This window comes from Lygodium microphyllum, chromosome 27, assembly GCF_053477565.2.
Source record: "Lygodium microphyllum isolate KBCC chromosome 27, Lygodium_microphyllum_v1.1.10, whole genome shotgun sequence".
Classification (NCBI taxonomy): domain Eukaryota; kingdom Viridiplantae; phylum Streptophyta; class Polypodiopsida; order Schizaeales; family Lygodiaceae; genus Lygodium; species Lygodium microphyllum.
Window position 1 is genome coordinate 86,940,902 of NC_141161.1, and position 118,058 is coordinate 87,058,959.

The window sequence follows — 118,058 nt, forward strand, 5'->3', positions numbered from 1 at the left end:
ATAAAACAACATCATTGAGGATGAATCAAAGCAATAAGTATTTCTTGCAACCCACTTGCCAAATCCTTAATAAAGATTGCATACAATGATACCATTACAAAAATTCACCTCTACTGGATTAACTCCATCGATGCTACTGCTTTGGGTAGCAAACAAAGCAAGCCAACTTCCCATCAAAAGGCATCACACTAGACCCTCCCACATACATGAGTGACAAAAGCTTTGAGGTGTTCCGCGTAGCTCCAATACTCTTTCTATGAGGGAGATGCAACAGAACATACTCCACTTCATCCTCTGAAATATATGCATCCAAAGTCATTGCCTACTTTATGTTACTTGATCATGAGCCAAATCTAATATGACTCTAGGCTGCACTAATAGAATCTCAAACAATCTCTACTAAGCCCAAAAGAGAGGAATAATTATCCATCCACTTCATCCTCTGAAATATATGCATCCAAAGTCGTTGCCAACTTTATGTTACTTGATCATGAGCCAAATCTAATATGACTCAAGGCTGCACTAATAGAATCTCAAACAATCTCTACTAAGCCCAAAAGAGATGAATAATTATCCATATACTGCAAATTGTTTGTTGTTGAGTAGGCACAAGACTTTGAGAATCTAGCGAGTGTGCAATATAATCCAATGTATATTTTTATGCAGCCTTGCAAAGAACTCATGTGATTGACAATTGTTCTCTCTCAAAGCATCCATGTGAGCCAACAACTTATATTTTCCATACTATTGTTCCACCATAGAAGTCACTTGACATTTCAACCACTCCAAACAAGTATCCAATTCTAAACAAGATGACCCTACTTGTAGCAATTCTTGTGATGCTATGGAAAAACCCTGAAAATGTTATAAATGATCTCCATTTGTTGAAGCATGTTGTACCCTATACTCACAAGCTAGCTTTCACTTGTACACCACACCAACGCTTTACAAGGCAATTCCACCTGAAGATGAAATGTTTCACTTGGACTTGCCATGAATTAAATTGATGAACTAGGGCATAAGACATTCAAATACATCTGTTCAAAATAAAGAGACTGCACTGAAGGGGAATCGTACCCCAGAAAGTGTCTTTACCTTGAAACTTGTTTGTGACAGTAGCTTACCAGAAGAAGATACATGATGTGAATCCAAAAGTTAATTCACCTCTATTGGAGCAACCTATGAGATTTAAACCTTCTAATTCCATACTTTCTAGGATAAGTAAGGTCCATGCCACATTTTCATTACACTGTGCTACGCCCTTATCATAATGATAACTAAAGATGAGCTTCTCCACTTTTTGGATTTGTTTGGCTGTCACAACATCAATCAGGATCAAATAGAGAATAATGTGATCATTGCAAGCTCGTGGTTTATGTACAAGAGATGTGTCAACTTCTTTAAATGTCTGATTCCAACTGTATGCCTAGCTTTGAGTGAGTGCTGAACACCTTTGAGATCTTGAAGAGAGTCCCACACAGCCACATAATCATTAACATCTCACATAATGTAGACAAGGTCAATCTGATGCACCTGACAGGAACCACTAGGTTAGAATAAAGTTATGGTATGATAATCTTTAAGCTCACAAATTACTATATGAAAATATATATACGGTAGATAAGTTAAACTCACATAACAAAAACAAAGATGGAGCACATTTGACTTGCAAAGCATTATTCAGCCTAAACATTCATAGCCAGGAAGAAGCTAGCTGTCTGTGAGATCTGCACACCTACCTTTAACACCCAAAATTTAGGAGGTCAACTGCTTAAACTAGTCTTCCTCACTTAACAAAAACAAAGATCTAGACAATTGGCAAAGAGTGTAAAATACACAAGGTCGTGCACACATTTCAGTCTCTCAGGCACCCATGATGAGACTGTCAAGCTACCTCAGAATTATCCCTAAAAGATGAACTCATATTATAGGCTACATTTATTCAGCCTCTCATACAGCCCCAAAAAAATTCCTGATTAAATTCAACAGAAGTAAATAAAAATTTCTAAGGTTTTGATAGGATATTCAGCTCAAACAACTCTATAAAAGGGAATGATAGGCACTGCCACACTTCATCCCACCTATCTCGCATCTTCACCATCTCTCCATCACATTGCCCTTGCCATCACCATTCCATCGCCAGCTGCCTTTGCTTCTGGCCCCATCACGCTGGCCCACCTGCCTCATTGCCATCGTCTCTTTCCACTGGAGTGTCCAGTGATCTGGTGGCCATGCTGGTCATCATATTCAGCTGCCTAACCTCACCTTACAATGCTGTTGTCATCATCAGCCCTGTATTTTCATCCTGGTGGTTGCATTTCTTCTGCCTCCTTGATATAGCTGCCAGCCATCAACATAAACCTCCAGCCACTGTTTTTTGCAACCTCTGCTGCCAGCCTGGAGCTGCATAACTCCCTTAGACAGCTCCCACACAATCAAAAACTGCTGTGCTTGTCGGTCCTCCCTGCCATCATAGCTGCCTAGCTATCTACATTCCCGAGCATCAGTGATTTGCTGCATTCAAGATCCATCAGAGTATGACAAGCTCTTTTATTATTGAGTCCCTTCCTACAAGACACATGTTGTAAGGACCTATGTTACAATGGAAAAGCTCCTCCTAGCTTGTCCCTATGATTGATGTGTAGTGAAGGAACAATGTTGAGTTGGTTGTAGATGGTGTTGGGTGTTCCCCCTTGATAACAAGCCCATGATGTAAGCCTAAAACATTAATATACTACTAATACACATTTAAAAAAGAAATGGAAAGAGGGCTTAGTTTTGGCAGGTTATGTAAGCAAAGGGTGGGATATGTAAGCTACAAAAAATTAGGTCAATTTCTAAATCAATAGCCAATTCATTCAGCTCTCATACAACCCAAAAACAAAAAACTTAAATCATTGGGTGCACACCACCCCAGTCTATGTAAAGGGAGTTGGGAGGAGCCACTCTTTTTTTTTTTTGCAAATAAAGTGTGGCTAATTATATTACTTCAGAAAAAACCTGAATACAAGGAAGTGCTCAAGCTCAACAACTAGCTAGAGCTGATGCAGAGTCACAGATATATCAAATATACAAGCCTCTAAGGGCGGTCTAAGGGGGATGAGGGCAAGAAGCCATGGAGGGGGGGTGTATCGCCATCTGGGGCTGCCTGCCTTCATCACGAAAAACAGCACCTGGCCGCCCCAACTGCGCATGAAATGAAAACGGAGCTCCTGCCAAGCTTGAGACTCGCCCTGCACCTGGTCCCATCGGCCGCGGAGAGAGTGGATGATGGCGGTCCAAAGCTTTCTTGTACTGAAAGTCTCTCTCCGCCAAAAAACCTCCTCACACCGCGCTTTCTAGATATGCCATCCAATAAGACTCCCTATCATCTCCCATACCTCAAAGCGGTCTGCTGTGGGCTCCAGTACCTGGCAGATGGGTAGAGCCTCCAAACCGACCACTACGCACGACCCTGCCTCAATAATGAATACCATGTCTTGCATCCCAACCTCATACAGAAGGTGACGGCCCTGGTTGATTGCCTGCCAACACAAAGCTCCCCATGAGATATATCCAAGGCTGGGTGCTATATGACGAAGGATGCAACATACTCCTCTCCACACGAGCTACGCCGTCTCACATGACCAAAGGCAATGCTTTGGGGACTCCAGAGGTTGTTGTGTGCAATGTTTACAACCTTCCACCTTCTGTATCTGGGCTATCCCATAACCGCCAGGCCTCCATGTGCCACCAGCCATAGGAAATACGATACCCTCCTTGACCTCCAGCTATCCCATAAGCGGCACTAGAAGTTCTGTCGGAAAGCCTCCGTGATGCTATGCTCCGCCCAGTGCCTGCTACGCAGTGGCACCCAATCCATGTCCTCCTGCATCCGTACGTGTCTACCAATCTTCGCAGTGTACTCCAGGAGCCCCGATGGCTTCTTGGCAACTGCAGTGGCCGGCCATAGCCACTCTCTCAGATCCCACTCCATCTCATCAACTGGCCTGCCCTCCCAAATCCAAAGGCACCACTCCCCTAAGCTCCTCCCAGAAGACACAAGGGTCCAACCGCCATGTCTTTCCCTTTAGGCCAACCACCCGAATCCTCCTCCATGGAAGGATAACTATCCCCTCATCCAGATGCCCTCTGTCAAGGGCCAGACTCCCCCCCTCCTATACAGTGAAGAAAGTCCAATGTGGCGTGCCTCCCACTCTACCTGCCACATATGGGTGGATACCTGCTGGTGAAAACCTAGCAGCCCATACCTCCCCAAGCTCTACCGGCTCTCATCTCGAGGGGACAAGCTAGTCCTGAGGTATTGCTGCGTCTATCTCCCTTCTCCTAAACTCAACTCCTCTCTTGCAACAGGATGAGAATGCTTTAGAGAGGTGGTGGTGCTGGTATTGAGGAAGAGGAGGAGATGCACATGGTGGTGGTGGAGGAGATGGTGGCAAAGGAGGAGGTGATCGTGGTGGAGGTGTTGGTATTGGTGGTGGTGCAAGTGAAGATTCTTGTAAAGGGAACAAGTGACCTACATGGAGCAAAAATTGAAGGGTTTCCAGAAAATCTTGCACTAAAAGCTTATTTCTCAAACACACTCAAGATAGAAGTGCTTACTTTAGGGCATAGACGGCCTTCTGCAAGTGGTATACTCGATCCTTTGATCCTCACATATAGAAGCACGATGACTACTCAATTTAAATTTCCTCTTGAAGGTCACCATTCTAAAAGGCTAACTTCACATCCTTATGTTAAAGTGGCCATGGGTAGATAGTGCAAAGCCCATCTTGATGCCAATATATGAGCTATCAAGACAAAGGTCTCTATATAGTTCAAGATAGTATTTTGGGCAAAATCCCTTGGTAGCAAGCTTTCGTCCAAGCTCCCATCAACTCAATACTTGGCCTTATAGACCTAATTCACCATATTCATCTTCCTCCATAGAGGATAAGGAACCAAATATCAAGCATGATTCTAGCATCTTTTGGATGGAATCAAGCTCAATACCAAGTGTGATTCTAGCATTTGTGTAGTGGAATCAAGCTCATTCTACATAGTGTGATGACAACTATCATGTGTCAAGCCCCTCAACTAAAATAGACTTTCAAGTAACATGCTATTATTGTCCTTGCAAATATTGGAACCTTGTTGATTTCCCAAGGGCATCTTGAATGTTCTCTAGAAGGAACAAAGCCCTACTCCTTAAGGGTTACAATAAATATTTATTTTTGCTAAAACTATGTCCAAAAAAGGCAAAGTGCATTGCAAAAAGGATAATGATCGATCACAAATGGAAAATGATAGAGAGTGTAGAACATAAAGTGAAAATTCTAACTCTAATGTATATAATATGTAAAAGTTAATAAGAAGATCATTCTTTTGACTGCGACTTTTGAATTTCCATTCTTCCATCTTATTCTCTACTTGCTTGATGCCTCCATTGCTTGACGCCATTGCTTGATGCCTCCATTGCTTGAGAGAGAGAGAGAGAGAGAGAGAGAGAGAGAGAGAGAGAGAGAGAGTGTGTGTGTGTGTGTGTGTGTGTGTGTGTGTGTGTGTGTGTGTGTTGAGTGAGGGACTAGTGAGGATGAGGCTCATTTTAAAAAGTGTTGTTTTTGTTCTAACTAAGGATTATGCAACAAATCTTCTATCAAATATCCATTTTTTCGGTTTCCTTGATGGTTCGATGTATTGTGGGTCTTCTAACATTACATTGAGAAATGGTACAATTTCCATCAGAGTGCAGATCTCACTTAATATTTACAAAAATAAATTGTCATTTCATTTATAAGTGATGGATTATAAAATGTTATAAGCATACCTTACAAATGAATACATTAAGCTCCTCAAATTTTACATGGCTAATTGGTGACACATTTAATTAGTCTCGCATTTTAGATTCAACTTCCAAAGCGTAGCTTTAACAACAAGTCTTCTACAAGAGTTAACATTTACTCCCCTTGCTAGCTAAGTCCTAGTCCCATGGCATGCGTCATATATGTTGTAAGATGGACTTTAGAAGGTCTAGATTTTGGATGTGCATGGAGTTCAATGGATGAAAAGGTAATGATTTAGGTAACTGCTAATTGACAAGGAATGTAGGTTGCTAAAGTGGATAGCTACTATGCACCATCTTCATGCTCTCTTGCATAAACAATGTGCTCTCTTTGGGGGTGTGTCTAGTTTATCATGCACTGGTTGGGGATGGTGGATGTGCAAGTGCAACTAGGAGATGGGACCAAGATGTCAATGCTCCTTACACTAAAGGACCTCGTTGGTGAAAGCATAGGTGGTGTGGTGCAATCTAAGGTGACGTTTGCTAAGCAAACCTGGGATGTCCTACCCTTATGGTGCTCTGAATTCTAAGTTGAAGCTTTTGCTCTCTTTTTGTTGGTGTCTTTTTCATTTCCGTTCCTTTTTCTTCATCATTTTTTGAGTATAAATAATATAAGTTTTACATAATAGTGGTGATACCAAGGTTTGTGGCAAAAGTAGTTAGTACTCAAAAAGTAATATTGGAGAGACTCTCATAGGGGAATCAAAAACTTTGGGAAGAATGGGTGTGTATATCCCAGCCCATTGGATGTGGGGGCGCTCGCCAATCTATAACCCCTCCCAATCTCTAACCTAGGGGTTCCAAATCACCGATTGACGGTCTATCTCCTCCTGCCAGCTTGGGGGCTCTGAATTAGGGCCTTACGCAGGCCCTCCCACACATGAAGCAGATTGCATAGGAAGGGGGATCTTTTTTTTTGGGGGGGGGATCTGGGCTGTCGTGAAGATCCATCTTAGGGACGGCCTCCAATCACCGCCAAACCTCGATCTACACTCTTGGAAACCCTTCTGCAATAGGACCAAGCCGTTGCTCTAGGAGGACCTGATTAACCACCAGGGCTTGGCTTGCTAGGAAAAGGCGAGCGGTACTCCAGTAGGTCAACTTCCTCCGAATAGAATCAAGGACTGGAAGAAACTGTTGGGCAGAAGTGATGTCGAGTCCCACCTGGAACCCTAGGTAACGGACAGTCTACCCTCTACACACCCATCTAAATCCCAAGTGAACGCCCCACTCCGTGCTAGAGTCCAGGTCTGTAAGGAAACCAACCAACTTTCGCCAGTTGATTTTCACACCCGCTACAGTACAGAACACCTTGAGAGCCAGTCTCACTCTCTCCAGCATCAACTCATCATCCTCTACGTAAAGTGATGTATCATCTGCATACTCTGAGTCTAACAGCTCCGTCTCCTCTCTCACTGGAAGTCGGAGGCCACATAACCCGCTCACACGTGATCTAAGGAAGTGAGACATCGCCTCTGCAAAGAGTAAGAATAGGTACGGGGCTAGGGGGTAGCCCTTTCAGACCGATCTCTCCAGTCGAAACTCCTCCCCTCGTCTGCCACCTATGAGAACCCTGCTGGTGGCCAATTTGTAAAGTGTTGAGATCCCACAGAGGAAATCCCAACCTCACCATAGTACCCTCTTAAGAAATCCCAGTCCACCCTGTCATAGGCTTTCTCAAAATCCAGGAGTAGTACGGCCAATCCCTGACCATTGTATTGGGCCCACTCTGTTGCCTCAAAGAAGGTGAAGACATTGACTAGGATGGTCCTCTCCTGGACAAAGCCTGTCTGTGTGTCATGAATGATGTCTGGAAGCACAAAGCAGAGTCGCCTATCAATCATCTTTGCTAGTGCCTTATAGGCCACTGACAACAAGGTGATCGGTCTCCACTGGGATAGCTCCAACCAGTCTCCCCCTTTGGGGAGGAGATTGATAAGACCTAACGAAAGACTCCTTGGCATCCGTCCAGAAGAGAAAATCTCCTAGAAGGCCAGCAGTAAGGGGTCCTTCACCACCTCCCAATAGGTATTGAAGAAGGCCTTCGAGAGGCCATCCTCTCCCGGGCATTTCTTCCCGTCCTATGTATGGAAAGCCTCCTCTAGTTCCTTCTCTGTGAAGGGGGCTAGGAGGGAGCATCTCATCTCCTCTATGACGAGGGACGGGACATGATCCCAGACCTGCTGTCTACATCACTATTCTCTAGCTGAAGTTGTCTCCTGCTGGAAAAAGCATCTGTAGTAGTCGGTGGCAATCTCCATCACCTCGTCTAGAACGAGTCCTCCCATACTGATCCTGAAGACTGCGTATCTGCTCTCCTAAGGTGCGAGGCTCGTGCACCTGGAAAAATTCCCTGCACATCGTGTCTCCTTTCCAGGCCCAAAAGGCTACTAAGGTACGGAATGAGAACTCTGAGCGCATGTCCTCTAGGCCGGCAATGGCCGCTCGTGCGAGCACCTCTTGTGCGTGGAGAATGGGATCCCCTAGTGCCTCCTGTAGTAATCTTTGCATGGTTGCTAGGTTCCGCCGGAGTGCTCTCTCCTCCTCCTAGCTCTGTTGCCTGGCCTGTAAGGCTGCCTCCTGGCAGATACTGCTCAACTCGGCTAGGACCTCTGCAACTTCCTCTGCGATCCGGTCCCTCCTGCCCCACTCCCTGGTCCAAATCTACTCAATCTGTCTCTTCACTCCTCCCTCCTATAGATCGAGTCAAGGATCCGACAAGATTGTGTGTCTAGGGCAGATGCTGGGGGATCAAGTGTCAAGAGAACCGGGCAGTGATCGGACAAGGTGGTGCCCGCCAACTGCCCTACATGGCCTCCGCAAGAGCATCCCCACTCTCCCACATAGAATCTGTACAACCACTCCAGCAGGACTCCACCTCGCCGCCTATATCCCCAGGAGAAGTCCAACGACCTCTCCCTCCTATGAAAAGCTGGGGGTCTCCAAGCATCGCGTGCTCCTACGGCAAGTAGGAAGACCTCCCATGCCTCCTACTCCTCCCCAGCCATGCCCTAGTAGTTTCTGTCTCTGCCCTGCTAGTCAAGGCGAGGAGCCACTCTTTATCTCGCATCTATACCAACATTCCACACTTCAACCTTCCAACATCTTGTATCACCCTCATCTTCTCCGTACCCACCACACTGCTGTTCCAACCCTCAAATGCAGCTGTGGCAGCCTACTTCGACAGCTCCAGCCTTTCCAGCCCTTCTAGCAACTGCCATGTCATCAGCTCTACCGCCACCACCTGTCTGCTGCCGTTTCTGCCTCTGCCCTGCTGGTCCTCTAAGGCGAGGAGCCACTCTTTATCTCACATCTATACCAACATTCCACACTTCAACCTTCCAGCATCTTGTATCACCCTCATCTTCTCCGTACCTACCACACTGCTGTTCCAACCCTCAAATGCAGCTGTGGCAGCCTACTTCGACAGCTCCAGCCCTTCTAGCAACTGCCATGTCATCAGCTCTGCCGCCGCCACCTGTCTGCTGCCAAAACACAGCTGCCCCCCCCCCCCAAAGTCCTTCATACTTGAGTTACCATGAACAGTTCGGTTTTCAAGAGCCTTGAACCTCCATTTATCAAGGACCAAGGCAGAGACTAGCTGAGAGAGGTGGCAAACAGAGAACACCTGTCATACTCGAGACAGATCCCAAAATGTAGCAACAGTAGTCCACCATGAATGATGGTCACGTAGGCAACTGTAAAGAGAGCAGGCTGCAATCCTCCAATCAGCAAGATGTCAACATAGACTCTAGGCAAGTAATATGCAGGTATGTCACCTGAAAATGCTTCTTGGCTAATGGAGTTGATGCAAAAAAGCAAGATGGCAAAAAAACGTAGCTGCTACTTCTCCTAGCAATGAAGATGGTGAAGGTGAAAACTGTCGAGGTCAGACAACAGCAACAGAAGCCCAACGACAATACCCCATAATGGGCCGGCATTTTTTTCAATATCTCACATATGGGTTGTTTTGTTTCAAAATAATGTAAGTCATTTTGGGTTACAACCTATAGAACTGATAACAAGTTGAAATTGTGCAATGCGGATCATGGATCTTAGATTCTTATATTAAAAGTTAAGATTATTTGATGACTCTAGCCTCTAGTATGCTTAGTATGTGTATATATATGATCTATTGCTACTCACATTGTGACCATGAGACTCATGAACTTGACTTTCAGTTTTGAGTCATGATTCCTAGATAACAAACATTATGATGTTACACTTTTGATTCAAGTTTTATCTGATATGTCACATGTGGGCTGTTTTGTTTCAAAATAAGGTAAGCTATTTTGGGTCGCAACCTACAAAATTGATGACAATGTGAAATTGTCCAATACAGATTATGGATCTTGGATTCTTATATTAAAAGTTAAGATTGTTCAACGACTCTAGCCTCTAGTATGCTAAGTATGTGTATATATATGATCTATCGCTACTCACATTGTCACCATGAGACTCATGAACTTGACTTTTGTGTTTTGAGTCATGATTCTCGGATAACAAATATTATGATGCTACACTTTTGATTCAGGTTTTATCCGATATATCACATGTGGGCTATCTTGTTTCAAAATAATGTAAGTTTCTTTGGATTGTAGCCTACAAAATTGATAACGATATGAAATTGTGCAATGCAGATCATGAATCTTGGATTCTTGTATTACAAGTTAAGACTGTTCGATGACTCTAGCCTCTAGTATTCTTAGTATGTGTATATATATGTTTATTTATATGCATAAGCACATATACTATAGTTTATTGGTATTTTTCGAAATGCCATTTCTTAGAATATTTCAAATGGCCGCATAAGAATGTTGTGCTCAGCTTGGAAAACAATCATAAAATTGAAAACTCTGAAACTTTGTTTCTTCCAGTTTCTAAAACTCCTATTTCCAAAACGCATGGAAACTATGCCTATTTGGAGGTGAGCTTCCAAGAATGAGGTTAATGTGATGATCTTTCAGTCTCTCTGGTGGTAGCTTGTTAGATAGAGTGTCGATAAAATATCTCCTTTAAGAAATTCGCGCCTTATTTATATCTAAGATAGACTTGTCCCATGGGAAAATATATGAATAGAGTTTCCTTCAATTCCCATGTCAAAAGATACATTTCTACCCATAAAAGGAAATCTAAATTTATTTTGATTCCAATCAATGGGTGGATCTACTCTTCTATACCAAGATATTCATAATACAACGTCACGATGGCTATGATCTCCCATTCAAGACTCTCATGATTTACATAGTCTCTAATCTCATTATGTAGTTTCCCAAAGATAGGAGTACACGGTCTTCAGGACATAAGGAGACTGATGACCAGCAAAGTGAAGAGAAAGTTGATGACCAGTTCAAGAATCAGATGAGGACAGCAACAAATCTCTTTGCTGAATTGGCAGAGGATCTTCAATTTACCCGATTTTTTAATGCTCCAAAGAAGGACAGCAAAGGCAAGAAGAAGAAGACCTCTTCTACACCTTCGGGACAACAAGATGCACCGAAGATAATGTCAAACCCTTCATTTGAAAGTCCCAAATATAGTAATGAAATAAAACAGTTGGTACCTACGGGTTAAGAAATGCAAATACAAGGCCATCACTGACGTGCCAATCCAATGGATTTTGGACAGCCAGGCATGCATGCTATGATGGGGCAACCATGATATTTTGGTGGAAGCACGATTTTTCATGCTACGGTTGGACAAGGACCGCATATGCTAATGTATGGCACAAATCCCTATGGTATGCAGCAACCAATGCATGGAGTGCAAGGCCCAATGTATTCAGGTATGGCTGAAAATATGCAAAACCCTATGTATGCCAGCATTGGCTTGATGCCTAGGGCACAAAATAGCGTGTTTGGTATTGCATCTGCACCCCCGAATGCTTATGGGGCTCAAGGAATGAATGTTGGTTATGCAAATGCTCCGTTTGGCGTTGGTTTTAATGTAAATTCAGCAAAAGCACCCTTTTTGCAGCAGCCAGTGTATGACAACTTAACACCCAAAGGGGCAGCAAAAGACTATAATGAGGGTGGAAAAGGAGTGAAGTTTGAGTCCTTCAGTGGTGTACAAGATAGACTGAGAGCTTTGACTTTCATTTAGCAGTCTGATGCAGCCTATTCAGGGGGAATCTTCACAAAGTCCTCAAAGATTCGAAAGACAGCCACTTTCTTGAAAGGGAATGCATTACAATGGTAGTTCACTCTTTTGATGCAAGGTAGAGCACCGTCAACGTGGGTACAATTCAAGTAAATGTTTGCATCGAATTGGTTGACAAGTACCTTTGAGGTGGACATCATGACAGCTTGGAATAAGCTGGATGCTAAGGAATGTAAGAATTTGGAGCAATATAATAAGAAGTTTTAGGATGCATTGCTGCCTATTATTTCTTATCACCCCATACCCCTTCATGAGCAAGTGGAAAAACATGTTTATCATGAGCCAAAAGCACATTCTCCATTTTTACATGTCAATGTATTTAATACATTCTTGATCTTAAAGTGCATCCTATAGTATTGAGGAGAGACAGCATTGAGGTGCATCTTATATCAACATTGAGTATATGCATCCTATAGTATTGAGAAGAGACAACATTGAGGTGCATCTTATAGCAATGTTGAGGAAAGATAGTTAAGCTATAAATTACTTTTTATTACCTCATGTTTATTTTAACATGGAATTTAATGCATGCATTTTATGTATAAATTAATATATCAATATGTTCAACTTTTTTTACTCTTATTTTTTTGGAAACCAAGAACATGACCAATCTAGTGAGAGGATGGAGAGTAACGAGCAAGAGAGCAAGAAGAAGGAGAGAACAGGCCTGCAAAGAGCCTGAAAAAGAGAGTCCAAAAAAGCTGAGGGCAGAAGAAAGAGAAAAGAAAAGGAGGCAAAAAGAATAAAATAGGAATCCAGGAAAGTTGAAGAGGAGAGGAGGAGAAAAGCAGAGCAAGAATCCGAGGAGTTCAGGAGAAAGGAAGAAGAAGGCATAGCCTTGGCCCTCAAGGGAAGAAAAGTTGGCTGCCATGAGTCCTCAAGAATAAGAATGCCCAAGTACAAGCTTCCAAGCACCCAAAAGCATGCCACCCTTAGTTGTAGAGCCCAAAGGAATCAAGGATTTTGCATTAAATCCACCATGTCTAGCATGTCTCAGCTTATAGAGACTGTTGCTACAGCCAATGCTTTGCTGCGTGGGAAGGATTTGGGCTTCCTAGAGAGTGGAGAGAAGCCGAATAATGTTTAAGGCTGAGAAAAGGGGCAATTCTGAAAATCAGCCTGAAAAAGGCCAAAACAACAAAGAAAGGGCTCGAAAACATTGGCACTATGTAGGGAATTGATGGCTGCAAATAAATGTTTTATTTGTGAACAAGAGGGCCACATTGCAAGGGATTGTCCCAATAGGCAGCAAGCTGGAAAATCAGAAAATCAGGGAGATTCTAAAGGAAAGAAGCCCAAAACATCAGTGCGATTGGTGCCTCATGTTGTTAGTGATCAACCCAATGATGATACTACTAAGTTGTGTAGAGCATGGGAAAAAACTAGGGATCAGCATGCATTGATTTTCTTTGATAATGGTGCACAAGCCAACTTCATCTCTGTTGATATGGCCCCCTCGTCTAGGCATCAAAGAGGATGAGATGGGACCCGTAGGGAAAGTTGAAATAGCATGTACAGGCCATGCAGAGCCTGTCACATTACTCATTGGAAACCTTAGATTGCACATACAAGGATATGTGAATAATGAAGAGTTCTTCATTGCTCCACTTGAGGGTTGTGACGTATTGCTTGGTATGCCATGGTGTCATCGTATATATGCAGTGATTAATTATTGTGCAAAAAAGTTCACTAATCAGCATAAGATAAAGGTACTCGCACTTGATGTAAAGTTGAAAGGTGAATTTGTCCCTGTTGTATCTCCAACTGCCATTTCTAAAGTAATGAAAAATTATCTTTCAGTGTACTTGGTTTTTACTAAGGATAAAGAAAAAACCAAGGATAAAGATGATAGTGAGAATGTTGGGAACATGTCTAAGTTAGAGAAGGATCACATGTCATTTCTGAAAATGTATGCTAATTGCTTCTCTCAATCACTTCCAAGGCAACTACCGCCTGAAAGGCCAAAAGATCATGACATAAATCTTATCCCTGGAAGTAGCCCACCTAATAAGCCACCCTACAGAGTCAATGCAGCCCAATAGGAAGAGATTATGGGTCAGGTAAACGAGCAGTTAGAAAAAGGGTTAATTCAGCCTAGCTCATCTCCTTTTTGTTCTCCAGTGCTTTTGGTGCAAAAAAGCATGGTTCATGGCGTATGTGCATTGATTATCGTGCTCTGAACAAGATTACAATAAAGAATCGCTTTCTGATTCCTCGAATCAATGATGTTATGGATAGATTGCAAGGGGCAGCCATATTTAGCCGTATAGATTTGAAAAGTGGGTATCATCAGATACGCATTAGACCGGAAGATATATCTAAGACATCTTTTGGATTATATGAGTTTCTTGTTATGCCTTTTGGACTTACAAATGCTTGTGCCACTTTTAATCGAATGATGAATCGTATCTTCAAGCCACATAGAGGATTTGTGGGGACTTTCTTTAATGACATGATTGTCTATTCAAAGAACAAGACAGAGAATAGAAGACACTTAGATATTGTGTTCAATGAACTGCGTGACCATAGGCTGGTTACCAATGACAAGAAAAGTGAATTCTTCTTGTATGAAATCCACTTTTTGGAGCATATTGTATCAGCTGATGGTATTCACATGGACCCTACATAGGTTGAAGCAACACAATAATAACCACCTTTGAGGAATGTGCATGAGATCCATAGCTTCTTGGGTTTATGTTCTTATTACAAGAATTATATACATGGGTTTGTTGAAATTGCATTTCCATTGCATGCTTTGCAGAAGAAGAATATGTCATTTAGATGGACAACAATGGAAATTTCAGCATTTGAAAAGTTGAAGGAAAAGATGACTTCAGATCCTGTGCTTGTGATGTCTGATCTAAGGAAGTCATTCATAGTTCAATGTGATGCATGTGGTAACGGCATTGGGGTTGTTCTTATGCAAGACAGCCAAGTTGTAGCTTACGAGAGCCGAATTCTCCACGGTGTACAAAAGAATTTGCAAGTCTATGAGAAAGAGTTCTTGGCTGTAATTCATGCACTATCTACGTGGAAACATTATTTGTTGACCATCAAACTTTGAGGTACTTTCTGACGCAGACAAAGTTGTCAGAGAAGCATATGAGATGGGCAAACTTTCTCTCTATGTTTCATTTTTAGATTGTACATATTGATGGTAAAAAGAATGTTGTGGTTGATGCACAGTCACGTAAGCCATAAATTTCAGCCATCTGCATGGTTTATCACACTGAGTTGGATGCCATAAAAGAGCAATATCTTGCTAATTCGAACTTTGCTAATGTTTATGATCAGCTTTGTAATGGCCAAAGACATGAACACTGCTAAGAGATGGATTTTTGATGATGCATGGACGACTATGTGTCACAAAGCAGTTAAGGCCTAGAGTTATCTCTGAAAGTCAAGTCCCTCCATATGCAGTACGCAGAGGTATTGATGCCACGGTCAAGGCAGTTGAGCATTTCTTTTGTTGGCCAGCTTTGAGACATGATGTACTATAGTTTGTTAAGACATGCATCGTATGCCAGAAGGTAAAGCATGATAGGCAAAAGATGTCATGTTTATTGCAGCCCTTGCCTATTCTAGATAGGCCTTGGCACAGCATTGCAATGGACTTTATTTTTTAGCTTCCTAAGACACCTACAGGAAATTATGGAATGTGGACTATCATTTGCAGGTTTAGCAAACAAGCCCATTTCATTCCGGTGAGGAAGAAAATAAAGGCTGATCATACGATACGATTGTTTTTGCAGCACATCTTTAATCATGGTATGCCAGAGTCGATCATTAGTGATCGAGACCCCCATCATCCTTCCATCCGCAGACAGATGGTCAGTCTGAGGAAGCAAATTCCACAATGTTAGATCTTTTGAGGTGCTATGTTTCAGACCACAAGACACACTGGGAGCAACATTTGCCCTTGGTTGCGTTTGCTTACAGTAACACAATGCGTAGTTCTACAAGCAAAGCTTCACTTGAAGTGGTTGAGGGTGGCAAGAAGGTACCACCTATTCTGCAAACTAAGAATAAGATCTTCGAGGATGATCGTTATGTGGAAAACTTGGATGTAGCCTATGCAGAGATAAAATATGTACTTCAAAGATCGCAAGAAAAGCAAAAGAGGGCAATTGATTGCCGCACACGTGCTTTGCAATTTGCAGAGGGTGATTATGTATTGCTGCGTTTTGAAAAGGCAAGGCTGCAAAAGATAAAAGAAAGGTGAAGATTGTATCCGAAGTTGAGTATAACATACTATGGGCCCTTCCAGGTGTTGAAGAAGATCAGCGATCTGGCATATCGGCTGAAATTACCTCCACATTGGCGGATACACAATGCCTTTCTTCAATTCTTGTCAGTTTGTTCAGGCCTTTTCATGGTGATGTGCCAGAGGATATGCTTCCTGAAATTCAACCTGAGGTTGAGGAGCTAGATGAGATTTTGGTACCTGAGTAGATTTTGGCACATAAGGAAAGAAATGTCAAAGGTAAAGTTTCCAAGAGATAGATGGTGAAATTTCAAAATTATTCACCGATGGATGCCAAATGGATGGAAGAGAATGACTTGGTAAACCATCCTCAGTTCTTGCAGCTTTACCTAGTTGCCTTTCAGTCAGAGCCAACTTTAGTTTAGCCTCCGTCAGGTTCAGCAAAGCAAGGGTCTGGAGTATTGCCTGATGCTCAAAGGGGAGGTAGCATTTCCCCTCCTCCAGTTATGGACAGCTCTCATATGTAGTGAATCTCGGATATATTCCGCATGCATCCAAGGTACTGGGCTGACAGTATGTTTGCCATGAGATCACTACTTAGTGTACTAGTCACTATGAGATGTATGCAGATAGGTATGAGTTTCACTCGGGCATTGGAACTATACTTTTGCATCAGCTTATGATCAATTTAGCATGAATTTTGCTTCAATTTTGAGACAAAAATTCTGATTAGTTTCAGCTCAATCAACTTGAGAACCATTTATGGTCACTTTTTGGATCAGTTGTACATCAGTTTTTGCATTGATCGCTGGTCAGTTTTTGTAATAAGTTTGTGATCAGTTTGGGATCACATTTGCAACAATTTGTGCTCAATTCTCAGATCAGTAGGCGATCAGTTTATTATCATATTATGCTCAGTTTTCAATGGTTTAAATCTAGTTCCATGGACAACAGCATATGTTATGATACCATTGATATTTTAGCCATGGTTTACACTTGGTTTTCGCTATACTATGGTTTGGTTTTGCTAGATGAGTTGAGCTCATGAGAAATGGACATGTCACATGATAATCTGGCAATGTTTTTGAGATTCTTTGTGAGTCTTATGTTATGTTTTGTTGGCTGGTAATTTCAGCATATGTTGGGCATAGGAATAGTTAAATAGCAGTGCGCAATGTTGTGTTGACTATGATGCCCTATGGAAATTCTAGTGTAGTATTTTGCTTTTGATGCATTTGGTAGTGCAATCGAGGAAGATTGTAAGGATTTCAAGGGGGAGAGCTGTCATGAGTACATGTATTTTTGAAACCTCACTTAACATGTGGATTAATTTTTAATCACATGATTAGGTAAATGTTGCACATGTGAGGTGCAACTGGGATTAAAGTAAATTTACAAGCCCGGGACCCGAAGAAATCACGAGATGTCAAAGGCAAAAGTTGCTATAAGTTATACCGGACAAGTACTTGGTGGTATCTAGTGTCAGTTGTTGGCCTAGGTCATCCATTTGGCCATAAATGTTAGTTGGTGAAACTAGAGAAGTGGCGTTTAATGGTACCTAATGCCATTCTGATAGTCAGAGATGACGCAAAGACACTCGGGAATGAAAGTTGCCTAGCCAATTTAATTATTGGCCAATCAGTTTTTTTTAGGGCACCAAAATAATTATTAGATTAATTTTCAATATTTAAAGATTGAAAATTAATATTTAATTATGAAAAATGTTGGAAAAAACATTTGGAAAGGCTGTCACTTGTCAAAAATGCCCATGCAAGACTGAAAAACGTTTTTAGAGGCTGGAGAGAGGCATTTTTATAAGTTCGCCCTGCAAGAGAGAGGAAGGAGAGGCTGTTGGTCTGATTTTCAGCCATTGGAGGGCCTTCTGAGAAATTGCCAAGGGCAGAAGAAGGCCAATCAACAGCAGGAGACAGCATCTACAGGCTGTTGAGAGAGCGCAACAGCAGTAAATGACTAATTTTCTTCAGTTCTTTGCATCTACAAGCTGTTGTAGCAAGACAACAATTGCAATTGACTGATTTTCAATCATTCTTCCTAACAAAACTCTGAATTTTCTCTCTTTACAGCTTTCCCTCTCATCTCCCAGCCATTTCATAGCCTTGCTCCGAATATCTCAGCATTTGGGCCCTTGGAGGCTGAAAATTTTCAGATTTCTCTGCTGTAAACCCTAATCCGTAGTAGAAATTAGGGTTTAGCAATAGCCTTGGGAAGCGTGTCAAAAATTGGAAGCTCCAAGACTTGGATTCAAGATGGCTGAAGCTGTTTTAAGCCTATTCAAGTGGAGGGACCAACAAATAATTGAATTTGGAGCATTAGATCAATTTCAAATTTTTTTTATTTTTCTCTAATGGTTCTCGACACCACCCAAAGTCCGACATTCCTCCTATGCATTGCATGTTTTCATCATACTAGGGCACTTGGACAAGTGAACAATTTCCCCACGAGGGACATTGTTCAAGTGGCACCTGCTGTATGAGCATTCTTCAACACGTAGCATTGCATCTCCACCTCACTCTTCTCTTGTTCCTCTTTTTGGGCCTGAGAGAGGGTGTTGAGAAACCCTTCACCCGCAATTTGCGTTTTTGCATTTGTGTGTTTTGCATTTAGGGTTTGCGTTTGGGGTTTGCAGCGCCAAAAGGGAACACCATCCTAGACTGACTATGCCTATTTGTAGGCCACTCTCTCATTCATTCCTCACGGCTGATTCATTCACTCCGTCACCTCTTCTCTCCAGCCTCTCCACTACCCTCACACCCCTTCAAGAGGACATTGCGGTTTGTGGTTCGTGGTTGTCTTCATCATCTTCCTTGTGCTACGACACCCTTGTTTCCTTGTATCACATTTACTCCATGATTCAGAACTTCATCATTCCCTTCATCAGAGTTTCTTCTCTCTTCTCTTCTCTTCTCCATGTTTTCCGAGTTCACTCCGTGTTCCTCCCCGCAAACCCTACTATCTCGCTAATACGTCATCTTTTGACAGATAGCACACAAGATCAAGGGGCTGCTTCACTTGATTCACCTTGACCTTAAATTATTCACTCCCTGCATAAATGGTTCACTATATATTTGTCCTCATAGTCGATGTTCTCAAGATGTATACAAATATACTTCCTCAATGAAAGCTTCTCTATATGGGTGCGTCTGGTCCAAAATCAAATGGGTATCTGCATAGGGACAATGAAGAGAGATAACAATGGTGAGTTTGTCTCCCACAAGTTCACCAAGTTTTTCCACTACATGGCATTCAATGCCAACTCCCCTTTACACGATGGGGTGATGAAGCCTAGAAATTGGACCACTAGTGATATCCATAGTGCACACCATTTGTTTGCAATTGAGCTACCCAAGCACCTTTGTTCAAAAGTTGCTAATACTAGCACTTTGGTGAACATTCTAAACCGATGGCCAACAACAACGGTCCCCCACAAGACCCCTTTTGAGTAATTTCATGGCACTTAGCCTTCTATATCCCACCTTCAAGTCTTTGGGTATTATGTGTACAAGCACACATTCATGACAAGATGGGTAAGCTTGTGCCCCAAGCAAAGCTAAGGCCTATCATTTGTATGATCCCCATGCAAACAAGATCTTGGTAGGAGAGAGGATATTTAATCAGCCGGACATCATGCAGCCTCCTACACCTATGCCTACATCTCCAACCATTATGTCACCTAGACAAGGTCTACTTCCAACTCCTAACACAGCTGCAGTGTCTTCAACTCCACGATCACCTCACAAAACCCATTATCTTATTGGTGCCAGCAAACAATGCAAGATTCCCAATCCTTCTACTATCCTTGGGGGTTCAAGATGCTCTACTAGTCACCCCTACTCCTTTATTTGATTTGTCTTCGTGGCATATTACATAGCACCATTTCAAGCCAAATTGTTGGCACAAGGCCCTTTAACCACCCCAATAGGTAGCTTGCTATAGAAAAGAAACTTGAGAGCATTGACTAGAATGGGACTTCAATCTTGGTGAATCATCCAAATCACAAGAATATCATATGCACGAAGTGGATCTTCATACAAAACCTTACATAAATATAAGGGCCACCTTCTTGTGCAAGGACATAGTATTGATTACGAAGAAACCTTTGCTAGTACAATACAGTGGACATCTCCCTTCTTCTTGCATTAACCTCAACCCATAGATGACCGATTTATCAAATGGATATCCAAAGTGTCTTTCTAAATGGTTAATTAGATGAGGAAGTCTATGTGGCTCAACCACTTGGGTTTATTGATCCAAGCTAAGAGAAAAAGAACTTCACTCACAAAAAGCTCTTTATGGACTAAAGGAAGCCCCCATCCTTGTTTGACTAGATGGATGACCTTCTTAGATCAAACATCTTCCGTTAGACTCCATATGATCCTAATCTTGATGACAAGTCTACTTCAAAGGGGATCGGCTATGTGCTTCTATATGTAGGTTATCTTTTGATCACAAGTTCAAGTACTTCTACTATTGCACATCTAAAGGCATAACTTTGCTCCACTTTTAAGATAATCAACCTTGGTCTCCTTCCTTATTTTCTAAGCATGTAGGTTGTTCAATATTTGGAGGGTATTTTTGTCTCTCAGTAAAAGTATGCCCTTTAATTACTGGATCAATATTGTTTACACAAAGACGACGAACAGCCACACCATTGAATTCCATTATGAAGCTAAGGACACCAATAAACAACCTTTCGACAAGCACACCTATAGTTCAATAGAGGCTAAATTACTTTGGCTCATATACACTTGCCTTGATCTGGCTTATTCTATCTCCACAATAAGTAATACTTTAATGCACCAAAACTCTCTTACTAGATCTCATGCTTGTGTTTGTTAATGTATATCAAATGTACTTATGCTTATGGCTTGCATTTAGGTGAAGAAATAACCCTACAGGTAACTCTGACTAGTCTGGAGACTTAGATACCTAGTGCTCCCATGGTGGCTACATCCTCTTACTAGGCTCAACTCCAATCCTCTAGTTGAGACAAAAACAAGGTACTATTGCTACATGTTCACCTCAAGATCGATACCAAGCCTTATATGATGGTACCACCAAAGCCATCTACTTAAAGAGCTTATTAGTAGAGATACACTTTCCAATGTATATTCCCATATTTATCTTTTGTAATACCTAGAGTGCCAAAGCACTTGCTAGCAACCCGATCATCATCCCGAAGACAAAGCCTTCATCTACTTGTGTTTTGTTGTGTTTTGTTGCTATTGAGGTTCCAGCCAGCTGCCACCTTCATCTACACCTACATTTTCTACTACATCAGGCTGCCCTTCGTCTACACCCGCCATTAACTTTTTCTTGCTGATACTAAGGCTCCAGCCAGCTCCTGCCTTCATCTACACCTATGTTTAATGCTACACCACACTATCCAAACGTTTGAGACCATCCAGAATGCTGATATCATCATTGCTGCATCATACCTATGTTTTCTATTGTTGGAGCTGTGTTTTGCTGCTGTTATCATCAAACGTTGGTAGATTACTGCTACTGCATTCCACGATGCATTCCAGGGTTCTAAAGTACACACCGTGTTTGTTAGACTTTGTGTTTCTCTATCTTTGCTCAAACATTTCTTTTACAAACCCTTCTTTTTGGGATCATTTCTACCATGCTAGTTGTCTTTTATGGAACTCTTTGGAAAATGTGTCCTCTATGAAGAGTTGTCTCAACTAAGGCTGAATGTACGATATTGGAGGAGAATTTCATCTTATAAGAGGTTTATTTGTTTGTTGGATTGGTCAAGAATTTGGCAAGCAATTGTTCGGATCTGTTAGAGAGGCTCGAGGATTAGCTTCCATACAATCTTCCCATGTCTCTCATAAATGTCATTTCAAAGGTTCATACCCATTAAAGGCCTAATTTATGGCCAGCTTCTTCATGGATTACTTGTTTGTTTGAAGACCTACTTCTTGTAGGTCGTCTCAACTTCTGTAGAAAATGCTAGCATATTATATTGTGTAGTCACAACCATGTTGAATGCTAAAAGATAATAACTAGTTCACATGCAATAACAAAATGCAATGACAACTCAGCTCACTAATCAACTCCAAAAAAAAAAGAATGGCCTCACTTCACAATTCTAATAATTATGATGCAAGGAAGTTAGCACACCATAAAAAAGCATGACGAAGATACACGCTACACATGAATGTGATGGCATTTAAAGAGATCTACTTTTTGAGCTTGGGATCTGTGAGAGTGGAAGTGTGCCTTTCAGTACAAGATTTAAAGAATATAGCACCTCATCTCAACTTCTACAAGGTTTGACAAATCCAAATGCTCTTGCTTTTAAGTTTTGACACTTCATCTCAACTTCCACAAGGTTCAACAAATTCAAATGTTATTGCTTTTGAGTCTTGACACAGCATCTCAACTACCACAAGTTTTGAGGGTCAAAGCAACCATCCTTTTTCCGACAAAAAGAAGGATAGAAGCAAAAGGAGATCTTCTATATTGCCCACGCATGCTATTCATCAACTTTTCAATTTGTCTTCTCCTTCCTCGTTTTCCAACTGTACTAGACTAAAATCGTGAACTCAGACAAAACACAAATGAAGAATAAGGAGCTGATTGATTTATGAAAACTGAGGTGTGATACAACGATGCTCAAAGAGAAGAGGCCAAGAGAGAGACAAAGTAAACACGGATATGGCAGGTTGCTAAGATGAGAAACGCAGCTGATTTGATGATGTCAGAAGCTAGTTGGGGCTGGCAATGGCAGGACCAATGTAAGCAGGGCAGAGATCCTGGACTGGTGGACAGCAGGGCGGCAGCTGAGAGATGAGAGAGAAGATGATGATGATGACAACGATGAAGATTGCAGCAGCAAGGAGAGGTAGGATGGCACTGATGTGAAAGAATAAGCTATGAAAGTGGCAATGACAATGATTCTCTTTTATAGAACTTTCTGAACCAATTCTCCCATCAAAGGTCTCAAATATCATATCTGATGGGATGATGCTGGAAAAGAGAAGGATTGCAAGCATCCATTTCAGAGTCTCAAGCTACATCCTTGATGACTCAAAAGAATTAAGATACAAGAGAGCCTGCTAGTGGAACAATTTTAACTACTAGAAGCCTGTCTTATAAACTCAATTGAAACTTAAGTATCCAAACCTATAAAGCACGAGAGAGGCTCTTATCAAATACCCTTTAAGTCTAAACTTTCCAGTTCCAACAAAGCTCCAACACTGTTCTTATATAAACTTATTGAAAACTTACCTTTTGGCTTTTTGCTTTCATCAGCTTCCAGCTCTTCTTCACTGTTATCATCACTGTCACCATCATCTTCATCGACCACATGTACTTCAATAAGTGAACCTGGAGGATACAAAAGAACATCAATGTCAACCAGGAAGATCCCAAAATAAAGCCCACTCAGCACAAAGTTTTAAAAATTTAGACATAAAACTCTAGCCGGGCTTCTATCATCAAGCTTTTGTGCATAAACAGGTCTTACACAGAATAGTCAAGCACTCAACTCAATGTACAAGTGGACAAACTCATCAACATGAGCTATTGCAGGTAATCCTGCAGTCCTTGGTTTGTGAATATGCATCATCAAGTGTTCCATCTTTCATGCCTAGCCCAATGATTTTAATGAGCTGCATGCTTCACATCTGACACTCATTAGGCTTTTGCTATTCACAAAAGCCAACATGTACTCAAGAGGGCGTTACATAGTAAACCTTTTGGGCTACAATCTGAACATGTAGATAACAAAAGCTGTTGAGTTAATGTTCTGTCAGTCTGTCATCTCCTACTTGTGAGCCCTGTTGGAGTCACGGAGACATTAGAGCTCTTGATTGTATTTTCCATTCAGTTTTGTGTACATTTCTTCCCCTACTTAGTGTCAAGAATTTTCCCACCGTGTCTGCACCCATTGCATATGTCCCACCACAGGTTATGCAGCCCCCAACATCTGCGATCTGCCCATAGAGTGCCACATCAGCAATTTTGCCACCAGAGGGGGCTAGTCAGCTAGTTTTGAAGCAAGCCAACTGCATATTTTTAGGGGCAGATTTCAGACCCACCAAATTTGGGGGCTTTTGGCTATTTCTAGCCCCCCCATTAGTCGGGATAGATCGTCTACTGTCTTTTGCAGGTTGCACACTCCGTCTCCATCTCCGGTGGTGCCATCATCATCTTCTGTAAAGAAATACTCTAACATAGAAACATAAACAGAAACTGTACGACAAAGCATAGACTGATAAAAGAACACACTTAGGGTTAGGGTAACTCAAAGACAATGAACACAGTGAATGAATGAAGTGATATGACTACTGAATATACAATGCTCATGCAACAAACACACTATGCAGTGAATGAACAGAAACCGTACAACAAAGCACAGACTGATAAAAGAGCACAGTTAGGGTTAGGGTAACTTAGAGACAATGAACACAGTGAATGAATGAAGTGATATGACTACTGAATATACGATGTTTATGCAGCAAACACACTATGTAGTGAATGAATACTGAACCTCGAACTCCTATATCTCAAGGATCAAGGCAGGGGTAATGAGCCAGAAAGTGTGCCATACTCTGAACAGATCCCGAATCGCAGCAAGGCAGCCTCCAGATGTCAAACACCAGCAAACGCAGTAGTCAGAAGCTTGATCTATTGCATACGACAGTGAGGAGAGACAGAGACTAAAAACGCATGTTGTAGGAGAGAGAAAGACTAAAAACGCAGGCAGGACAGCTTGCAGGAGAGAGAAAACTGCAACATCCTACAGAAGCTGGGCGATAGCTAGAGGAGAGACAAAACTGCCAAACACAGGCTACTAATGACGTTACAAGTAGTACAGCAGCAGGTTTGTGCAGGAACAACAGTCGCCTGGCTGAGATAAACTCCAAATTGCGAGAAGAGGGCTGGAAATCACGCACCAACTGATGTAGACAGCAATGGACAGTTTTGGCTGAGATGTCACCTGAAATCTACAAAAACGAAATTAAGAGCTGAATGGAGGGCAGCATACGTATTTATAGAAAGTTTGAGCCCTCCCAAGTGGGTTTGTACTTATGGGACATAGAAACTCTCTAGGATCGCATTTCTTTTAAATAAACTAGGTTTTTTCATTAATTAAGCATGTTTTGAGGTTGTTTAAGTAAAGCTAATGCATTTTTAGCTCAACATCCCCTCTCAAGCCCAACAACGGTGCCATGAGAATAGAGGCCAACCAAGCCCTTGCTTTGTTTATCTTTTACCCCAAGGCGTCCCACCCCAAAGTAGCCAAAGCATCGGGCAAAGGCAGCACGTTGACTGCCCAATGGCCTACTAAGACTATAGAAGCAATGATTATCTTACCAAGGGAGCCCAAGTGATCACCCCAGAGAGGACAGGGCATCAGACAAAGGGTGCACATCGACTGCCCAATGCATTGCCTACCAAGCACTACAAAGGTGGATGGAATCAGCTATAGACTTTTTTTTAAAAGGGCTTTTTAGGTTTGATAGATTAAGCATTAAGTGAGGGTTTCAAATTAGTTTTTGTCCTATTGAGTATTCATATCCCAAACGAGAGAGTAATAAGGGATGGTCACACCTAAGACCTTCACAAGACAAGTATACTATCCCTACCATTACTGGGTGTCGGTGATGAAAAAAATGGCGAAGGTGGGTGTATAGTAAATATGTCAAGCAAGCAAGCAAGCTGGGAAAGACTACCTTGGAGACTGCCATGTGCAATGCCACGAATATGGTGGATCCTAGAGTCGACCACTCCAAACGACCGAAAAGGGATAAATGCGCAAAGATGCATGTTTACATAAACAGAATGCCAATGCATGGGGTAATGCAAAGGGAGATGCAATATATCATGCTCATGCAATATGCTATGCAACGGTGCCACTTGGACAGCGCCCTCGCAAGGGAATTGTTCACTTGTCCAAGTGCCCTTTTACAATCATATCATCCTGACAGTGTGGATGAAGTTACAAATGTCCATAATATAATACAAAAGAATAAATAAATGTAATGTCTAAAAAAACTGTAAGCATCATCACTGTCACTATCAAGTGTAGAAGTCGCCCCATCTCAAACTAGAAGGGAAAGTAAGAGAGAAGCACCCTCTCCCCGTCAAGCTGAAGAAGTAGGGAAGGGTGTGCCCAAGCCGATCCTGGATAGAAGGTACTGAAGAACCGGCTGGTTTACCACTTTGGTCAAGATATCTGCAAAATTATCTGATAATGGCACAAACTCTAGGCGAATATGCCTAGCTCAACCTGCTTTCTGAAAAAGTGGATGCAGACTCCCACATGCTGTGTCTGTGGTGTGATGATCAGATTTCCCGCAAGGACAATGGCACTCTAGTTCCGCTATGGCAACAGAATCTAAGCCTGTGATGAGTAAGTCATCAACATATGGTAGGATATAGCTAACCCCCTCTCCAGTAGATCGAATATATAAGTTCGGGTCATAAGGGGTAGAATGGTATCTGTGAGTCTGCAAGAACTCATCCATCTTATGGAACCAAGACCGTGGCGCTTGCTTCAGTCCATAAAGAGCTTTATGCAATCTGAATACCATATCCTTAGGGTTTCCTAAAAGAAAGCCTGGTGGCTGCTCCACATAGACTTCCTTCTTCAACAAACCGTTCAAGAATGCACTCTTGACATCCATCCGATGTATCGGCCAACCGTGGTGAGCAGCTAGCACAAGTAGCAACCGAAAGGAAGTCAACCACGCAGTAGGAGCAAAGATCTCTTCATAATCAATGCTATGCTTCTGTTGAAACCCTTGCACGACAAGGCGAACCTTGTACTTGTCTAAAGTCCCATCAGCTTTTAGCTTGGTCCTAAAAATCCACTTTGTCCCAATAACTTTCTTATGGCTTAGACGATCCACCATTGTCTAAGACTCATTTCGGTCAATACTCTCTAGCTCCTTCTCCATGGCCTCTTGTCATTGAGGATGCTGAAGAGCCTCCTGCCATGTATCCGGCTCAAAATGCAGTACATATATAATCAACTATAAACATCGACGTGAATGATGTCTGAGGAGCAAGCCAAGTAGATCTTCCAAGTCCCTCCGGAGTGGAATTCTATGATAGGATCCCTGAATCCCACATGGTCTGCTGGTACCAACGAGGTAATGGGTCTCGTAGAGGGGGCCTAGGAGCGGAAGAATCTACAGAAATGTCAAGAGTGGAAAGTAGACCAGGCTCAATAGGCACAATCTCTGATGATATGGAAGAAGGAATCGGATCGGAATCCAGTGCAAAGGACTGCACAATATCCCTCTCGTCAAAGACGACATCCTACCTAACGATCACCTTGCTTGTCCGAGGATCAAACAAACGATAGGCTTTCACTTCAAAGGAATATCCCACAAAAATAAAAAGATCAGCTCGGAGAATAAGCTTTCCTATCTTGTCATCAGGCGTGCATGTGTGCATAAGACACCCGAAGACTCTGAAGTGGAAATAACAAGCCAAGAGCCAAAAAATGCCTCATACAAGGTCTTCTACGGAAGAGCTGTAGTCGGGCACCAATTGAGGATGTACACTGAAGTGTTAACAGCCTCAACCCAAAGGCGCTCAATGAGCTCTGCTACGAACAGCATAGAGCGTGCCATTTCCATGACTATCCGGTTTCTACGCTCTACGACTCCATTCTGAGAAGGAGAGTTGATAAAGGTGAGTTGGCGTGGGATGCCATGCTTCTGTAGAAACTCGAAAAACTCGTGGGAGATGAACTCACCACTGCTATGACTCCTCATACAACCGACACAAGGACCAAGCTAGTTATGAACCAGCAGCACCTAAGCAAAAAAATATATGAAGCATCTGACTTACGCTTGAGAAAGTACACCCACATGTATCTAGAATGATCATCCACTATCAAAAAGAAATACAGCGTGCCGTTCAAGGCGGTAGTGGATGTCGATTCACAAAGATCAACATGAATCAATCTAAGAGGCGCCTCAGCACGATGTGAGGTTTGCTAAGGGAATGGGGTACGGTGTTGCTTCCTGAGCTGACATGCTTTACAGACATCTCAAGCTAGCTTTAGATGTGGAAAGCCCTCAACCAGCTCACGACGTGACAACTCATAAAGAGAGTCATAACCAAGATGCCCTAAGCGAAAATGCCAAAGGCGCTCATTGTTCGTAGGCTCCCAAGATGTGGCTAAGGCCTGGAAGCTATGGAACATGGAGGCCTCAGCTGTTGGCTCGGTCAAAAAATGTGTCATGTGGTATAGGCCATTAGGTTGTGCCTCACCGCGAGCAATCACTAAACCAGTCTAAGAGTCAAGGACCTCGGCTGCAGTTGCTGTAAAGAACGCTGCTCGCCCCAACCGGCAAAGCTGCTGAACAGATAACAAGTTCACCCCAAGCTGAGAGACATGATATACATTGTCCAGCAAAGCCAGATCTGACCCTTGTCAGTGGCAAAACTAAAACGAACTTGAGCCTGAATCTTGACCGAGGAGTTGTTTCCTACGCAGACCCGCCCAGCTGCAAGGGCTTGAAAACGGAAAATATCTGCTATAGGAGTCATATGATGTGTAGCTCCACTGTCCACAATTCAAACAGGAGCTGAAGTGCTCGACTGTGACGAGTCAGCCTCTGCGGTGACCTCGTCAGGAGGCAACTCTTAAATGTGGACGAGACTCACATCTGATGTCTCTATGGAGACAATGTGAGCCTCTGCAGACCAGTCAGACAAGCCCTCTGAAGTTGAAATGTTGTCAACTGAGATAGCTGAGCGGTGACAATATGAGTCTGACCTTTAAACTGTCCCTTGCCATCACCCTGCCTCCCTTGCTAGGGATTGCCCGACTGAGGGGCAAAGGTCTGTGACTTAGATTTTGGTGTTGTACCTCTTGCCTTTGATCGACACTCGTGGTCAAAATGGCCAGCCTTTTGACAATATTGACAATACCTATTCTTTTTAGATACATTCTACCACCCAAGTTTGAGAGTTTGAAATATTCCTTGTGATTCCCCGGATTGATTTTGCTTTTGATTTTGATTTTGAGTGGAAGTTTAGTTTTGTTTTCCCTTCCCTTGTTGTCCTTTCTGAGAATGAGCAACAAGAGCTTCCTCTGAAGAGAAATTTATACAGAACTGATCGAACAACCGTACGTAACGCAACAGCTAACACTCAAATTCATAGAATATAGGCATGGTAGGCTTTGAAACTAAACCTTCCACAAAATTGAAGTATTTCTTGGGAAGTTTATTTAGGAACAATGTGTCCTAATCGTCAAAGAACTTGGGAGTCCCCGTAGTGGAGAATCCAACGAGAAGACGCCGATACTCAACCAATTTGACTTTCAAGTCATCCTGGTCAATGATTTTGAAAAGCTGGAGCTCATGGTTAAGATTGATATGACGGGTCCTATCCCGAGCCGCATAGCAATCAGTCAAGTGTGCCCATCGCTCTGACGTTAAGTCAAAATGCTAAAGCTGAGAATGAAACTCAAGCAATAAGCCCTGCATCAGCTCGACAATAGAGGAGGCATTCCTAGCCTTCCATAAGCGGATAATCTTGTATGGGACAAGTGCGAGATCGGGTTGAGATTCCAACCCTTGCACAAGATCCCATAGGTTTTGGGAGTCAAGGACATGTCTCACCAAGTTCAACCAAGTAGTAAAGTTTGACCCATTAAAACGAGTCTTGTCATTAAATGCATGCTTGGCAAAAGATGAGCTAGAACCATGAGATATCCGATAGGTGGGGTAAAATGGATGTGAGGCATAAGATGGTGGAGGTGAATGTGTCTAATCAGTAGAAGAAGGTGGTAGAGGTGGGTAAGACAGAAGTAGGCTGTGAGTGTCCAATTAGTGCCGATTGAGGCAAAGGCACTGAAACATGAATGTTTCCATAAGGTGCCGGTGTAGGTGGAGGCACTCGGACACAGAAGCCCTATCCAAAGTGAGGCTGGGGCACAGCAATATGACCAAAAGGTCCACTAGATAAACCCATGGAGGCAAACTATGGAGTCAACTGATCCACACTCGAGAGAGACTAAGGGGGATACCCAGACTACAATGATCCCGAAAATGTGTGTAAAGTGGGTGGAACACCACCTAGCTGAGGTAAGGATGAGGTCCTAAAGAATGTGCCTACATTTCCATATTTCCCCGGTGTGATGTGAGGTACAACATGAGGTGTCTGAATGGTAATATAAATGGTGTGAATGGAAGTGGAAAAGCAGCAGAAGAATGTGGTGGGATGGGTGGGTTTTGAAAATGTGGTGTGGGAGGTGCAAATGCATTTTGTTCATTTTTATCATTTAATGATTAAAAATGAAAATGTGAAGATAATGATGCAGCACGCAATGAACAAAAGGAACACCAAATTCATTTTGATTTTGTGAAGTAGATTGAAAGAAAGGAAGGATAGAAGAAGAGGTACCTGGCTTTTTTTTTTAATCCCCACGACATGTGTTAACATACAAATTTGGTCCTCAAGAGGACCTTCTCCGTAGTCAACAGACTAGACTCTTTCTTCCACATGATCTCTACCAGAATATTCCAAAGCAGAAGATGTAAAAGAAGAAGGAACAAAAGACAAATCTAAAGTACCTTGTACCGGAGTGGATGAAAGAGGATGAAAGAAAGAAATATACTCCGGGTCTTGTTCTTCAAGAGAGGGGCCCATCCGTGATGGAGGTCTCAACAGCCCTGCAACATCATCAGATTTACGCGCAACATCTGAAGAGAGAAATTCATGTATACCTTCATTTAGAAGCTTTTCTTGAAGGGCAATCCTTCAATTAAGCTCCTCAATCTTCTTTCGTCTATAAGCTATGAACAGTTTGTATTCTTCAAAGGTCAACTTGCCTAGCTTTTCTTCCATGTAATCAGAAGTGTCTTCCACCATATCGGAACTTTGTGGAGCAAGCTGATCGGCCCAGTCTCGCTCGGTTCTCGGCATAGTTAGTTCTAGAGACTAAATCAGTGTTGTTGTGTTCAAAGTCATTTGAACCTACTGTTGTTCTTGCTTCTTATGTAGAGCTTTCAGATCAAAGGCCTAGGTTTCTCAGAGAGTACCAGGCTCTGATACCATGTAAAGAAATACTCTAACACAAAAATATAAATAAAAATTGTATAACAAAGCACAACCTGATAAAAGAACACAGTAAGGGTTAGGATAACTCAGAGACAATGAACACAGTGAATGAATGAAGTGATATGACTACTGAATATACGATGCTCATGCAGCAAACACACTATGCACTAAATGAATATTGAACCTCAAACTCTTGTCTCTCAAGGATCAAGGCAAGGATAATGAGCTTGAGAGTGTATCGTACTCCAAACGGATCCCAAATCACAGCAAGGCAACCTCCGAATGTCGAATACCAGCAAACACAGCAGTGAGAAGCTGGATCTGATGCAAACAGCAATGAGAAGAGAGAGAGACTAAAAACACAAGCAGGACAGCCTGCAAGAGGCAGAAAGACTAAAAACGCAGGCAGGACAGCCCGTAGGAGAGAGAAAACTGTCAAACGCAGGCTGGACAGCTTGGAAAAGCTGGGCAACAACTGGAGAAGAGAGAAAACTGCCAAACACGGGTTGTAGAGGACGGGGCAGGCAGTACGGCAGCAAGTCTGTACAACACCACTTGCCTAGCTGGGATCAACTCCAAATTGCGAGAAGAGGGCTGGAAATCAAGCGCCAACTGATGTAGATAGCAATGGACAGCTTTGGCTGAGATGTCCTCCGCGAACGGAGTGTGGGCAGCAAGCTGAAACACCTGAAATCTACAAAAACGAGATTAAGAGCTGAATGGAGGGCAGCATACGTATTTATAGAAAGTTTGGGCCCTCCCAAGTGGGTTTGTGCTAATGGGACACAGAAACTCTCTAGGATCGCGTTTCTTTTAAATAAACTAGGTTTCTTCATTAAATAAGCATGTTTTGAGGCTGTTTAAGTAAAGCTAATGCATTTTTAGCTCAACATCTTCAACCTCATCCAATGCCTTCACAAGTTTACTAACACTTTGGGTTGTGTGCAGGGATTCATCAGTCCATCATTGTATTCGGCATTATTTCCAAATTCAGTGCAGATTTATCTTCCATTCCTACCATCTTTCTCTTCTCCTTTTCTCTCTGTGTTCATGTTCCTCTTCTATTGCACTCTCTCACATGGTATCATTGCCTAAGTGAGGACGGGAAGGTTCCCAACAAAGAAGACCACCCTACTGCTGAAAACACAAAATTTCAGCCTACTGTTTGCTGGAGAAGACACTGATTTTCTACATTCTACAGGTGCCTTCAACAAAGCCGGAAATACATAACTGATCTTTTGCAAGTGTAGTTGATTCTTCTCTCTGCTAGTGTGTTTGCAAGTCTAGAGACATGGATTATCACTGATTCCAAGGCTTTGATGACCTGGATCAGGAGTCTATTCATACTCCTTCTAATAGGCATCGAGAGCATTGTGAAGATCGGAGATCTAAATCCCACTCTCCACAAGATTCATCACTTGACACGTCACAAAGATCGAAGCAGCCATCTCCCTCTCCCCTCCTCCTTTTCTTCATGTCTCCCATAGGGCCCATCCTTCTGGTCCTATGATGCCTATGATCGTTCTTCTTTCTCTATCCAAAGTGTTCGTTTGGATGGATCTAATTACTACCTATGGTCTTGCAAAGTGGAGTGTATTCTTGATTTAATTGATCTTTGGGCTTTTGTGACTACCCCTATCCCTTGGCCCATAGAGGCTCCCATTATTGGTTCATTTATGGATTGTGTCGCCCTTAGGAATAGGCTCAACTCTCAATCCTGGCCCTCTCTTTAGAGCCTACAGGATTTTGTCCTTGTTCGTGTTTGCAAGTTAAAGATAGTTGCAAAAGTATTGACAAAGCTTTTTTCTCTCTGTCATCAAAAGACTTTTGCCTATCATATCACCTTGAAGAAGAAACTTCACATGCTCTTGATTAATGACTCTCCTTCTCTGAAGGCATGAGCGTGCAACAGAAGAGAATTATAAACACAGAGGGAAAAGGAGAAAAGAAGAGAAACTAGGAAAAGAATGATAATTTCCTATTATATCGAGAGTGCATGAAACTCTTCATTGGGAGGAGTTAGCCTGGCTTGTCTTGGAGCATGACAAGCATGTCAAAAAGATAGGAGCCAATGGATCTGGCTTACTAAAGCATTCACTGCCACAAGTATCAAAGGGCAAAACAAGAAGGGGAACAAGAAGGCGAACAGCAACAAAAAACACGATGACAAGAAGGATGAGAAGAAGTCTAATCCAAGTGCCCACACTATGGGAAGGGCACTCATCCTAAGGAGAATTGTTTATAGAAGTACCCCCATGTGAAGCCAAAAGATGGTTTGAAGGACTAAAAGGCTAACTCTAATACTATCGAGTCTGTCTTTGTGCATCTATTTGAGGTTGAGAATACAACCCTAGCTTCATTTACTAAGGAGAAGCAATTGCTTGTTGACAATGAGGTCACTTCCAATATGACCTATCAACAAGATTGGCTTCAAGTTCTTCATTCCAAAGGGGGTTCAGCCACCATTAATGACAATTTATCCGTTCCAATTCGTGGAGTGGGGACTACTTGCCTTTGGCCTAATCGTCAAGCTTCAATAACCAAAGCTCTTTACGTATCAAAGTTGAGCTTTAACCTTCTTTCTGTCCATGGTTTGACATAACTAGATGCTCATGTGGTCTTTACCCAGGATGATGTGACTGTTGAGGATTCTCCCACGGGTTCTATTCTTTGGAGAGATACTCACGACAGCGGGCTTTATAAGCTCGCTTCCCTTGTTGTGCAGACTTCCTGCAAGCTTGGACTACTTTAGCATGCCCTTTATGGGCACCTAAATTTCAACTCCATACACAAGGCTTCTTGAAAGAAGTTAGTGGAGGGACTTCTAGATTTTCCTTCCATTCGCACCTTATGCCCTAGCTACTTACAAGGCAAGCGGCATAGGTAGCCTCATTCACACGGTGCTTCTCAGAGGGCTACTACACTACTTGAGTTGGCACAAAATGACTTATGCAAACCCATGGGCACGACCTCCCTTAGAAAGACTAAGTATTTGATGCTGACTATTGATGATTTTAGCCTATATATGTAGCCATACTTCTTGGAGTACAAGAGTGAGGCATACTCCAACTTCTGTGATTGGAAGGTGTTTGCAGAACGCAAACAACTTTTAAGGTCCAAGCTGTTCGAACCAACCTCAACAGCAAGTTTTATTCTGACATTTTTTCAAAGTTTTACAGAAATCACAACATTCGGATGGAATATTCTCATCGTAACATGCAATCTAAGAATGGTGTACTAAGCGCACCAATCGAACCATGCTTGAGATGGATCCATCGATTTTGGAGCATAGGAGTCTACCTCACTCTCTTTGGGGTGAGGTCATTGCTATGGTGGTGCGCATTCGCAATAGATCTCCAACTTTAACATTACAGGGTATGACTCCTTATGAGGCTTTGGGAAGGAGCCTTCTATCTCCCACTATCGCATCTTGGGGTGCGATGCTTATGTCCATGTAGCCAAGAAATGAGGTAGCAAACTTCACTCAAAATCGAAGAAGCTTATCTTCATGGGCCACAGCACGACCACGAAGGGCCATAAGCTTTATGACCTAAAGACACAAAAGATTGATGTGAGCACAGATGTGATATTCGATGAAGCTATAGCCTCTGATGATCTAATTAATGGTGCTTCTTTTGCAGGTGGTTCTTTTTCATCGATTGAAACCCCCCCCTCTCAAGCCCCCGAACCATCAGCCACTCCCCTTTCTTCTAGGTTACTTATTGGAAATCCTCCTTCGTCTTCAACTCCTCTCCCTTCTGCTTCTCTTCCACTCGTGATGGCCCCTTCTATTCCTTCTTTGAGTACTTCTACTCCTTCCCCATCTCCTTAGGTGTCTTTCAAGGGACTTGAGCTGTCAGAGTACCCCTCTTCTTCTAATGAGGAGGATATACCTTTACCTAGTGAGAGGGAGGCCCTACCCCTAATAGCTCCATTATAGGTACCCAAGGCCTCATAGTCTCCATCGCAATAGGATGAGCCTATCACCATTCCTCTATGGTATCAATGGCTCATGAAGGATGCAAGCATGACTCACTTTCCTATGACCCCTTTAGGTTCACATAGATCAGCCAAGATAAATGCCTAGTGAGATAGTTCACTCTATAAGAACTATGCTCGTACACCACCGATTCTTTAAGATCATGAGACTACTATAGTTGATAAGGCTTTTGTGCAAGATATATAGCGCCATGCTATACAAAAGAAGCTTGATGAGATGGAGTTTGCTCCACATCTATAGAAGTGGGAGGTGATTAGTGTGAAGTGGGTCTTTAAGACTAAGTACCTAGCTAATGACTACTTAGACAAGCATTAAGCTAGGCTTGTTACCAAAGGTTTTGCTCAAAGGGCATGTTTGGATTATTCGGAGACTTTCGTACCTACAACCCATACATCTACTATGTTTATCTTCCAGCACAAGTACATCTCTTAGGTTCTTTCGAAGTTTGGTGTGGCCAAGTATCGACCTATTTCTTGCCACATGGACCTCGAGTCTAAGTTGGTTACTACTAGCAATCTCTTTCTTGATGCGGTACTACAAGTGTTGTGTTGGATCCTTGATCTAGCTTATCCATACTAGGTCAAATATTTCTTTTGTGGTGGCATTACTCTCTCTTTTATGAAGACTCCTACTCAAGCTCACTAGCGAGCTACTTTGCTGTGTCGCACTACTTAGGGGACTTGATCCTACGAGATCATATATGGAGAGGGAGCCACTCTTGTTGGATGGAGTGACTCTAATTGGGCAAGTGATGTGGAGTCTAGAGGATCCACTACAGGTTTTGCTTTCTAGCTACGATCGAAAACTATCTCATGGAGCAACAAGAAACACCCTACCATGGCCTTATCTTCTATGGAGGCTAAGTACCATGCTCTTTGTTCTATAGCTCAAGAGGAAGTTTGGGTCTGCCACTTGTTGGCAAAGATTGGCTTTCCACAAACAAGGCCCACACAACTACACATGGATAACTAGAGTGCCTTAGCTTTGGCAAAGAACCATGTGTTTCATACTCGCACAAAGCATAAAGGTTTAATATCACTTTGTTTGGGAGCGGATCATGGATTTTGAGTTAGCAGTGGCCTATTGTCCAATAGAGCACAATGCAGCGAATATCTTCACGAAGCCTCTTCCACAAGCTTCTATGCTTCATCATATGAGATTGTTGGGTCTTCACACACTCCCATGATCTAAGAGAGGGTGTTAACCTGCCACTTTGTTCTAACAATCTATCATCTCCTAGTTGTGAGCTCCATCAAAGTTTAACGAAGACCTTGGAGCTCTAATTGTATTTTCCATTCAATTTTGAGTACATTTCTTCACTTAGTTATTGCCAAGCATGTTCTCACAATGTCTACAACTGTTGCATATGTCCTGTCAAAGATAATGCAGCCTCACACATCAGCGATCTGCCCACAGAGTACACATCAGCATTTTGGGCACCAAGCATGGCTGATCGGCCAGTTTTGGAATAGACCTACTGCATCCTTTTAGGGGCAGATTTTAAGTCAACCAAATTTGGGGGTTTTTGCTAATTATAGCCCTTCCCCCACTAGTTGAGGTAGATCAATGTGAAGAAAAATGCTAGGGTTTGTACTAAGGAAACAGACTATACGACCATGATAGAAACACAAAGAGACAAACATAAACACAAAAAACAAAACTCAAACGCAAAACTCAAAACTCAAACTCAAAAACTCAAACACAAACAGAAAAAGGGAGAGAAAAACACAACTTTGAAGTGAATGAATATTGTAAATAAATGTAAAAGTGTACAAATGCTCAAGGGGCAAAGCAATGTGTCAGAGAGTGTCGTCCACCGAAGATGGATCCCAAGTCTGTGACCACCAATTGAAGTAAGGAATCTGCAAAACGATGATGCTAGAAGGGCTTGGAACACCAAATGCGAGTAGGAGAAGCTGTGGAGATGGAAGGCGGTTTCCCAGATGAGTGTAAACGCAAATTGTGGACATGGCCTCGATAAGGAGTACGATCGACATCTACCTCAGGTTCTCTCTGAGGCACCTTGATGGTGGCTTAATCACCCACTGCTTGGGTATCCATGGTTCTACTTGGTGATTCTATGTTGTATGGTTTATGATTCATTCTCATTGTACCATTGTATTGTATCAGATCACCCATGATCTAAGAGAAGATGTTAGCAGATATATCAGCTCATGTGTGAGTCTGTGCATGCAGAGATTAGGCACATTATTTAGGATATTTTAGGCATTTTTTATGGTCTTCATTTTGGTCATATTTAGCATTTATTGCTGGCCAACCTGATTGTATTGAGGACATATTTTTGTCTTATATACTCAAGCTCCTCCTCACTCAACCACTCATCTGCCACATCATACATGTGGAGACTCCGTGGAGAGAGGAGCGAGTGCCGGTGCCCACATAGCTAGTGGCTCACTGTTGTATGTGACTATCTTGTGTTTAAAATATGGACTCCATTTCCCAAGTATACATCTGAGTTCTCATCTATATTGTGTTCTTCAGTGTTCTTTCTTTCCTTTTCACTTTTGTCTTGTGTTTCAGCAGTTTATTACAGCATATGTTTACACTTCTATTGCTGCTTCACTTCTGACACGTTAAGCCAAGTTCTCTGAGAGAAACTTAGACCTTGATCTGAAAGCTCTACACAAGAAGCAAGAACAACAGAAGGGCAGATGACTTCGAACACTACTTCCACACCAATTCTCAAATCTGAGCTAAATCCATCGAGAAACAAGTCAAAGTGGGCCTCACAGCTTGCTTCACAAGCTCCTAACGTGGCCGGACAGACATTGGACTACCATGGAGTTCCACAATCTTATGAGATCACTACAGCTGAGTACGATCTCATTTTGATGCATAAAGCCCAACAACAAACAGAAGGTAAGTCTGAATTTCACCCTTTAGATTCGGTTCACTGATCTGCTAACCATGCAAGAAGGGCGGAATCTCCACTTAGGACTAGCCATCCGCAAGTGGAAACTGGCATAGAGTACACTCCATTGCCTTTATACTTATTCTCTTTGGTGCTAAGTATGTCTACCATTTCAGATTCTGTTAATGATGATTCCTCTTCTCCTATTGGTATGCATGATTTTCATGATAAAGGATGTACATAAAACAATTTCCGGTTTATAAGTAACGAGGAAGGCAAATATTTCTTAATGAACTCAAGACTAGGTGAGCAATTGAAACAAGAAATTGTTAGTACTCCTTCCTCTTCTTTTCATTCAAACAATTTTGTTTTCAAAGGCCAAAATGAAGTAGGTGCATCTTCATCATCATTATTTCAGTTTAATACATTTAATGGACAAAAGGAACCCACATTATTTCCCACATCCACATCTATCATAAATCCATTTAATCTCCCTCCCATTCCACCCTCTTATTTTGCTGCCACATCCTTTCAACCTCCATTAAGTGCACTCCATCTTGCCTCTCATATAGGATCATATGTATTTTCATTTACCGCACCGGGGGGTTCTTCAAACTTAGACATAGCCATTAGGACCTCATCTCTTCCTCAGTCGAGTAGCGTTCCACCTTTTCCTCATGCATTTTCAGTATCGTTGTAGTCTAGGTATTCCCCCAAATCTCTCCCAAGTGTGGATTAGTTGGTGGCACAATTTGCCTCCATGGCATTACCTAGTGGATCCTTTGGTCATTATATTGTGTCCCAACCGACATTTGGATAGGTCTTACATGTGTCCCAATGTCTCCATCTCCATCGGCACCTTATAGAAACATTCATATTCCAATGCCTCTGTATCAAATCGACACTCACAATGTCATGAGGACATATATTTTTAAAACCTCACTTAACATGTTGATTAATTTTTAATCACATGATTAAGTAAATGGTGCACATGTGAGGTGCAATTGGGGTTAACATAAATTAACGAGCCCGGGACCCGAAGAAATCACGGAATGTTAACGGTAAAAGTTGCTATAAGTTATGCCGCACAAGTACTTGGTGGTATCTGGTGCCAATTCTTGGCCTAGGTCATTCATTTGGCCATAAGTGTCAGTTGGTGACACTAGAGATGTGGCATTTAATGTAACCTAACGCCAATCTAATGGTCAAAGATGGCGCAAAGACACTCGGGAATGAAAGTTGCCTAGCCAATATAATTATTGGCCAATCATAATATTTTTCAAGGCACCGAAATAATTATAATTAATTTTCAATATTTAAAGACTGAAAATAAATATTTAAGTTTCGTTATTTATGAAATACTTATTCTTATAGCCTCACTTATAGTTCTGGTTTATGTTTACAGGGGTACATTGATTATGATTGCACAAGAGATCCTAACACCGGTGTTCCCATGATGGCAGCCACCTCTTTACCTCGGGCACGGCTCCCATTTCTTAGTCTAGCCGTAAGCAAGAGACGGTGACGGTTTCCACGGCTGAAGTAGAGTATAGGGCTCTCTTCAATGGCACCACCGAGGCCATCTACCTGAGGAGCTTATTGGCGGCGCTTCACTTTCCTTGTGACTCTCCCACTATTGTCTACTGCGACAACCAAAGTGTCATTGCCCTTGCGGGCAATCCAACCATCACACCACGGACGTGGCATGTGAGAGTCCACTTCCACTTTTCTAGAGAGCAATTCGAGCTAGGCACTATCCACCTAGAGTTTGTGCCTTTATCAGACAATTTTGTAGACATTTTGACCAAAGCGGTCAACCGACCGGTTCTTCAATATCTTTTACCCAAGATCGGCTTGGGTACACCCTCCCCTACTTCTTCAGATTGACAAGGAGAGGGTGCTTCCCTCTTACTTTTCCTTCCAATTTGAGAGGAGACGGCTACTTCTCTTGATAGTGACAGTGATAATGCTTATAGTTTTTAGACATTCATTCATTCATTTATTCTTTTGTATTGTACTTACGGACATTTGTAACTTCATTAGCACTGTCACGATGACATGATTGTAAAAGGGCACTTGGACAAGTGAACAATTCCCCTGCAAGGGCACTATCCAAGTGGCACCATTGCATTGCATTGCATTTTGCATGAGCATGACATCTTGCATCTCCCTTTGCATTACCCCATACATTGGCCTTCTATTCATGTAAACGTACATCTATGCACATTTATCCCTTTTCCATCTTTTAGAGTGGTCAACTTTGGATCCACCATATTCGTGGCATTGCATATAGCAATCTCCAAAGCAGTTCTCCCTAGCTTGCTTGATTGCTTTGCTTGTCTTGCTAGCTTCATATCTTTGCTATATTTGTGTCACCCACATCTTAGCCATTTTCCTTTTGGGCCGACACCGAGTAATGGTAGGGATAGTATGCTTGTTTTGTGAAGATCTTGGGTCTAGCCATCCCTTATCACTCTCCTGTTTGGGATACCGATACTCAATAGAACAAAAACTGATTTGAAAACCTCCCTTAATGTTAAATCTATCAAAACTACAAAGCCCTCTATAAAAATATATATATACATAGCTAATTCCATCTGCCTTTGCAAGACTTGGTAGGCCACTGGGCAGCCGGCGTGCACCCTTTATCCAATGCCCTAGCCTCTCTGGGGTGATCATTTGGGTTCCCTTGGTAAGATAACCATCGCCTCTGTAGTCTTAGTAGACCACTAGGCAACCGATACGCACCCTTTATCCAATGCTTCCTATTCCTCCTGTTCCACGACCGATGCCGGCTCCTTCTGCTCCAAAACCATCCACTCCGTCGGTGCCTACCTCTCTTGATGACATAATCAAAGGCATAACGGATTTGACACTGGAGTCAGTTAAAGCGGAGTTGGTGGGAAAATTGAAAGAGCAGTTTGCTTCGACTGCGCCTACTATTTCTTCTAGTGCTCCTACTGCACCTAGGAGTGCTCCTAGTGCACCTAGGAGAGATCGAAGATGTATTTGGTGTGATAATACGGACCATCAGCATTGCAGGGATTGTGAATCTTTTCAGGATGCAAGGAGAAAGAATTTGGTATTTTGGGAACAAGATGGTAAGATTTGGTTGACTGAAACAGGAACTCCGCTTGCTACCAACTTTGGGAAAGGCGGAATGAAGAAGTTAGTGGATGACATGGCTGCGCGTACTTCTTATGTGGCAGGTAGAGGAGATGCTTCTGCATATGGAGTCCAGATTGAGAAGGGATCAGAGAATCAGTCAACATTATGGACTTATGCTATGGAGACGGCAAACAAGGGAAAAATTCAGCAAACTGTTTTGACTAGTGCAGGCTTTAGCATCAGATCTGAGACAGGTTGGGATTCACTTGTTGACAGGTACTCTATTTATGCCTACTTGGCTAAGTCTCAGGGAGCAGATGTACTTGTTGAGGAGAAGCGTAAGAGGGATAAAGAAAATCCAAGTGCAGCTAAAAAAGACTAGAGGGGGTGAGTTTGTTACTCCACAGGACCATCTTTGAGACCAGGGCCAGAACGATAGATGAAAGATGCTCAAAAGAAAGAAAAGAGGTAAGAGCCTAGAGAGAGAAAGCAGCCAGGATTTAGATTGATGTCCGATATTGAGACATCAACGGACATGAAGAAAATCTTTAATGATAAGATACTTGGTAGTGAGGTGACTTTCACTATTTCTAAGGTTTTGGGCATCTCAAAAAGAGAGTTTCAAGATCAGTTTCAAGAGGTTCTGAAGAGGAAAAGCCTAGGGTAAAAGGTTTTTTTTTTTTTTTTTTAAGGGCTTGGATGGCCTACTTCTCGTGGCAACATTGTTGGGCCTAAGAGGGAGTGTTGAGCTAAAAATGCATTAGCTTCACTTAAACAGCCACAAAACATGCTTAATTAAGGAAGAAACCTTGTTTATTTAAAAAGAAATACATTCTTAGAGAGTGTTTGTATTACATAAGCACAAATCCACTTGAGAGGGCCTAAACTTTTTATAAATATATATGTTACCCTCCATTCAGCCTTAATCTCGTTTTTGCAAATTTCAAGTATTTCAGCTTGCTGCCCACACCCCGAACGCAAAGGAAATCGCGGTCCAAGCTAGCCATTGCTGTCTAGAATAGTCTGGCACCTCTTTCTAGCCTAGCACACACTATTCGGAGTTGATTTCAACATGTTGACTACTGCTGCTACTAGGTTTTCTTGCATTTTTAGTCTTTCTCTCTCCTATAGCCTGCGGTTGATGTTTTCTCTCGCTTGAAACCTGCATTTTTAGTCTTTCTCTCTTCTTACTTGCGTTTTTAGTCTCTCTCTCCTGCATTGCCATCTACATCAAATATAGCCTTCCTTGGCTATGTTTGTTGACGTTTGACATCTCGAGGTTGTCTTGCTACGATTTGAGATCCGTTTGAAGAACGATACACTTCCCAACTCATTACTCCTGCCCTGATCCTTGAGATACAAGAGCTCAAGGTACAGTATTCATACACTACATAGTGTGTTTGTTGCATGAGCATTATATATTCAATAGTCATATCACTTCATCCATTCTCTGTGTTCATTGTCTCTAAGTTACCCTAGCCCTAACTGTGTTCTTCTATCAATTTGTGCTTTGTCGTACGATGTTATTTGTGTTTTTGTGTTAGGGTATTTCTTCACACTATTTTCTCCTCAATCGCTCTTTTTCCTTCTCTCTCAATGTCTTGCTCTTCTTCCATTGTGCACTCTCACACAATATCATCCCCAAAGAGAAGACCCAAAGATTCTATGAAAGAGGATATTGAGCTAAAAATGCATTACATGATGATCAGCCACATAAAATGGTCCCAAAACGAGCTTAATTAATCATGGTGGGCACTCTGGGGTTAATTCCCAAGTACTCCACCCACTGACCCTACCCACCTTTCACATCCTACAATAATACCACTCCTATTGGTACGACCAAGACTACATTCACAAATGAGACTTGTTTAATGGGTCAAATTTCACCACTTGGTTGAGCTTCATGCAACAAGTGCTCCAATATCATGGTCTTTGGAATCTAGTCATTGGTGTAGAGCCTATGTCGAACCCTCGATTGGCTCACCTTGATCACATCCATCAATGGAGAGCCCGTAATGCCACAGCCAATATTAATGCAAGGGTTGCTTCTTCAGCTCCACTCTCAATTACAGCATTTTCTCCTCGCATCTAAGCATTGGAGTCATTTCATTGACTACTATGCAACACAAGATTGCACTCAACGTATCACTTTCAACTTTGAGCTTCAAGAGTTTTCCATTAAGAAAGGGGATAATCAAAACGTCAAGTTGGCTGAATATCGACGATTACTTACTAAGTTTGCCACTATTGAGTCCCTAAAGTCAAACAACGATTAGGTTACATTGTTTTTAAACAAGCTTCCTAGAAATACTTTTTTTAACAAGTTTTCTAGAAAGTATTCCCAGTTCATTCAGCCCATCATCTTGTTCCCCAATTGCCAACCTTCTATGAGTTCAAATGTCAATTCTTGCATTATGCGAAACTACATGATCAAGTCCACAAAAAGTCCTCCCCATATTCTTGTTCAAAGAGGGGTTTGGTTGCCTCTTCTTCTCAAGGGAATACCAGAGGTAGCAAGAACTTTCAAGATGCGAAGGCAACTCAAAACAAGGGTGATACCCTTTCCTCAAACAGACCCAAAGAAGCTAAAAGAATCTAGCAACAACTCCCTTAAAAGAACAGGTTTTGCACACACTACCAAAGATTAGGCCATGTGGATGAGGAAAGTCATACCAAGGCCCAAGGTCTCCCACCTAAGAAACCACGGCAAGCCACTATGTCCACCTCCACTCTTGCTAGACAATCCAGTCGCACTATGGCTCTCCCCGCTGCCCCATCTACTCCTTGTGTCACAATTGCTGTTGGGAATAAAGAGCCATCGTGCCTTTTATATGTGCACGGGTGTGAACACACCCTTAGCACATTGTACTTTCATACATATATCTATCTAAAAAACCTAAAGTGATACACCGTCATTGTACCGAAAAACGTGTTCATTCTCTACTCTGCTCACTTGCACTCTCCCTGTCTCTCTCACTGCGCGCGCATAAGGTCTGCTTGCCTCAATCTCCGTGCCTAACCTTGGCCTACAAACTGACATCAGAGCTGGCAAGAGGCATCGAGCAACGGGCAGGTTGCAAGCAGGCTCGTGTGTTGCAGGAGTCCGACGAGTAGCAGTTGAGAGGCAGTCAACAGGAGCAACAGGCAGTGACAGTCGACTGCAGCAGTCAATTGCAGCAGGCGACTGGACAGGTCAATCGCGTGACGGTCATGCGACAGCTACACATGAGTGGGCGACTACACGGCGCATAAGGTCTGTCTGCCTCAATCTCCGTGCCTAGCCTTGCCCTACAAACTAGTATCAAAGCTAGCAAGAGGCAGTCGACAGGAGCAACGGGCAGGTTGCAAGCAAGCTTGTGTGTTGCAGGAGTCCGACGAGTAGTAGTTGAGAGGCAATCGACAAGAGCAACAGGCAGTGACAGTCGGCTGCAGCAAGCGACTGGACAGGTCAGTCGCGTGACAGTCAAGCGACAGCAGCACATAAGTGGGCGATTGCACGGCGGGCACGGCGACAAATGCGGCACGTAATAGGCGACAGCTGCACGCGACGGGGTGACTGCACGGCAGGCACGGCGACCAGCGCGTAACAGCGAAAGGCGGGTGTCACAGCACACGACTGACGAGTCAACGGACCTGTCAGAATTTTTTTTTCAAAAATTCAATCTTTTTTTGAAATTTCTTTCACCCACTGACGAGGTTTCGTGCGCGTAAGCACAAGATCTCAAATTTGTGCAAAATCGGCTTAGAAATTTGGGGCTTTTCTCGAATCTAGGGATCTCAACACAGAGTTGAACAATCTGACTTAGAAATTGCAAAGTCGGTGCACATTTGCCCGGGAATTTTGGGGCTTTTCACATTTTAGTGAAATTCTTTCAATTTCACTGAAATTAGTGCAAGCAGGACTCGAAAAATTTGGGGATTTGTCCAGATTTGGTGCGAGCAAGATGCAACAGTGATATTTGTCTCAAAAATTGCAAGAATTTGTGACATCTTGTCCCCGACATTTGGGGCTTTTCATGTACATGCATAAATTGGGCGGAAATTGACCCAATTTCTCAACATTGAGGCACATTGGACACCGTGCAATTTGGGGCTTTTGCAATTTGGGCAAAATTTGTGCAGCACTTGGACAATTTATGTACATGCAGGTTGAATTCCGCGCAATTTGGACATCAACACTTGATAAAATTTGGGGGTTTTGCTGAAATTGCTTTATTTTGGCAAAACTGAACAGTCCTATGCATGACAAAGGAAATGCATATGTGTGTTTAACGCTTTGAGCACAAAAGTTTGGGCTTTTGACCGTTCGTGTCAAATTTTATGCCCGTGGGTACATGTACAACAGAAATTGCAGCCTCATGTAATGTGATGCACATGCCCTTTGGAACAGCTATAATCAGTTGGATAATGCTGTAGCACTTGGTTTGGTGCTTCTGAAAACTTAATTACAGATCTGAAATCTGTACTTCTGCATGGTCATTTATTGCTGATTGGTACCTGTTTGTACCTTGGTCGCTTGGGTGACAGTTTGGGCCTGCATTTACTGGTTTTTTGGTCACATTTGGGCTGAAAACCATGGCTGGCAGCAATGACAGCAATAATTTGATGCATATAAAGAAGCTTGAAGGCGCACATAATTTTGCAGTGTGGCAAAAACAGTGCTACAATATCCTGTTACAAAAGAAGTAGGCAAAGCCGATCAAAACTAAAGGGGCAAATCCTGCGGACATGGATCAGGATGATTGGGATGAGTTGAATGAGCTTGCACGCTCAACCATAGAGCTATCGATTTCTGATGCCCTGCTCTTCAACATTGAAGGTTTGGATTCTGCATATGCTATATGGACTAGACTGGAAGAACTGTATGCACAAAAGAGTGCTGCAAGTAAAGTGTATTGGTTGAAAAAGCTTATGGATTTACGTATGAAAGAAGGTACAGCAATGTCTACTCACTTGAGTGAGTTTAACTCCATTTTCAGCCAGCCGATTGCTTGAAGTTCATGATTGATGAGGAATTTAAGGCTACTTTCTTGCTTTGCACTCTACCAGAGAGTTGGGATACATTCAGGACTGCTATGAGCAATTCTAATGTGATCCTTATGCTGATGTAGAGAGTGCTCTACTTATGGAAGAGATGAATCGGCAGAACAATGCATCCAGTAAGTCTTCCAGTGCTTTGCATACTAGGGGCAGATCATAGCAAAAGGGCAAATATGATGGCAAGAGACGCAGTAAATCACGTGCCAAAGATGTTAAATGCCATCATTGTGGCAAGAAGGGTCACTTTAAACGTGACTGCTACAAATGGAAGAAAGAGAAAGGAAAAGGCAAGAAGACAGATGGCTGCAAGGAAAAGAAGAAGAACAATCAACCTAAGAAGAGCAGTGTAAAAATTGAAGAGGTGAATGTAGTTACTCATGACAGTGACAGTGGGAGTGATGTACTCTTTGTCTCTTCACATTTTGGTGCACATGCTCTACTTGCAAATATAGATGATGACATGCATACCTGGATTCTTGATTCAGGGGCTTTCTTTCATGTCATCCCTCATCGTGAGTGGTTTTCCGCCTATACAGGGGGTCGACATGGTGTTATCCATCTTGGAAACAACTATGCATGTGAGATTGCAGGTATTGGCAATGTGCAGTTACAGTTTCAGCATGGCTCTGTCTTTACACTTCAGCATGTATGCCATGTACCTCAGCTCAAGAAGAGCTTGATTAGCACAGGGCAACTAGATAATGATGGTTTTCATACCACCTTTGGTGATGGAAAATGGAAGATCTGTAAGGGATCTAGGGTTATTGCTAGAGGTTGCAAGAGTGATACGTTGTATCCACTTCATGTATCTAGTGTGCATGACCATGTTGTTGCCGTGACTGAGCAGCCAGGTGTTTCTTTGTGGCATGGCTAGTTGGGACACATGAGTCAAACAGGAATGAAAGTGCTTTCTCGTTTGGGTTACTTACCTTGTCTTCGTTATGCTGATTTTGAGCGCTGTGATCATTGTGTTTATGGCAAACATGCACAGACTTCTCATAAAAAGTCTCTTTCTTTGAAATCTTCTCCTCTAGAGTTAGTACATTCGGTTGTCAAATGCCAGGATTATCTTTAGGGGAAAAGAAATATTTTGTCACCTTTGTCGATAATGCTACACGGAAAGTATAGGTTTACCCTATTCGTAGCAAGGATGAAGTGCTTGACAAGTTTGAAAAATTCTTCGCATTGACTAAAAATCAGACAGATAAGACATAAAGAGGGAGCTCACTGCCCCTCATAATCCACCCCAAAATGGAGTTGCAGAGCGTATGAATCGAACCATACAGGATAAGGTCCGTACGATGTCATCTCATGCTGCATTACCCCATGGTTTTTGGGCAGAGACTGTTATGACAGCCGTTCACTTGATTAATCAGTCACCTAATAAGTCTTTGGGAGGGGGGAGTTCCCCAAGAAGCGTGGTCGGGCAAGCCACCTTCATATGCTCATCTGAAAGTGTTTGGCTGCAAGGCTTTTGTGCACATTCGTAAAGAAAAACGCAGCAAACTTAAGCCAATGTCTTGTAAATGCATTTTCCTAAGATATGGTGATGAGGATGAAATGGGGTATAAATTGTGGGATCCCGAGAAAAGGAAAATAGTACGCAGCAATGACGTTATCTTCCGGGAAGATCTCATACACGAACAGCCCGAAAAGACTGAGGAGGTCCATAGGGTTGTATTCTGGGAAGAAATACCTTTTGGACAGCAAAATGTGCCCGCTGTACAGCAGCAAATACCTACTGTAAATGTAAGAAATGATGTTGGAAATGATCAGCCAGCTATTGCCCATGAAAATGAGCCATTACATGTGCAGGAACAGCTAGGACAGCAAGCTGTTAATGCTGATTTGCAGGCTGAAACGCCAGGACAGCATGCTGAAAATGAAAATTTGCAGGAACAGCCAACAAACAATGACCATTGGGTTAGGAGATCGTCTAGGGCTACTAGACAACCTGACAGATTTGTTCCTGGTGCAATTAATGTGGCTGAGTATGTCATGTTGACGAACTGTGGTGAACCGTCTTGCTTCAAGGAAGCAATGGACAGTCAGGACAACAAGAAATGGTATAAAGCCATGCTGTCAGAGATGGCTTGAAAAAAATGACACTTGGGACTTGGTGCAATTGCCTAAAGGGCAGAAAACCCTTCCATGCAAATGGGTTTACAAAATGAAGGTCACTTCTGGTTCCTCACCCAAGTACAAAGCAAGATTGGTTGCAAAGGGGTACAAGCAAGAGCATGGAATTGACTTTGATGAGATTTTCTCTCCTATAGTCAAGATGACTACATTGAGAACCATTTTGGTCTTAGTCACAGTCGAGGATATGGAGCTCATACAAATGGATGTAAAGACTGCGTTTTTACATGGTGATATGCATGAAGACATCTATATGCAGCAGCCTTAAGGGTTTGTTGAACAAGGGAAAGAAAAAATGGTATATAAACTCAAAAGGAGTTTGTATGGGCTGAAACAAGCACCAAGAGAATGGTATCATAAGTTTGATACATTCATGCAGTCCCAAGGCTTTCATAGAAGTCAAGTGGATCACTGCTTGTACACCAAGAAGGCAGCAAATGGCAGCCTAATTATCTTGGTTTTGAATATAGATGACATGCTGATTGCTGGCAGGGATACTCATGCCTTGGATTCACTGAAGCAAAGTCTTCATGGAAGCTTTGACATAAAGGATCTGGGTGATGCAAATCACATTCTTGGCATGCGAATACTCAGAGATAGATCTAAAGGCTTACTCTATCTCTCAGCAGGAGTATATCTCCAAAGTCTTGCAGCATTTCAATATGGAGAGGGGGAAAACAATTTGGGTTCCATTGCCTCCATATGTGAAACTCAGTGCAAAGGACAGCCCTACATCTGATGATGAGAAGGCTGAAATGGCCAAGATACCATATGCTTCAGCTGTTAGCAGTTTGATGTATGCTATGGTTGCTACACGTCCTGACATTGCTTTTGCAGTGGGAGTGGTTAGCAGATACATGGCAACCCCTAGCAAGAAGCATTGGGACGCAGTGAAAGGTATTATGAGATACCTCAAAGGCACAAAGGAGTTGTGCATCTGCTTTGGAAAGCAAAAGGCATCTGTTATTGGCTTTACGGATGCAGACTATGCTGGTCATGCGGACTGCAGGAAGTTCACTTCTGGATATGTGTTTACTTTCACAGGAGGAGCAGTCTCTTGGATCTCCAAGCTACAAAAGTGTGTTGCATTGTCTACTACAGAGACAAAGTATGTAGCTGCCACTGAGGCATGCAAGGAGGCTTTATGGCTTTCACGTCTGGTGGGAGAGCTTAGCATCATAGAGTTACCTGTTCTCCATTGTGATAGTCAGAGTGCTATCATGCTAGCACGGAATCCTATCTTTCATGCAAAGACAAAGCATATACATGTGAAGTACCATTTCATTAGAGATGTACTTGACAGCAAGAGCATTGAGCTGTCAAAGTGCATACAGATGATAACCCTGCAGACCTTCGCACGAAAGATCTTCCAGCAGAGCAGTTTACTCATTGCCGACAGATAATGGGAGTTGGATAGATATATTTATTTCAGCTTTATGCATACCTAGACTTAGCTGATTCTTTTCTCCTCTTAAGGCACATTGCCTTTAGGTGGAAGGTAGTTGGGAATAAAGGGCCATCGTGCCTTTTATATGTGCACAGGTGTAAACACACCCTTAGCACATTGTACTTTCATACATATATCTATCTAAAAAACCTAAAGTGGTACACTCGTCATTGTACCGAAAAACGTGTTCACTCTCTACTCTGCTCACTCGCACTCTCCCTATCTCTCTCACTACGCGTAAGATCTGTCTATCTTGATCTCCATGCCTAACCTTGCCCTACAATTGCTACTGGATGTGTGGCACACAGACAGCCTCACTAGTCCATATTTTTCACTACCCCTAAAGGATTAGCTTCTTGGTTTGTTGGTTCCTCCCCAATTGCACTATTTGCATCAATTCCACGGTGTTCTCTTGCACCCACCCTAGGCATACTTCCCCACCTCGTCATGCATTTCATTGGCAACAACCTATTGATGGCCGTACGCTTCATGGCCACACCCTTAGCATAGCACTTCTCTAGGTCCCTTCGGATACCCTAGGTTGGTCTAGCATTTCTCCAAGCCTTTAGTCTTCCACTACATTCACTCATACACACACTCATTGCACATCTTTCATTTAGTTTTACTTTTCTGTTTGTTTTGCTTTGGAGCATCTTGCTTCTAGCCTCTGTTTTGTAGATTGTGATTTCTCTCACAAGGTTTTTGTATTTCAATGTAGAGCTAATATGCAATTTTACATTAGTCCTTCTTGGTTTGGAGACATGGGATGCATACCGTTCCTTTCGTGCTCTTATCTTTCTAGGAGATTTGCTATTCTTCTAGCATGGAGGCTTTCCCTCCGGAGGAGGATCATGCAACATCTCTATTAATGCTATCATGGCAATGACTTTTATCTTGCTCTTCCAAACGAGGTGTTTCATCCTCATCTTCATCTATCATCATGATTCTTCACACCACACGAAGACCAACATCCAACTCATCTTCCTCCATCGATATAGTATAGTACGATAAAATATGGTATAAATGGTATAAGGTACAGTACGATATTAGTATGAAAAAAAAAATTAACATCATACATTAAATGATAGAATACATATTTAAAGTGGAAATAGCCATTTCATTACAAAATAAGATGAATACATGAGGATGATCATCGCAGTCGCATAGGCTACACAAAACATGCGATACAACTACAATCTAGTGTATCATAGTAGCATCATGCATATAGGTACAATGATAGTAGATACAAAAAAGAGAGAGACCTATGAGTCTATGATGAGGCATCACTATCATCATCATCATCATCATCATTACAACCATCTAAGTGCTCATCGAGAGAGTTTGAAGATGACTCCTCAGCATCGGATGATGAGACACACTCATACTTATGCTCATTGATGAGGTTACCATCATCATCAAATGGTAGCTCCCTAGGTGGCGGCTATGCAGGCAAGGGGGCGGTGTCACCAAGAGGCACAAGATATGAGCTACTGGAGCCCCACCTTACATATGTCTGCAAGCCACTCGAACCACCCCTCCTCGATATTGAAGGGCGTCGAATGACCATGCCCCTACTACCACCTACTTGAACTCCTCGCCTACGAGCACGCTGACTACGAGTGTCATGAGTATCTGCTACTATAAGCTCTCTATAGAGCTTTGCAAAAATCATCTCCTCCTTGTCGTCCACCTCCTGATGTACACTCGGAAGAGTGTCACCCATCAACTTGAATGTATCAACATTCACCTACACAATACACATAAGATTGTAAATGCTAAAGTCTAAATTGTAAAGTATAAATTTTAAAGTTCAAAGTTGAACACAACAAATTTTAAATTTTATAGTTAAGTATTATAACTTTACCTACTTCAGACTACCCATTCTCATCATAGCCCTCATCATGCGTAAGTTAGTGCGGCAATAGACTAGCCGATGTAACTGTGATGTGCTAAGACAATTACAAATCTTCATGAAAATGGGAGAATAGGCACTCCAATTTCTCTCACATGCACCCCAAGAGCAATCTTGGGCAAGGACCCTCATGGCTAAGAGCTGAAGGGTCTCCAATGCGTATCCAAATTTTTGCCACGAAAATAAAGGCTTCACAAGTAACTCTCTCCTCCAACAAGTGGGAGAAGCAAAAGCCACATGCCCTCTCTAATCTGCATAGCATCCTAGCTCCTCCAACACTACATTGTGGTTATCCACAAGGACCACACAAGTCAAATAAGCAAGCTAGTTTGAACGAAGCTCTCTATCATCCATGACTACCGGTGACTTGTAGGCCGGATATACCAATGCAACAAAACCATGGATGGGCTTATGCATCCATGCCATCTCCTCTTTGCTATCTCTAAAACATCTACATCCTCTATCTTTATGATCATTGTACAAGCACATACCTCCACCAATGCCGCTCTCTAAAGAAGTGAATGAGAAGGCCTATAGTAGACCCCTCGCAATCACTCATACATAACACCCCATAAAGAAAGTCACGACAATTACAATGGCACGAACTTTCGGCTAAAACTGCTCGTTAAAGCATAAGCGCTGCATGGCTTTGGCCTCCTCTATCTCACGCTCATCCCACTCATTCCATAGAGTGGACACCACTGCCTAGTGCAGACTACACCTCATAAAGACACTCTAGCAATAACCACATGTAAGCAAAGCGAGTCGAAAAAGGCTTCTTCAACTCCAATGTGCTATATTAACAATATATCGCAAGCACCTTTACCTTTACCATAAAGAAGGTGACGACTAATGTAGCTTTCCGGACCACCCTCTTCACCCACTTGAGCTTTCCAATGTTCTCCATGAGCAAGTCCAAACAATGACTTGCACATGGAGTCCACACAATCATGGGAAACTCGGCCTCGAGCGAACAACCCATGCACCGACAATTCGATGCATTGTCGGTAACAACTTGCACCACATTTGAGGGGCCCACCAACAACCACAATTTATAAATTACAAGTATACTAACAACACTTGGCGGTTAGAGAGAGAAAGACAGAGTTGAGCCTTTCAACTTTCCAAGTTTCAACTTTCCAAATTCAAGAATGAAGAGAGATGGAGGTTGGGGCGCGGGGGGGAAAGAGAGAATCGAGATAGATATTAAAGAGAAATTAGAATAGGAAGATAGATAGTTATGCATGAATCAATTATCATAATGAAAGAAAGTGAAACAAATTTAAAAGGCAATGTATACCTCAATGATAGCTTGCCGAATGTGGTGGTAGAAGAATGCGCCTGTCGTTTTCCTCCCCCTCTTGCCAATATATACTAGCCCACAAAAAGTGCAGAGTGGAATTGAGACAAGTATGTTGATGATGCCTCGTTTCTTATAATCACTCCATTCCACAGTGAGAATGGAGCAACCATATTTTATCTAGGCAGTCCAAATAGGATCAAGGGCTCTATCAATCCTCTCCTCTTTATCGATATTTTTTGTCCTCACGTCATTGTATGTGACATTCGTCCATCCTTCACATGGACCCACATTGGCAATGGCTTTTACCATCTTCTTCCATTGCTCTTGCTTTAGAACATTGAATACAAGATGGCACTCGATCACCGTACGTACACTTTCAATGTCCGCAAGTCATTGCCTTTCTCTAAGAAAGGCAATTGATCCATGCACATGACCAAGAGCTAGAACCCCACCACCAATGGCAGAGGCCTCTCCCGTATCAATTGAAGATACAACCACATTCAATACTTCCTCGTTAGTATGCATAGGAGTTGGCATCGATAAGCCACTTCCTCCTCTTGTGGATCCCCCTCTCATCTTGGCGAGAATCTTCTCCATGATGTTTTGAGGGATCTCCTTGCATGGAGCAACTTGCCCCCCCCCCCCCCCCCCCCACGGTCTTGCAAAGATGTTGGAGAAGCCAAGTTACACCACTTGTATAGCACTTCCCGCAATATTTGCATGTCCAATGGTGGGAGTTGGACATCTTTGTGTCCCTCTCCATATGAATCATGTGCAAATTGAAGGCCTCATGCTTCTCACAAGTCATGGTGCCGATGATGGATGGAGAGGCCCGAGGGAGAGACAAAGAGAGGGAGAGTGAAATGCTTGAGTCTTGACACTTGAAACTTGAAAGAGGAGAGGCCCGAGGGTTGGGGTAAAGAAGAGCAAGAGTGAGAGAGAGGGGATAGGAGATGAGAATGACAAATCACAAATCAATTCAAGATCCAAGAGAGGGAGATGGGAATAGCAGATGCTTGCTGAATTGGTGTGGAAGCATGGAGAATAGGGGCACCTTTTGTAAATGAGAGAAGGGTCAAGCAGTCAAAGAGGGGTCAACAATCAAAGAGGACTGCCACCTAGATGGAATCCAAGGAGGGCTTGGGGGGAGAGGAACATGCCAGTTTAAAGTGCAAACAGAACACAGCAATACACAGCAGATGTGGTGGCAAAAGTGGGCCTATTTTTTCTACGGATATGTATGGTACTGTACGGTACGATCAATACTGTACAATGTACGGAGGCAACTATGCTTTTTGGAAAAGTAACCAATTTTTCCACAACAAGGAACACTATCCAAGTAGCACGTATGCATGCGTATTCTCATCATGTAGCACACTACTCTATGCATCTCATGTGCAAAGCACACCTAGATGGACCCTAAGCTATCTCTACTGGTAGTTCTTCACCACCTTACCATACTTCATACCCTTTCCCTCAACATTGATAGCCTAGAGTGGTTGGGTTAGCTTGTTTATTTTGTGATGTGTTGAATCTAACCATTCCTTTTCATTCTTCCGCAAGGCACAATTACTTGAAAGGCCAAAAACCATATCTATTCTCACCCACAAAACAAAACCAAAAGAAAAAATGGTCCAATGTGGTTCCACCTGCCTTTGTAGCCTACAAGTCCTGGTAGACCACGAGCATGATGCATCCTCTGTCCAATACATTGGCCTCCCTAGGGTGATCACTTGGGCTCCCTTGGTAAGATAACCATCGCCCCTCTAGTCTCAGTAGGCCACTAGGCAACCGACATGCACCCTATGTCAAATACCCTAGCTACTCTTGGATGGGATGCCTTGTGTTACCAATGGGCTTGAGCTTTTCTTGCAATCCCTTTTTAGTTTTAGTTTTGGGCTTGAGAGAGGATGTTGAAGCTAAAAATACATTACATGTTAAAACAGCCCCAAAACATGTAAATTACCGAAAGTTTCATTAAATAAGAAGCAATTCTAAAGAGTTTCTATGTCCCACATGCGAAGCCCTAATTTGGGAGGATACTTCTGCATCTATAAATAGATAGGCTGCCCACCATTCAGCCCTATCCTTGTATGCAGGTTTCTCACTCCTACGTGCTAATTTCAGCTATCTGCCATCCAACCCCCCAACTACACCATGACCCTCCCCAAAACTTGATCCCTTGAATCTAGTTGTTGCCTTGCATCCTGGACTTGGACCTTCACCTCATCTACATTTGCAATCCTGCTGCCATTGCCAGCTATTTTCCTCTCAGGCACCTTCCCAACCTGCATTTGACACCTACTGCAGCTGCGTTTTGCCGTCCAACAGGCCCCATTCATCAATACACCTCTCCTACAATTGTTGCCTTGCTGTCTACAGCTCCAACACACATTTTTTAACTTCCGATCAGTGGTACACTGTTGGGTTTACCAGATTTCAGCTTCTAGACTGTTGTGTTTTAGTAACCAACCCGCTGCCCTTCATTATTCAGCACTCTTTCAGCCCCAACTAGTGGTTACAACACTTGGGATCTGTTTTCAGTGGATAGAACTCTCCAACATCAATCATTTCTCTACCTTTGGGCATTTTCTACACTCTTACATTCATTTACTACATTGATTCATTCACTTCAAAGTTCTTTCTCTGTTTGTAGTTGTGTTTGTTGCATTTCGAGTTTTGTGTCTTGTGTTTTGCATTTAGGGTTTGCATTTATTGTGTTATTGTATGAGTTATTGAGTTTCAACCATGTTCGTATAATTATGTGTTTTCTTTGCGCAAAACCTATGCATAGCTTCACATCCTCATTATCCATCTTACTCTTAGACACCTCATAATTCTATTAGCAATCCAAACAGCTCGTGTGTGTCTTGAGTTATGTCGGGCATAACTAGGCATATTAGGCATTTTATTATGGCATTTATGATGCTTATTTCGGTCATTTATATTGGCCAACCAGCACTAAATGCTAGCCAACATGTCCCCATTTTGGCATTGTTTTCTTCTATTTATACTGTGCTCCCTTCTCGTTCTGTCACATCATAACCTATAGGTTCTCTGGAGAGAGGGAGCCGGTGCCAGTGCCTACAAGCCAATGACTCACTATTGTATGCGACATTCTCGTGTCTGGTATATGGATTCTATTTCCCAAGCATTCTTCTCAATTCTCTTCTTTGCAATGTTCTTTTGTGTTTTTCTCTTCTCTGCTTGTGTTCAGCACTTTATTTCAGCATTTGTTTATGCTTCCATTGCTGCATCCACTTTGACATGGTATCAGAGCTCAGGATCTCTGTTTTGCATGTTGTTCTCTCCTGATTACATGTCATCTATCACTGATTACTGATCCTCTTTCTCTATTGCAGCTGAGCAACCAGTTTGGGGGCAGTTTCCAAGCATCCAAATTTGCGTTTTGCTGCTGCGTTCCTCCTACAAGCTACGTTCATTGCATTTACTGCTCTTGCTGCCTGCCTTTTTGATTCCCTGATCATCTTCCAACTGGTGCAATTAATGCATCTTCTAACTGTGTTTTGATCTGCAGCCCCTGCATTTACAGCCTCTTGGGCTCCTGAAGGCTAGGTGACAGCATTTTCAGCTTCTATCTAACTTCATTTGACTGATTCTTCCCAGTTTTTGCAGATTTTGTGCTCCGACACCACATGTGAACTCTATTTTGTGAGACCTTTATAGCTTCAAAGAGTAGTGACAATAAGAAGAAGTCAATACTCTCTAGTTTTTCAAAAGTTGGTACAATTGACATCAACATCAAGTTCTCTTTGACTCCTGAGACACCTTGGCGGTGGCTTGATCACCCACTGCTTAGATATCCATGGTTCTCATTTGGTGATTCTTTGTTGTATATACTATGATTAGACTTTATCATTGTATCATTGTATTGTATTAGATCACCCATGATTTGAGAGAGAATGTTAGCAATCCATATAGCTCATGTGTGAGTTTGAATTATGTTGAGCATAACTAGGCATATTAGGCATTTTATTATGGCATTTATGAAGCTAATTTGGGTCATTTTATGCTGGCCAAGCAGCATTAAATGCTTGCCAACATGTCCCATTTTGGCATTGTTTTCTTCTATTTATACCAGGCTCCCTCCTCGTTCAGTCACATCATCACCTACAGATTCTATGGAGAGAGGGAGCTGGTGCCAATGCCTACAAGCCAGTGACTTCACTATTGTACGCGTCATTCTCGTGTTTGGTATATGGATTCCATTTCCTGAGCATTCTTCTTAGCTTTTTTCTATTCAGTGTTCTTTTGTGTTTTTCCTCTCCATCCTTGTGTTCAACAGTTTATTTCAGCATCTATTTATGCTTCCATTGCTGCATCCACTTCTAACAAGTTCTTCGTCCTCATTGGCCAAGCATGATTTTACTGACAAGACTCGTTTTAATGAGTATAACTATACCACTTGGTCAAATCTAATCAAAGACATCCTAATTAACCAAACATGCGTTTACTTAGAAATTCATTTTAAGGAGCCTAACTATACCACTTGGTCAAATCTAATGAGAGACATCCTCAACTCTCAGAACTTGTGGGACCTTGACTAGGGGCTTGAATCCCAACCAAACCTGCACTTGCTAACCTAGCTTCAAAGCAGTGGCAACAATTTAAGACACGAAAAGTCATCAAATATTCCAAATTATTTTGATCCGAATAGATAGTGATCTTATGAGGGGCACTTTCAAGTAGGTACCGCTAGGTCTCCAAGGAGTCCACAATAGCTAGAAGTTCTTCATCATGAATTTCATAGTTGATTTCTACAACAAAGACTTTTTCGAAGTGGAAAGCTACTAAATGAACTCGATTATCATCACCGATATAAGATAGAATAGCTCCAAGTGTAGAATCTGAGGCATCTATCTCCATGATAAAGGGGACAAAGGGCTTCAATGGTTCTGCATGGATGAGAATGGATACTAGGGTAAAGTCTAGCTTTAATCTTTGAAACATTTGTTCAACATTCGGATCCCATACGAACTTGTCCTTTCCAGTTAGGTTGGTTAGAGAGACAACAATATCATAGTAATCCTTGATAAAGATTCGATAAAAATTTGCAAATCCCAAAAAGAATTGAACATATTGCATAAATGGAGTCTCCCATTATAGAATAGTTTGTACCTTCTTAGGGTCCATAGAAAATCCCCTCTTAGAAATGACGTACCCCAAAAACTCAACTTTTATTTGATGGAAAGAATACTTTTCCAGTTTTGCATACAAGGCTATGTCCTGCAACTTATTTAAGACTATTTTGACATGATGCTCTTGCTCCTCTTGGTTCTTAGAAAAGATCAAGATGTCATTCAAATAGATCACAATAAAGTCGTCTAATTATTCTCAAAAGATATCATTCATAATATGTTTGCAAACTGCTAGAGCATTCATGAGGCCAAATGGTATGACAACATATTCAAAATGTCCATACCTTGTGCAAAAAGCTGTCTTCCATTCATCACCTTCATTTATCCTTACAAGGTTGTAAGCACCACGAAGATTTATCTTGGTAAAGACTTTGGCTTTGCCAAGTCGTTCAAGGAGTTCTAGAATCAAGGGAAGAGGATATCGATTCTTGATAGTAATCTTATTGAGCCCTCTATAATCCCCACACATACGAAGGGATCCAGCTTTTTTCTTGATGAATAGAATTGGAGCACTCTCGCTGAAGATTTTAAACGACATATGAATCCCTTGGCAAGATTCTCATCAATATATTTCCTAAGCTCTGCTGATTCATCTTGGAATAGCTTATGGATGGAGCTAAAAGGAGATTGTGTCAGAGTGCAGCGGTGCGGAAGCGTAGGACTGAGAGAGAGAGAACGCAGAGAGAGAAGAGAGAGAAAGAGACAGTGGAAGATGAAGATCTGCTGTATAAAGTGTGCTGAATACAAAGATATGCAAATATATACACGGGCGCAGTGCGCTGGACTACGTGTCTCCACCTCGACGATGCAACCTACTGTTCACCTCGAAGTCCGCTGCAGTCTGCACTGTCTCCTGTCTGAAATCTGCGAACAGAGACGGAATCTGCGCGTCACCGGTCTGTAACCTGCGAGCAGAGAAGTGTAGGAGACTGCTGGGCATGTTGGCTATTTATGGCCAAAATTTGGACAAAACAGGGTGCCAGAAAATAGCCTGTCGGCTGCATTAAATGCAGCCGACTAACTACACTAGTCGGACTGCCACGTGGCAGTCCGACTGCACACCTATCCGACTGCACTCTGCCACCGTACCTGCCCTGCTGCCCCTGATCAGGCTGTGATCTCTAACACCCCCTCTCAGAGCCTGGGCAGGGCAGAAGCCTGAGGGATCTAGAATGTCTCCAAAGTAGAGCCTGGGGAAGTGCCTTCGTAAACAAATCCGCAAGATTGTCCTCCGTCTTGCAGTACTCCACAGTGATGGTCTCATCCAGAAGCTTCTCTCTGATGAAGTGGTACTGGATCTCTATGTGCTTCGTCCGGGGCATGAAAAACAGGGTTCCGTGCCAAGGCAATGCAACTCTCATTGTCACATCGCAACAAAGTAGGACGAGTCTGGGGACACCCAAGCTCTTCCAAAAATCTCCGAAGCCACATAGCCTCGCATGTGGTGGAAGATGCGGCCCGATACTCCGCCTCAGTAGACAAAAGGGCTACCGTGGGCTGCTTCTTGCTACTCCATGAGATAACACCTGCACCCAAGGTAAAACAGTAACCTGTAGTAGACCGCCTGTGGTCCACATCACCGGCCCAATCCGAGTCGCTCCAACCGGCAAGTACAAGATCTGAACCATCTGTCCCTGCAGGGTAATGAATCCCTAAATCACACGTCCCCCTCAAATACCGAAGTATCCTCTGAGCAGCCTGCCAATGCACCGTCTTAGGTTCACTCATGAACCCTGCCAAGAGCCCAACAGCAAAACATAGATCAACCCTAGTGTTGAGAAGCCAAATCAAGGACCCAATCAACTAACGATAGCGGGAAGCATCCGCCAAAGGAGAAGTTGAATGGGAAGTGGCCTTCCAGTTCGGATCCATAGGAGTAGAAAGGGCCCGACAATCCTCCATCTCAAAAGACACCAAGAGTTCCTGTACATATCTCTGTTGAGAGATGAAGATCCCCCTCTGAGACTGATAAATCTCATGGCCCAAAAAGAAATGGAGTAGACCCAAGTCCGTCATCTCGAACGTCCGATGTAAAGCTGACTTCGCCTCTTGGACCTGCTGTGCATCATCACCTGTGACAATCAAATCATCAACATATAATACAAAAAGCACACAACCATCCTCAGAAGTGTAAACATAAAGCTGCGGATCGGCCTTGGAACGCCGATATCCCAACTGAGACTGGAGGAACGAATCAATCTTCTCGTTCCATGTACGCGGAGCCTGCTTGAGGCCATACAAGTCCTTCTTCAACCTGTAGACTTTCCCATCTGAAGATCCAAAACCAGGAGGCTACTCAACATAGATCTCCTCCTTCAAATCACCATTGAGGAAGGCCGACTTCGCATCCAACTGATAAACAGGCCATCTCCTATGGCCAGCCAAAGCAAGAACAGCTCTAATGGTCGCCATACGAGCTGTGGGGGCAAAAGTATCATGACAGTCAATCCCTGGGCACTGTGCAAAACCTTTAGCAACAAGGCGAGCCTTGTGCTTATCCAAAGAACCATCGCTAAGGTATTTGGTCTTGAAGACCCACTTGACGCCAATCACCTTCTTATTTGGGGGGCGGGGCACGAGTGACCAAGTGCCATTCCTCTCAATAGCCTCCAACTCGGCTTCCATAGCTTTCTTCCATGGTGCGGACTGTAAAGCCTCCTTCACGGAGGTGGGCTCTCGATCCTGCATAACACGGGTCATCAAACAATAGTTAGAGCAAACAAGCTCCGTAGAATGTACCTGGTGCCGCCGTGACCGCCGCGGACCATCCTACGATCCCCACTCATCAGGAACCCCCTCGATCCCTGAATCACGGAGTGTGTCACGGGCCCAGCGAGGAGGAGGCCGAACCTCCCCTCGTCTCTCTCCATCAGCAGAAGACTCTGGAATATCCACCGGTGGTAACTCCTCTGAGGTGACCGGTGGAACAGTAGACTCTGTGTCAGAAACAGAATCATAATCAAAAGGCATGGGCTCCAGTGGAACTGTAGAAGGAGCCCAACTCTCCCCTGGATCTCCAAGAACGGGATGCTCCTCACCCGTTGAGATAGCCGGAACCTCCACAAACCGCACATCGCGGCTAGTGTACACATCCCGCTTGACGGGATCATACAATCGATAGCCTTGGGACTGGGAGCTGTAGCCAACAAATACCTGTCTTCGGAAAGCCGCTTCAAATTTATCACGGTGAGCCTTGGGAATGTGAACATAGGCATCACACCCGAAGACCCAGAAGTAAGAAACATCTGGCTTCGTCCCAAAATAAGCCTCAAACGGGGTCATCCCTTCCACGGCCGAAGTAGGGGATCGATTAAGGATGTGGACAGCAGTAGCCACAGCCTCGGCCCACAGAACCTGAGGGGTCTGTCAGTGCTCCATCATGGTGCGCGCCATCTCGATCACACTGCAGTTCTTCCGTTCAAGAATTCCATTTTCTTGAGGAGTGTTGGTATTGGCAAACTCCTGGTGAATTCCTTTATCTGCACAAAACCGAGCAAACTCATTAGAAACAAATTCACCGCCCTTGTCGGATCGCAAGGTCTTCAGCTTCCGGCCCGATCGGTTCTCCTCAAAGAGAAGCCAATCCTTGAAGTGTGAGAAAGCTTCTGACTTTAATGCCAAAAAATAGGCCCATGTCATCCTGCTGTAGTCATCCACGATCAGCATAAAGTACGAGCTCCCGCGCAAGGACTCATTCCTCATAGGGCCACATAGATCCGTAGATACAAGCTCCATCGATGAAGTAGACCGCCGCGAAGCTGTGTGGGAAATGGCATCCCTATGCTGCTTCCCCCGAATGCAAGAGACACATGGCTGCTGGCTCACCACTATATCTGGCAACCCTCGAACAAGCTGTCCACGTGACGCCCTCCGAAGATATTCATAGTTCAGGTGACCAAACCGAGCATGCCATAACTCTGACTGTGACTGAGAATAAGAAGAGTAGAGAGGGCGGTGAAAGACTTCAGTTTATAAATGCCGTTCTCCTCATATCTGAATGAGAGAACCTTCCTTGATCCACGATCAAGGACTCGCACCGTAGTACTGTCAAACTCCACCAAAAGGCCAAGGGAGCAAATCTTATGAACTGAAAGGAGATGGTACCCTAAGCCTGGTACATGCAAAACCTCTGAGGTATGGGTACCACCTCGTCCATCGGGAATAAGTTGCATCTTACCCCGACCTGCAATAGATACTGAAGAGCTGTCTCCAATGAGAATCTGCCCACGCGAGGGTCGCAATTGGGCAACACCATCTGATGAAGGAGTCATGTGCCGTGATGCACCACCATCAACGATCCACTCTTGAGCCTGGGGAGCCGTCATCGCAGCATCAGAAGCATTCGGTGAAGCGTCCTCAATGACAGCTAGATGAAGAAAATGCAGCGGATGAGGGTGCAGCCACCGCTCCTGAATCCTTGGTGTCCTTGTTGGTGTCCTTCTTGTCTTTGTCAGGGCAATCCTTCTTCCAATGGCCATTCTTTCCACAAATATGGCATGTGGAGTCTTTGTCCTTGTCCTTCTCCTTGTCCTTCTTGAACTTGTTATCCCCCTTCTTCTTCTTTTGGTCCTTCCCCTTCCTCTGAGAGGCTTGACCTGTCAGCACCTCCGACTTGGAAGCATTCTGTCCCTTTAACTGTTCCTCTTGGTCCAAGACCATAGGAACCAATTCTTCCCACCAAAGAGTGGACTCTCGCCCCGAAGCAATATGGGCAAAGTAAAATGTACCGAATCGTGGCGGCAACTGGGACAAAAGTGTGATCGCCAAATCTTCGGAGGAAATCGGCTTCCCCGCATTTTGAACCTGCATCTGAAGCTACCTTAGCTTGTTAATGTGCTCCCGCACAGAAAATGCAGCGGATGAGGGTGCAGCCACCGCTCCTGAATCCTTGGTGTCCTTGTTGGTGTCCTTCTTGTCTTTGTCAGGGCAATCCTTCTTCCAATGGCCAGTCTTTCCACAAATATGGCATGTGGAGTCTTTGTCCTTGTCCTTCTCCTTGTCCTTCTTGAACTTGTTATCCCCCTTCTTCTTCTTTTGGTCCTTCCCCTTCCTCTGAGAGGCTTGACCTGTCAGCACCTCCGACTTGGAAGCATTCTGTCCCTTTAACTGTTCCTCTTGGTCCAAGACCATAGGAACCAATTCTTCCCACCAAAGAGTGGACTCTCGCCCCGAAGCAATATGGGCAGAGTAAAATGTATCGAATCGTGGCGGCAACTGGGACAAAAGTGTGATCGCCATATCTTCGGAGGAAATCGGCTTCCCCGCATTTTGAACCTGCATCTAAAGCTACCTTAGCTTGTTAATGTGCTCCCGCACAGCGAAGAAGACTTGTTTACGGACAAGGTCCGCATCTGTACCTCCAAAGAAACCCGCTTCATAAGGGTCATCCAATTGTACATCTGATCAAGCTCCAGCCATATCTCCCGAGCCACCGTCAAGTGCTCGATGTGAGCGATCACGGCTGTAGTACATGATAGAAAGAGAAAGGAACGAATCCTGGCATTCAGTTTGTCCCAATGAGACTGAGCCTTGGCCAACTCCGCACGAGCATCGGAAGAGAGTTTGGACTCATCTCTTACCGAGGGCCGGTCGATCTCCTGTACCAACTCCGCCAAATCATAGGACTCAAGGATGGCCAACATCATGACGCGCCAAATGCGGTAGTTGTCGCCGTCGAGCTTCTGATCTGCAGGAAGAGCCGGTAAGACAGGCACCTTCCGGTCCATAATCGACTGGAACTCCAAGTCAATCTCTGTAGACATCTTCACCTGTAATGCCTTCACAAACGCAAAAGCAGCCCCCTCTGACTGGGAAAACTCAGCCTGCTAAGGCTCTTCCGCGTCCTGAACCTTCTTCACCCGCAGGAGGCGATGAAAAAGCAAAACCTGCACTTGTAGGCTGAAAACTCAAACTTCCTCCGCGTCAAACAGCAGCAAATCCACCACCTGGACTCCTTTCCTGCGCGCCCACACTCGCTTCAGCCTTGTTTCAAGGCGCAGCCCTCCTATCTGCCCTTAAACGCAAAAAACGCAAATTTGTGTCGTGATGGAAACTCCCCTTCAGGTTGATTCTGCGCTCAGTCAGCCCTCTAACACTGCTCTGATACCATGTCAGAGTGCAGCGGTGCGGAAGCGTAGGACTGAGAGAGAGAGAACGCAAAGAGAGAAGAGAGAGAAAGAGACAGTGGAAGATGAAGATCTGCTGTATAAAGTGTGCTGAATACAAAGATATGCAGATATATACACGGGCGCAGTGCACTGGACTGCGTGTCTCCACCTCAACGATGCAACCTACTGTTCACCTCGAAGTCCGCTGCAGTCTGCACTGTCTCCTGTCTGAAATCTGCGAACAGAGACGGAATCTGCGCGTGTCACCGGTCTGTAACCTGCGAGCAGAGAAGTGTAGGAGACTGCTGGGAATGTCGGCTATTTATGGCCAAAATCTGGACAAAACAGGGCGCCAGAAAATAGCCTGTCGGAATGCAGCCGACTGACTGCATTGGTCGGACTGCCACATGGCAGTCCGACTGCACACCTGTCCGACTGCACTCTGCCACCGTACCTGCCCTGCTGCCCCTGATCAGGCTGTGATCTCTAACAGATTGAGCTCTTTCTTGTAAACCTATTGCACAATCATAAGGTCGGTGTTCTAATAGCATATCTGCATCCTTCTTTTCAAACACATCCTTGAACTCTGCATATTGAGCTTGGAGTGTATCCAAGCTTTCATCCTTTGGCTTCTCCATTGGAATTGCATAAATCAAAAAGGATAGATTCTTCTTTGATTGACGCATGAACACCTTTGCCCCTATGGATATTGGTCGAGAAATCTTCTTTTTATTATTTTGCACTGGTCAACAATAACATAAGTGATGATGCAAATATCTTCTAGAATATTTTGAAAACTTCATAAAATCAGAGGTTGTCCTAGCTAGCATATGAACCAAGGGTATCCTTACTTGAGCATCCATTATACTTACCTCCAAGGTTTGGAAGACCATTTTATGGAAGGAACTAGTCCCACTTGTTTTGGAGAACAGAAAGTGACTCAAGGAGATTGGGGCTAGAAGATCTGGATCTACAAAGCTTTTATTGCAGGTTTGGGAGGGGGTAACAAAAAGAACAACAAGAAGGCCAAGAACAAGAAGCAGCAACAAGAAGACAAGAAGGATGAGAAGAAGTCAAAGCCCACTAAAGGCCCTTATCCTGTGTAGAAGTGTTGCCAAAGGTACCCTTATTTGAAGGCAAGCACCAAGATGGTACTAAGGACTCGAACTCTAAACCACCAACTACTACTGAGGACACTAGACTTGCTTCTTCTATATCAGAGAAGCCATGGCTTGTGAACAGTGGTGCTTCAACCCATATGAATTATCATCAAGATTTGCTTCAAGATCTTCACTCCAAAGGAGTTATAGTCACCATTGCTAACAATTCCTCCATGCCACTTCGAGGAGGAGGGGCATTCCCCTTCCACCGAATCATCAAGACACTTCTACTGAAGATCTTTATGTTCCCAAGTTGGGATTTGATCTCTTATATGTTCATAGTTTGACACAACTAGGGACTCGTGTGGTCTTCACTCAAGATGCAGTTATTGTTGAAGATGCATCTACGGGTGTTGTGCTTTGGACAAGTACTTTTTGATTCCATTCAACAAGGATCACAAAAAAAGATGGTGGAGGGGCTTCCAAATCTTCCCCCATCACTATCTTGTGCCCTAGCTGCGTTCAGCAAGCAGCATCAGTAGTCCCATCTGATGGTTGCCTCTAAGAGGGCATCTACTTACTCCGCTTGAGTTGGTTCACAGCTAGAATTAACTTGGCTATTAGAACCAACTACAATGCTACACATTTCTTCTAAAATAAGGATGCAATTTCCTCCTACATATGTAGTTAAAATATCATAACCAGTACTATAAGGCAGTCTAAATTTTAGCACAGGAACAACCAACTATACACTTATTCAGCAACAAGGTGAATGCGAGAACCAACTACAAACAGCACTATCATAATGCAAGAGCTGTCATCTCTTTTTTGGGGGGTTAAATAGTGGAACCATGCTTTTGTGCCATAGAGCATTTATAATGGTTAACCTCCGTTTCTTTTACTTACCTCGCTCCGTGGGAACTTTGGACCCAGAACTTTGCGAAGCCACTTCCCTCGACAAAAGTCTGTCTGTTTGCTGGATGAGTGCCCACTGGGCAACCTTGGACAGGCCTGTTTCTGAGCTATCTGTCGATGACTTATTTCCAGCTGTTCGCTCTTGAGAGGCTGGTTTGGAAACCCGTATGCGCTCCGCAAGGACTTGGAGATTTTTTATGGTCTCTTCACTGGATGGAATCCAGAAGGAGCAATTCGGAAAGAAAGGGAGCCAGGAAGGGACAGCCTTTCTGACCCTGTACTCGAGGAATGCCTCCTCGAGCCTCTTCGCCGCAGAAGCTTCAATTTTGCGGCCCAATAGTTCTTCCCACAGGCTCTGAGAATGAGTATGTCTGAGGTAAAAATGCAGGCCACAGCTACGCCGCGAGAGGATGCCGGGTCGCTGAGCAAAGAAGAGGCTCATTGTCGAGGCCATACGGGTAGGGATAATGCTCTGCAATGCAGAAATCCCTTACAATCCCTTAAGCAGCTTCCTCTTTAAACAGGAATCCGTGCCTGTGACCTCCTCTATCTTGGAGAAAACCGCCCTTCCTGTATATTACAAAACCACGATCCTCTGAGATATGAAAATACCAGCGCTTGTTCCTTCTCCTGGCCTGATCATTAGAAATAAATGTGGCCTCCGCCTATGGCATTCTTCTTGGCTTTGATAGCGGTCTCTCTTCTGAGTGTTGTTGTGAGAGAGTTCCGTGTCTCCACTGCCACGCTGCCTTGCAAAGCAGCAGTTCGACTACACGACGGTATTTTGGCAGTGGTGTTGACGGTGATGTTTCTGCGTATGGCCTTTCATAGTCGGGCGTACTCGTTCAATCTTACCAGCGTCAAGCCGCCCATGATATAAATAATATTGTAGATGTAGATGTAGAGTTCCACGACAGGCATTGGTCCAAACGGAAAGGTGCGCTGTTGGAACTAAATGGAGTTAACTATTCATGGAGAGGGAAAAATCATTTTCCTATTTTCAATTCTCTTTCCATATGGGTTTTTAAACTAGGTTGGCATGTGCAGCTGAGTAAAAGAGTTTGAAATTCCATATGCAATTTTTGCATGTTTGTTATGTAGTAGTGAAAGTTGCACTAATGGTGTTTAGATATGCATTGTGTTTCAAAGTGAAGTACGTTTGTAGATAAGTTTTTGCATTATTTAAATATATGGAGGATATCGAAAGGAGAATATGTATATATATGTAGTTCAAGTCACTGATCATGCTTTTGAACATTGACATTTCTTTTAGTCATAGGCGCCATGGCCAAGTGGGAATAACAACAAAAACACTCCATTTTCCAAGGTGATATCTAGGCAAGGTCAGGTTCTTGTAAGCAAGCCATCTATCCTGAACATCGTTGTTCTTTCAATGAGACAGTTATTATTCCAAAATATGATGCATGCAAACTCGTGCTGATCAGCTCTTTGGAATGCCTATCGTCAAATTGGCTCGACTACATTTTCTAGCAAACTACAGCATCTTTCATTCTCGTGATCTGCTTGGAGCATTGCGTTGAATGGAGAGCTTTCACAATGGAACTCTATAATCCTTTCGATGGATTGCATGTTGAGGATGCAAAGCCTTGACCTTAGATGCGGATGTTCTATGATAGCCATATACTTCTGGATTTGTGGATTATGTAGCATGTTGAAAGCAAACACATATGCAATATTGAATGTAGTCAAGTCAATTCTAGTAGATGGCTGCGAAAGTGACATCATTCCAAGAGACTAGAGGATTATCAAGAATAGACTGACGATCCAAGGTTCCGTTCGCAAATTGCTCTTGTCGTTTTGCAAACCGAGATGGATGTATCAATGATACTCAATAGTTGAAGTTGTAACATCTTAATTCGTTTTGTATAGTCTAGTGAGAGTGACATAACGTATTTGTTTCTCTCTTTCTTCACAAGACATGGTTGGCATTTAGTTATCATCATGTTGACTCCATGTTGTTGGCATGCAAGGATGAGAATAGTGCTTGACAAAGCCACTGTAACTTGTATCTCTTCTGTAGATGGATCGTTCTTTTGCAAATTGACAACATGATGTTGCATTGTGACTATACCACAGGATGCGCACATTGTTAATCTTCCAATGATGCTTCCATTGTAACTTGTATGTCTTCTATAGATGGATCGTTCTTTTGCAAGTTGATAACATGATGTTGCATTGTGACTATACCACAAGATGCGCATATTGTTAGTCTTTCAATGATGCTTTCACATTCTCTCGCCCAAGATGATTCAATTTTTTCTATGTCGTACCAAGTTGCAGCAAATGGTTTTAGTGATGTTTCTCTGAAAGCCATAGTTTTCCTTTTTCTAGAAGTCTTGAAGGATGCCTCATGACTCTGTTTCTTCGTAGCATCCATTGATGCTAATTGAGAACAATATGTTTTTATCGTAAAACTATAGTACACTTGTTCATGGAAAAACATGCTATACTTTGTAATTTCATTTTTTTAAAAGATAGTTTTTTATAAACGTACAAGGATGATGATTTTTTTAAATAGCAATTCTAATAAAATAAATAAATAAAATCAATAAACAATAACAACACTTCAAAAACTTAGAAAAAACTAAATGAAATGAGAAAACATGCTATATAGCATACCGAAGAGTTGGCATAAATCTCTTCGTAATTAAATTATGGGAGAAAGTGTCATTCCCTCGTCCATTCAAAATATATGATTTGTTAAAGTTTTACGTTTTCATTTTTTTCAGTACATTCGAAAGTTCGTTACGGTTTCATTTTCGCCATACGTTCAAAATATCTTTTTTTTTTTCATTTTACTACTATTTACTAATCCTAAAAAGAACAGATGATGAAGATTTGAATCTAACCTTAATAAACTAAAAAGACGAATGACATAAAATTAGAAAATATGCTATATAGTATACCGAAGAGTTGGTACAAATCTATTTGTAATGAAATAATTATGGGAGAAGGTGTCATTCCCCCGTCCATTCAAAATATCTGATTTATTGAAGTTCTACATTTTCATTTTTTTTAGTTCGTTATGCTTTCGTTGTCGCCATATGTTCAAAAGATCATTTTCATTTCACTACTATTTACTAATCCTAAAAAGAATGAATGATGAAGATTTGAATTAACCTTAATAAACTAAAAATACGAAGGAAAATTTTGTTTAAACTAATCCTAAAAAGAAGGAATGACAAAGATTTGAATCTAACCTTTTGGCTTACAAACGCGATGACCGAGAAACTAACGTACGTATCCCCACACACTTGTGTATAACCTTCCTCTCTCCTTAAATAAGAGACGAATTTCCTAATAAAGAGAATGGCCCGTACTACTTAACTCTCCCCCCTTTATATAGGCTTAAGGCTTCCCAACATTCAAAGCTTTCCTTTAAGCTTTTTAAAGCTTTTGTAGTTTACAAACTTGAAAAGCCTAAAAGCTTTCAAATGTTTAAGCTTTTCTTCAAATTTGGGTGTATGCTTATGTTTTCCTTATTTAACCTTAAAAAATAACAAAAAAACATAATTACAAAATGCAGCACTTGTAAAAAACCCTCCATTTAAAAAATAATCAAACACCTTCCAAAAATGTAGATAAGGGTGAGATCGTGGCAATAAAGGCTCATTGGAAGGACCTTGTGTAAGATGGCATGTAGCAAAAGCATGTGTGTGTCTCCAACAATAGTAGGAGGTTTTCGAGACAAATTGGTGCACAAATCAGATGCTAGATGCGTACGTAGCGAGCGCCAAAAGGTCCCCAAGAACAAAAGAACTCTACTAAAGCTCATAAAACAAGAAGGAAGATTTACACGACATAAAGAAAACATGAAGAAAAGAGACAAATTGGGTACAATCTCCCCCATGCCTTATGTGAGCGCTCCACAAGGCATGTATTTATAAATTTATTTAATCTCCAAGCTCAAAAATAGCCCAATTTTACAATTAGCATGCTTTGGCTTTTTTGTTTGCTTTTGTCCAAATAAAAAATAAAGCGGTTGGGCGCCCCAAAAGTTGGGTTGTGCCCAAATACAATGTCCAATAATGAAATATTTAAACCGTGTGTCTATGTACATACAAAATAATAAATATTTGTCAAGTAATTCAATAAATAAGTGCACCTAAATAAATATTAGCACTATGCCTTTAATGATAATGTGCGCACCTATAAAAAATGATAATTTCTTTTAGGTAATCTGAATGCACGCTATCACCTAGTGCTTCCCAACGCCACCGTTGCCTGCTCTACACATCAACTAAAGCATTCACAATTGTTAAAAAATAATAAAATTAAACCAACAAAAGTGAATACCTAGCAATCTTCAACTATAAAATAAATAAATAGGTTGGAACTCTGTCCTAACCTTAATTTAATACGAGTGCACTCTAAACTCATAAACGTCCATTAATTTAAATATTCGAAAAATGACAGCGTTACTGTTAACTTCTTGTATAAGGAATCCACCTTGTATACGATCCTCGGCAAATAAATATAGTTTTACAGAATCCACCACAAAACCTCACGGAATCCACCGTGGAATAAAAAACACACGAAATCCACCGTGGTCTCATGGAATCCACCGTGGAATATGCCTTTTGGCATCACATTAAACACTACAAAAAAACAATGTGGTTTTGGGAAAAAACCAAGAACCTTCCATGTGACCTTTCTAGGTCACATGGAAGGTTTTGGGGAAAAACTATTTAAAAACCCCCTACCAAAAACCCATGTGAGAACAACTCCAATGACTCATAGTTTGACTCATTGAGATAATTAGTTCTTCCATCCTCGAGTAATCTATAATATATAGTCTATAATCCATATAAACCAAAGCTTTTGGGAGCCTTGTCACGTCAATTGCATTGAAACTTACATAATGCTTATGGTCGTGCCACATGGTGAAATTTCAAATATCGTATTTTCCTTTTATGCTCTCTCTCTCTCTCTCTCTCTCTCTTTCTCTCTTTCTCTCTCTCTTTCTCTCTCTCTCTATGTGTGTGTGTGTGTGTGTGTGTTATCTCTTCGACATCTCTTCTTTCTCTCTCTCTTTTCCTTTTTAAGCCATAGACATGGTAGACAAGGGAATACATCGCAATCTCCACAATTTGCATTGAACACCGCAACCAAGAAAGAAGAGGAAGATGGAGAGTTGATGGTAACAGGGGCGAGGATTGCTTAAGGATGTCTTTTATGGAGGAGGAGAAGGGATATTGTAGAGGCAAGCACAAGCTTAACCACCAAGACCCACGAACCACTTATTGTTCAAGCGTTTCAAGCGAGCACTAATGGCTACCTCTCACATAGCCGATGCGCTATCCCTCTCTATAAGTGTAGTGAGCTTACCTTGATGCCCAATTGAGTTGCTTTCTCTCTCAAGGACTCCGATAGCTCCATGATTCGTGATGCAAGCTCAAGCATCCTCAAGCCTCTTCCTCCAAGCTTCATTCTCCATAGCCATGCGCGAGACAAGAGAAGATAAGAGAAGAAGAATAGAGGAAAAGGTGGAGAGCTTCACCTCCAAGATCCCTCACTCTCACAAGCTCACTCTCGCACACTCCCTCCCTCAAGCACTCACAAGTAAGCAAGAGAAGAGAAGGAGAGAAGAAGAAGAGTCCACTTTTCCACACACCAAAGAATGAGCTCTCATTTGCTTTTTGAACTTTATATACAAAGCCCTAAATCCCTTTTGGGCGGTCATCCCCTTATCCCCTTTTTTACATAGTCGGCTGTGGCCTAGGCCATTTTTTCCATTGTTCTCCTATCTTCTTAACTTCCTTCCTACCGCCCATCTACCTTTATAATTTGCATGGGTGAGAGCCCGGCGCTCTTAAAATAAATCACGGTGCGCCTTGCGCTCTTTTACAAAAGTATTGACTTACGCATTTTCTTGTGCACATTTTTCCTTGATTTAGGATTTTTTCGTACTTCTTGTGTTTCCATATTTTTCTTGGCGCACCTTCATCTTCCATTCCACTTTTGCCTTGGCCTTGTCTTTTGCTTTAGATTTTTTGGATTTTTCACCTTGTTCGTTCGAGGGTTAACATTACCCCCCTCCTAGCTGAGTGCCAGTCCCATGGCACTTGCTAAGTTGGACAGTGTTGATGGGGAGGCCAAGTGGCTTTTTGAGTTTGTACACAAGCTGTGTTTGAGGGTTTGTTGGAGGGATTTATGGAACTCAAAGGCCCTTAAGTTGTGAATGAGCCCTAGTGTTGGAGGAATTTATGGAAGTTGAAAGGCCCTTGTGCCAAATAGGATCCCTAGTGTGTTGGAAGGATTTTTGGACTTGTGGAGGGATTTATGGAAGTTGAAAGGCCCTTGTACTAGCCCTAGTGGAAGGTGTGTTGGAGGGATTTATGCCTTTGAAATTGAAGATAAAGTTGGACGGATCCATTGGTTGCCCCTTCGTGGCTGCCTTTTCCAGTGCTGTTCGAAATGAGCTTCTTCATTCACTTTTTGACTGACCTATTGCATTTGCCCCTTGCTTTGTTGTGCCTGCATGGTGACAAGTCGTATAATATGGGGAATACATTGCATGGATGATGGGGTCTCTGGAGATGGTGGTGGGAGCCCTTGTTTGTACTTGCAAAGAGAAGAAGGTGCACTACTTGGGGGTGTGTCTACCTTGCCATGGAATGTGGTGCCAGTGCTTGTGGGATTGGGAGATGGGTACACCCTTGGGCAAGCCCTCGGTGTGTTCCACACTTGAGGACCCAATTTGTGCATAGGGGAGGGTAGTGCGTGTAGCTTAGGGTGACAGGTCTTAACCATAGGCGAGTGTTACGTCCCTAGGTGTGTCATGCCCTTGATGTGTCCTAATCTTGAATTGGGGGATCAAAATGAGCCTAGGAAGTTAGGAATGGAGCCAGTCGACCGGGGCCACCGAGCACACCTAACTTGAGAACCCCTCGGTGCAGTGAGAGTGATCGATGTGCAACTTGCGTTTTTTTTTTTGAATAAACAGTTTCTTGAATTTGGAGAAGTGCTACAAGATGATAGATTCATTTTCTGGGCTCGTGGGCATGGGATGGGAAAGTTAGGGGCTTTAATGATTTGTTAAGGAAGTGCTTGCTTAGCATATACCCTTTTTGGCCTATTCTAATGTGGAGACGTATGGTGGACAAGAATGGATGGCTACATTTGGTAAATTGGTTGTTGTTCATGTCCTCAAGAAGATCCATGCAAAAGGAAAGGAATTCTTAATTTCAAATTCCAAGGGGTAATTTGGGTTTGTACGAGATGTACCAAGGAGAAATACAAGGAAGGTACTATGTTCCTAAAAAGATTTAATATTTTTAATTTGTATTGATCTAACGAAACCTCTAATGGATAATCACGGATGCTAATTCTCATTATATAAAGGACCTTGAGACAAATTTGTCAAAATAATACTTTTCATAATAAAACTAACCAAGATCTTTCTTTTATCATAGGCAAGGACCCACGAAACTCCATTGAGAAAAGTCCATCAAGGGAGTTATTCTCAAAAATAGAATTCTTGTTTCGATTCAATTCAAACTAGATTGCGAGGAAGGGGAATTCTGAGAAGATTATTAGAAGGTATTACCACTTACGCTAAGTTTTGACTTAATATTATTATTTTGGGAAAGAAAATATTTGTGTTGGAAATAAATTTGTTAAAAGTTTATGTATAATGGATTCAAAATAAGATGTTTGTGATTGTAAGCTAGGTACTAATCTTTCCTAAAATCATCAAACTAAAAGATGGATGATCGGGTACAAATAGCTAACTAAAGGTAGTATTTTGATGAGCACAGAACGGCAACTGAGGCATTGTGTTTGATGGCGCTAGACATCCCCAAGGCCACATGGATAAAAACTACTCCAAGGGGTTTTCTTTTTTTGTTTTTGTGTTAGTGAGCATAGTCCAATCATGATGCAAAAGGTCTTATCATAGGGAACTCTAGTTGGCAGGAGGAGGTGAGGGTACCAGGGGGACTATGGTCATAAAGTCCTTAGGCTCTTACGAACTACCAACTACCCTTCGAATTCTAGTTAGTATCGTGGAAGTTCCAATACTAGTTTAGGAACTTAACTTGGAGAGAATAATACATTTGGGTTGACATAATTTCTAGTTAGAACAAAAAACATTGTAAAAAGTTATTTTTCTTAAAGAAACTATTGAGAAGGGATTACTTTACTCTGTCTTTGTATCGTGAAATAAAGGCGTGTAATGAATTTATATTAGGAGATAATCAAAGAAGTTGTTTTTATATGTTGAATCTAAGGTGATAGATAATTAGATAATTAAAAATACTCTCTTAAGGGAAGTGAGAGGATGGACCCCCAACGGGTCCAAACCTATGGTTGGGTGGTCTCGGTGAGTCGAGAGCTTTCCTAAGAAGGAATAAAAAGTACATTTTTGATAGACTATTAGAGATTAGAAAGCTTGACTTGCATCACTTTAGAACCATAGCCAAAAGGGATTGAAGTGCCACACTTCCCTTTGTCTCCCATTCTCTTTGAACCTAGTGTAATGCAAGTCTATTTTAGTCAGGAAATTCTACAAGGAGTGGAAACTCAAACCGCTAACACTAATTAACCATTAGTAGTTGATTTGACCAAAAACTTAGGTCGGATGGTGTTTTCTAGGACATCTCTTGATGGGCTGTTAAGAACGTATCGATGAGGAAGCGGCTCGGGCAAGGACATTACAACTGGTATCAAAGTGCACGTTGATATAGGATACACCACAAGTAAATAAAATTAGTTATAATTACAACATAAAATATCCTTCCCTTAAGTTGTGAAAATCTTATCTTGTTAATATGTGTTCTTGATTTCTGGTAGGAAAACAAACCTTGGGAACAATTCTTGATTTTTCAAGTTATGTTTATGTCAACAATGCACTCCTCTAGTTTCAGCTAGAGAAACCAGATGATGCGAATATTAGATCAAATATACAAGCCTTCACCCTTGTATTACGAAAGACGATGAATGTTAAGCGGAGGGTATTGTTACATTGATGCAAACCGTCTTGCTTACCTCCAGAATAATTTAAAGAGGAAAAGGTGGATGGAAACCTTAAGGTTGCCAATATTTATCTATTCTATGAGGCCAGAGTAAACTCAAACATATTCACTGGAAGACAACAAGTCAAATTAAACTAGTACATCTATGAGGAGGTTACAAAAGCTATATTAGCTGATCAAGTCATGGTTGTAGGATGCTCCAGTTTTGCCACAACTACAAGAAAGATGGATTATCTAATCTTTCCCTAAAATATAGATATCTGGATATCCATTCCTAGAATCCTTATTACTATGTAATGGATCTATTGCAATGCCATGCCTAGATTGTGGTAGAAAAACCTTTTCCAAGAATAATATGAGCTCCCAAACTACTCGAATAATGTATTCCCTTCCTATTGACATAAAGAATTATTCTTGTCCAGCCGTTTGTCTCCTTGATAATCAAGAATAGTGGGAAGATATTATCCGTTTGATGGAATTTTTTGACCCTAGTAGAAAATAGAGTTAACTAACAGAGGTGATGAAGTCATAAGAAATTCCTTACATTTCAAGCCATGTATATATTCGCCAAGCATTCAAAGGGCGAAATAAATTTTGACTAATTCATAATGGGTATACAATTCTCATCTCTCCTATCCGGGAAGGCAATATGGGATGGATGGATTCATTGAAGCTATCTATATCATAGGTCACCCTTAGGTGAATCCAATGGATGAAGGAGTCAAAGGCTCATTAAACTATCCTTCCTTAACATGACCCCATTCTTCATACTAACACGACTAACTAGATTACGAAATCATCACATAAGCAGAAAACAAACTAAGTTCATCTCGATCGATGGAATTGTTGTTTTAGGGAGTAACCCTTATCACAAAGATATCTAGGCCTTTCCACAAAAATATCAAGTTATGGATATATATGCCATAACTCCAGCAAGTGAGGTCTGCTAAATACCAGAGATTCATAGGTAAGTTAAAAAAAAAAAGATTAAAATCAAAACTCTCTTTTGAAGTGTAAACCCTAATCATTATCAAAAGGTCAAGAAGTACATAATTACGTCGCTATTTGCGTCGCAAATTTACTGCTCGCGTCGCTATTGGCCTCGCTATGAGCGTCGCAACTTTACTGGTTGAAGACCTGAAGAACTTGAAGGCTGGAGTTTCTGAGAAAAGAAGCAGAATGCCATTGTTTCTTAAAGGTATGCATTGAGACATTGAGTTTGCCATTGCTCAAGCAGTGTCTATAGCTTGTTTAGGAGCTTGCTAAGACTTCCTTGAGCACTTGTAAGGGTGCATTTGTCATCATTAACTGCACGAGTAGTAGCAACAACCTCTGGACCACCAGCCAACATGATTGTGCCTGATGCCCAAATTGCTTCCCATGACTACAAATTAGTAAAGTAGTCACTGCTCAAGTGAACTACAACTTGCATACCCTTTGAAAGGTGCTTGAAGACTATTGTATGCAAATACTCTGGAGAGGGCTCAGTTATGAGCTGAGACATGAATGTACAGATTTGAAATTTAGTCATGAACTGCTAGTAATAGAGAATACATAGCATGTATGGTGCCTTGACATGATCTTAGAGCTCTATGTCATGCTAAAAAAGCATCATTGAAGTATAGGTATATGCAAGAAGGACATATGCATTGAATCTTAAGTCTTGGAGTTGAAGTTTGTTGACAAAAATACTCAGATCTGGAAGTATGTGATAGGCTGAAATCTGTACTAGAATTTCCAACACTAATACATGCACTAATACAGGGCACCGTTTGATCCATACATGCCTTGGAATGATGGTTATGACTAGCTAGAATGTTGGATGAATGTCCGGGCAATACCCGTGTACACTTGGGCATGATTAAACGGATTCAATATTCAGTTTTGGAATGCATTTATAGATCTGAAAATTACAGGCTGAAAACTGTCATTAAACTATGGACAGCAAACATGGTCTTTGCTTGAAGCACTACATGACATTGAGATTGGTCCCTATCAAATGTATGGTTTGGGATATGTCTGGGAATGTTTGAAGCATTAGGACAAGCATTGAATGCTACTGTAAACTAAAGTTTGGAGCTGAAAACAAATGCATTTAAAGTGTCTTGGCTGATTACAAGCAGGGAATGCAGTCCATGACATTGCTTCTTGAAGACCGAGGGTCTATGGTTGTACATATGGTCATGTATTTACCTCGACACACTGAAGCAAATGGCTGAACTAATTTGAAGACATTTTGGAGCTGGATAAACCTTTCTTTACTGAATATTTGTTTACTGCAATCTGTGAATAGGAGTTTTGACACTTGTACTTACTGGTTATGCACTGATTTGTGCCCGTATGGTCATATTTGGACTCCCATATGTAGTAGCAGATATCTATGAAGTTTTGGAGCATGTATGACATGCATACATCTTAGTTTTAGCTATGAATTAGCTGTTATAGATTTTAGAATGTATGTATGTATTCTAGCAGTAAGGTTGCATGAGACAGAGTTAAAGCAAGTATATGGTCTATGTATTGATTGATGTACCTACAGGTTATACCACATGTTGTGGATGTTTTGAGTTAAGGGGCTTAAATACTCTGGTTTCAACAGTGAATTTGTTGCAGAAAACTATCATAAACAGTTAAAGACTACGGTTAATCAGTTAGACTTGTTGGCTTGCAGGTAGTCATGCATTGTTTGCAACATGGCAAATGCAGACAGAACCGATAATATATCCCAGATAGTGGGGGAAAATCTTGATAGCAATAATTATGCCATATGGAAGTTCTGCATGGAGAATTTTCTGATAGGAAAAGGATATTGAGACTTGGTGATAGGTGTTGAAGCTGAACCTGAAATTCCAGAGAGGAATCCTACAGTTGATCAAAGATGAGCGCACCGAGCTTGGTTGGAAAGAGCGCGTAGGTGCTACACTGGTTATCTTTGTGTATCTCGGATGTTATGGTAATGCGAATCATGAACTGCAAGTCACCAACGGATGCATGGAATATATTGATTAGGTACTATGGCACAACTACCAGTGCGAGGAAGATACAGTTGAAGCAGAAATTCAACAACATGGAGAGAAAAGGTAGATCTATATAGGATTATGTCATAGAGATTAAGACTATTGTGGATCAGTTGGCATCCATTGGCACACAAGTTGAGGATGAAGACATGGTTGCAGTGACATTAAATGGTTTGGGATCTGAATATAAGTCATTTGATACTTCCATCTCTATCTGGGCTGAAATGCCGGATTTCAATGAGCTGGTTGCATTGCTTATTCATGAAGAGGTTAAACTTGGATTGGCTACAGGTTCTAACAGCTCCAAGAACAAGGATGATGTATTTTATTCAAATCAACGCCGTCGTGGCAACTGTGAAAGAGGTTATTATTCTGGTAGAGGAGGCAAGTAAAATGTATCCTATGGTCATAATAACCAGTAGGGTTCAAATGCATGAGGAGGTGGAAATTTCAGAGGCAGGGAGAGATCTAGCCCTAGAGGCAAAGGCTCTTGGTAGCAGCAACGTCCATCTAACAATCCTAATAAGGATAAGGATTGTCACTACTATGGAAAGTATGGTCATATTTCCAAGGACTGCTGGAAGAAGCATGGCAATCAAAGAGGCAAATGGCATGGACATTATGCAACGTCCAGTCAGGCAAAAGATGCATCTAGGGATAGATTGTTTGCCATGACATACGTGAAAGACAGGGTTGCTGAGGTGTTATATGATTCGGGGGCATTGGATCATATGACACCTCATGGTGATTGGTTTACAGATATGGTGCCTGAGAAGAATGGCTATGTATGCACAGGGGATGATACACAACGTAGCATAGAACATAAAGGCAAAGTACCTTTGGTAATCCATGATGGTAGGAAGAAGAACTTACATGATGTACTGCATGTCCCGTTAATTACTAAAAATCTATTGTCTGTGGATCAGATGACTGAGCAAAATTTGTAGGTCCGATTTAACAAGCATGGATGCTTCATTGAGGAGTTTGGTAATGGCTACAAATTGATTGCTCGCAGTCATAGGAATGGCAGGATGTTTACTCTTGATGCCACTTTGCCACAACTAAAATCAGTAATGTTTGCCCATGGCTCCGGCACACTTAAAGACTTGGAAATATGGCATAAGAGAGTGGGACATGTTAATCTTCAGCGGCTGCAAATGATGCAAATGAAATAGCTTGTGACAGGTTCACCCAAGTTTCAATATACAGATATTGGTCATGTCTGCGATGCTTGCCAGTTTGGTAAATAGTTGAGGTTGCCATTTGTCAGGCATGTAAGAAATATTATGCGGCCGTTGCAGTTAGTTCACTCTGATGTGTGGGGGCCATCCCATAATGCATCCATGGGAGGCTCTAGATACTATGTGACATTCATTGATGACTTCAATCACTATACTTGGGTTTATATACTGAAAACAAAGGATGAGGTGTTTGATGTTTTTCAACAGTTTAAAAAGCAAGTTGAAAAGGAATTTGATTGTTACATCTCTTGCTTGAGATCTAACAGTGGTGGGGAGTATGTGTCAAATGAGTTTGACAGTTTTTTCATTGAAAATGGCATATGTAGGCAGTTGGATCCAAAAGCACATATGTGTGTCTTTATTGGATATTCGCAGGAGAAGAAGGCATACAAATGCTATGATCCCTCTATTCAGGATACATTAGTGAGCAGAGATGTCATCTTTGATGAGATGGCATGTTGGTATGCATCACCGACTGCAGTGCCATCAGATATGCCTTCTACACGTGTATCTTCAGTTGATTCTTAGCAAAGTACTCCATTGACAGGCCCTAGTGGTATGACAGTATCTCCATGGACAAGGAGATTGAGGAGCTGTGGCTCATCATCCACTGATACCACTATGTCAGTGAGGGGGAGATATGATGTGGTGGACAGCAAAGGAAAAGAAAAAGTCATTGATGATACATCTGATGTGATGACACATGGCAGGATTACTTCAGGTTATGACTCAGCTGACAATCTAAACAGTGAGCTTGATATTCCAACAGTGTATACAACTGGTACTAGGTAGAACAGGTACATTCTGCCTCATGAGAGAGGGGAATCGAGTAGTGCACCATAGCTTAGATACTCGCAGAGAGTCAAGTACCCTGTAGATAGGGTGACTTACAGTGGTTACTTTGCAAATCATTTTGCTTATATGACAAAGGTGACAGAGGTTAAAGAGCCTGCTACATTTGTTGAAGCAGTGATGGATAAAAATTGGTGCACAGCTATGAATGAGGAGATAGATGATTTGGCTAAAAAAAGGAATTGGGATCTTGTGCCACTGCCAAAAGGAAAGAACACCATTGGTTGCAAATGGGTCTATACAATTAAATACAAGTTGGATGGCAGTGTAGAGAGGTATGAAGCCAGGTTGGTTGCTAAAGGATATGCTCATTAGTATGGGTTAGACTACAAGGAAACATTCAATCCTATTACAAATGGGTCTATAAGATTAAATACAAGTTGGATGGCAGTGTAGAGAGGTATAAAGCCAGGCTTCTTGCTATAGGATATGCGCAATAGTATGGGAAACGATACAAACAATGATCGCATTGGCTGCTGCTAAAGGCTGGAAATTGCAACAGATGGACGTGAAAAATACTTTCCTCAACGGTGACTTGGAAGAGGATGTTTATATGGATCAGTCTATACACCCTGATTTTCAACATTATGTATGCAAACTGAAAAAAGCATTGTATAGGTTGAAGCAAGCTCTGAGAGCCTGGCATGCAAGGATCAGTAGTTACTTACAGAAGTTGGGATTTACTGTTGGTAGGCGAATCATAGTCTGTTTACAAAAAAAACAAACAAAGGTTTGGTAGTGTTGGTTATCTATGTTGATGATTTGATAATCGCAGGTGACGATGACTTTGGGATATAACATGTTATGCATATGATGAAATCTGAATTTGACATGAAAGACTTAGGTGAATTGAAGTATTTCTTGGATATTGAGGTGATCAAGGCTGAAAATGGTTTATGCCAGCTAATGCAGAAACACTATGCCATGGAAATGTTGAAGAAATATGGCATGGTTGAATGTAAACTGTTGAATACACCTCTTGATCACAATGTTAAGTTAGACATTAGCGCTAGAGCTGAAATTGATGATGGGACTATGTACAGGTAGATGGTTGGAAGCTTGATCTACTTAACCATCACAAGGCCTGATTTGAGTTATCCAGTTGGGCTCATAAGTCACTTCATGCAGAAGCCCAGGAAGCAACGCCTAGATGCTGTTAGACGGATTATGTGGTATATAAAGTCCAATGTAGATCATGGGTTGTTCTATGAGAAGGATAAGGTCCTGAAACTCATTGGTTACATAGATGCAGATTGGGCAGGATGCTCATATGATCGTAGATCTACAAGTGGTTATGTCTTTGGATTTGGAAGTGGAATGATCAGCTGGAGCAACAAGAAGCAACCAATGGTTGCATTGTCTAGCACTGAGGTAGAGTATAGAGGTGCTACATTGGCAGCATGCGAGATTGCATGGCTGCTCAAATTTGTGGTTGATTTGGGTATACAGGTGGATGCTCCAATGACCTTGTTATGTGACAATCTTAGTAGTGTACTACTAGCAACAAATCCAATGTATCATGCCAGTACTAAACACATTGAGGTACACTACCATTTTATGAGAGAGATGGTTCTTGCAGGGAAAGTAGACCTTATGCATGTGAAGACGGATGAACATGTTGCAAATATCTTTACCAAGTCTTTGGGTAAAGATAAGTTCAGTGTTTTTAGATAGCTGCTTGGTGTACAAATGATGTCTTGATCTTGAGGGGGAGTGTTAAGACTTCAAGATCAACTTTACTATATTTAGGTTGTGTATACTTGACACTTAGATTGTCCAGCTGTACCACATGCGAACATTAAATAAGTCGATCTATACTTGGTGTGAATGGTCGTACAGACCTTAGACCTTAGAGTGTTGTATTTGCCTTAGTTATATGAATTATGAAATATGAAGAAAAGGAGTGTGAGAATACGGCTCCTCTCTGTTCCTCCAACCCTTCTCTCTGTCTCTCTCTCTTTCAACACAAATGGCCCTATCGAATGTCAATTCCTGAAGCCATTGAGCTAAAAGAAAAACTCAAGTAGCTATTAGACCAAGGATACATTCGGCCAAGTAATTTACCATGGGGAGCCTGGATACTATTTCAGAAAAAGAAAGACGAAACACTCCACCTTTGTATTGATTACCATGGATTAAACTAGGTGACAATGAAAAACAAATATCTAATTCCTAGGATAGACAAGTTGCTTGACTGACTCCAGGGAGCAAATGTCTTTTCAAATATCAATCTCAAATTGGGCTATTATCAAATAAGGATTCGGGAGGAATATATTCTTAAAATTGCTTTTAACACAAAATATGGTCATTATGAGTTTATTGTGATATCATTTGGATTAACAAATGCTCCTTCCACCTTCAACAAGTTAATGTAAGACATTTTTCGGCCCTACCTTAACAACTTCATCCTCGTCTTCTTTGATGATATCTTAATATATTCCAAGAATGAAGAAGACCATGGACCATGGCTACGAGTAGTTCTTGAAACAATGAGAGCCCACAAACTATATGCTAAAAAGAAGAAATGTGCCTTCTTCAAGAAGTAGATTGAATACTAGGATTCATAGTATCAGCAGATGGCATTTCAGTGGATCCTACCAAGGTCCAAGATGTACAAGATTAGCCACCCCCAACAACAGTCAAGGAAGTGCGAAGCTTTCTAGGGCTAACAAGTTGGTATAGAGTTTTTATTAAAGGCTATGCCTTGATCGCCCCAACCTTCTCAAAAAGCAGGTTTCCATTACATGGATGTCTGCTGAACAATCTAGCTTTGAGAAGCTTAAGCAAAGTTTGGTAACTGCCCCTATCTTAAAACTACCTAACCTAAGCAAAGAATTCGAATTCATAACTGACGCAAGCTCTCTTGCTTTGGATTGTATGCTTATGAAAGAAGGACATCCAATAGCCTATGCTTCAAGAAAATTAAAGATCCACAAAAGAAACTATGCCACACATGATCTAGAATTACTTGCTATAATTCATGCCTTTAAAGTATGGAGACATTACTTGCTTGGTAATAGGTTTTCTCTACTCACTAATCATAAAAGCCTAAAGTGGATTTTTACTCAACTTGATCTCAATATGAGACAACACTGATGGATTGAGACCTTGTAGGAATTTGACTTTGAAATCAAATATAGACTAGGCAAGGAGAATGTGATTGCGAATGCCCTAAGCCGTAAATCATTTCTTAATACTCTAATCCTAGAGGAACCCTCTAGGGCCAAAACTCTTGCTATAATGATTTCAATGCCAGTAACCCTCTCATAAAAATGGCTAAAGAAGAGACAGTGAAGGATCCAAGCTATCAAAGATTGTTAAGAGAATTTCCGTCAAGGATTCAAATCCAAAACTCAAGTCTAAGTATCAAGATTTTTCCATAAATGAGGAGCTTGCCTATTTTAAAGCAAGACTATGTATTCCTGCAAGTCAGGAACTCAAAAAGAAAATATTCTAGGAAGCTCATGATTCTCCATTTTCGGATCATCCTGGTTATGTTAAGACTCTTAATACGGTCCAGTAGAATCTTCTACTAGGAAAGACTCAATGGTGATGTACTGAAGTATATCACCGAATGCCTAAACTACCAACAAATTAAGGCCAAACATGTCAAGTTGGCAGGAAAGCTCTAGCCACTTGACATCCCTCAAATGAAATGGGAATATATCAACATGGACTTCATAGTTAGATTACCCCCAGTACAAGGAGGATATAACTTCATAATGGTAGTCATTGATATGCTAACAAAAGTTACACACCTTATTCCTGTAAAACCCAATTACAAGGCTTCAGATATCGCCAGGCTTTTTATTAAGTAAATTTTTAGGTTACATGGATTACCCCAAAGAATCATCAGTGACCATGATTCTCTCTTCACATCAAACTTTTAGAAGAGTTTGTTTGAAGCTCTAGGAACCTAGCTCTACTTCAATACTGCCTACCATCCCCAAACCGATGGTCAAATAGAGCAGGTCAACCAAGTTATTGAAGACATACTGAGAGCTTATTGTAGTAGGGAGCCCAAACAGTGGATCCAATACCTACCCTTAGTTGAATTCGCCTACAATGCATCATACCATCAAAGTATTCAAATGACTCCATTTCAGGCACTAAATGGGCAAGATTGTCTTACACCATTAAATTGTTTTGATCCTACCCTATAGGTAGAAGCATCTAGGAAAATGCTGGAAGAAATGGATCACAAGTAAAGACTATAAGGCAAGATATTCAAGCCACTAAGGATCAATAGAAGGCATATGCCAATCAACAAAGACAAGAACACATTTTCAAAGAAGATGACATGGTTTTTATACAAGTCCAAAGAAACATTCATTATCTTTGGGGGAATTCAAGAAGCTAAGTCTTAGGTATTGTGGGCCATATAAGATGCTAAAGTGTCTAGGATCAAATGCATGCAAGCTACAACTCCCTAATAACTTGAAAGTACTTAATGTATTTCATGTCAATCTATTGAAAGCATATGTTCATAACCCTAACCATGTACTTAACGACCGATAAATTGTGATGCCAAGTCAAGGAGTCCTCAAACTTCAACCAGAAAAGATACTTGACATGCGGGTGAAAACTTTAAGAAGCAAAACCCTTAGAGAATATATTGTCCAGTGGAAAGACTAACCTAAAGAGGATGCCACTTGGGTTGACCAAAAACCACTATGTAACTAGTATTCCTAGTTTCATTTGAGATGATGAAATCTCGATTCCTTTAAGGGGAAGAGGATGTGATATTTCGACTTTATTTTTCAATCTTCTCAACTTCTCGAAATTAGATTCAGAGAATTCTAGACCATTAAACAGAGGAAGTATCAAATAAAATAGTCCAAAGTTCGTAACCCGACACTTTCAAAGGTTGATAAGGTCTATAGGCATCCTTCATGAAAGTCACCACACAAACGGAAGTCATGGGCCGTAAGTCACAACTGACTAAACACATTTAAAACTTAGCAGGTAAGGGAAGTTTAAAAGCTTTAAGCTTTAAAACAAAGAAGAAGATGACGACGAATAGGCTGTCCACCCTTTTTTTGACAAAAAAAGGCACATAATTTCTCTCTCTTCACTTAAATTTGGAGATGCTAAAAGCATGAATGAAAGCTTGAATTCTCCTCCTCAATCACAATAGAAGACTTCAACAATCTCCTCCTCTTCTTAGTTCGACAAGAGGCTTAGATTGAAGAAAGATCATCCAAGAGCCAGGCAAATCAGTCATGGCATCTCTAGCAGCCTCTCTGGACCTCAAAGATCAGATCACCAACATCAGACTGCATCTTAAAAGCTTCTAGATTTGCCAAGATACCCTTCATAAAGAGCTCATCTTCTTGGCCACAACCCTTGTTCTTCAATTTAACTATAAATACGAGGCATGAGGAGTCATTGGAGAGCAGCCTGAGCAAGAGGAGAGGCTCTTCTCTCAAGAGTATAGAGCAAGAGGGAGTGGGGCAAGAGGAGTGCAAGGATAGGAATTCTTATCACGAAGACAAGGAGGATACTCCATAGACTCTTGGACTCGAATCCCCCATCCCTTTTACCGCCACTTCCCTATGGAATCAAGACTTTTCTTGATTTTTCTAAATTCCTAGTTATCTCCATCACCCACCATCAATCAAATTCCCATCAATCCAATTGCGACAGCCCCAAGCTCTCTTGCCAAAATCCCCTCTACAATCTTGCAATTAAAGACAGTGGTCCTGAAGAAGAAAGTTATGAAGGTCGTGGAGGCAAGAGCTGTCAATAACGCTGTGGATACGACCACTACAAATGGAATGACAAGTACTGGGATTACAAATGAAGCTACAAATACCTTCAACAAAGCACTTGTCATAGATCCCTAGATATTATATTTTGATAATAAAGGCAACTAGCAGGCCATCATTCCATGAGTTGGCAACAAAAAGACGCATTCGTAAAATAAGATTTTATTTATTTCCTCCATAAAATCTTTTAAAGGAATTCTTAACCTCAATTTCCAAGGGGTAATTCGGGTTTTTACTAGATATACCAAGGAGAAATACAAGGAAGGTATTGTGTTCCTAAAAAGACTTAATATTTTTTATTTATATTGATCTAATGAAACCTCCGATGGATAAACACGGATGCTAATTCTCGGTATATAAAAGACATTGAGATGAAATTGTCAAAAGAAAACTTTTTGTAATCAAACTAACCAATATCTTTTTTTTATTGTGGGCAAGGACCCACAAAACTCCATTGAGAAAAGTCCATCAAGGGAGTTGTTCTCAAAAATAGAATTATTGCTTAGATTCAATCCAAACTAGATCAGGGAAATTCTGAGAAGATTATTGGAAGGTATTGCCACTTACACTAAGCTTTGCCTTGATATTATTATTTTTGGAAAGAAAATATTTGTCTTTGAAATAAATTTGTTAAAATTTTATGTATTAGTGCGTTCAAAATAAGATGTTTGTGATTGTAAGTTAGGTACTAATCTTTCCTAAAATCATCAAGCTAAAATATGGATGATCAGGTAGCACAGATTGTCGACTGAAGGCAGAATTTTGATGAGCATAGAATGTCAATTAAGGCAGTGTTCTTTGATGGTGCTAGACCTCCCCAAGGCCAGCGTGGATAAAACCTACTCCAAGGGGTTTTCTTTTTTTGTTTTCGCACTAGTGAGTATAGAACAATTATGATGCGAAAGGTCTAATCATAAGGAACTCTAGTTGGCATGAGGAGGAGAGGATACTACGGGGCTCTAGTCATAAACTCCTTAGGCTCTTACGAACTGCCAACTACCCTTCAAATTCCAAATAGTATCCTAGAAGTTCCAATATTAGTTTAGGAATTGAACTTGGAGAGAATAATACCTTCGGGTTGACATCATTTCTAGCTAGAACAGAAAACATGTAAAAAGTTATTTTTCTTAAAGAAACTATTGAGAAGGGATTGCTTTACTCTGTCTTTGTGTCGTGAAATAAAGGCGTATAACGAATTTGTATCATGAGATAATCAAAGAAGCAGTTTTTATATGTTGAATCTAAGGTGGTAGGTAATGAGGTAATTAAAAATACTCTCTCAAGGGAAACGGGAGGACGGATCCAGACCTATGGTTGGGTGGTCTTGGTGAGCTGAGAGCTTTTCTAAGAAGGAATAAAAATTACATATTTGATAGACCATTAGAGATCAAAAAGCCTGACTTGCATCACTTTAGAACCATGGGCAAAAGGGATTGAAGTGCCACACTTCCCTTTGTCTCCCATTCTCTTTGAACCTAGTGCAATGCAAGTTCGTTTCAGTCAGGAAATTCTACAAGGAGTGCAAACTCGAACTGCTAACACTAATTAACCATTAGTAGTTGATTTGACCAAAAACTCAGGTTGATCCTCATGGGAATGATTAGAACTTCCACTGCAAGATAGACTCAAGCGAGCTTAGTTAGCAAACTCCAAGGGTTTTCATCAAATCCCGAATGGCATTTTCTAGGACATCTCTTGATGGGCTACTAAGAATGTACTGACGAAGAAGTGGCTTGGGTGATGGAAGAAGATACTTTCAAAAGAAAATACCCTTGCAATAAAGTTCACTAAAGCTTCATCTCATGATGAAAGATGATACTTGCGAAAGGAAATACCCATGCAGCAAGGTTCAATACACTTCAAGAATTAGACAATCAGAGTAACAACTCCTTCTTTATCTCCTATAAAATAAGGATGTTAGTTTACCTTCTGTCAACTACTACTAGCCTTGGCTTCATGCCCTCTATTTGAACACCCTCTTAACAATATTGAGTACCTGTGTACATGCATGCCACATTAGAATCACAATGTAGCTCATGTTGACCAATTATGCATGCAGTTGGGAAGAGAGAGAGAGAGAGAGAGAGAGAGAGGAGAGAGAGAGAGAGAGAGAGAGAGAGAGAGAGAGAGAGAGAGAGAGAGAGAGAGAGAGAGAGAGAGAGAGAGAGAGAGAGAGAGAGAGAGAGAGAGAGATGCTACTTGTACTCTTAGATGGAGAAATATTAATCTCTCATGATTGAGGATTCCATTTGGTAGCCACTTGTAGATAGATTAGATAGACTAGTGATGGAAGAGCGCCTCCTTCATTGAGCCATTTTCACAATTAGCTTATACACCCCCTTCTCGCAACCATGTCTTTCTTATGTTGGATGCATCTTTAACCTCATGTAATTCCTAACAAATGCAACACCATCGTTGGTGTCTCCCCTTCTCAAATTGTCACAATATAGCCACCATTTTCAATAGCTTGACTAACTTATAATACACACATGCATGCACACGCACATGCACATGCACACACGCACGTACTCACGCATGCACGCGCACACACACACACACACATTTTGTTCTTGCAAATGCTACAAGACTATGTCACAAACGATAGGAAGATCCTCATTAAATCATTGGACCCTATTCCATAATGAAATTAGGGCACTGCATTTTTGGACATATAAAACAAAAATGATCATAGAAAAAATGTATTGCTTTTTAGAATGGCATCATATGAACAAAAATGATGCATAATGGAGGGTGGACTTAAGAAAGTAAGTGCTCCTTAGCCAAGCACATCATTTGACAAGGATGCAAAGAAGGCATTGATACTATTGTGAGACAATGGGATTAATATTGTCTACAAGAGGATGTTTGTTTGGTTCTACATGTAGACATCCCCATGATACATAATGATGTAAAATGGCATATCACAAAAATATTTTAATTAAAATATGATGAGAGAACAAAGATAATGTGAGATTAAGTTCCACAATCCTCTCTTTTTGTCTCTCATGGTTGATCAAGTTTTTTTACTTCAATCACTTCCTTTCTATCTTCAAATTTGCTCTTTTTTTCTCTTTTTGTCTCTCATGCCCTACTTAAATTTTGCCATAGAACCTTGTGGAAGCATATGAAATCAACTAGACAAGGAAATATGCTTGCTAAAATCTATCATCATATTATGTTTAAAAAATGGTTGAGATCTTATTCTCTCATTATTCTTGTAGTTTTGTTGCAACCAAATATACATCTCAATTTAACTTATAGATTTATTCAACATAAGGACCAACATTCTTAAGCTATTCCAGTAGCTTTTTGTGATTAGAGGTTTGTGGACTTCAACTTATGGTATTCTAAATGTTTTTTCTCTCAATTAAATTTGATTTATCAAACTTGAGAGAAGGGCATCTAAATTATCAAAGGCACATGACCGAAACTCTTTAGGTACCATATTATCAAACATTTTGCCTGAGATCTTCGAACTCAATGTTATCAAGATTTTGTAGGTTGAATAAGATGTTTCAAGTATCATACACTTTGACTCTCATGCCTTTGTCTAACAAGTAAACACACCACACAAGCTAGAGTGGATTAACTTCTAACATAGGATTGCTACTTAAAATACCCATTACTAAAAAAATGGGTCAATGTGTTTTTATCTTAATTTGAATTTGTAAAAATATTTTTGTGTTTCCAAAGCACTATTTTGACATTTTTTTAAGGTTTAATGCTTCACTATGTCACATTTGTCTCTAATTATTAAATTGATATTTAGTTTTTGCACTAATAATTCCTTCATCTTTACCTCTATAGGCCCTTATAATTACATCACCTTGTTTTATTAAATTATCTACTTTTTCTCCTTTCTTTAGCATATGATGTTCAAATGCCTTGAGAGAGGGGGAGGAAAAGCCCCTTAATTTAATAAATTTAATTTATCATTATGAATAAAATTTCATGTTTTTCTTCATCAATTAGCTTGTTAAACTAATAAAGTTTTTTTATAGGCCTTTTAAATAGTCAATCTATTGGCTAAATCTAACATTAATACTTTTTCTTCTCTGCATTGACAATCTAATGGTCTATTAAAGGCTACCTTGTGCTTAAATAGTAAGTCTAATTAATTTGTTATATAACCTTATTAATTAATTGATTAGTTCATTATTTATGATAATTATAATAATAAGTGATGCATTCAATGGTTCAAATGGAAGCTTCCATCTTGACTTAAACTTGTATTAAAGGCTTTTTAGGAGCTTTGATTATTAAGGTTCTTTGTCTTTAATTATAACTATTATTACATACGTACGAGACTAATGTAAATCTTAAGCATGATAAATAACATACTTAGCAAACTCTTGGGGGCATCCCTAACATCCAATTCCAAATGTAGATATTAGCACTACAACAACCCTTTCATATGGTACTATTTGCATTACTTGTCAATAGACCCACAATTTTTGAGTATTGGTTCATTGCCAACTACTAATAATTGTTCATCAAAAGTAGCAAATAGACGATATATCTTAATAGATCAGTCTAGTAGATCCTCAACAATCTATATTAGAGCAAGAAGCTTCATCCTACATATATTGAGCATATATTCCCATGCATGATCTATTTCATCACCAAAAGTCACTCATGTACCAATTGCCTTGGTGAGGTTGCAATGCATTTGGAGGAAGAAATAACTTCTAAGATATCTTGAATGTGGCTTTTGAATCAGAGAACTCACTTGAGTCTAATACACCAATAGGAAAATCTCCCTCGACCATGTAGTCTCTTCATCTCTAACTTCTTGTGAGTCATAGTGCAATTACAAAAATCAATTGAAAAAAAACAACTATTCAAATAGGTGTTGTTATTCAACTATTTCCTTTTATTCATCAATCACATTGAAATGATTTAGCTAAGAGGAAAAACAAATCACTTATGGAGATGGCACGATTCAGGACCAAGAGTCAAGCTTTACCATACAGTTTTTGGTATGAGACTATTTTATATGTAGCTTATGTTCTTAATAGATGAGCCACTAATGCTTTAAAGGCTATCACTTTCTATGAAGCTTGGCATGGTAAAAAGCCATTTGTTGCTCACCTACATGTTTCTGGATGCTTGGTTTATGCTTTGGTATACTAGTGCAATAATGTAAGAAGTTGGATGACAAGCTTATAAAATGCATTTTTATAGGATACAATAATGCCTAGTATGTGTAATGGGGATAAGCATGTGCCTTTTAAAGAGGCACATTTTTTCAACAAATTGGATTGCTACTATGTAGTCTAAATATGATGCTATTGTCAAAAATGGTACTTGGTTTTTATGTAATTTGACTCTTAGCAAGAAGGCCATTGGTACCAAGTGGGTTTACAAGTTAAAGCACAAGAAAGATGGAAGTATTGATCACTATAGATCTAAACTTGTGCAAAGGGTTACGGTCACCAACAAAAGGGTGTTGATTTTGATGAGGCCTTTGCTCCCACTTGCATTATGGCAACTATTCATAGCATGTTAGTGTTAGCAACTTATAATGGTTGGAATGTACATTGGTAGGACCGTCAAAACTGCATTTCTAAAAGATGATTTACATGAGCAAATGCATGTTTTTCAACGTCATGGTTTTGTGCAGAAAGGACAACAAATCAAAGTGTGTGAATTGAAAAGGATCTAGTCAGCTTTTGACATGTCAAATGTGGGCCTAGACATTTAGTTGAAGCAATGTGATGGATGTATTTATTTGTGTCAAACAAAATATATTGAGATCTTATTGCAAAGATTTGGTATTGAGGACTACAACTTTATTGCTACTCCTATGGATACAGGTTGGAAGTTGAGTCTTCAAGATGTTAGAGACAATTTTGATGTTGTTTTCTCTTGTCAGGCTATTGGACACTTGATTTGTGTATACATTACGAGGCATATCATTCAATTTGTAGACCCATAGATGAACAAGTTTATGCATAGCTAAGGTTCTAAGCATTGGTATGTAGCGAAGTGGATCTCTCATTGCTTAAGTGGTACTTAACACCTTGGGGTATTTTATTCCAAGGGGGGATCATTACTACTAGATTTACATGATTTTTTGGATGTTGACTAAACTAATTGTTACAATACTCATGTATCCATGAGTAGTTTTTGCTTCATGCTTTGCAACTCATGAATATTGTGGTTGAGAAAAAAGCAAGCCACTATGGCTACTTTTGATTTTGAGGTTGAGTATAAGGAAGATTTCACAACTAGGGTTGAGTATGTTCAGCTCAAATGCCTCTTGGGTGATTTGGATGTTGGATATGCCAACACCATCTTCATTGATAGTTAGAGCTCATTGCCAGTTGCATGAAATTCATTGTTCCATGCATGTACTAAGCACATTGAGATGCACTATTATTATGTTAGGAGAGACTTTGTGTAGTATGAAAGATCAACTTGGCATATGTGCCAATACATCACAACCTTCCAGTCCTTTTCACAAAGACCTCACCTTGTGAGAAGTTCGAAGCTTTCTGCAAAGCTTTGGGCTTAACTCTTATTCATAGCATAACTCCTAAGGGGATTTATTATTGTAATGTCCTCATTACTCAATCCACTTCAATAAACAATGTGTATCCACCACAATTCACTTCAATAAGAATAATGTCCATTTTATAAACAAGTTAGTTAATGTGCAAAAAATATTGGATAAGTGATCAAGTAAGAATAATGTCACATTTGCACATTTACTCATTATTAAATATAGGCATACTTAGCAAAATTTAACTTGTAAAGTTAAAATATGAAAAGACTTACACATTTTAAATTGACTATTTAATGTTAAAGATAAAAAAATTAATGGGCATAGGTACACTTGCTGTGTGCTACCTTTACTAAACGAACTTGGGCCTTTTTTCATTTAAATGTTTGCACCCTCTTGTTGTGCATGTACAAAAAATGTCATTTTTCCAGAAACAATACGAGATTCATTACAGCAACCTTTTCGGGGTTCGAGCTCTACCTTTTCCTCATTTTCTTGTTCTTCTTTTTCTCTTCTTCCTCTCTCTTCTACTTCTGGTTTTACACATTCGTCTCAAAAAATTAAATATTGTACAATTTTATGGCATGCTAGTCCAACATCAGAGTACATTAAATCTTACACACAAGGATTAAGGACAAAAGCACTTTTGGGGTAATAAAAATTAAGGAGAAGAGAAAAACTTATTAGGGTGGAAAAAGGAAATTTGAATTTGGTTTTTGTGCAAAAATAGAAGAGTCTAAGAGAAAGGTATACTTTCTTGAAAAGAGTACATTCTACAAGATTTCAAAAAGAAGAAAGCCAAAAAAAGTAAGGGGGGAGAAAAGCATGTCCTACTCTTCTCCCCCAAACATCTATATAAACCTTCCATATCTAGCAAAAAACTAGGTGTTTAAATCTCTACAAGTTAGGCTCAACCCTTAAAGCATCCTATTCTACTATTCGTAAGGATTCCAACCATGCTCTTCACTCATAGCTTCATGACCTATACTCTTTGCAATCTCCTCCAGCATCTTGGAATGTTTCCACCCTCTTTCTTGGATTTTCTTATTTTTCTCAATAAACATAAGTTCTTACACTCCTACTATGTCTATTTACATTGTCCTATAACCTCTTCTCACTTACTCTAGCCCTATTTTTGTGTATTAAGCCGTGAAGGTCATCAGAATGTCAAAACGACTTGTGCAATGAGTCAACAAAATTTGTAGGAGGTGCTCTAGCACTGCTCTACTATTGAACGGTAGCAAGCACAAATTTTTAAAGGCCATTCGTGCATGCTCGTGAAATTCATGCTTCAAAGATAATTCATATGGCCTCGAAGAGACATAGAGATAGTATATGAGCTCCCATTGATAACAAGGTGGCCCCTAGGGCTGAGGCTCAACTTGAGACTAAAGCACAACCTAAAAAGCCTAGGAACCCATGTTACCCAAAGTTACATTGCGTCACACACCAACTCGAAGCTATGGTGGCTCCATGCAATGATGGATGGTAATTAAGTTTGGACTAACAATTATGGCTATTTGTGATAGTATAACATTATTCTTAAAAATTCTCAATTTTCTTAATTATTTTATGAGATTAATTAGATGCAATTAATAGAAAATAAAAGAATAAATGCAAAGTAGAGAAAGAAAGCACGTATAATTGGTCTTTTTGCTTCATAAAATTATAAGTGACTATTTACGACTTGAAAAGAAGTTAGGAATGCCAAAACCAACTTAGTATTTTATTTTCTTTTCATTCATGAATGTAAGAATTAAAAAGGCTTAGTTTCTATGCATGGCATGTGTAAAAGTATATTAGAGATATTGTTTTGATGATTATGGCTTTCTTATATTTTATATATGATGGATTATATTATTTTATGGTTCCATTCTTGTAAAGCCAAAGGGTTTATGGATTATCTGGTTTAGAATGTTAGGATCCTCAACCCAACACTCCTTAGCATTTGTGGAATGCTTGAAAACTCACCTACAAGTGGGGTTCCTACACTCCTGTGAGATGTAGGCATTTTTTGTTTATGGATCACTCGAGTGCTTGAGAGGATACATGGGCGAGTGGTAAGTGCCCATGTTATGTAGGATGGCTTGAGAGGCTTAGAAAAGCTTATTTTCGCATGGGAGTGTAATCACATATAGTATAACCTTGTAGGGTTGGAGGGTCCCATTCTTGGCAAGACAAATTTTCTCTCTATGGAGAGACAACTTTTGTACCACTTTACAGAGGAATGGTTTTGTATATATTTTTATGAAATTGTTGTGGGAGCTCATGCTCAACCGCCAAGATCCATGGACTCTTATTGCTTCAAGCATTTCAAGCGAGCACAAATGGCTATCTCTCACCTAGTCGATGTGCCTTTGATCCTACAAGTGTGTAGTGAGCTTACCTTGATGCTGAATGAGTGGCCTCCTCCCTCAAGCAAGCTAGTAGCTCCACGATTCAAGATGCTAGTAGCTTACCTTGATGCCTGAATGATTGGCCTCCTCCCTCAAGCAAGCTAGTAGCTCCACGATTCAAGATGCAAGCTCAAGTAACCTCAAGCCTCCTCCTTCGAGCTCCATTCTCCATAGTCATGCACAAGACAAGATAAAAGAAGAGAAGAGAAGAAGAAGAGAGGAGATGATAGAGAGCTTTTTCTCCACGATCCCTCACCCTCACATGCTCCCTCCTTCACTCCCTCTCTCAAGCACACACGAGCAAGCAAGAAGGAGAGAAGAAGAAGAGATCACTTTTGCCACACACCAAAGAATGAGCTTTTCATTCACTTTTTGAGTTTATAGACAAAACCCTAAATCCATTGGGCACCCATCCCCTTTTTTACATAACTGGGTATCTTGTCATCAAGGTCCTCTTTCTTCATTCCCTTCTAATTACCTTATCCCTTCACCCATGTCCCTTTAGACCTTACAACTTGCACAAAAGGGAGTCTCGCACTCTTATAAAATGAATTACATTGTACTCCACACTTTCCTTGTGAGATCCCTCTGAGGTTCTCCCTCATCCTTGAGAAAGCCTTGCTAGAACATTCTGTGCTTTCCCACATTCTTTATAAGCACCTTGCTGGAATATTCGGTGCTCTCCTTTGTCCTTGAGAGCACATTGCTAGAATCTTTGGTGCTTTCCTTCATCCTTGGAAGCACCTTGCTAGAATCTTTGATGCTTTCCTTCATCCTTGAGAGCACCTTGCTGGAACATTCAGTGGTCTCCCACATTTTTTTAAAGCTCATTTTCTCCTCCACTTTTCCTACTTGGGCCAAATGAGCTTCATTCACTTTTTGACTTGGGCTTCCTCAGTCTTTCTCTAGATGCATGATTCTTGTCCGTTGTTGTGGGAATTTGTAGCATCATGACATGTCTTGTAACATTGTAACATTACCCCCTCCTAGATGAGTGACAATCCCATGGCACTTGCGGGTTTGAACTAAGGAAGATTCTATGAGTTGATAGACGGTTGTGTGTGTCCATGATGAGGGGGACCTCCAAAGTTGGTGGCTTGCATTATTTGGAATTACCTATAAAGAAAAGAAGGTGCACTACTTGGGGGAGTGTCTATCTTTCTATGTGGTGTCTTGCGTGTGTGCTCGTGGAACTGGGAGTTGGGCCGAACCAAAAGCAAGTCTAGGTGTTGTCCCACACTTGAGGACCCAGTTCGTGTATAAGGGTGGTGCAGTGAGTGTGGCTTGGGGAGTCAGGTCTAATCATAGGTGAGGGTGACCTTCCAAGGTATGTCCTACCCTTGATGTGCCCTAAGCGTGATGTGGGGAATCAAAATGGGCTAGGGGGTTGGGGACAAAGTTGGTCGACCGAAGCCATCGAACGTTCCTAACTTGAGGACCCCTAGGTGCAGTGACTATGACCTACGTGTGGTGCATTTCCCCTGTGATTTCTTCAAGTGAGCTCTTACTCTTTTCTTTTCTCTCTCATTTCTTTGCATTTTTTTTCTTTTTTTTTGGAGATATATATAAATATATAATTAGACGAAGATCTAGTGCTCATAATCAAAGATAGGAGAGGGAGAGGTTGGGGGCTTAAGAGATTTGTTAAGGAATCTCCAGCTTTGCATGCAACCTTTGAGGTTCATTCATGCCTAGAGAGGAGTGGTGGAAAGAAACGGATGACTGCATCAAGTGAAGTGGCTATCATTCATATATTCCAAGAGGGCTAAGCAGAAAAAGGAAAGGAGTGTGGCTTGGATCATTAATCTAGTCATCGCACAACCATCTATGCCATTGGGATAAAAAAAGAGTGGTGGCAAGCGGTACTCCTATGATGTAGACTTCTGTTTTAATAATACTTTAAGTAATCTAAGGTAATTGTAGGTGGTTAGGAAGGTTGGATTTGGGCATGAAGTGAATTCATTTAGAAAGTGTGTTATAGAGTCATGTAGATCTTGTAGTATAAAGGTGAGGGCTTCTTCAAGATTTGTGGTGTTGACATTGTATATTTTCAAGAAGTCGTGTCAGACATGGTTGTTGGGGTCGTAATCCACTCCTACCATTCTTGGATATGGCATGAATGTTATTTTATTTATTTCGAAGGGTAGGGTGTTGCAAAATGACATCCAAGTGTTAGTGAAACCCTCCCAGATGCGCCTCCTCCACTTCGATTGGCATTCATAGCCTTTTATTGTTCTTGGCACTTCCTAAACTTTATTTTCCCAATAGTATGGAGCCTCTGTTCCCCATTGAGTAGGATTTCTCTCTCTCTCAGAGATCCACCTATCTCCCAACCTCCTTTCGACTTTGATCACCTCTTCCACTCCCTTGAGTGATAATACCCTACTTAATGCAATGGGGAATCAGAATTTGAAGTTGAAGGGCTCGTGATTGTTTTCCCTCTGCTCCCAGAATATGAGTTCAACATTATAGTTTACTGGGAAGCAATCTTCTCTCGATGGAATGGGTGTTGCTGGCATCGCTAGTGGTTGCGCATTCAGCCTTCTTTGGGAGAGCTCGAGCATTTACTCAATCTTTTTTTTTAGCGTAGCCTTCCTAGTAGTAGGGGCATCTATATGTGGTTGCTCCTCTGATCGGGGAGAAGGAGGTTGTGGGGCTAGCTCTTCCTCCTCCTATTCCCCTTCCAAGCTTTGTTTTGTCTCTTTCACTGGCCTCTACATTTCCTATCTTCTATGCTCTTGTGGCCTTGCTTCCTCAATGCTTGCTGCCTATGCTTGGTCGTTCAATCCTAGTCTCAGGGCCCTGTGAGCGGTTTCTAGTTTTTTCCTTAATGATTCAATGGCCTCCTCCCCTTCAGATTGTGTGATGTCTAGGGGAGTTTTGAGGAAGGCATGTTGTTGGACTTCCAAAGTGATATGTGCGGTCTCTGCCGTGCTTTTTGCTAACACTCAATTTCCCTCTGCAAGGGCCAGGCGGCTCGCTAGATCTTTCACTCTTTGTTACCCATTCATTGGCCTTTTGTTGCATCTCCTCTAGGCTCTTATTTTGCCTTCACACTAGGGCCACTGGGGTCAGTTCTTGTGCTTTCCACTTTTCAATTATTGTCTCCTTCTCCTTCTTCAAGCATTCAATTTCTCTCTCTAACCTCTCTTGCTCTTCCATTTCTATCATCAGTCTACCCATCAATTCATCCACTTGTTTTTTATGCTCCTCTTCGTATAGGGCTTTTGCTGCTTCTATTGCTGTGAGTTTATCCATGGCTTGTTGGATCCTGTCTATTCGCCCTATTAGTTTTTCATTCTACACTATGAGGAGTTTGTATTGCCTTTGCAGGCCTATTAGCTCTCCTGATCTTCTTCCTCAAGCCCCTTCCACCACTTATCCTCTTCTCTTTCTTTAACCTTAAGTTCTACTTTCAGCTCACTTATTTATTTCTGATAGCTTGCCACTTGGCATGTTTTCTCTAGCTGGGAGGTTGCCATGGCCTCTTTTTTGGTCTCTAGCTCTATAACAATGATTTTCTTTTCTTCTTTCACCCTCTTCAGCTCTGATAGGAGCTCTTGAGCATATTACTCATAGTGTGCAGACAACGACAGCGTAGTGGGGGTAGTGGTCATAGATGTTTTTATTTTTAGTCATCTTGTCTGGACTCCACATCTGTATAGCTACTAGTATTTTTGCTCCGGTTATAAGGGTTCCTCCACTTCCACCCTAAACTAATTCTTTGTTAACCAGAAACTGCACCCAAGCCACAAGATTGTTGGCATCCACTGTGGTAGAAGAGCCTTGGGTGGGCTTAGAGACTGAGGTGGCAGGTACTAGGGTAGGTGGGATGGGGTCAATTAAACCCTTGTCTTTGCCCTCGAATATCGAGGGTGGTATATGCTTGGGTGCTTGGGAACTTGTGCCAAGGTGTTCCTTTGTGTTGGGGCTCATGGCTGCCAACTCTTCTTCCCTTGAAGAGTGCTCCACTAAGAGGCGGATGGCGAGGGCTATGTCTTCTTCTTCCTTTCTCCTTAGCTCCTCGGCCTCTCACTCTACTCTCCTCCTCCTTTCCTCTTCTGCCTTCCTAGATTCCTCTTCTATTCTTTTTGTCTCCTCCTTTTCCCTTTTCTTTCTCCTTTCTTCGGCACTCTTGGACTCACTTTGTGCTCTTAGTAGATCCGAATTCTCTCTCTTCCCGCTCTCTTCCTTGGCTTTCTTTTGTGGGGTCCTTTTCTTCGACCTCTTGGCTACTTCCCGGGTAGATGGTGCTTGCTGCCCTCCTTATTCATCACTCACCATTCTTTCACTAGAGTGCTCCTGTTCTTTGCGTAGGGGTGACTTGTTTGGCATCTTGCCAACTTCCTCATCTTCTCGTGCTTCCCCCAAGGCTTCTTTGATGATAGCCTTGGAGGACGACCCCCAAAGCTTTGGAGGCTGAGGATTCTCCACCCGCGGGTCGTCCTCCGATGGCCAATGCTTTTGTCGATGTTTCTATCGTCTTCCGCACGAAGCCGTTTAGGTTCACCTCATCGAAAGACTTGGTAGCGATGCTCTCTAGCATTGGTACATTGATTCTGCTCATCAATGCATTGTACCTTTGGTTGGAGAACAAGGTGTGCACCATTTTTTCCTGTAGTTGAACTTCAGGATCTGAGATGCCAACTAGGCCAATGCCATCATTGGTGTGGACCATCGCTTTCTCCATTCCCAACATGATGTACACATCTCATTTTGGTCATCTTTCAACTTTGTTGGGTAGGCCCATTGCCTTCTGCACCAACTCAGGGCTTAGCTCAATTCCCACTTGGTGGGCTTCATTCTCTTGGCACACCATGATAGTGCGTGGTTCTTATTGAATGTCTAGAGAAATTCCACGCACTTCTCATAATCCACAGCTTGGCCCACCTTTTCCACGTACTGCTACAGCTTACATTGCTTCATGAGTTGCTTGATGACTGGCTCTTTCATTACTATGTCTTCCAAATTCGAGATGTGCCTTAATTTGAATTGGTTGTAGGCCCTTGTCTCCACCACTGAAAGGCCATACTTTGCCTGCTCCTCCTCGAGAATGACAGCTTACTAGTTTTCTCCTATCCTGCCATTGTAGGTTCATGTCATGAAGCCATAGCCCACCATTAGTTATTCTTCAACAAATAATTTTTGCGGAAAGGTGTGTAAGGGAATTTTTCTTCAAATAGTCCATGCATTTCACAAGGATTTCTAACACTTTTACTCAATTATGAGTTGATTTTATGCATTCTTTTCCATTTTTGAATGTTGATTGAGGCTTTATGTTTACACCATTTATCATTCTTCACTCGCTCACTCATGCCCTCCCCCCTTAGAGATGAGAAAAATCCTTCATAGGATTTAGAGGTTGAAGGGTGGAGACCATTCAACACATGCCTATGTGTTTGTTTTGCATGAGCCAAGCATAGAAGGTCAGGTTCTACTCCATTTGAGCATAATGGTCCATGTCGATAGGTTGGACACTTATGTGGGTGAGGTAAGTGAGGACAATCGTGAGGAAATCCCCGGAGTCCATTCGGCTAGCAATGTGTAGCTCCTCCTCGGTCAACATGAGATCCAAGTAGGGGTGAGTCATGATGTGCTCTTCAAGGGGCCATTGGTGAATGGTGGTCAACACCCTATAGGAGGTTGGGGCGACATAAGTTGGGGCATATTCAAAGGTCTTGATTGCATGTCTTTGCTCAGCATTGGTCATGATTTGGTAGCCCTCTTCCTCCCATTGGAGCCTGAGAGCATACCATTGGTGTAAGAAAGAGGAGTTTTTAACAGCTAGTTGTTTCAACCTTGCCATTTCTTGGTTGGTGGCAAGGACCGTGCCTTTGGCGTAAGATGTAATGAGACGTTGCTTACATACTTGTTCATGGGAAATCTCAGTGTGTATAGCTGCATGGGACACCTTGATGAAATAAAATTCCAATTCTTTTTGTGAGCAAGGTAGCATGCGTACCTCCATTGCTAAAGGCTCGTCTAAGAGACCTAGGTCTAATTTGTCATAGCTTTTAGCAAGTGTGGTAAACGTGGCATCCAAACACTGAAGGCAACTAACCAAGTCGTCCCTTATATTTTTAGCTAAATCTATAGCCAAGGTAAGAATCGAATGTCGTTTGTAAGAAGGTTTAAGGCTTGCTAGAGGTTGGGGTTTGACTAGACTCGATAGCTTGATGGCTGACTTTGCATTTTCGACTGCTTTAGAGTGTGCAGTTTGGCCTCTCGTGTGCTAGGCTTGGTTGGGGATTCCAACTTTCTGATGCCATATGTCTCGGAGGCTTGGGTAGCACTAACAATGCTAGGTGGGGTTGTATTGGAGTTATCAAGCTGTAGTTTCGATCGATGGACTTGTTGAGGGTTTGGGTGGATAGGGTTGGACTCTATAGGTTTCGGAGCTTGAGCTTTTGTGGCCTTAGTGCCTGATCTGTCGTGTAGTTTTGCATTGGTAGGTTTGAGGGTAGCATTTGAGTAGTGCTACTAGCCAACTTAACTTTAGGCACCCATATCCAAGCATTGCCCTCATAATAGCCTTGCGCTTGTAATAAGGTCTTGGGGACCCATTGTGGCTGACTATTCATTGGTGCCTATAGTTTCTTTTTTGCCTTCTAGGTCTCGAGAATGAGTTGTGGCATGGTGGGTTGTGATAAGTCTCAACCCCCCTCCTTAGACTTGGTGGTGGGTTTCTCTATTGGTGGCCTCACAAGCCTTGATGAAGCTATGTTGCCCTTGCTGAAAGCCATAAGTATTCATACATTACTGATGACCAAGTGAATGCTATGTGAGTTGTAGTTGGCGTTACAATGTGCTTGCTTTTGAAATGAGCATCCTTATAGTGATTCGTGCCTAGCATCTTTTGTGTTTGACAACACATAAAAGATCATGGGTATGCTTTTAGACTTGATAGAGGCTGTTGCTACTTTACACTTCCCTAGAAGGGCTTACGATTGACCCCCCAAATGGGCTGAGTTTGTGGCATTGGTAGGTTGTAGTTGTAGGCGGCCAATTTGAGTCCAATGATTGTGAGTTAAGATATTGAAATCAACTCCCTCATCTATCAACATGTTGAAGGTATGTGTCTATTGGGAAATGATCGTTATGCGCAGGTATGTGGGTGTCGTTGCCTCCTCATCTTCTACCTCAACTTTGGTTAATGTGGCAACTCAGACTTTTACAAGGGGCTCTAGCATGGGAGGCTCGTGCAATGGGTGCGTGGGAGGTAGTACTTCTTTATGCGGCTCCCATTGAAGAAGCCTATGCCCTCTCCCTTGAGGGTCTCGAGCTCTACATTGCCGATTCGATTGAGAGTGTGAACTCTAAAAGGTCCAAATCCCCTGAACTTTCATATTCTATTTGTGGCCTTTTATTGAGTATAACAACACTAAGTCACCTTGTTCAAATTCTTGCTGCTTAACGTGCTTGTCAAACCAACTCTTGCGACGAGTCTTTTCGCAAATCAATGCATGGGTGGCTAGAAGTCTAGTCTCTAACAAGCGTTCTAGTTCGATCAGGCAGTTGATCCATGCCTCCCTTTCATCCCATCTCTCTTGGGTGGCTATTCTCAAGCTTCGGACAAGAAACTCTACAAGTAAAATGGCTTTAGCCTTGTAGGTTAGCTTAAAGGGAGTCTGTCCTATCACTGTTTTATAGGCTGTTCGATATGCCCATAAGGCTGCCATCAACTTATTGTCCCAGTCATCACTGCACGAGGCAAAGACCACTTTGGTCAAGACGTTCACTAAGATCTTATTAGTAGATTCAGATAGACCATTTGCTTGAGGGTAGTAGGGTGAGGATTTTCGCTGGATGATTAAAAAGGTTGACAAGAGGTGAGCAATCACTTCATTAATGAAGTATACACCTTGATCACTAACGAGTTCAATGGGGTAGTCAAATCATAAGATCACCTGCTCCCAAAGGAACTTAGCAGTGGTTCTAGCATTGTTTTTCATTGTGGCTCGTGCTTCTACTCACTTTGTAAGATAGTCGATAGTGATGATGATGTGCTTGACATGTGAGTACTGTGCCGCAAGACTAATTGGTCCAATGAAGTCAAGTCCCCATTTCTCAAATGGTTATCTTGCAATGATTGGGATGAGCTCCATTTTGTCCTTGCGAATGGATACCTTGGTCCATTGGCACTTATGACAGTGCTTTACAAATCGCATTGCGTCTCAAAAAAGGGTAGGCCACCATAGTTGAGATTGCAGCAACTTGTAGGTTGTCGTGTCTCCTTGCTAAAGTACCCTCCTATAATTATGTCTTGTGCTTTTGCAAGTACACTATGCATCTCATGTTCACATACACATCTTCATAGCAAGCCGTTGTGCCTAATCTATAGAGTTGTCCTCCTGCAATCAACTGATAGGGTTGGATTTTGAGGATGAGTTTCCTAAGTCAGGCCTTCTCGATAGGTCTTTCATGTAGTCCATGCTCCAGCACTTGGACTACGTCGTTTGCCCAGTATGGCGTCAAGTTATCTCTAAACAAGTCTGTTTCGCTAGACATGTTAAACAAATGTGCATCAACTAAGTCATCCATGATGCCTTGTTCAACAGCTTCTTCTGTGGTTATGCAAGACATATGGTTGGCCATGTAGTGCTACTTCCCTTTGCATATAACCACAAAGAAGTTGAACTCTAAAAGAAGAAGTAACCATTGAGCAATGCTTCCCATAGTTCAAGGTTTGTTAACAAGATAAAGCAAGGCTTGATGGTCAACAAAGAATACAAAGGGAGTAGCCAAAAGGTAATGTCAAAATTTATTCACAGCAAATACCATGGCTAACCCTTCCCTCTTCGTGGTGTAGTTCATCTTGATATTCGTGAGTTATCTACTAGCAAAGCTCACTGGATAGTCTAAATTGTGTTCACGCGACTAGCACAACATAGTTCCCCACGGCAAACTTTGAGGCGTCAATATGAACGTGAAAGGTTATGGTCCAGTCTGGGGCTCGTAAGATTGGTGCCATGGTTAGAGCCTTCTTTAGTTCTTCCTATGCACACTGATATTCCTTGGTCCATTCAAATATCACCAACAATTTGTATAGAGACTGAGTGATCAATGCATAGTTTAACACAAATCGTCAGTAGTACCGTGTATGGCCAAGGAAGCACCACACTCCCTTGTATTCAGTTGGTGGTGGAAGATCAACGATAGCCTTGACTTTAGAGAAGTCAGTGGCAATGACACCACATTCCCTAAGATGCATCTGTTTTTCACCTAGAACTAGCATTTCAGGGGGTTCAATGAGAGATGATACAGTCTACATCTATCAAAGACTACTCGGAGCTTGCCCAAGTGTGCCTTGTGGAGTGGACATATAGATTGTTGACAAATACCTCTAACCCTTTTCAGAGTATATCTTTGAAAATGGCATACATGAGCCTTTGAAATGTGGTTGGTGCATTTGTCAACCCAAAGGGCATGACCACGTAGGCAAAGACTCCCTGCTTGCCAGCAAAGGTGGTCTTGCGCCTATCATCTGGATGTACTTGCACTTGATTGTATCTAGAGAAGCCATCTAGGAAGCTGTAGGCCTCTTCACTAGCCACCCTCTCGAGCATATGCTCAGTGTATGGTAGCGAATAATTTTCTCTCTTTGTGGCAGCATCAACTTTCTTGTAGTTGACGCACACTTTGATTTTTCCATTCTTTTTCATTACAATCATTATGGGCAACATCCAATCTGTGTGCTCAGTCTCATAAATGAATCATGTTTTCAATAGCTTATCGATTTCCTCCTTGACAACATGATTGTGTTTGGGATTCATTGGATATGGTCGCTACTTGACCAGCATTGTGTTAGATGTCATTGGGATGTTATGAGTCACTACACTCGGATCTATTTGTCTTAGCTCGGACCAAGCAAACACATCTATGTATTTTCACAAGAGAGCAATGAGAGTTGCCCCCTCTTCCTTGGTCAAGTCCTCGGCCATAAAAACAGGTTAGGTGTCTCCCCTCCCTCAATTAGGTTGACCTCCTTGACTTTGGTGGGTCCTTCTATAGGCTTGCTCACTTGCCCTTGTCTTTTGGCCCCTAGTAAGGTTGCCACCCTCTCGCCCTTCTTAAATCTTGTGAATCATTTTGGCAAGTCTTGTGGCTTCCTCTACTCCTCAGCTTGCAGATCCCTAGGTTGTTTTCTCTTTTCCTCCTTCAACCTTCGACGCCTTAGGTGAACTAGTAGGTCTCCTTGGGTGCACTTGGTCTTAGGTGGTCGGGATAACTTGGGTCACTGTCTAACCTCTGACTCGGAGTCGAACTCTCCATCTTTGCTAGAGGAGGAACTCTCTCCTATCAGAAATCTGGTCTAATTTGACAGTGTCCGATTCTCAGAGTCAGACGTCTAGCTATCCGATTTTAGAGTATTCGATTTTGGCATGTCCTAGTACCAAACATCCAATTTTGATAAGGTCCGATTTTCATATATCTAAATGGCGAATGTGGCCAAGTGTCTGAGTCCAATTCTAATGAGTCCAATCATCCCAATCGAACAGGTGATGGATAATTCAATTTTCAGGATTGGACGAACAACGTTTGATCAGACAAGTCAAGTTAGTTTGAATGTCTGAATTCTTAGAACCAGACATTCAAGTGTCCGATTCTGGGAATCGGACTCCTATGGATTGTGTCCAATTCCAACCACTGACGCAAACAATGACAACAAAAATTTGAATAATGGCCACGATTTTGGCCATGCCCTCAAGCAAGGAGCTCTAGAATGCAGGAGTGCATACACAGGAGGGTTCTATGTACCTGATATGCATGGAAAACTCCTGTGGTAGCCGATCAATTCACCCTAAGCTCCAAGTCTCTCTAAAGCTCTCTCTCTCTCTCTCTCTCTCTCTCTCTCTCTCTCTCTCTCTCTCTCTCTCTCTCTCTCTCTCTCTCTCTCTACCACCACAGAAATTGAAAATGAGCCTTCCAACCCCCTTCCTATTGAGATTTCTATAATCGCACCTACTTAGCCTCTTTGTATGGAGCAGTGTGGGCTCAGGACTAGAATCCCATAAGCACAGTAGGAGAAGTGCTACCATCCAGTTCCTATAAAGCATTGTACTTCCTCTCTTTTCTAATGCAATGTCATAGTACTTTTGTCCTTCAGTAAAGTCTCTATATCATTGGTAGTCTATACACAAGATTGTGTTTATGAGTCCAAGCTTCCATCTTCGAACCTAATTCACTTGTGTAACAGTCAGTCATGTCAGTGTCTTCATGAACTCACTCTTTCTCTTCTAACCTCCATAGCTTTCGCATCAAGTAATGTTTTAGATCCATGTTTTTACATGGTATCAGAGCTATGGTGAGCATGGCATATATCAGTTCAGATCACTTAACCCCCCTTCTAGCCTCTCTCCAACTTTGCTAAGCTCAAGTCCAACCAATGAGTTCATTTTCTTACTCTATCTTCACCAACCTTCCATGGCAGCCATAGCCAGGCACTACCAACCTTGCTTGGAGCTCTTATGTCTCCACATCCAAGCAATATCTCCTCATGCTTCCTTCTGAGGACTTGTTCCCCACATCAGGACGCATCTTCCTGGCACATGTGACCTTGACATTAGGCTGTATATGGCCCATCATTGTGAATTTTTTGACTTGCTGCTCAGAACTGCGCCCACCCTGTTTGTACTCATCTTATTCTCTGTACATGATGCGATTCAGGGCCCCATCATAGGGCATTGATAGCCCATGAAGTGAGCTTCATTTCTATTAAAAATTCTTTGGAAATGATGCACTAGAGCTCTTGTAATCTATAAAAAACTAGGCTGCCCTGCAAACCCTAACAGTGATTGCCATAGCCAAGAACTCAAAGCTTCATCTTTCCATTATTTTCTCTATCCTGACACTCAAACCAAGCCTCTGCTACTTTGATCCACTGAATCCGAAGTTGTCGAGCACTTTGTTCAGCATCAAATCAAGGAGGGGAGATTTTGAAGGTCTCAAGCTTCAAGCCACAAGCATTAGTATCTCTTGATACTATTCATCTAGTGTCTTTTGATACTTGTGCTTATCAAGTACACTCAAGATCAAGTCTTCTATTGCTGAAATCTGGGAATTTTGAAGGTGATTGTTGATCCTCCAACTCCAGCATGGGCAAGGACTCTCCAACAGTTCACTTCAAGGGGTCGGGTTTCACACCTGGCAGACCCGCATCAAGCTCATCCTAATGAAGAAGTGTCTTTGGGCCATCACCAATGGCAAAGAGAAGAAGCCTTGTGATGTGAACCTTGTAGTCACTTGGCAAAAGAGTGATGATAAGGCTCAGGCCATTATCAAACTGGAGCTAGATGACAGCTATATCCACCATGTGGATAACTGTAATACTTCACATGATACATGGAAGAGACTTGACACTTTGTTTGGTGCATAGTCTAAGCCATCAAAGTATGGTCTCTTGATTTAATTCTTCAGGATTGACATGAAGTCCAACACACCTGTTGCTACACATTTAAATTACATGGAAGGACTTCTAGCCCAGCTTGCAGGAATAAAGTTGAAAATGGATGACGATATTAGTATTGGTGTTCTGCTTAAAAGTTTGCCTTCTGAATATAATAATGTATCAATAACCTTAATCAATATGCCAAATCCTAAGCTTGTTGATATCCAAGCATCACTGCTAGAGGAGGAAAAGAAGTTGAAATCTAAAGAAGAACCAAGCACCTCTAGAGATGAACAAATGTTATATGTTGGCAACAGGTACAAAGGCAAGAAGGGCTAGCTATTCTGTGATTTTTGCAAAAGGACCGAACACACTGAAAAGTTTTGCCACACCAGAAAGAGGTCCTAGAAGGTATATCTTTCTATAGTGAAAGAAGAAGAAGACCATGGAGCAAAGGAGGAGGAGGAAGAAGAAGACCACCAGGATCAGAAGGACAAGCCTCACCAGTCCTTCTATTCTCACCATTCTGATAGACTTTTCTAGCTTTGCATTGCCTAGCCCAAAATGCCTCTATCATACACTTGTAAACTCCTCATGTAGCCTTGTACTACAGCCTCCGTACACTTTGTGAGGCCCCTGTTACAGCCTCTGGATGTCCACTATATTTGTGGTATCCACACTTAGCCTTTTCTTCAACAGCTTTTGGTGTTTTGCCATGTATATGCTGTGCCCACACTTTGCAAGTGTTGCTCTCACTAAAGCCTCTACACACTTTGTACTTTTGGTTGTGATTGAGGAGGGGTATTGAGATTTTTGCAATCACACCTACTTAGCCTCTTTGTATGGAGCAATACGGGCTCAGGACTAGAATCCCATAAGCACAATAGGAAAAGTGCTACCAATTTGTTACTATAAAGCATTGTACTTGCTCTCTTTTCTAATGCAATGTCATAATAATTTTGTCCTTCAATAAAGTCTCTGTGTCATTGTCAGTCTATACATAAGATTGTGTTTATGAGTCCAAGCTTCCATCTTGGAACCTAATTCACTTGTGTAACAATCAGTCATGTCAGTGTCTTCATGAACTCACTCTTTCTCTTCCAACCTTCATAGCTTTTGCCTCAAGCCATGTTCTAGATCCATGTTTTTACACTTCCTTGGGTCTTAAAGCCCTTGTCCTAATATCCAAGTAGTGCTTAGGCCTTGTCAATAGAGTGCAAACCCATTTTTCCCTTGATTTTGCCATGTTTTATAATAGAAACCCTAAAGCTTTTTGCTTCGATTTCTTGCTCCTATCCTACTCTAAATGCAACAACAATCAAAACACAAATATTGAAATAAATCCTCTTACTTGTCTACTCATCAAAAGCCCAAAATACTTACTTCTTTTGAAGATTAAAAAGCCCAAATCTCCTACCTATCTCAAGCACCAGTTCGGGGATGCAACCCTACTTCAATACTTGATTTGAGGTGAGTAAGTACTTAAGCTCGAATCCGTTGGTCCTGGCAATGGAGCCAAAATGTTATGGGAGATCACGCTCAACTACCAAGACCCACAAACCACTTATTGCTTCAAGCATTTCAAGCGAGTACAAATGGCTATCTCTCACCTAGCCAACATACCTTCGATCCTATAGGGGTGTAGTGAGCTTACCTTGAGGCCTGAATGAGTGGCTTCCTCCCTCAAGCAAGCCAATAGCTCCATGATTCAAGATGAAAGCTCAAGCAATCTCAAGCCTCCTCCTTTGAGCTCCATCCTCCATAGCTGCGCGCAAGAGAAGAAGAATAATAATAAGAGAGGAGATAATAGAGAGCTTCTTCTCCATGATCCTTCACCCTCACACACTCCCTCCCTCACTTCCTCACACTCCCTCTCTCAAGCACACACAAGCAAGCAAGAAGGAGAGAAGAAGAAGAGATCACTTTTTCCACATACCAAAGAATGAGCTTTTCATTCACTTTTTGAGTTTATAGACAAAACCCTAAATTCCTTGGGCACCCATCCCCTTTTTTACATGACTGGGCATCTTGCCAAGGTCCTCTTTCTCCATTTTCTTCTAGTTGCCTTATCCCTTCACCCATGTCTGTTTAGACCTTACAACTTGCATAGGAGGGAGCCTAAAGCTCTTATAAAATGAATAACATTGCGCCCCGCACTTTCCTTGCGAGAGCCCTCGGAGGTTTTCCCTCATCCTTGAGAGAGCCTTGCTAGAACATTCAGTGCTTTCCCACGTTCTTTCTAAGCACCTTGTTGGAATATTCAATGCTCTCCTTTGTCCTTAAGAGCACCTTGCTAGAATCTTCGGTGCTTTCCTTCATCCTTGAGAGCACCTTGCTAGAATATTCAGTGGTCTCCCACATTTTTTCTGAGCTCGTTTTCTCCTTCACTTTTCTTGCCTAGGCCGAATGAGCTTCTTCATTCTCTTTTTGACTTGGGCTTCCTCGATCTTTCTTTGCTTCCTCTTAGCTGCGTGATTATTGTCCATAATATGTCTTGTAACATTGTAACATAAATAAATTATTACTTTTTAAAGTGTTTGTCATGTGTTAAAGGCTATATTAATGAATCCTATTTAACGTGATAATAAAAGAAATCTATTTTAATATGTTTTAAATAGTGTGGTAGTACACTCTGCTAATTAGATAACTAAAACAAACCTCGTTAAGGAAAGTGGGAGGCTCAATCCAATGACCAATTGTGTATGGTTGGGGAGACATGATAAGTTAAAGCAGCTTTCTTAACACTAGATAGAGCTATTTTGAAATGAAGGTTGCCACTTAAATGGAAATTAACACATAACTAATAGGAAATGCTGAATTAACAAGAAATTATGGAAACCATAGCTTGCCATTTCTTAATTCAAGATGTCTCACAACCAAGAATTACAAGAGATGTTGAAGCCATGGAAGCTTGAGAATCAATTGATGAAGGCTGCTGTAAGGAACTCACCCCTTACAATGGTGGGGAAGGAAATACCTTCAAGCTCCAAGAAGTGGAGATATGTAAAATGATTCAAAGATGATTTACATTGGCACCCTCTTGCCTTTTATACTCCAGTCCAAAATACACTAATTTCCTAATTAAAGCAACATGAAAATTGCTTTATTACAATCCATCCCTGCCCAAAAGTTTTGTCCTCAAAACTTTGAAGAGTGAAAGGATATATGAATGATAAGTATGAAGAAATGAGAGGCCAATGCTGAATATCCTTGTTGAAATTGTCCATTGAAGAAGATAATCTTCCATTGAGAAGAATCTCCAAAGTAAGCTCAAAACAGTGGAAATCTAGAATGCTGTCTTGAACAGGGTAGTGATAGTAAATGACCCATAACTTTGGATAGAAATGTCATATTGTCGCATATGAGATACAGAAATGAAGTATACTTCATAAGGTATCCATCCATATCATCAAAATCCAATTTTGATGTTGATAGGTCAATTATTTTCATGATAGAAAATGAATATAGCAATTTGTCCACTATACAATGAACTAACCATCTTCTTGAAGAAGCCATGGAAACTGATCCAAATAAGTAGCATGTTGCCAAGATGATTCTTCCATAGGCAATCCCTTCCACTTGACAAGGCATTCCATAACAATACGGTTCCTTAGAACCTTCTCTCTCTTGCCAACAACTCTTTCGGGCTCATAGATGATTAAACCATCTTCATCAAGAGGAGGTAATTCTTCAAGAACTTGTATGTTAGGCCCAATGTATTTCTTGAGTTGAAACACATGAAAAGGATTGTGAATGCGTGTGGTAGGAGGTAGATAAAGTTGGTAAGCAAGATCCCCAACTTTCTTTATGATTTGATATGAACCATAATAGCGATGAGCAAGCTTATTATGTCCACCCTTGAGAGAAGCATAACAAGACTTAGGTACTTTCAAAAATATCCATTCTCCTTTTTCAAAATCCACATGCCTTCGTTTATCATCCGCATATGATTTCATTGTCTCTTGTGCCTTGCTGATATTTTCATTGCAATGCTTCATTAAGGCTTCCATCTTTTCTAACACTTCTCGAGCAAGAGGATTCACTTCATCATGAAACAATGCTGAAGGTAATTGGACTTTATATCCATATAATGCCTCAAATGGTGACATACCAATACTCATGTGATGAGTATTGTTATAACAGAACTCAGTCAGATGAATCCAATGATCCCATGCATTCTGTGACAAAAGTGTATGAGGTAGATTTCTAACCTTTTATTGACCCTTTCAGTTTGGCCATCTGTTTGTGGATGATAGGCAGTACTTGGAGTTCGTTTTGTACCCATGGAAGTAAAAAGAATTTTCCAAAAATTCCCCATGAACTTGGAATCCCTATCAGAAACAATCTTCATAGGTAATCCATGAAGTCTGAAAATCTCCTCCATGAATTGATCCGCCACCTGTTTGGCTGAATATTGGACTTTGGTAGGTATGAAGTGGGTTGATTTCGTAAGACGATCAACCACAATAGAAATGCTATTCCAGCCTTGCTTAGTGGTAGGAAGTCCTATCATAAAATCCGTGCTGATATCAGTCCATTTACCATGTGGAATAGGCAAAGGTTGAAGTAAACCATTAGGCAATAGATTTGAATCTTTATTCTGTTGGCATGGTAAGCACTGCATCACATAATCCTTGACCAAAGTCCCTTCCAATAGAAACATTTATGGATCTTGTCAAAGGTTTTAAACAATCCAATATGTCCTACCAAAGGAGAAGAATGCATCTCCTACTATAAGATTCAGGATCTAAATGATGACTGAGGGGTCAAATATACTCTCCCTTTAAACTAAAGAAGTCCATTTTGCCATTTGAAATTGGGAAATTTAGATCCATCATCTTGCTATAATGTCTTCATAATATTGGCAGTGTGCCCATCTAAAATATATTCTTCTTGAATGTCCTAGATCCAATCCTTATGTAGGGTAGAAATGCTAGAAACATAACATGCCCACATCCTGGATAAAGCATCAACCACTACATTATCCTTACCTATCATATAAGAAATCTCAAAATCATATCCCTGAAGTGTAGCTAACCATCATCTTTATTTGGAATAAAGATTTGGTTGAGAGAGGAAATATTTCAGCACACACGATGGTCGTTATTCACCTTAAAATGGCTGCCATAAATGTAGTGATGCCACTTCTTGATCGCATGAAGAATGGCTAACATTTCTTGCTCATAGACATTGAGCTCTATTTCTTTATCATCCAACTTCCTGCTTTCATAAGCAATAACACCATGGTCTTGGCATAAAACAGCCCCAATACCTCTGCCATTAGCATCAACAAATATAGTGAACTCCTTGGAAAAGTCTGGACACACTAAAATAGGTACTAAAATGAGTAGAATTTTTAGCTCATTGAAACTCTTAGTGGCTGTAGCATCCCAAAAGAAAGCTTCTTTTTTTAATCTATTAGTAAGAGGAGCTGCTACATGGGCATAATTCTTGATGAATCTTCTATAGAAAAAAGATAGTCCAAGAAATCCCTGTACTGAAGTAGAATTCTGTGGTGTGGGCCAATCCTTGATGCACTGAACCTTCTTTGGATCAAACATAATTCCTTTCTCACCAACTATATGACCCAAGTATTCTATTTCATTAGCCATAAAAGTACACTTGCTTTCCTTTGCAAAAAGCTTGTGTCTTCTCAAGGTAATAAGGACTTCTCTGACATGCTTCAGATGTTCATATCTACTCTTGCTATAGATGAGAATGTCATCAAAGAATACTAAGACTGATTTATACAAGAATGGCTGCAAAATCTTATTCATTAGAGCCTGGAAAGTTGCAGGTGTATTTGAAAGTCCAAATGGCATAACTAAAAAGTGGTAGAGACCTCTTTCTATTCTAAAAGCCGTCTTTTACTCATCCCCTGCTTTCATCCTGATTTGGTGATATCCTGACCTTAAGTCAATCTTTGTGAAAATTCTTGCATCTTTGAGTTCATCCAACAAATCATCAATGCGGGGAATTGGGTACCTGTTCTTTATGGTGCTCTTATTTAAGTCTCTATAGTCAATACACATCCTGAATGACCCATCTTTCTTTTTGACAAGTAGTACGGGAGAAGCAAAAGGTGACTGACTAGGCTCAATAAACCCCATTTCCAACAAGTCTTTAACATGTTTCTCTACTTCTTCTCTCTCATACTTGGATAATCTGTAAGGAGGTTTGTTGACGGGTTTAGTGTCATGCATTAAATCAATAAGGTGATCCACTTCACGCTAAGGAGGTAATGATGTAGGTGGCTGAAATAAATCCTTAAACTCTTCCAAGAGTTTACATAGACATGGATCTTGCTCCTTAAGTGAAGTAGATTGCTGATTTTCATCTGCCTTTGATAGAAGAAGTGTAAAAATGCAAGACATAGCATTAATTTCCTTCTTCATCTTCTTCTTACTGATTATTTCCACTTGCTTTCTCTCCATGCCATTTAGTCTTACTTGCTGCCCATTCTAAGTAAACTCTATGAACATCTGATTTAGATCCAAAGAAAAATTTCCAAGCTATTTAAGCAAATCATAGCCAATGATGATGTCAATGGGACCCATTTCTAGGACAATCAAGTTCGTCATAATAGTGCAAGTCTATGATAATTCAATAGGAGTCTGCTGACATATCTCTTTACTCAACTCTTGGGCACCATTAGCTACTTGTACCTTCAGTGAAACTTCTATCTCTTGAGGTAATAACTTCAGCTCATATAATGATTTGGCATTGACAAAACTATGTGTACTGCCCGTATCAATGAGAATATGTGCAACCTTTGAATTTATAGTGCCCTTAAGCCGAAGTGTACTTTCACCTTTACAACCCAACCATGCATCCTGAGATATGGAACATAACATGGGCTGACAAGTAACCATAGAAGGATCGTCAATCTTTGATCCACCAGGATCAAATGGACCACCTGGATCATAAGGAAAATTACTAGCTGGCTCTAATTCCTCCAATGTGTCTTGATCATCATGATCATGCATCCCATCACAAGTAGGAACTACCTCTACTTGCAAAAGATGTCCTTCTTGTGTCTCCTCTTCATCAGAGTCTTCAATATTCAACATATTAGACTTTGCTATATATCCTTTGCACTTCTGCTTGTGCTCAGGAGACCATTTCTCCCCACATTTGTACATAAACCCTTGGATTTATCATTAGGAAGTACCTTGTTACTGTTAGTATTGAGATATTGCCTATTTGCACCTTTAGCCCTTTTGAAATCTCCTTTTGGATCAGCATTATATCTGAAAATATTGCCATGTTTTGAAGCATATGCTGTAGGATAGGTTGGCACCTTGCTGGAATTATTTTGAAACCTGTTTTCAGCTCTAAATCCTTCTTGTTGTTGGCTGAACTGTTGTCTAAATCTCATAGGCTGATTGGATTGATAATTCGTTCCTGTTTTGGGCTGAAATGAAGTCAAATCTCTTCTATACTTTTGGCTGTACCTCTTGGCATATTGAATGGCTGCATGAACATTTATAGGCTTGGCTGCCCCTACTTCAACTGATAGGTTTGGATCAAGACCAAAAATGTATTTGTTCAATTTGGCTATATCGGAAATGCCTTCCACATACATGGAGAGGTTTAAAAATTGATTGGAATACTCCCTCACGATAGAACCCCTTTGCCTAAGATCATACCCTTTCCTTTCAAGCCTTTCCTTATCCATTGGTGACACGAATACTTGAGTCATGACTGATTTGAAGTCCTCCCAAGACTGAAAATTCTCTCCAATCTTGCTCATGTATCTCCACCACATATGCGGATAACCCTCTAGATGTAGGGCTGCATAACAAATCTTTGCTTGATCATTGCGTGGGTAGAGAGTGGAATACATTTCCAATTTGTTGAGCCATTCTTTAAGTTAGGTCGGTGAAGGGTTATCGCCTTTAAAATTGGATATATTGACCTTGTCCTTGTATTCCTTGTCATAATGATAGTGCTGCCCATTATGGTTGGTATATCCAAAAGATTGTTGTCTATTAGAATGATCAGTCATTGCTTGTTGTCCATGATTATGTGTGGATGAATGCTGTCCATTTCTATTATTTCCAAAAGATTGACGACCAAACAACGAGTTTCCATGCGAATGTTGGTTATGAGTGGATATTCCATGTGACAACCTATCTTGTTGATCTTCAGCATGCTAGAAACTGTCTCCTTTCCTTGCTTTATCATGTGTATATTGCCCTTGATCATCTCTTGCATGAGGAACTTGGGTATGCTGAGAACCAAACTCTTTGTAAAAGGGATGATATCCATGTACAAACTCATTTCTGTCATCATGCAGGGAATAATCTTGCTGTCCTTTATCTCTTGAACTAGTAAAGTTGGGCATGTTCCTATTCCATGAATTGGTATGAGGCTCAACTGTTTCATTCACCTTAGAAGGTCCTCCATGTTCAAAAGTAGATGGTATATTCTGTTGGGTTTTTGTGAACCTCACATTGCCATAAACAATAGGTACATCTTCAGCATGGGAAGGTGAATGGTTTTGCAATTTGTTACCCAAGTTGCTGAATATTGTGACTAACTGTTCAAATTTGGCATCCATTCTATGGTTTTGCTCCTCCATATAAGTGATCATCTTACCCAATTTGTCATCCCCATTGAATGTATGAGTTGGATTAGACCTTCATTCAAGTTATCAATTTTATTTGATAATTGTTGGAAGTCATTGGAATCATGGGTAACATTTGCTTCAATTTTGGACTCATTGTCAAAAGGAATCCTTGGCCAATGGGCCTCTTCATTTGTTGTACTATTACCCATAAATTCTTGTCCCTGATATGTGGCTCCAATGGTAGGATTAGATTCAGCATGGTAATCTTCTAATCCTTCATTAATGGGCTCCAATACCTGATCTTTCTTCTTGTTCCTTACCATCATGCAAACTGTGACAATTTCAGGACTGCTTAATAAAGAATGGTCAATATCCAAAGCTATTCTCCTCCAATCTAAGTGTTTGATAGCTCCACAAAAATCTAATAACACTTAGATATATCAAATTTACTAAAATAACAACTTTGGAAGAGGTATGTGGATGCTTTGGATCAAAACAGTGTACCTTGTCAACCAGTCCCAGTGCTGTCTACAGAGACCACCTATCACTAAAATGGCCAAAACTTTTGATCTGTTGGTCCAAATGAAGTGTTCTATAGCTAGGTTCGAAGCTAACTTCTTCCTCTATGCATTGCATATAAGAACAAATATTTCATTGTGAAATATCCTATTTCTGTAATTGATTCTTTATGACTATATAGGATTAGACAACAACCTGTAATAGCCTGTAAATTCACTGTTTGGACCCTGTTTCAAACCCTTTTGTCATGGATCATCAATAACCACTTATGGGCACTAAAGTATGACCTAGAAGCTCATTCATTCACCTAGATTCAACTTCAAAGTACATGTAGACATGTATATCTTATCAAAATGTTACTGACTGCCCTATTTTGCTTTGTTTGGTACCATGAGTCTTCCAATCTTCATCCACTCTTTCCCAAGTGGTCTTCCGTGGTCCACCACCTATGGTGAGGGATAAAGTGGTAGGACGGGCACTTTTATGGCCTTTGAAACTTTGAAAGGTATACAAAGTTCCTTCCGGGCCAAGTTGTGCATCCCTACGAAGTCTTAAATAGCAAGGGAGGGTCACCTCTCTTTTGTCTTGCTATCTCGTCCGGCTTCGACCTTTTTTCTCGGTCGGAATATACATGGCAGAGCTAGTGTTCTGACAATCAAGGAATGCAATGCATGGCTAAATCATGATTTTTCATTTCATAGTATGCAAGAATTGAAGGATAAAATGCATGAAAACTGAGGATGAGAAAGGCTTACCAATAGTAATCAGTGACTCACTGATTTACTGTGCTCACCTTTTACAATTTATTGGATATTCTCAATGGATTGAATCACAAAAACCCCAAAGTTAGAGGTTAAGCAATTCTTAAGCAACAATGAAAGGAAATTACACGAGCTTGTATTATGGGTTGATCAAGCAACAAAGCAAGGAGTAATGAATCAATCTATGTAATCATTTAGGCATCAATTTATGAATGGACTAAGCTGGAAATCAGTAAACAACATCAATCAATCCCTAGGTAAGGTACTATATGATCATGACATCAATGGTGATTTACTCTTAATTTCTTCCCTTTCAGCAATTGGAAAGCTTGAACAAGTGGATTAATAGGGAAATTAAGAGTAGGAAACAAGAATTACCTCTTGATTGATGTTGAAGAATGGTACATGAATTACGATAGGTCAATACTCTATAAAATCCACCATCAAATGGATCCAAGTTGAAGGGTATAAGCTCAACTTCAAGAGAAGATTAACCCCATAATGCTTGCTCTAACTCCAAGCAATCAAGAAGCTCCAATTGATTATGGGAATGCCATCATTGATTGAATGTCTTCAAGAAAGGGCTATACATAATCCAAGAATCTTGAAGAAGCCTCAATTCTTGATTAGAATCAAGAATTTATGAGAATTCAGGACCTTCTTGCCTTCATGAAGAGAAAATGCCTTCAATTCTTAA

The 118,058-nt window shown here is 41.4% G+C and overlaps 1 protein-coding gene across 2 annotated transcripts; it reads right to left on the reverse strand.

Annotated features, from left to right (window-relative positions):
* Positions 1 to 1,103: 1,103 nt before the first annotated feature.
* On the reverse strand, positions 1,104 to 67,192 carry LOC148012572 (uncharacterized). 2 transcript variants are annotated; one of them, XM_087669393.1, is made up of 3 exons: positions 66,338 to 67,192; positions 23,442 to 23,540; positions 1,104 to 1,524 (listed from the first exon to the last, which is right to left on the reverse strand). In XM_087669393.1, the coding sequence occupies exons 1-3, from the start codon at positions 66,798 to 66,800 to the stop codon at positions 1,520 to 1,522; spliced, it is 567 nt and encodes a 188-aa protein (XP_087525519.1). In that variant the 5' UTR covers positions 66,801 to 67,192; the 3' UTR covers positions 1,104 to 1,519. The 2 variants fall into 2 exon arrangements, with proteins under 2 accessions (XP_087525519.1, XP_087525518.1); XM_087669392.1 differs by having other exon boundaries at positions 1,104 to 1,533; positions 66,338 to 67,189.
* Positions 67,193 to 118,058: the final 50,866 nt, after the last annotated feature.

What these genes read in the sequence shown, in the direction of transcription:
- LOC148012572 (XM_087669392.1), bottom strand. Translation starts at nt 66,800, where the DNA reads ATGGCCTCGACAATGAGCCTCTTCTTTGCTCAGCGACCCGGCATCCTC. An exon ending in CAAAGTTCCCACGGAGCGAG is followed by an intron (nt 23,541 to 66,337) that starts GTAAGTAAAAGA and finishes TGTATCCTCCAG; the next exon opens with GTTCACTTATTGAAGTACAT.